The sequence below is a fragment of the Macrobrachium rosenbergii genome, chromosome 31, assembly GCF_040412425.1.
Source record: "Macrobrachium rosenbergii isolate ZJJX-2024 chromosome 31, ASM4041242v1, whole genome shotgun sequence".
In the NCBI taxonomy this organism is placed as follows: domain Eukaryota; kingdom Metazoa; phylum Arthropoda; class Malacostraca; order Decapoda; family Palaemonidae; genus Macrobrachium; species Macrobrachium rosenbergii.
The window spans coordinates 14,228,440-14,372,618 of NC_089771.1; the positions used below are offsets into that span (position 1 = coordinate 14,228,440).

Consider the following 144,179-nt stretch of genomic DNA (forward strand, 5'->3'; position numbering starts at 1 on the left):
TATATATACATATAGGGAACAGACAGGTATTAGATAGGGAATATATATGTATCAGGTCCAGGGTTTTGGGTTTTGACTCAAAGACTGCATATTGGGTGTATATATATAAATGCCCAACATCCTAAATATGGCATATAGGTTTTAATGAGGAGGTATGAAGTATAATATAGTCCTTCAGGAGAACTACTAAGACAAGGGAGAGAGATATAGAGAGAGAGAGAGAGAGAGAGATAGAGAGAGAGAGAGATAGAGAGAGAGAGAGAATATATATCTATATATAGGGACTATACATCAGCACACCTCCGCCAACAGAGCCACAAAGTTATATAATACTATATCGCCAAGCTTGTTATATATGAGCTATATCCGGCAATAGGGTCAGAGCGGTTTCACCTGAAAATAAAATAAGAAGTGATGTCTCACGATCTCCAACTAGGCTATTCTAATTCGAATGGTATAAATTGTTCCCAAACGATATTTTGAGATAGTTAAAGTTTTTATCCTTTCATTCTGAAATACACAAGCAATTTGCAACACAGGATTGTGAACAAAGAGAAGAATTAATAGGAAATTAATATTTTATAAATGACAGTGTTGTATAAACAATATAATATATTATAGAGAAACTGACAAAATATATCTATATATGTATATAAATATATATATATGTATGTGTATATATGTATATATATATATATGTATATATATATATATATATATATATATATATATATATATATATATATATATATATATATATATTTATATATATATTTATATATGTATATATATGTATATATATATATATGTGTGTATATACATATATATATATATATGTATATATATATATATATATATATATATATATATATATATATATATATATATATATATATATATATATATATATATATATATATATATATATATATATATATATATATATATATATATATATATATATATATATATATGTATATATATATATATATATATATATATATATATATATATATATATATATATATGTATATATATATATATATATATATATATATATATATATATATATATATACATATATATATATATATATATATACATATATATATATATATATATATATATATATATATATATATATACATATATATATATATATATATATATATATATATATATATATATATATACATATATATATATATATATATATATATATATATATATATATATATATATATATATATATATATATATATATATATATATATATATATATATATATATATATATATATATATATATAAAACAATATATATAGTATACACACATATATATATATATTATTACCTAATTTTATCCCTTTGTTTATTTACTGCCAGAGCCCGCCAATCAACATTCCGATCTGTCTTTACCTTAGCAGATATTGAATACAAGGGATAAAGATTAGGAGTGGATATTTTAAACAGAACTTTTTTAAGAGGTTTACCAAAACTAATCTGTCTTAAGTTTACAGGCAAAACCTAAAGGCAGCAATTGCATAAGAGTCTGAATTGTCTTGGCCACACGCAGCCCCACCTGGGAAAAGCAAAACCCTGAATCGTCTGAACACGCTGGCTGGAAGATATGGAATGAAGACGTCCAACACCTGGCCCTGCATCGATGCCTTGCAGAAAACCCACATGGCTCAGTTCTGTTAGTTTGGAGCAGAAGATCGGACCTAAGATTCTTGAGAGACAGTCCTCGATCCGGGGCGAGCGCCTAATTGCTTGGAAGTTTCGAGAGTCCCCGTCTGACTTGCCCGGGACTCCAGACTTCCAGTCTCAGTCATCCTGGGAAGAAACTGCCGAAATTGTGTCATCCACGGCCATACGCTACTGAGAAATCTGCTAAGGTAAAGTGCCATTGAAAGACTTTCAGTCATGAAAGTTTGTCTTTAGAAATTTGCTTAAATAGCATTTCATTTCTGTCCTTGTCAGTTTATCCGCCTCTTGCAATGTCCGGCAGTGTAAAGTGGTCATTCATTCCTCGAGTCTTGGCACCCTCATGCAGCTTTTCATTATTCTCTTGTCAATTTTCTTTACTGGCGTAATGTGTATATCTCTCATTGCAGAGGGATCCCATTCACAGTGGACTCATCTTGCCTGTGCCCTACCTTTTAATCAAGACTCCTGTAGAAGGATCTTCAGGCATCAGAAATCTATCAATTGATTTATCCATCTTCCCTTTGAATGCTTTTTTGAATATACATTCTTTAAATTTGCCCAAGTGTTTTATGTAATATTTCCTCATGAACAAGAGCCTTCAGTTCGTGAAATTCTCCTTTTTCTGATTTTTTGCGTTTTCCTTACGCAAGTCAGAATCCAAGGCAAATTAATCTTTAAATTGTTACCGACCTGTAAAATACAAAACTAAAACCAGGGAAAATGTAAAATGGCGACCTGGCCATAGATCTCGTTTGCAGTTGCAGTTCTAGTAGTTGCTTTTATTGTACGGTAACTTGCCAGATCAGCTATTAGCAAAGCTAAGCTGGGTGTAGACAAATTCCGAACCTTTTTGTTAAAACCAGCACACAGACCAAGAGAGTTCCATGTAAGTAATGTGTTTATCTTAGCAAAAATTTTTTTTACAATCGTGACTATCTTTGTGAATTAGAAATAGGGACGCATGTATTCACTGAGAGAAAAGAACCGCCGTATTAGATTATATTAATGCATGCCTTCAGGATAGGCAGTTAGGAAATAAACTAAATTCTTTGCCTCAAGAAAAGCACCTGTGTTAAATCCTTCTTGCTTCGAGGAATAGTGCGAAATTCCCCAGTATTAAAATCTTGCCATATTTTTGCTTTGCTTGAACAGTGCGAAAGAAATTCCTCTGTGAAAATTTTACTTGCATTTCGAATTAGCGAACTGTTATTTAGGCGCTTAATAAAATTCCCACGTGGGACAAGACGAAATCAGCTTGTATTGCTGAAAATTCTCTCATTTTAGTTAAAACTCGAATTAGGTGTTAGAAAGCGAAATTTAAACTCCGCGTCTAGGGAAAAATTACTAGGTCATTTTTACTGTTATCCTCCCAGACGACTGGGAAATTCCCGAGTCCCAGACGGTCTATAAATAGGTTCATTCACACAGAATCTAAAAATAACTCCAGTGATTGTCAGAGATGACCTTTTCACCCGCCCAGGCACACGGTGTAGCATTTTTTTTCATTCTCCATTCAAATTTTTTTTTGGGTTTTCCTGTTGGTAATTTCCTAAGTCCTAAGGACGAATCGTATTTCCAAGTCCTACGGGCAATCCAAATAAAATTCTACGCCACACGTGGCGAGAATTCTTTCAACCAAATTCCAAGTCCTAAGAGACTCCTAATAAAATTCCTACGGTAGCATGAGGTAAGAATTTCCAGTCCTCAACTCACTAAAAATTCCAAGTCCTATTCCAGACCGAGACTAATAAAATTTACATTGCACCAGGTGAGAATTTCTCAACCAAATTCCAAGTCCTAAGAGACTCCTAATAAATTTCTCCAAATTCCAGTCCTCAGAGGCATACTAAAAATTCTAATTCCGACAAGGAAAACCAAAATCAAGTCCTTTTTGAGACATTATATTAGTCCAAATTCCAGTCTCCGAGACACATCTGGCTCCCACATTTATGGGAGAATTATCCATTCCAGTCCTCTGAGAACAACTAAAATTTACATCGCATGTGGCAGACAGCCGGCCAAGTCCTCAGAGACTCATATCAGCCCCACGCCAGACGTGAACAAAATCCAAAATTAAGTCCTTTGAGACATATTATGGTGTAGTTCACGCCACTGTTTAACTACGGGACTGGATCATTCTAGTACCAAGACATTTAATTTTCACAAAGCCTCCTCCAGAGCGTGACAAAAATCCAACTGTCTTATTCCGAGACAGATCCATTCTCCTGCAGTCTAAGAACAATTGAGTGTTTCAAGACATCAAATTGACCTAACAATTTGTCTCCTCAGATCTTACATAATAACCATTCTTTTCAAGACAGATAATACCAGCAGTCTGAACAAAATGAGGTTTTAGATTCCTACATGTCCACTCAGAACAACATGAGTCTTTCAGGGCAAGCTCAAGATGGCTGGGCCAGAGCCCAACAAAATGAGGGGATGCCAAGGTACATGTAGAGAGAAAGAATGGGAGGAGAGAGTGGAGAGCATGGGTTCAAGACTGCTCAAGAGGACGATGAGAAGACGGAGAGAGCAAAGAACGTGAAGAGAGAAAGAAAAGAATTGCCCAAGAAAAACGGGAGTAAAAGAACGTGAGGAGAGAGAGAAAACGAGAAAAGAGAGAGAGAGAGCAAGAGAGAGAGAGAGAACATGCCCATGAGCTCCAGACGCTAGGAACGACAGCACGCCACCCGCCTCCTCCAGCGGGAATGAGTGCCTCAGCCAAGCTCACCTGCTCATGCCAAAATGGACAGAGTCCTAACCAGAAGTATGGCTTGAAAGGGCCGAACGAAGTCCTGGTGTGCTGCGACCTTTCCCCACGGGAAACTCTCCCTTGTTCTCACTAAATTCCCAGGCGGAAAGGCACCGTTCCCTACCACACCCTTCCAGCAAAGATCGGGAATTGGGGCCGCATGGGCAGTTACGGCATACGATTACCTCGAGTGGTGGAGGAGACGCGTTGGAGAGAGTAGCCCAGAGAAGCAGGACAGACTTGGTCCGATTGGGGGCATTTATCTGGAGCTGGCGTTAACAAATGGTTGAGTCCGGCGGAGCCACCAACGCTGCCGAGGTATCGAGCAGATTAAATTTGAGAATTTCCCGCGACATGCCCTCCTGCCCTCGCCACTCATGTAGTGGAAAAGTTCCAGCCACTCACCAGAGTGTTGCCGGATAGCAGCAGATATGTGTGGAAACTCACCACCCTCAGGGAAGGATCCATGGGCTGAAAAATAACTGCCCCTCCCGGAGGATCAAATTCCCACAAAAATGGAAACTCTGCAGGCTCCTGACTTGCCATTATTGCAAGACGATGGGCATTCTTCTGAACAGTGCAAGAAACCGGCTCTCTCTCTTCCGGAAACCCAATACTCGCCTGTGCCTCCAGGCAGCAGCGAAAGACTAGCCAGACCTTTTGCACGGCGCAAGGTTTATGGCCATTCTCCTGCACGGGCGAAATGCCCACGCAATAATAAATCAAATATTCCCACCGCCGCTCTTGGCCATCACAGATCCTAAGTCATTGGGCCCTCCTGAAGGGGCTCCATATATGTGGGCCCTCCACGAGGTAGCCAGCCCGCATCGCCGAAGTCACGGTTTTCGAGGACTCGCGCACAACTCTCCTCATCTGAAGGAACAGAGTCCTACAGAGCTATTGTCAATAGATGAAAACCGCCACAATCAGAGTAAATCAATTTAAAATGATACTCCCTACGGTCCAATTGAGAGTCACAAGACCTCACCAATCAACAATTTACAATCCTGCAGTAGCAAGCCATCTCCCCGGAGGCTATGACGTCATCCTGGGACAGGACTTTCAGTCCCCACAGAAATCACGACAATCCAGGGGCCTACATTCCCCAACTCATTCCTCGGGCGCGAGTAATCCTCCCCCGCTTCTCCCTCAGTGAAGACTAGCGCCCCCTGGGTACCAGGAGGACATGCAGTCCCTACCAGTGCCACTGAGTACGATGTACAGTGGCCCTCTGATTGGTTTCCGATCCACTTCAGTGCCTGGCCCTGCTCTCAGTGCAGTGCCATTCCCAATCAGATCTCCTTCCTGGAGATGCTAAACCCTGCCAGTGCCACTTGCATGCACCGAAAGAAAGCCTCGTCATTCTGACCGATTTGTTAACAAGAAACTCCTGATAGCGCTCGACTCTGCTCCTAGTGCCAGCGCCAGAGCGCCACGCTGACTTCCATTCACGGGATCCAACTCAGGATCCCCTCTGTTCCCCGGCCTGGCACGCACTACCAGCCGCCGGTCAGAGAGACGGTTCCTCCCGACCACAGAGGAAGTTCACCTAAACGCGGCCGCAACCCGCGCCTGAGCTGGTCATTGATACCGCGAGCCGCTTCACGCCACTCCCGCCGCTTTCTGCCTCAGCCCCGCTGACGCACTGCAAGTCAGGATTCTGCCATCTCCACGGCCGGCGAACTACAAGAGCTGTGACGGATTATGCGATAGAACCAGCACGAAACCCCGCTAACAGCTGTCGCAGCAGCAGGCCCAGGTGGCATCGTCGCTCTCCAGTCGCGGGCCCTCCGCTTCCCCGGCCGAGGACGACGTCCAATTGAGAAAGGTTCGAGGCGTAAATTACCATGGGCATGGGAATTTCCAGGTAGTTTACAAAGAGCTCTAGAGCTCCCATGGCACCTGTGCTCATTCCATTTTTCAAGGTCTTGGCACCTCTAATCCAGAAGGGGATGTCAGGCCCTCCTGCTATCTTCTCCTCCGTTCCTCAGAACTTCTATCTCTTATCACCTATTTAATCTTCTTTTCTTAAATTATCCCCACAAGAGGCAATTAAGTACGGGATACCATTCCCTTAAAATGTATAAATCATTGAGAATAACAGAGTGAGAATGGCACGCCCTGTTTCATACCTTGGCACCGGCGCGGCCAGCCCTCCTGAAGGAGCTGGCACTTCGGTGGACTTTTCTCACTCTCTGGGACTGAAAGGATAGTCCGGGCCGTAATTTATAGGCTTAGGACCATAAATTCCCCGCCTAACACAATAAAAACCTCACTCTGTCCCTTTAGCTCTTCTGCCAATATCATTTACTTTCTTTAGTCATTTATTTATCTTTATTTTAATGAATCGCGAGTCATAAACTTGCCCTTGTGATTTAAAATGCCCTTTCGTAAGCCTGAGAGACGTGGGTCCCGGCTTCTCTTTCATATGTCACGCTTATTCGTAACATCATGTTACTTTCTTTTCTTTGTTATTATTATCCCTTTTTTCCCCTTCCACTTCCTTCCAAGAACTAAGTCCCCACATTTTGTCTGCTCGCCCCACATAACATTGAATACTCGCAGTGGGCTGGACGCATAAATTAGCGAGTTTAAGGTTACGAATTAACGCCGCGAATACTCTCGCCCATACAGCACTGTCAAAACTGTGGGTCGCCCCAGCTCGTTGAACGACAGCTGAGCAAAGCACGTTAAATGAAGATAAATTATCAATGCTAATATGTATAGTCATTACAGTATCGTGAAAAGGGGATGTCATTTACAAAATAAACGCTTGTTTTTCATTTACACAGCTCTTCAAGGCAGATTGTACTAACTGCGATGCATTTTATCTAAAATTAAGTAACCGTATTTTAATTCTGAACAATAACCTTTTTCATTTGTTGGCCATAGCCTCATATACGGGTCCGATAATCTTAATTAATTCACATTGTTCGAGTCACGTTTAAAGTTACCAGTGGGTAACAAATCTAAAGTAATTATTCTTTGCAAGTGTTTAAACCGCCTTGGCGTGTTAATCTAAATTGTCCCAATGTGTTATTAAAAGTAACGTCACAGCTCATAAAACCCTTAGTAGTAAAGTTCATTGCAAGTACAGAATGCAGAGTAACGTAAAGCATTTGTCATTCATTTGAATATCGATGTACACACCAAGGAGGTATGTACATCATCTTGTATGGGGAGGTATTATGATTAGCAAGAATTCGCTTAGAAAGTTCCCTTCTTTTTGTTGTGTTTCATTTATCACAGTCAGTTTGCATCGCATAGACCATCTGTCTATCGATTTAGCATGGTCAGAATACAAGGGCTTAAATGATTAAGGCTACTCCCTTTTAAAACAGAACTTCTTCGAGGCAAAAGCAATCTGTCTTGGGCGTTTTTCTTCCAGGCAAAACCTTCTCAAGTGGCAGCAGCATATGAGTCAAAACCCTGTGTTGACGCACCCCCTGCCCCATAGAGGATAAAAGCAAAACACACGAGGTCTCGACACACACGCGGGCTGGAAGATGGGTGGAATGAAGACGTCCTCAACACCCCTGGGCCCTCGATGCCCTTGCAGCCTACCCACGTGGCCCTTTCCAAAGTATACTTTCCTCGTGCCCTTCGACCCATTATTCCAAGTGTTCGCTCTCCACTGTTGGCCTGCCTCGAGCCCACACGCCATTGCTTGGAGTTTCGAGGAGTCCCCCGCTTCTTGCCCCTCTCACGAAGCCCTTGCATCTCCATGTGGAAGAAACTGCATCTCGAAATCGCGAAGTCATCCACGGACCGCCTTCGTTTGCCCCGGAAGAGCCCCATTTCAGTCACGCTTTTGTCTTGTAACATTTTGCTTAAATAGAAAGCCTGAAAGAATCCCTTGTCTAATGTCCGTGCGCCTCTTGCACGGCAGTATTAATTCTTTATTACTCCTTTGGCACCCTCAGTGCAGCTTTTCGTATTCTTTGTTCTTTCATTACTGGCGTATAATGTGCATATCTCTCATTTCAGAGGACCCTATTTAAATAGAAGCTTCTCGGACTGTGTCTAGAATCCCCCGTTCATTCAATCCCGTAGGAATCCCTTCAGGATCAGAAATCTCTTGAGTTCCTTTTTCCCGTACTGATGTCATTTATGTAAATACACTCCTTTAAATGCCCACGTGTTTACATAATATTTCCCTCCAGTAACTAAGAGCCCTATGCTCATATGAAATTCTCCTTTGTTTTCTCTTTTTTTATGTTTCCTGGACCCATGAAGTCAGAATCACAAGGCTAGGCTAAATTACCTTAAATTGTTAAGTACCTGTCTCACAGAGTATATATTTCAAAACTAAAACCACGGAAAAACGTAGAAATATAAATATATATATATATATATATATATATATATATATATCTCTCTCTATATATATATCTCTCTCTCTCTATATATATATATACTACATACATCTCTCTCTATATCTATATATATCTCTCTATACTCTATATCTCTATATATATATATATATATATATCTATATATATATATATATATATATATATATCTCTCTCTCTCTCTCTCTATATATCTCTATCTCTCTATATCTCTCTCTATATATATATGTATATATATAAATAAATTTGTAGCGCTAAATAAGTTGAAAAACATCCTCTTTGCTTTCTTTGGCCGATAAATAGACCCCTATCTATTCGAACTTGCAGAGGTAGTGAAAGCTGGTCTCTTGGTAGTTATCTGACAATTCAGAGGGTTATTAAGGCCCACTCAGAGATAATCTTAGCCTAGGGGCAGTAACTCTTCTGCTGGAGCTCTTTCTTTGGTACAGGAGCCACGACCTAGGGTCAGTTCATGGCCCCCTGCACCCGAGCAGAAGTAATAAAGGCGACGATGCCCTCGTCGTTCTCACAGCCCAGACGCCGAATGTGGAGGTCACAAGTTCAGGCGTCCTCTGCCTCTTCGCCCACTGCGTGGACTGCTGCCCTTCTTAACCCGACCATTGTGGCTAGTATCTATCGCAAACGGTGAAGTGCAATCAGAGATGAATCAACTGCAGGCCTTTATCATCACAAGGGCCCCTCCATCCCACTCCACGATCTACAACCCACGAGTACGTCCTTGGTGGGAGGCCTTTGTCTACACACACACGTGGACCCCTTGCTGACGCCTTTTGGGAAGGACTGGAACGAAGCCCTGATGTCGACCTCAGCCTTAGACGCTCCTGTGGGATGGTAAAGTACCCTAAAAGAGTTGCTTAGTCACGTTACTTTCGCCCTTGTGCATTCATTAGACTTCTGGGCCCGTATCTTGGCTGTCCCCTGAATTCCTTGATTTAATCCCAGCCCACGTGTTCACTGCCCCCTTGCTCAAGTCATTATTCAAGCCTCAAGGTTGTCCTTGGTGCCCTCAGCGCACCCTCGAGTAGAAAGCATTCCCCAAATTCCAGCCCTAGATCGTAACCTGTGTCCCATATCGTTTCAGAAGGATGATCGTAGCAGAATTCTCCTTGGTCCGCGTGTCTGGCGTTTCGTTCTGCCCTTGGGAGGACTTTCAACTGCAGCAGCAATTTAACTTTTATTTAACTCATTTCCCTTTGATCTTGTCTGCTATGTAAATATATCTATTTTTGTACCCATGTGTTTCAAATATCTTTTCCCGAGAAAGAGCCCTAAGCTCTGTATAACTCCTTTGTTTTTCTGTTTTATATGCTCCTGGTTATCTTATAAGGTCATTTGTAGAATAAAGTAACGAATGTTGAGACTTAAAATTTACCTGCAGGAAACACAAAAATGGCTGACCTTTTGAGATTCTGTAACAATTGTATTCTGCCCTCCTTTGGTTGCTTTGTTTGTGTTGCAATCTATAAAATCAGCAATTAGCTCAGCTAAGCTGGATACAAGACAGATTACGAACCTTTGGAAAGCCAGCGCAACAGGCAGAGGAAATTCTGCGTAAGTAAACTGTGTTTATTTAGCGTAGGAAATTTTAGCAAACGTGACTAAACCTAGGAATTTTTTTATAGTAGGACACATGTCAAAGGAAAACGAGAGAGAGGATCACCGAAATTTAGCATTTGAAAGCCTTTGCACGCAGCTTGCATGCCATTCAAATAGGTTATTTAGGCTCTAACCCATTAAAGGAATAGTGCGTGTATTCCTCCTGTGAAAACATTCGAAAAGTCAGACTAGCATTGCTGACTCATTTTACTCTCTCTCGTCTAGCAATAGGGCAAAATCATATTTCATGCTAGGCAAAGCGAAGAACTAAACGTCGTTTCTTACCCTCCGTTCGGGGAAGTACCGCGTCTGTTTACAAACATTAACTTCATTCATTCTGTCGCAGACAGCCAGCCCAGCGGCCTATAGATAACCGACAGGGAGGCAAACAGCCTTGACCGACATTTGTCTCACAAGTCAGTTAGGAATGTGTGAAAATTTGTTTGTTTGATTTTACTTTGCTCCCTCAGCTCACTCTGCCAAACTGTTTGCATTATTGAGGGGTCTGACATTTATTTTTTTTTTGTTTTGTGCTTTTACTACTGCTGTGTGTGTTCATATCTATTATGAATTTGGGCTTACCACCCACCTAATTGCCATTGAGAATAAACTTCTCCCATAAGTAAGTAAAACTAGCGCTCTCGCTAATCAGACCTCGTCTGTGCAGGAATTCTCCTAGGGAGCCAGTACATTTCCAATCCAGTCCCCAATCAGCCTGCCTTGTCAGTAATTTGGTGAGACCAATCCATTTCCAATCCAGTCGCCAATCAGCTCGCCTCGTCGGTAATTTGAGAGACCAAGTCATTTCCAATCCAGTCCCCATTCAGCCCGCCTCGTCGGTAATTTGGTGAGACCAATCATTTGCCAATCCTCATCCCCAATCAACCCGCTTTGTCGGTACCTTGGGAGACCAATCACTTACCAATCCTCGTCCACAATCAGCCCGCCTCGTCGGTAATTTGGGAGACCAAGTCATTTCCAATTCAGTCCCCAATCAGCCCGCCTCGTCGGTAATTTGGGGAGACCAATCATTTGCCAATCCTCGTCCCCAATCAACCCGTTTTGTCAGTACCTTGGGAGACCAATCACTTACCAATCCTCGTCCCCAAATCAACCCGCTTTGTTGGAACTTTGGGAGACCAGAGAATTCCAATTCCTAATTCCCCACTGTAGCCTGCTGCGTCAGGGTGGGAGATCATTCATACGTCCTTTGGAAAAAATTCCAAATTCCCATAGCTCTGGAAAATTAATTTTGTTTATCACGTGCGTCCTCTCCCACCTGCAAAATGACAGCAAGAACCCAGCAGAGCGAAGATTTCAAATTCTTCATGACCTCAGGGAAGGAACTCATTCTTTCCGGGGGAGAACTAAAAGACTGGGTACAGGAGAGGATGGATGAGATAAAGAAAAAAAGGGAGACAGAAAGGGAGGCCCAGGAGAGAAGAGAAGAAGCAGAGAGGAAGGAACGAGAAGCAGAGAGACAGGAACGAGAAGCAGAGACAAGATCTGGAAGGCAAGAGACTTTCTCTGGAAGAGAAAGAGTTGCAGAAAGGGAAGAAAAGGACAAGCAGCCCATGAACTCGATCTGCTACAACGACGGCCTCCTTCACCTCCACCTGCTACCCAAGGATGAGTGCTCAGCCAGGCACTCGCTGCATGCTGTAACAATGGAGTACGAGCCCAGGTGTGGCTCGACACCGCTGAGACAGTCCTAAAGGCCTGCCCCCTGAGTGCCACCGAACTCTCCTTGGTGTTGAGCAAGTTCCTTGGAGGGAAGGCCCTCATTGCCTACAAAGCTCTCCCGCCGGAGGAGCAAGAAAATTGGGATGCCGTCTGCCAGATGATCTCCAAGGCACACAAAATCACTCCCGAACGCTGGAGGAGGCGCTGGAGAGGGCAAGTTAAGGAAGTAAACCAGACCTGGACAGACTGGGCCTACCAGTCTGAGCGCGCCCATGCCAAATGGTTCGAGTCCATGGGGGTTATGACCCTCAACGAGGCCATTGAACAAATGAAGATAGAGCACTTCCTACTCTATGCCCCTCCAGCCCTCGCCACGCACATCGCCGAGAAGGAGCCCCCGACCTTAGTGGATTGCTGCAGGTTAGCTGACATCTGGGATACCCATCACCCCCAGGAGAGCTCCCTGAAGAAGAAGATTCAGCCACCGTCCTGGCTCTCAGGTGCCCCTCAGCAGAAGAATGGGCAATCCTCGAAACCCGCAGTATGTGGGTACTGTAATAAGATAGGGCATCCTACCGAACAGTGCCGGAATAAGCCCACTGTAAATGCCAAACCCTCTCCCCGCCCACTATCACATAACACTCCTGCGCCCTCCTCAGGGGCAGTGCGAAAGGATTATAGCAAAAATTACTGCACCTCCTGCAGTGTCTATGGCCATTCTGCATCATGGGTAAAATGTCCTAATAATAACTCAAAACCCGCCTCTGTCGCCTTAGCGGTGACTAATTCCAAGTCCCTGGGCCCTCCTGCAGGAAATCCCATCTATGTAGCCCCTCCCTGAAGTAAGTACCCAGCACGCCGAGTCACAGCATTCGATGACTCGGGCACCCAGATTTCCCTCATACGGGAAGACAGAATTCCTTATGGGGCAGTTATAAACAGGCGGAACTTAGTAACGATCGAGGGAGTAAATCACTACAAAATGATCCTCCCTACGGTTCAACTGAGGGTCACTAGACCCTGCAAAGCCAGGACGTTTTATCTCGCTGTAGCGAAACACATTCCAGGAGGCTATGACGTCCTCCTGGGCCAGGACTTTACATCCCCCTCCAAACCACCACAATTCCGGGGTCCAAATTCCCCAAATAATCCTCCAGATCCAAGCCCAGTGCCCGGCACTGCCTCAGTGCCAGTGCCAAGGCCCCAGCCAGATCTCCCTTCAGGAGAATCTCGCCCATCAACTCCTCTGCCAGTGCCACTTGGGCGCACTGAGCAGTGCCAATCTCCGTCCGTCCAGACAAATGAGACCACTACCACAGTGCTACCAGTGCCAGTGCCAATGTCAGTGCCAGAGCACGCCCCTGATCCCCCTCCAAGGGATCCAACTCCAAAACCCCTCTCTTTGCCCTGGCCTGGTGCCGCTGCCAGTGTCGGTAGCAAGAGAGACGGGTTCTCCTGACCCCAGCGGAGGCTCACCCAAAGGCACGGATTCGCAACCCGGGCCTGAGCTGGTCACCACTGCCTACGAGTCAACCATGCCCGCCCCGACCGTCTCCTCTCTCTCGCCACCCGCCGCAGATACCTTCGCAAGTCATGATTCTGCCCTGCCTCGCTGGGCCGATGAACTCTGCGAGCTGCGCCAATTAATGTCCAGGCTGGTGAGCAAAATCCGTGTCAGTTGTCTCAGCAGCTGACCCAGATGGCACCCCTCGCTGCCCTTCAGCCTCGGGCCCTCCGATTCCCCTGCCGAGGACAACGGTCCAAGGAGGAGAGGTTCGCGGCAGAATTACCATGGGTGTGGGCAATCGCAGGTAGTCCACAAAGAGCTCCAGAGCTCTTCTGGCACCTGTGACAACTTGGCATAGTGCCACCTCTTCATCTTTCGAGGTTCTTGGCACCTCTCATCCGGAAGAGGATGTCAAGACCCTGCACTATCTTCTTCCTTTCCCATGGAACTTCTATCCCTTATCCTTCTCTGTCGATCTTTCTTTTCCACTTTTCTTTAATTACCACCACAAGAGGCAGTTTAAATATGGGATATCATCCCCTTTAAAATGCATTAATCATTTTACTATGAAGCAGTAAGAGATACAGAGTGGGAAGTGGCACGCCCTTGCGCCCGTGCCTTGGCACAAGGCATGCGTGTCAGCTCTTCCTTAAGGGGTCGCGCCCTTTGGGTTTCCTTTTCCAGCCCTTGGGCTGAGAGATAGTCCTGGCCGTCGTCTACTGGCGACGGACGTTAAATTCATACATAAACAATAAATACCTCACTCTATTATCATTGGCTCTTCTGCGTATATCATTTACTCTTCTATTTATTTGTCTTTTTTTTCTCTCTATTTGTTAACGAATCTCGAGTCACAAGACTCCTGCCCTTGCGAGTTTTAATGTCACCTTTGTAATACCAGCGACGTGTCCTGCCCTTCAGTAAGCAGTCACGCCGCCCTTCACTTGTGTCATTCTGTTTAGTTTTCTTTTTATTTTATTTATTTTTTATTTATTTTTTTTTGTGGAGAAATCTATTCTTGTCCAGTCCCCTTTGATTTGTTTATTTTCCCATTCGTATTTTGAGCGAGTATCTATTTATAGCCTGCACCCGAGTTGTGGGCCATGGAAGTAAAAAATTTAGCGTTGTTTAAGTTTACAGAATTAAAACCCACGAATAATCTCTTTGCCTCGCTCGCTCACCCAACTGTCAAACTCCTGTCACCTAAGTTAGCATTTTCTTGAGCTATTAGCTACTCATTGAGTTTGTAGACAATTATTGCCGTCGATTGAAAAGATGAATTGAATATTGTCATTACAGTTTCTAGTAAAGGGGGATATCATTTGAAACCAACGCTGTATTGTCATTAATACTGCCTCTTCAAGGCATAACTAACGCATGCATGTATTTCCTGCATAGCAGTAAGAAGTTAGTTGATTTACATCTGTTTTCATTTTACATCCTGTCTTTTATTTTTTATTTTGTTCTTTTGTGCCTCTGAAGTGTTCTTTGTTTATTTTGTTGAGTGCCTTATTACCCTAAGTAAAGTAAAGTGAGTAAAGCATTTGTAGAATCATCGTTTATGAAGTATTTCAGCAATAATAAGTTTCGAAGTAAGGGTACTTTCTTATCGTATGTTCTAAATTGTACTCTGCACCTAGAGTAAACTTTCAGTTTGTCATTTATCAGTATTGCAGCAGAGTTTTGCAAGTAAAGTAAGCTAACAAGAGTAAAGTCGAGCGTTTTCTTCGCTCATTTTTGCTGTAAAGTAAGCTAACAAGAGTAAAGTCGAGCGTTTTCTTCGCTCATTTTTGCTGTTATCGACATTCGCACCCGATTGCAGGTGTGGATGTCATCTTGCAGGGGGAGCTATAAAGATTAGCGCTAAAATAAGCTGAAAAACACCCTCCTTTCTGCTTTTGCTTGGCCGATAGATAGAACTCTGTCTATTCGAACTTGTGTAGAGGTAGTGAAAGCTGGTTCTGGGTAGTTATCCGAACATTCCAGGGGTATTAAGGCTCACTCAGGAGATAATCTTAGCCTAGGGCAGTAACTTCCTGGGCTCTCTTTCTTTGGTACAGGAGCCGCGACCTGGGGTCAGTCCATCGCCCCCTGCGCCCTGAGAAGGCGTAACTTCGGTCGGGTCATGATGCCCCTCTGTGATCGCTCTCACACACAGCCCAGACACGAATGTAGGAGGTCACAAGTTCAGACGTCCCCCCCTTTCTTCACCGCCACATGGAACGCTGCCCCTTGCTTTCTAACCCGACCATGTGGCTAGTATCTGTTGCAAGCAGTGAAGTGCAATCCCAGAGCAAGCAGAACCTCAACTGCAGGCCTTTCTCATCACAAGGGCGCCCTTCCATCACTCCACCGATCTACAACCCATGAGTACGTCTTTGGTGGGAGGCCTTTGTCTACACACACATGTGGACACCTTGCTGACACCCTTTGGGAAGGACTGGAATGAAGCCCCGATGTCGACCTCAGCCTTAGACACTCCTGTGGGATGGTAGAGTACCCTGAAAGAGTTGCTTAGTCACGTTACTTTCACTCTTGTGCATTCATTAGACTTCTGGGCCCGTATCTTGGCTGTCCCCTGAATTTTTTGGTTCAATCCCGGCCCATGTGTTCACTTCCCCCTTGCTCAAGTCACTAGTCAAGCCTCGAGGTTGTCCTTGGTGCCCTAAGCGCACCCTCGAGTAGAAAGCATTCCCCAAATTCCAGCCTTAGATCGTAACCTGTGTCCCATATCGTTTCAGAAGGACGATTATAGCAGAATTCTCCTTGGTCCACGTGTCTGGCATTCGCAAGCTTTTCCTCCCCCCCACCCTTGGGAGGACTTTCAACTGCAGCAGCAATTTAATTTTGACTTAATTAATTTACCTTTGATCTTGTCTGTTATGAAAATATACCTATTTTTGTACCCACGTGTTTCACGCATCTTCCCTTTGAGAGAGAGCCCTAAGCTCCTGTATAACTCCTTTTGTTTTCTGTTTTATATGCTCCTGGTTATCTTACAAGGTCATTGTAGAGTTAAATAATGAATGTTGAGACTTAAAATCTACTTGTATACAGAAACATAAATATATATATATATATATATATATATATATATATATATATATATATATATATATATATATATATGTATATATATATATATATATATATATATATATATATATATATACATATATATATATATATATATATATATATATATATATTATATATATATATATATATATATATATACTAGGTGTTTAAATTAGAGCCCCCTCCACAGAACAAATGGAAAGTTATGAAGTTTTCTGCTATAGCCTATCTCCAAGTACATTATTTTAAGTTTCTATTAAGCCATTTTTCATTTTACATTTCTTGTATTTTCAGACTGAGTGATGGAGTTAGATACAGCCATGGCTAACGACTCGGAGGAAATCAGATGGATTGACCGAATCTGGACTATAATCTTCAGAGAGGCCAGGGATGCTGGTGCATCCTTCATTTCACTTTCCTGGATAGCTAAATACATTAAAAGAGATGAATCCTTTGTTAAAAGAAACTGGAACACAAATCCATATGACTGTCATCGCAAAAAGAGTGAGAATCTTGGAAGGCCTGAAGTCCTTTATCAGAAGTCAAAAGACATCATAGCTGAGGCAGTGGGTAACCCAAGAAAGTCTTTACTTAAATTGGCGCTTGAAGTAGAAACAAAAATGGAAAGAAGAAAAGTTATAGTGCTGTATATCGTGAGTTGAAAAAATCTGGTATCAAGGCATTTCATGTTATCAGCAAGCCCAACATCACTCAGCAACAGAGAGAAGACCGTGCATGGTTTTGTGGCTCATTTCTTAAAGATTGGGTTGAAGCTGACTTTCTCCATGTTGCCGCATCAGATGAATTCTTCATTTACAGTCAGGAAACCAAATCATAAAAATGACATCATTTGGCCCGCAAAGTTGGATGATATCAGCGATCACGTGCGCTATCGCCAAGTTGTGAAATTTCCTGAGTGTTCGGGAATTTTTCTCTGTTTCACAGCCAAACAGTTAATGTGGATCATCAAAGAAAAAGGACAGTCATGGAATGGCGAATACTTTAGCGAAACTGCTTACTGGTGGAGTATTTCCTTTCCTCAAAGATCCTGAAAATGTGTTATCTGTTGAAGAAGTCATATTTTTGCATGATAAGGCACCATGTTTCAAGGCTATTCAGACACAGGAGCTGCTTCGAAACAGTGGTATCAATTTCTTCTCGTCAAGTGAATTTCCAGGTAGCTCCCCTGACCTTAATGTGTGTGAAAACATTGGCAGTATCTTAAAGGGTCGTGTTGAAGCACGCACAGTGAACTATGATGGTATACTAAGCCTTGACGACCTGCGAAGAGAGGTAACTGAAGTGCTCAGGGAAATGGAGTTTGAGTCTCAGCTTTTTTGCGATTTGCTGAAATCATAACCCCCAAAAATGCAGGCTGTGGTACAGGCAGATGGAGGCCACACAAAATATTAAATACTCAGAGAGAAACTGAAATAAATACCTGTTCTGAATTACTTTTGTTTTTGTCCATATCAATTTTAGTTTATGCTGTAGATGGGGGCTTTAATTTCAAAGAAACATCCTGTATATATATATATATATATATATATATATATATATATATATATATATATATATATATATATATATATATGTATTATATAGATATAGCCAACAGTCAAGCGGCAAATTCACAATCTGGAGATCCATAAGACAAGAAGTCTTCAAAGTTCTTTATTTAGAAACGTTTCGGCAATCCTTTGCACATCATCAAGTCTGCAATAAATTATAAAGAGCAGTTAAAACTAAAGTTAAAATAACAATTATTATACCGACAGTAAAAATTTTTTTATAAAGTCAACATAAAAGCAGAAAAATTTTTATGAAAAATAAAATAAAATATATAAATAAATATATTAAAATTCATCTGTGACAAAATTATTAATAGTTTTTGCAAACAATTTTTTAATAACAATAAGGTCTAAAAAGGTTAAAAGTGGAAACAATTGTTCTTGAATGTTCCTGCAACGCTTCTGGAAGTCTTCTAGGGACCGCTGCTTGATGTCAATTTCCCGGGATAACAGTTTTAAAATTAAATTTGATTCCTATGAATCCAAAAAAGGTTGGAAATTTTTTCTCCCATATGACAAGTTGCAGGATTTTATGTGGTCCAGCATTATTCATAAATTTGAATGCCCAAGATGTCTTGGTACTTATGTTGGTTCCAGTAAAAGATCGTTGCAAGTCCGCTATTACGCCACTTAGACTGTTATCGTACAGGTTCCTGTATATCCAATCCAGAACTTTCTAGCATCTGGAACACATGCTACTAAATGTAAAATTCATGTTGAAAAAACACATTTTTCGATTCTCAGTGCTACATCTCAAAACCGCCTTTAACTACCCTTGAGTCATTATATATATACACCTATCCCCTAATTTGAATAGTAACACTTCTGTGGTTTCTCTCTCTCGCTTAAGGCAAAGTTGTCCGGCATTGACGTTTCTTAGCCATTCTTCCTCTTGCGTTGTACTGTAAATATAGTTAAATTTCTTCACAAAACTTGATGAATTTTAATATATTTATTTATTTATTTTATTTTATTTTATTTTTTCATAAAAAATTTTTCTGCTTTTATGTTGACTTTATAAAAATTTTACTGTCGGTATAATAATTGTTATTTTAACTTTAGTTTTAACTGTTTCTTATAATTTATTGCAGATCATGATGTGCAAAAGGATTGTATGAAACGTTTTTAAATAAAGAACTTGAAGACTTTCTTGTCTATGGATTCCTGATTGTATATATATATATATATATATATATATATATATATTATATATATATATATATATATATATATATATATATAAGATATATTTATAGTGCCGGGCTTGTCAGCTAGTATATAAATATATATATATATATATATATATATATATATATATATATACTAGTTGACCCAACTTACTGCCCAAGAAATCTCTGAATGACAACAGATAAACTCTCTCTCTCTCAATCACTTTCCCCAATTCCTGTTAAGATAGTTGCTTCAGTTACATTGCCCAGCATTATGGACATTTTATATTTCACCACATCTCATCCCCCATTCCTATTAGGGCTGAACTTAGACTTGAAGGGCATCGGGAGTGTCTCTATTCATCCCAGTGATCTTGAAAACTATGGATTAGACTCAATATCTGTCATTTTTTAGATTTTATTTTTCACCCCTTCTCACCCCTCTTCCTATTGGGGCTGAACTTGGGCTTAAAGGGCATTGGGAGTTTCACTACTCATCTTAGCAACCTCAAAAACTATGGATTAGACACTAATATCTGCAGTTTTTGGCTATTTTTACACGTCACCACCTTCCCACCCCACCTTCCTGTCAGGGCTGGACTTGGACTTGAAGGACATCGGGAGTGTCACTGTTCATCTCAGTGACCTCAAAAACTAAGGATTAGACACTAATATCTATCGCACATTTTTACATGTCACCCCTTCCCACCCTTCAATCACTTACCGGCTGAACTTGACTAAAAGGGCATCGAGTGTCACTATTCTTCTCAGGAACCTTGAAAACTATGGATTAGACACTAATATCTGTCATTTCAGTTATTTTTACATGTCACTCCCTTCCCACCCCCCTCCCGATTTGGGTTGAACTTGGACTTAAAGGGCATCGGGAGTGTCACTATTCATCTCAGCAACCTCGAAAACTATGGATTAAACACAAATATCTGTCGTTTTCTGTAATTTTTACACTTCACCCCTTCCCACGCTCCCTATGTTGCCAGTGATGTCTTACCCCCACATTGTTCTTTCCCAGATGGTAAATCACATGTATGCCAAGTTTGGTTGAAATTGTCCTATGCATTTCAGAGTGTATGTGGAATGATATACATACATACATACATATATATATATATATAGTATATATATATATATATATATATATATATATATATATATATATTATATATATATATATATATATATATATATATACATGCATATATATCTATATATATACTGTATATATGTAATGTAAACATATATATATATATATATATATATATATATATATATATATATATATATATATATATATATATATATATATATATATTATATATATATATATATACATATACATTTATTACATCTGTTACATATATATATATATATATATATATATATATATATATATACATATATGTAAGTGCTCTGCTATGACCTTGAAAAGTTGGGCCAGCCATTCAGGTCCATTTTCCGATACGCGCAGAATAGGAAAATGCTGAAACATTCGCATACCACAAGGGTCAAAGAAACCACTTTGGTGACACGAGCTGGAAAAAATGCGTTTCCAGCCAAAAACGTTTCATTAGTAAACCGGTTACAAACTGGTTTTAAGGATGCTTCTAATAATGACGTGTGTGTACGTGTACTGTGACGCCTTGGTAAGTAAGGGGAGGCGTGTCTTGCCGAACTTTGACCTCGAATGATGTCATACAAAAAAGTACGTTCGTTCATGCATTACATAATGAATATAATGGGAGGAACCGTTGTTCAGCGGACTTGTGAGATCCGATTCATGTGACTAACAATGTGAGGTGATTTATCACATGGAGACATCCCAGAGGATTCTGTGGAGTATTTCTGTTCCACTCCATTCCTATTCCTTATTCCCTCCCTCCTCCTACAAGGATGGGAGGAAGACATTTGAGATGACCTGTTTTTATTGATTGACCTGTTCATGTTTTGACAGATGAGTTATTTCGTATTCCCTTAGGTATTTGAGTGTTTATGATTTTGGAGCATTATTTCCTTAGAAGATTTTCTGATAATTATGTGAAACATTGGGTTTCATTCTTCGTAATTTTAAGAAGATTATTTTTTCGTTGATTTTGTCAATAAAGGGTTCTAGTTTCATTACTTAGTATCTCATTTCAGTAGCCCTTAGATTTTAGTTAGGAAAGATATAACTTATGATGCCGGCTCACGTTACCTGCTATCACACAATGTCTCGGGATAAGCGAGATCAAACCTCTGTTCATAAACAGAGACTTAAATCAAGTATAGGCCCAGGAATGGCCTTACATATATATATATATATATATATATATATATATATATATATATATATATATATATATATATATATATATATATATATATATATATCATTCCATATATTTTTATATATATCATTCAGCACAAACCCTCCTGTGGCTTCTCAACTGATTATCAAATCACACTTATATTCATGATCTCTTACGCACAGATAGACAGACAGACAGATAGATAATACATAACTAGAAGTCACAATTTAGTGAAAACGCAAGAAACGAGGTCATTATTCTTCAAGTAAAGCAAGCATATTAATATCTGTAACAAAAACACAAAACACACATGCTGTATATATACACAACTGATGTATGTAAGACCTGGACTTTCGACCAGGTAGCAGTTTAGAGCTAACTTTGAAGAATACTTTACCTACCATCATTATTCTTCTGATTGACGTCTGAGCCAGCAGCTAGGAGTAGGGGGAGGGCGATTTTTCCACGTTCGGCCCCCAGGAGAAAGGGGGTCCGACCTGATGACGAGAAATGGGAAGCTAGGTCAATAGGTCAATGCAGGGAATACATACATCACCCTATTTTCTTATTAGAGTTTCTTTCCTTTTCTTTTTCTCGGGTCAGTTATTTAGTCTGATTCATCAAGGGTATGTATGGCACTTGCTTAAATATCCATCATATGATTTTCTGTTTTAATTAAATGCTTGCGGATACTTGCATGCAAATACACTTCATGTACACACACAAACGCACGCACACTCAACACATACATATATACTTCAGTTAGTGAATAATTATCGGTAGACACATGTGCACACACCTACACACACACACACAAGATATATGAGTATATACACATATATATATATATATATATATATATATATATATATATATATATATATATATGAATATCTTTTCTGTAATAATACACAGTGTAATATGAATATAAGAAAGGCCCATAAAACACTATTTAAAACGTTGAAAACCATATATTCGGGACACTAGCCCATGCCCCTGTTCACTGGGTGAATATGGACAGGTGAAAGATTACAATGGTATATATACAAAAACATAAAGGTGGGCCTAGGCCTCGATGTTATGGAGGTGGCGTTTCTTAAGGAGAGAGAACAGCCAAATTCCCTAGTGCGTTTTTGGCCTCATTAGCCTCCGTTTGGCATGTTATCTGGCATTCGCAGCTTTCCTGAGTCATCTTCCTCATGAGGTTTGAGAGGTGCCGATGTCACGATTTCAATGTTCTTCCGACAGGTTCATATTGTTGGTTTTGATTGATGATAGCATAGATTCCATCCTTCTTTTCTACGGACAGCTACTTTTGAAACCAACTCCAGCACTTCCAGTTAATGGCATGCCCTGTATTTCTGATATGTAGAAAATTCCCGAACTACCGAGCGTAACGCATGATCTTTTGTGCTCTGTTATTCTTTCACGAGAATATCTACCTGTCTAACCTACGTAGATGTCCTGACAATTTACTATATGGTATCTTGTAACTCCAGCTTCTTCCCTTTTTGTTATTTAAGTATACGTTAACGGCAACTCCCCGATGGATTTGGGATAATGGAAAATGAAAGTTATTAGGCCTGGTTATCGGAGGCCCCTTCTGGATGTTTTCATCGTCTGAGCTTTATTTTGTTTGTTGAAATCTGTTGTCTGTTGTGAAATAGGGACCTTTATAGTATATTTTATTCGCTTTGTTAAGCCCTCTCGATAATGTGTGAGTGGCTATACTTAGTTGCATTAGGTGTTGGCGGATCGATATTAAATTCTTTATCAGGTACTCATTTTGAACATCCTAAGTCCTCTGAGGGAATAAGTTGCACCCTACCATGATTTTCTGGAGACGTCGTGGTAGCAGAAATGAATGTGGGAACCCAGGTGGTGTTTTTCTATATACACTGTAAATACATGCCTGTTCTGTTTTCTTATGATCAGTACATCTAGGAGTGCAGTTTTCGTCCTTTTCCCATTCTGTTTTAAATTTTTGTGGGAAAAGGACGGGCTTCTAGATGTACTGATCATAAGAAAAATGAGAACAGGTATGCATTTACAGTATATAGAAAAAACCACCTCGCTGTCTCCCACATTCACTTGCTACCACGACGCCCGTAGAAAATCATGGTAGGGGTGCAACTTATCTCTCAGAGGACTTAGATATGTTCAAATGAGTACCTGGATAAAGAATTTAACATTTATCCGCCAACACCTAACAATCGCTAAGCAAGTCCATCACACATTATCGAGAGGGCTATTAACAAAGAATAAAAATATACTATAAAGGTCCCACTTCACAACAGACAAATAGATTTCAACAACAAAATAAAAGCTCAGACAATGAAAAACATCCAGAAGGCCTCCGAGCAACTCAGGCCCAATAATCCTTTCATTTTTCCATTATCCCAAATCCATCGAGTTCGCCATAACGATACTTAAATAACAAAAGGGAAGAAGCCGGAGTTTACAAGATACCGTTGCAAATTGTCAGACATCTACGTAGGGCGAGACAGGTAGATCGCTTCCAAAAGAATAACAGAGCACAAAAGATCAGTACGTTACGCTCGAGAGTTCAGGAATTTTCCTACATATCAAAATACAGGGCATGCCATTAACTGAGTGCGGAGTTGGTTTTCAAAAGTAGCTGTCCGTACAAAAGAAGGATGCTGAATCTGCTATCATCAATCAAACCTAACGATATGAACCTGTCAGGAGGACATTGACCAATCACACCTTAATCTCAAACCCTCATGAAGAAGATGACTCCAGAACTGCGATCATCCAGATCCATCGTAAACGAAAATACTGAGGCCAAAACTAAATTTTAGCCATTCTCCTCGAAACGCCACCTCCATAACATGTCGGAGGCCTAGGGCCACACCTTTTATGTTTTTGTATATATACCATTGTAACTTTCCACCTGTCCATATTCCACCAGTGAACAGGGGCACAGAAACTAGTGCCCGAAATATATGGTTTCAACGTTTAAAATATGTTTTATGGGTTCTTATATTCATATATATATATATATATATATATATATATATATATATATATATATATATATATATATACAGTAAGCCCGTATTTATTTGTTCTCATAGTTTAGGACTCACGCTCCATGAGTTTCTCTGGAACACATCTAGCCATCATTAAAGCGGAAAGTTCCATTCGCGGTATTTTTCACCAAATATTCATAGTACTGTATTTTCATATAATTTTCATGAATAAATGCACCTTCTTATGATAAAACTATTAAAATACTCAGGTATAAGCATTTTTACAGGGTTTTTTCTTGGTTTTTAGCTATCAAAATGGGGCAGTTCTAGAGAGTGTTTTTAGAGGGGTTTTAAGCATTACTTGGATTTGACCTATTCCTTGGGGGTGTGTGGACACATCCCCCCAACGAATAAGAGAATTCACTGTATATATATATATATATATATATATATATATATATATATATATATATATATATATATATATATATATATATATATATATATATATATATATATATCCCATATAAATGTGTAGTTCCTCGTTGAACGAATCTGTAGAGTTCTCGGCTAGTACTCTGCCAGGCTCGAGTTCGAGTCTCCGGCCGGCCAATGAAGAATTAGAGAATTTATTTCTGGTGATAGAAATTCATTTTCTCGGTATAATGTGTTGGATTCCACAATAAGCTGTAGGTCCGTTGCTAGGTAACCAGTTGGTTCTTAGCCACGTAAAATAAATCTAATCCTTCGGGCCAGCCCTAGGAGAGCTGTTAATCAGCTCAGTGGTCTGGTTAAACTAAGATATACTTAACTTTTTTCATATAAGTGTGTGTGTCTGCGTGTGACTAATTCGTACTCAACCCTCAAGTTTAAGACAGGGTGATCTAGATTCTAAGAGACAGGGTGATCTAGATTCTAAGTGCAGAACTTGAATTGAACAAAGTTCCTACTGTATTAGCTTCTATCTCCCTTGATAGCTGAGTGGATAAAGTCACTATCAGACATGTATAGACCAAAAAGACTTAGGTGCAAATTCTGGTTGGGGTAGATGCATTTAACATTCTCCAGATACCAATGAATCCTACCTTCGCTATCTTTCCTTGTGATGTCAGCTCCAGCCTTAATCAGCTTCTCGACAACATATGGCAGGTTGTAAACGACTGCCCAATTCAGAGGCCCCCATTCTGTAACGTTTCCGTTAAAAGAATTAATAGACCTTTTCTTTATAAATTAATTATGAATGGTGAATTAGGTTAATTTGATTGGTCGTTGGCTTAGGAACACACAAAACTACATGTTCTGTGTCCAGGTTCGGTTTGCAGCCACTTATAAAAATCTAAAAATGTTCTGTGGGAGCTAGAGCTGTGATAAATAAAATCTAAGTAGTTCAAGACGGGGATAAATAAAATCTAGGTAGTTCTGGTCTACACTACAGTTGAAAAGCAAGAATAGTGCAAATTTAAACATGAAATAGTGCTATCTACAGCCAATGCTAGTACAGCCTCGGGTTTTAACATTTATAGACTAAAATCTGTGCAGATTAGACCATGACTTGTCAAACATTGTGTTATTACTAAAGTTTTACTGAATGATGTATATCAATTTACCTGGTGCATCTGGGAGCTCAAGATCAGCTTTAACTGCGGTAACTGGTCAACGAGGCTATCGAACTTCGACTGCTACTGGTCGATTGGCCTGATGGCTTGAATAAGAGCAGTATTTCCTGAAAATAAGGAGAGACAATTTTAAGTAATACAAATGAAAAGAAATGAACATCTTTATTATTCAGGATATAAACTCCTGTTCACATGGAACAAGCCTACCGGGGCCATTGACTTGAAATTCAAGCTTTCACAGAATATCATTGTTCATTTGAAACAAGTTACAGAGGATAATAGGAAATACAGAAAGAAGTGGTCACTTATTAGAAAAAGAAAAAAATGTAAATCAATAAATTAATAAATAAATAGTTAAAATAAAAATAAATTAGTAAAATACAAGAGGTAGAAATGCATTGCATCTTCATGAACTTTTGAGTCCCTAGTGCACAGCATCCTCAGGCAGACTGTTTCACAGTCCAGCGTGAGGACTAGAAGACTTCTGGAACTGAGAGTTCGAGTAAGTGACACTGATCACAGAGACTTCAAATTTTATGTCACTGGGAAACAAACTAGGCAGTAAAAAAGACAAAAAGGTTAACATAGGTGAAAAGACAAAAGAGAGACTTTGGGACGGTTTTGTCATGTGGAGAGAATGAGGAACAATATGTTGGTGGAAAGCGGGTATAATTCAGAATTGTTTTGGGGGAAGGAGATGATAAAGACGACTATATTTAGGTAGCAAAAGTGCGTGCAAGATAGAGGTAAGTGGCCCTGTGTGTGTCTAAGGGGTTCGAATTTGGATCAGTAGTTAAAAGTGTGAGTTTTCAGTAAAGATTACCGTTAAAATGCTATTGCCTGCATACTCATTATGCTGTTCATAAATATTCATCATTTTGTTACTCATAATAGTGAAAAGACAAAAAGGTTCTTATTACTACCAAGTGAAAAAGACTCCTTACCATCATAATCCTGGGCATCTGGGCTGCTTTTATCAGGAGATCAATAGTGTTAGCTGTGTGGTAGCTGCTGCTATAAAGGGGTGGCTTCCTAAATAAATGAATAAATATAAATGCAAATAAATACAAATAAATTTTGGAAAGACACAGTAAAAATGTTCAGGAGATTAACTATACTCCAGTGCTAAATTCTGAAAAAATTTATCTATTTTCTCTTCCATGTTTTTACCTTATATATATATATATATATATATATATATATATATATATATATATATATATATATATATATATATATATATAATTAAGTGATTTGCAACCTAGTCTGTTACTGCCATACAGCTATTCAGTTATAACAGAACTTTTGATTATCCTTAACTGAAATACACTAAAACAAGTTTCTACCAGTGAATTTATCATTAATCTAAACAAACAATAAAGTGGTTTCTAAAAATATGAATTACTGGATATGCAAACCAGGCGATGTAATGAAAAAGGGTGAAAGGGTACTTTTTCTGTGCAGCCAAGATAACAAAGCTTGCTCTGCAACACTTGGGTCATGAATCCGCTTCTTCCATTCCTTTGCAAAGGATCTCTCTGTAAATCTTGATAGGTTGTGGATAATAATAGTAATAATAATAATAATAATAATAATAATAATAATAATAATAATACCTTCGCTATCTTGACGTTCGAGATCAAGTTCTTAGCTAATATTGCCTTCATTATGTACCTCCGTCCAGAGATAGCTGCATGGTGGAGTGGACTCAACACTGAATAAAATAAAAGAAGAAAAAGGAATGCATCATTCAACACCAGAAGTACAGAGAAATGAAGGCAACCATGTTGAATAAGGGAAATGTTCTCAAAGAGTGTTGGCTGAAGTGCTGGGAAATTGTTACTTCAAACTGCTGAAAGCAACTTCATGCGTCTTTATCCTACCATTTCAATTGAAAGAATGAATGAAAGATGAAACTATGAAATTTAGGCCATAAAACCAAGCTCTGGGGCACTTTCAGCCATTCAGCTCATAAGACAGTGAAAAGAGGAAGCTGGAGTGGTTGGCCAGCAAGATAAAGAGATCCAGAAAGTAAATGCGATGAAGGAGAGGGATCTAGGGGTGACACTGGGAGAAAATGCCAAAGTTGCATTGGAAGGTAACAGTTAGAGAGGCTAGACAGCAAGATAGAGGAAAGGAAACGGGAAGAGAGGTAAAGTCAAAGGCTTAAAGTGGGTGAGCTAGGGACTGTAGGGACACTACAAACCTTTTAGTAAGCTTCCAGCGTACCATGTGAGGTACGCTTATGGTACTAACCCCCCATGGCATCTAACTGAAGCTTATTATCTAATGAAAAGGTTATTAAAGTGTGTCTCATACTGACAGATAAAAATGACATTTGGCTGAAAATGCAACAGCTAGCCTAATCCAGATTCCAAATATCTTTAAACTAATGAGAAGCAAAATCCTTCTCATTATCCACATCTATTGAGATGCTAGTGGACCTAAAATGCCATCATTAATGTAGGAAAGGTTGGAGAAGTTCAGGGCGGTTGTAAATCACCCTGCAGGGGGCCTTTGGGAGTGAGACGTTAGCATTGGCCTCCAGAAGAATATCGACAACTCGTTCTGGCACCTTCTTTCCTGTAGGCATTATCGAGGCTTTAACAAATTGCAGTGTCCCCTGTGGAAGATAAAATGTAATGTAATGACAAAACAGGTCTCAGGGAAAAAAGAAACTATTAGGAAAACGAACTTATCAGAGAAATGACAGGCAAAAGGTTACTGGGCAAAGATGAAATCTGATTAAGATTTCTTGGTTAGATGTTCTTGTAAAGACTCCACAGCAGCAATGCCAAAATGAAAAGATTTCATTCACTGTTCAGTCACAAGAAAATTTCCAGAAATTATTACACTAAATAGATTATTTACTTGTGAATTACGGTGTACAAGGATCAAAGCCTGAGCTAAGTCAAGAATTTAATATATTTGTTTACTAGAAAAGAAGTATGTAGAGTTCAGTCTTGTTTACCAATTCTGTGTTTTTAATAGCCACAACAAATGAAAGTTTTCAATGCCCTTTCACTATTAGCCTCAGAAAGTTTTATAGCCTCAAGAGTTTTACTGTTTCACAATCTAATGGCACAAATATATATATCTACATGGTGTTCATTTCAGTTATTTTACCCGTAAAAAAAATTCATGTCACGAGACTGAATATGAGGTCAAAAGCTGTTTCAGAGGGCACAAGCAAAACAAGTCAGATGCACATTTATGAATGATACAAAGAGGGTTGTCATGAGTTAGTTTTTGGACATTTTGTCCTTAATGAAATGATCGATTAAGAAGTCTGAATTCTCACCCTTGTTCCCCAAGTTACTGAGATTTATTTCTTTGTGCGTTGACATCAGCTCCTTGCTTCAGCAGTTCTTGGACCACCTGGTATTCTCCCTCATTGGGCAGCAAGCATCAAGTGTCCTGTTCTGTAAACAGTAAAAACGAAAGAATGATCTCGTGTTTCCCACCTACAAATACTTCAGGCAAGTCGAGCTAAAACAGTGGCTGACCTTTCAATATTCGGTAGATGTGTGCAGGCTTCTACCATGATGACAATACACACTATTTGCAAAGTTATGAAAGGACAGGGAATGAGAAACACTCTTGACCTATAAGAGATATTTCTTGGTCAAATGCACTCTTTGGTGAGCTGAAGAGGCACCTCCTTATGCGTCCTAATATGAAACATGGAAGAGCCATTCTCCCTCTTCATCTAATTCTTAAGCTGTGTCCACACTAACGTCATACACACATGTCGAGGAAACTTATATGAAACATATCACACACACAAGTTGATAAAAAAGTCCCAGCAACAGTGAGTGAAGAACAATCTTTGGCAAATGCTGGATAATCATGTGAGACACTAGTTAGGACAAATCAAGTCATTGGCTTTTATTCAGCTTGTTTTGTGATGTGTGCATGCATGATGAGATCATGTTATACTGTAGTGTGGCACACCTTAGATAAAGTTTCCAAACAAGCCTTGCTGGGAGACGATGTAGTTGGCGTAAAACGACCCATTGGCTCTGATCGCCTCAGGACAGAATTGAATATCCCTGTTTCTCCTGGATGTTGGAGACCTACGGTGGAAGCTGGGGAAATGTTTTAAAGGTTAAGAATAATGAATATACAAACTTACTGTAAAAACATGGACTAGAATCAAATTTGTAATGATTATACAATCAGTATGTTATGTAGAAGCATGTAGCTGACCAGGGTTAGTGAGGTCTGTCTCCTGTATTGAAATATGAATAAGTATAGTATATATATGTATATATATATATATATGGTCTCATTGATATTTTGACAGCTAAATAGAGGGGCGTACCTTACACACCTAGTCAACTGCTTTTCCACCTCTCTCACTGTATTGCTGCACCTCACTCCCATAACCAAGCAATTTTATTTAACATTTACATTACCGCCCTCTTTTTGTAGTAAACTAAATCCAAATCCATTCTTACTTGCTGCAACAAAGAAAAATCGTAGTATCAGAAAATCATTATTCACAGTCTAATCTAACGGAAGGAACAAAAACATACGAGACAGTTCCTCTCCCGCTGCAGGTTGGCAACCGGCAAGAAGAAAGATGGACACAGCAGCGCTCGCTAGCAGCAAGGTTCTCCGTATCTCCATGCTGGGAAAGAAAAGAAGAAAAACATGATAGCAAATTGGCCTTTCGTGAAACATAAACAAACATGTGTCAGCATTTGCGATTAGTGGAGTTTAGTGATAACAAACAGTTCTTTAAAATGACTATAAAATAGCTAACACTCTAAAGCCCCGTACACACTATGCATCATGTATCAGCCACATGATGCAGTAGTGGTGCTGAAAAAAATTACTAGCGGCCAAACTGTACTGCAACACTGCTCACTTGTTCTCCGGCCAGATTTCACAGTAAAGCGTCACATGTTCGAGAAGAGAAAGTTGAAAGGATATACAATATTACAGAGTGCGATTAATGGATTAAGGAAGGCAAATATTCCTTTTGCCTTCCTTATCCAAGGTTCTTCAAATGACTTTAATACACACTAATTATTCAAACATCTACTGTGCATTTATAATTCATAAAATACTTGTGACCTATAAGCTTTTCAGATATATATATATATATATATATATATATATATATATATATATATATATATATATATATATATATATATATATATATAAATATACATCTTCAAAACTTATCCCAGCCACCGACACTTAATTTAAAGCTGGAAAATACAGCAGTGTGAAGTGTTGGTCCTTGTCCATTCAAGAGGTTTGGCGGGTGGTGGTGAGTGGGCCATCGGCACTGGAGTTGAGTGGATGTCCTCCCCCTCTCACTGCCGATGCAACACTGCGCCGACACTTGAAATCGGTCTAGCCCATCAACATGTTGGTGATGTGCTTCGTGTTGAAAAAGTGGTTTTTCAACACATCCGTTCAATACTGCGCTCATCATGATGCATAGTGTGTATGGGGCTTAAGTCAGTGTGGTTATTTCTAAAAAGATATTCGGCTGTTAGTTACATAAATAAATCCATTTTTATCCAAATGGTTTGCAAGGAGACTGTGAGCCAGAGTTAACTGCCTCATGATATCAATCTTCCCCTTACGCTCTAAATTCTTAAACTTTGCCACCGTCTGCGTTCCTGTAATTCTTGGATTTTCAGATATTGAAGAAAATATCAGTGGTGGAAACTGATAAATAAACTACTAATATATACATTTTCTAATGCATAGTGACGAGTTTTGTGAAGTTCCTAATCTTGTTTTTTTTACATATATATATATATATATATATATATATATATATATATATATATATATATATATATATATACTATATATATATATATATATATATATATATATATATATATATATATATATATATATATATATATATGAATATATATATATATATATATATATATACATACATATATATATATACGTATATATATGTATGTATACATACATATATTCATATATGTATTTATATATATAATATATATATATATATATATATATATATATATATATATATATATATATATATATATATATATATATATATATATATATATATATATATAGATATATATATAAAAATGAAAAACATTTAGGATGGCTATGTTATATATTTCATTTTTTTAGCTGAGCATTTTTCTTGGAGATATTCTGGGCAAAGGTAAATGGAAACAGTGTCTACGTATTCAGTGAGGCAGTGCTGATGAAGGTCTGGCATGAGTCTGGCTTCTAATGGAGACAAAGGGCATCGTGCCCCGGGAGATGTGCTGGCTCTGTCAATGGAAGTCGTCAAGTTCTGGTAGAGCATTCGCTTTCATGGGCGTGTCATAGTAAGTGTGAATGATTCAATTTGAGTACAGGTTAAACATTTAGGGTGTGAATGATTCAATTTGAGTACAGGTGAGACATTCCGGGATGAGATTCCCTTGTGCTCAGATCTGCTTTCCTGGAAGACTTTGTGACTGCCTGTGAGGTGAGCTGAAACTTTATTTTCAAAAACCTGAATGGGCTTTATTAACTTTGTTTAACATGTACTGATTCTTTGCACTGATTACCATGCTCGAATATCTTTCTCCCCATTTGTTTTTAGCTGCTATGTCTCTTTGATTTTATTGATTTTTTATTTTACCATGTTTAATTATATGCATTTCTTTTGGGATTGGTAACGTGGGAAAACATCCCACATTTATTTTTCTCTGTGCCTGTTTTTTTTTTTAAGTTTTGTTTTCCCATTATTTCCTCAGATGTATTGAATAGAGGTCAATATAAATGGAGGGAATGTGACTTATCATGACTACGGTTGTTTTCTACTTATTTTGACTCTTTTGTTGCAAAGACTCAACTGGTGGGCGTTGATAGAACTATGTTATGTTTTTTACTTGGTTAATTGGGTTAACAATTCTGGGATGCAGATATTCCCATTTCATTCCTATTTTTTTTTTATTTCAGTCCACTTGCCATATTGAACTACTGGATAAATTATATCTTTAAAGACATGTCTTTGCTGTTCTTCCTTAGTTCAGTTAGTAACTTGGATAACGAGAGAGAGAGAGAGAGAGAGAGAGAGAGAGAGAGAGAGAGAGAGAGAGAGAGAGAGAGAATGTGCTTACCCAGTGAGCAGGTCGGCCATCGCTACCGTGGCTTCTTTGAGATATTTGATTATGACAGTGATCTTATAACAGATGTGGAAGGAGGTTATGACCCTATGTGGCCATGTATGTAGGGTATAATATGTATATAAATATATACATACACACACAAACATATATGTATATATATATATATATATATATATATATATATATATATATATATATATATATGTATATATATATTTATAATCACTTTTATACGTGATTAGATTCATTTATCACATATTACTACTTGTGATAGATATGTATATATATATATATATATATATATATATATATATATATATATATATATATATATATATATATTATAGGTGATATAATATTTATAACCATTTTGTAAGTATTTGTAATGTCTCTGTGAAAATTTTTTATTTTTTGCTTGCAAGATTCGTCATTTGTTGTGAAGACGTGATTTTAAAATGTCTTTTCTTACAGATATGTTGTGTGTTACGTAAACTTGTGATTCTGTGGGATATTTTTCCCCTTTTGTTTAATCTTTTGAAATTGTATTTTGAAAGTTTATCAGGTCCCTACATCCTATCTGCCGAGAGAGAGAATGGAGGCTAACCTCCTTGTTTGTTCAGGTGGCGAGTTATCTTTAGTCCTGTGTGCTTATTCCGTCTGTATTAACTCTGCCTATGCCTATTCTATTCGTAATTTAAGAAAGAGAAATAGAGAAAAAGCCAATAAGTGGTGTTATTTATGTTTGCCCAGCTCCCCAGGCTGACAAAAGATTTTTGTAGCTCTGGCCAGGAAGTGTCAATCATAGCGTTACGGCCAGTTTCGCTTCGAAGCGATTATGTATACCTTGTATACGTGTGTGTATGTGTATTCATACATGTGTATTCTGTGTGAACACCCTATGTGTATTCTCAGTCTACGAAACTTAAAATCCAGTGTCTCCTAAGAGAGATCAGTAGTCTACTGGCAAGGGTCAAAAGAGGTAGAACCAGACCTCTCTCTCCCTCTCTCAATAGTCCCGATATTATAACGGGAATAACAGAAAATATTCACTGAAAAGCTCTGTTAAACTCACCCCGGGAGTGTGTTAATTGTGTAAAAGGGTTCAGGAATATTTTGTACAAGTGTTGAAGAGGAGATATATATTGGTGTAATGTTTACTAAAGGTAATGTGGTGAATATTGAGTTTTGTTAATATTCTTGGTAAAAGAGAATTGTTGTGTTTGAATACGTCTTAGAACGACGTGAGTCTGACTTTTCTTTTTATAAGAAAAGTCATATAAAAGATTGATGTAATTTTTAAACACATTATTGGTGATTGTGGTATTTTCATTTTTGTGTGTCGCATTCTTATATGTCTGTGCTATCATATTATTGTGATTTTATTGTTGCCGTGTTTTGCTGGTAATTTCTTAGCATTTTGTTAGTGCCTACCTGTTATAGATTTTTGGAGAATGTTACGGATTTCAATCAGTAATATTTTGGTGACTGTTTGTATTCTTGAATCAGGTAAATACTTGGCACTTAAGTGATAGTTAATAGTTTGATTCTCACATAATCAGATTGTTTTCTTGATAAAGCAAAAGTTTTGTGAATTAAACTTGATTAAGAGATACTTAAATCTTACACTGTTGTCAATTAACGATAAATCTTTTGAGATTGTAAACATTACTGTACATACAACTTTTGAACTTAGAAATAAACCTGTTTGTTTAAAGTTTTTAAAACAGCATTTCATTTTGATTACCAGTACTCACAGACATTAATGAGTGTGTATAAGATAAGTGATGTATCTGTTTGTTCACCTAAGACTTATCTAGGTAAAATAGAACCAGAGAGACAGCTACAGTGCTGGTTGAAGTGAAACTCATATTCCATTAATCTGGATATAACTTAGTAATTGTTACTCATCCATAACTTGATAAAAGTTACTGATTTTCTCCAGTGATAAGTAAGTTTATGGGATCATTGTACCTTTAGTGATTCAGTCGACGCTTTGTTTGAGGTTTCGGGGTATCTGGTCGATGAGGTAACTTTTGGTATTATCATTTGTACAACAGATTTGTTGACCTATTTGTGTAATAACCAATGTGATCACTTGTAACAATATATATATATATATATATATATATATATATATATATATATATATATATATATATATATAATCATGAAGCTACAAATGTCGCTTAATATCAAATTCACGCTACTCGGAATATCCCCGATGGGGAATTATCACCGAAGGAATTTATAAGTGATAAAGGGACTGGTACTGCTGAGTCTCGAACCACGACACACATATTTATCCAGCGACTCCAGTCGACGTTCTACTCCACTGAGCTATCAAGAGAGGTAAAAGTTAACGCCGAGTCTGGTGTACTTTATTTACCCATCGAGAGCGGGGAAATTGTACTTAGCTTTGCCATTAACCCACCTCCACCATGATAGTTCTTTGGTACGTTTGGAACACGCAGCTCTTTTTATGACATTTTTATGAAATTTTTTATCACACCGGGTAAATAAAGTACACCAGACTAGGCATACTTTTGCCTCTCTTGATAGCTCAGTGGGTAGAACGTCGACTGGAGTCGCTGGATAAGTATCTGTGTCGTGGGTTCGAGACTTGGCAGTACCAGTCCATTTATCACTTATAAATTCCCCTTCAGTGATAATTTCCCATCAGCGATATTCCCGAGGTAGCGTGAATTTTATATTAAGCAGCATTTGTAGCTTCATGATTGTATATAAAGAATTGAGTGATAAAAAAATTTCATATATATATATATATATATATATATATATATATATATATATATAAAGGAACCTTTTGGTAGTGTTATCTTCTACTTCCTTGTGTGGAGAGAGCACGCCAGCCATTTCGTCATCGTAGGGAAGTCGTCAGCACACACTTGTTATGTGAAGAGTAATTACTGACATTTAGGTAGAGAAAGGTTAAATGTGAAGTAATTCTGCGAATCACACGTGATATGTAAATGGTGAATGTTTTCTCTACTATATATACAGTATATATATATATATATATATATATATATATATATATATATATATATATATATAGAGAGAGAGAGAGAGAGAGAGAGAGAGAGAGAGAGAGAGAGATGTGTGTGTGTGTGTTTGTACATATAGATATATATGTATATATACATATATATATATATATATATATATATATATATATATATATATATGTATATATATAATATATATATATATATATATATATATATATATATATATATATATATATATATATATATATATATATATATATAACAGTTAAACTGATAACACTTGGAACATTCGTTCAACCATCACGGTCCTAATACTTTTAAAGTGATTTAAGATCAACGTCCAAAGAAAATAACATAAACATAATTATTAAACTAAAGCAAAAAGACCTACATGCTCATATGAGTTCACATTATAAAAGTAACAATGGGTATCCAGATCATCACAAGAGAGTTCTGAATTTCTGCAATTAAGCACACAACTCTGTATTATTATTATTATTATTATTATTATTATTATTATTATTATTATTATTATTATTATTATTCAGAAGGTGAACCCTATTCATATGGAACAAGCCCACAAAAGTGGCCACTGACTTGAAATTCAAGGTTCCAAAGAATATCGTGTTCATTAATTAGAAAGAAGTAACAGGAGGTAATAGGAAATACAGAAAGAAGAGATCACTTATTAAAAAAAGAAAAAATAAATTAAATTAATGAATAAATGTATAAAAATGTGAGTAAATTATTAAAATAAAGGTTAAGCACTAATGCGTACTGCTATTAAACCAGCTTGGGTTCAAGTTTCACTTGAGAAGATGAATTTCTTCATTTGTTTCCCCACTGGATTTCTAGGCTTTCGATTGAAAGTTTATTCAAAAGTGTTATGTAAGTGCTACCATGAAATTGAAGCCTTTTTATAGCTCAATAAATCTCGAAGACAAAACAAAATGTCATACAACAACAAAGACTAACACTTCCTTTCCACTTACATTTACTTTATGCAAAGCTGGCCAGTGTAGATACTACTTGCAAGGCACACTGTGGACAGAAAAATGCCGGGCCACTAGTGTTCACCAGCTCTCTCTTAAGAATGTAAGCCCACACCCAAAAAATAATGCTGTGAGGCACCCGTTCTCTTCCACAGGTGTGCTACTTACTGTGTACAGGTGCTGTTGTTCTTGGCCAGGTAAGTGTCATATGGTTAGAGAGGTTGGGGAAGTACTGTTTTCCGAAATGTCAAAATGCCACACACGCACACACATAGAAACATACAAGTACACTGGTCTTTAACCTCTGTTTTTCTGAGCAGGTATATGTGTTTAGATATTCATACACACACAACAATATGTATATATATATATATATATATATATATATATATATATATATATATATATATATATATATAGATACATAGATATATAGATATATATCACATATGGATATATATATATATATATATATATATATATATATATATATATATATATATATATATATATATATATACATACACAAAGCATATGTATAATTATATATATATACGTATATATGATTATAATCACTTTTGTACGTGATTCATTTTATCACATTAACACAGGTGAAAAATAAGATGGATGTAGGAATCTGACTGAGCTATTTATTTTCAAGCCATTAACTTGAAATAAAGTCGAAACTGTCAGGACCTTACACCCATTCTCTTATTTTGCACCTGTGGTAATGTGATATATATATATATATATATATATATATATATATATATATATATATATATATATATATATATATATATATATATATATATATATATATATATATATATATATATATACTCACACACACACACACACACACACACATATATATATATATATATATATATATATATATATATATATACTATATATATATATACTCCAACACCAGAGCTGCAGCTCGAAATCATATTCCTGCAGGCGTCCAGAGAAAGGCACTGGATACAATTGATAGTTTATTGCTAATGCCGACATTTCACAACTACATTGTTGCATCTTCAAGGCTGAAATACAGCGAGTTGACTCTCAATAATTATTCAGAAAAACATTTACTATAATAACTAATTAAAAGCACTACAGTATTATCTCAATTAAAATGTTAATTCTTTTAAAAATATCAGACACACCATAACACTAAAAGAAGGACCTACCCAGACGGGAGCTAAAACGAAACTATTGAAACAAGGAGAGAAAAATACAAAATAAAAAAAAATATATATTATATATATATTTTTCTATATTAGCCAGTCGTTCTAGTGATGTGGAGCTAACCACAATTGAAACATTATATACCATCAAAGAAAAACCATCACTCTGTAATAATGAACGGTCAGTTGAGTTGCTTTGTTTTTAATTCTGTGTCAATCTTCTGTAACTATCTTTGTATTTGCCTTGTATTCCTCTCTTGACTCTTGCTTTTATAGGTTAAACGGTACTGTTCAATTTTAATTCTTGGTAGTTAGTTCTGATGTTTAATTTTATTTCATTTTAATGAGTGTTTTTTTCTTTCATTGTATTTATTTGTTATTTTAGATGCCTGATGGTGGGGTGTGTTAGAACCTCGAAACTAGTCGCAATAAAGAATGTTTCCTCAAGTACTGGTCTACCTATTCCTTATATATACATATATATATATAATATATATACTGTATATATAAAGGTTCTACTTAGAAAAATTATCTACTTTTGGAAGTTAGTGCAGAATGTTTGAGTAAAAACGATGCTTTTTTGTTTAAGAATAGTGATAATTAACGTTAATTACAGAACGATTATGGAGGTCATTTGAGGATGTGATCAGTGTCATTTAAAGGCGTATTAGATTCTACAGTATAGCGTTGAAAGCGCCATAAAGAGGTTGACCAATGTGAGAAAGGAATGTATGTTTGAGAGAAAGGTTCCTAAGGAATAATTATTAAAAGAGATGATGCGTGGTATGGTTTTGACTCAGAATGGAAGACAGGTAAAATGGAATGGTATGGAATATAGAGTTTAGGCCAAAGGACAAGCACTGGGACCTATGAGGTCATTCAGTGCTGGAAAGGAAATTGAGAGTAGGCAGGTCTGAAAGATGTAACAAGAGGAAAACCTCAAAGCAGTTGCACTAAGAAATAATTGTTAGGAGAGGGCGGATAACAAGATGGAAAAAAGATTATATGAACGGAGGTACAGTAAAAGGAATGAAAGGGGTTGCAGCTAGGGGTCGAAGAGACGCTACAAAGAACCATTATGAATGCCTACAGTGCACTCCGCGAGGTGCGCTGACGGCATTACCCACCTGCGAGGGAAGACAGATAAAGAATAGACCAATAAGGAAGAGTAGTTTGATCTTAGACAAAGGCTAGGGTGTGTGGATTAAATATTTATGAATTAGTTGCTAGAAAAGTTAAAGATTAGTGGAATTAGTGAGAATACAGTGTATGGTTTACGTGAATTTAGAAAAATCTTATGTTAGAATTAGCAGAGATGCATTGTGGAGTATGTTGAAGATATATCGCGTAAAAAAAAAAAATTTTTCTGATAGCAATTAAATTAAAAGTTTTGAGACGAAATTGAAACGTGCGTTCGAATGGTTAGCCAGAAGAGTGGCTGGTTTGATGCAAAAGTGGAACCGAGACAAAAGTTTGATAACTTCATCTCTGTGCAATATCTTTATCTCCATGACATTAGAAACTATTTAACCATGTCTGAACAGGGAGAGGAAACTCCCCTATCTATCCTAGGTCTAAACAGGACAAGAAATAGGCCAAAGGATACATGATGGATACAAGACTCTGAGAAACAGGGAACATTCCAAAGCCTGCCAGTATCAGGGAGGAACAAAACCACATACTAGAGTAATCCTAAGATTACCAGATTCTAGAATAGATGTGTTAAGAAGTGGTCATGTGGGCTGGATTAAAATGAATTTCAAAGAGACTTGACTCGATCAGTGAACACAGAATGTAAGTATTAAGTATTCACTCCCATTTATACAAACATTCCTTACTGGAGTAACTACGCAACATTGGCACTGAAACTCGCTCGTCCCAGGGGTCAAATCATAATGACCTTTACGAGAAATATGTTATGCCATTTGCTAGTGGCGCCCAGCATTAATAACCACATTTACCACTTCCAGAGGTATCTAGCTCAGATTATATATAGGACAAACTTCGTTCTTACTTTCGTCTGTAGGTTTCACGTTTCTGGCGTAGAATGAGACGGGAGTTATTGCTTGAAAGGAGGTTTTATAAGACAGCTCAGGAGATTTTATATATAAAGAAGCCTTGGGCTGGGTGTCGAAATTCTGCAGAGGTGATTTGTGTCTGTGTTCGTGCTACAATCTTTAGGAAAAAGTCACTTTCCTCTGTTACGAAATGTTGCAGACATATATTTTCCTCACTATCGAGAAATTCATCTTCCCGCGCCTTCATAAAAAATGATGGATGAATTTCACATAGATTTTACGTCCACCTATAAACACTGGTATTTTTTATTCATCCTTAAAGATAACATTTTTGTTTCAGCCATTTCTCTGTCAAAGATAATAACTTAGTTTATCTTTGATATGTAATTCATTTAGTCTAAATGAGAGGTAATCCTTTTAGTCCAAATGAAAGGTAATTCTTTTAGTCCAAATGAAAGGTAATTCTTTTAGTCTAAATGAAACGTAATTCTTTTAGTCTAAATGAAACGTAATTCTCTCAGACTAAATGAAAGGTAATCCTTTTATCCTAATTGAAAGGTAATTCTTTTAGCCTAAATGAAAGGCAATCCTTTTCGTCTAAATGGAAAGTAATTCTTTTAGTCTAAATTAAAGGCAATCCTTTCAGTCTAGATAAGGGAAATCCTTTTACACTAATGAAAGGTAATCCTTTCAGCCTAAATAAAAGTTAATCTTCATTACAAAAGAAATCATCCTCATGGTCGACATGAAAATTAACCCTTTAGTCTAAATGATAAGAAATTCTTTCAGTCTAAACAAAAGGTAATCCTCTGAGTCTAAATGAAAGGAAACCCATTTAGTCTAAATAAAATAAAACCCATTTAGTCTAAATGAAAAGTAATCGTTTTTCTCGCTATTTTTGCGCCAAATAAGAAAGAGGAACAGTTGTATGACACCACTATTCTTCCAAATGCCAGAGTATTACTGATACTCTGAGGATAGGTCAAAGGTTCCAGTGCTTAAGCATATGTGAGCTGCTTCTGTCATGAGTCAAGGATGAATATTCATGGTTAATGAATATACATACTGTACACACACACATATATACACATATATATATATATATATATATATATATATATATATATGTATGAATGTATGTATGTATGTATATATATACACAGAAGATTGTAATCCCTCGAAAACTTGTATGTTGTAGATTAAAGCATCTGAATCTAAACAAGCCCTTCTTTCACTGAAGTAAATACGAGTAATATGAATATATATATACACAGTGAAATTGTGTGGCTATTTTGTGATTATATATATATATATATATATATATATATATATATATATATATATATATATATATATATATAATATAAATCACAAAACAGCCACACAACTTCACTTTGTATATGTTCAAATTACTCGTTTTAGGCTTCAATGAGACGGGCTTGTTTAAATTCCAGATTCTTTAATTTACAACGTACAAGTTTTCGGGGTTATAAAATCTTCGGTGTTTTTGTGTGTATATATGTGTGTGTGTGTGTGTGTGTGCATTGTGTGTGTGTGTTTGTACGTAACGCTAGAGGGAGTAAAAGACATTCATCCTTGGCACATCACGAAAACAGGGAACAGCTGTGCCTATTTTTCACATTTGACCTTTGTCTCCCAATATGAGCATCTATATGGCACTTGTATACAATAGCAATGTGTTACATAGGTACTCTACTGTCTTACCCTGAATAATGAGTCCTAAGCTTCCAAAAATGTTTAATTTCGAATTCGCTATACCTTTAGAATAATTTACAGCCTAGGGGAGTTCAAATAAGTGCATACGCCCACCAAGGATTCGAAGTTGGGCATTTAGTTTATATACAAGCGAAGGAACAGCAAAAATGAGCCTGTTGACGTCCGAATCCGTGACTTGACCACAGCTTCGACTTAATAAAGAGCATCCTAGGCCAAACCTTACCGAACTCAGCCTAACCTAAGTTACCGAACACATCTTTACTCAAACAGCAATGAAAAGAAGTGTGAATGCAAACTAAAAAGTACAAAAAAAAAAAAACAATGTTCTTACCTTATTCAAGTCAATGTCGCTGAAAGCACCAAAGTCAGTCGGTTCCAGCCGGGAAGGTTTGCTTGTTGTAAACAAGGTGTTTTTGTTTCAGGACAAAGATATCGCTTCCGGACACTGTACATAGAAAATACAGACAAATAACCATTAGGCGACAGTTACATCAAGAAAATTCAAATTACAATTTTTTTTCTTCCTCTACGGTAAATTTTACAAAAGGGACTAAATTATTTAGCTTAACCAGAAATTCCTGGGGATTTTCGTGAACTGGCCAGATAACGAAAATATCATCCACATATCTAAACCTTATAACGTTTTGGAGCAAAATTCTTGGCAAGAATTTTGTCTCAAAAAATTCCATGTAAACATGGGTAAGGGCAGGAGATAAAGGATTACCCATAGCCATGACGAACTTTTGTGCAAAAAAATTACCATTAAAGCAAAATTGACTATCTTTGATACATAACCGTATAAGATCAATTAATTAATCTCATACGGTTATGTATCAAAGATATTAAATTTGAATTTTCTGGATGTAACCGTCCATAGGCATAGAAATATCACCTTTTCAGTCTTTCGAAAATCAACTAACATTGCCTCTTTTTTATTATTATTATTCCGATCATCATCAGAATGTTAAATTCTCTGTCTTTTCTGGGATGTTCTTAGCCCTTCGTTGGCTGAGTCGGTTGAGCTTCAGACTGTCGCTCGGTGGGCCAGAGTTCAATTCCCCCGGCCGGTTGATGAAGAGTTAGAGGAATTTATTTCTGGTGATAGAAATTCATTTCTCACTATAATGTGGTTCGGATTCCACAATAAGCTGTAGGTCCCGTTACTAAGTAACCAATTGGTTCTTAGCCACGTAAAATAAGTCTAATCCTTCAGGACAGCCCTAGAAGAGCTGTTAATCAGCTCAGTGGTCTGGTAAAACTAAGGTATACTTAACTTCTGGGATGTTCTTAAGGGTTTTGCGCGTTTGTAGCCCGCTGTTCACTGACGCTGAGATTAAAACTATTTATGATATTGCCTTGAAACTTAATACCCAAGGACTTGTGTAGATGTAGCGTGGAAAAGAGCCAGGAAAACATTTTATTTAACTAGTGACAAACTTGAATTTAGTAAGTGTAATATTTTCAAATTACCATATGATGAAAGGTTTTTAGAAATTCCTAGAATTTTAAAACTTTTCAACATAATGTTAAGAGTTTAGTAATAAAAAATCTCCTAAAGATGTTTCTGGCTGCATCTATGAAGTTCCTTGCAAGGAGTGTGGTAAAATAATTTCGGACAAACTGGAAAATCGCTTTCACAGCGGATCAAACAACACCAATATTCTGTGAGAACTGGCCAAATATCGAATGCATTATTCGAACATATGACAGATTTAGATCATCCTATTAACTGAAGTGAAGCAAGATCTTTAGTCCCGTGCAACGACACAGTTAAAAGGAATATCATTGAATCTTTTGTTATCAAGTCAAATAATGGAAGTGTTCTAATTCAAGTCTTGGTTTGTTTAAATTCTATGCCTTCATAATTAAAAAAGTTGTTGATAAATATAAGCAACAAAATTAATATTTAATTTTATGCATGTTTTGGATTTTTGATGGCTAAAAGAGTTTTTATGGAAAGTCTATGGTTTATATATATTTATATATATAATATGAATGAATTTTATCACATCACCGTGAGTTCATATACAACCATTGCTACATTTGTAGCTTAATGGTTGTATATGAATCACGGTGATGTGATAAAATTCATTCATATTATATATATAAATATATATATAAACCATAGACTTAACCATAAGAGATATGGAAGCTTAGCCATACAAAATCCAAAACATGCATAAAATTAAATCCAGTTCGCTCTACTTCGGAAATAATATATTTTCATATATGTTACCCAAAGGGGAATTTTTTAGTTGATAATAAGTTCGTCGTCTCGTGGGTGGTTCGAGCCCATGAGATGAAGAACTAACTGTCAACTAAAAAAGTCTCCTTTGGGCAAATATATATGAAAATATATTATTCCTGAGGTAGAGCAAATTGATATTAAAAAGGACATTTGTAGCTTAATGTTTATATATATATATATATATATATATATATATATATATATATATATATATATATATATGTGTGTGTGTGTGTGTGTGTGTATGTTTATATATATATATATATATATATATATATATATATATATATATATGTAATAGTATATGTATGTATGTATGTATGTATATATATATATATACATACATTATATATATATATATATATATATATATATATATTTTACGATTTTACCTGGGAAATGCTTAACATGAGCCAGTTATAGACTCTAAATGAATTATTTAATTACTGACCTCAATATTTTTTATAGTATCTGACTGCTGCTTATTCAGGAAATGGAAAAAACAAAGAAAAGTGGGAATATAACTGAGCTGATGGCTCTACACACAAGGCAGTTGTAAGCAAGCACTCTAGGGTAAGTTTAAGATTATGTATATTTACATTGAATGACTAGTCAGAAGATAAAATGAACTAAACAGGCAGGCAAGGCCTTTTTTATAACATGGAACACTTGAAGGTATATCTGTCACTGTGACGATGCTGATATGTCTTAGGCTCCATGAAGGGCAAGGCACAATCGAGGAAGCATTCCACGGCTAAGGATCCCTCTGTAAACGGAGAGATTTACGAATTTAAGGCCAGTAAGGACACAGTAAAATATGCATAGGACAAGGCAATGCACGGAGGGTGTCAAGGATGCCCTGAACACATGATTTAACGTAATTATTATTCAGACACTGGAATTTTCGTAACACTGCTCTAACAAGGCCGGGTTAATATGGAAATACTGGCACTCAGGAATGAAAACAGGAAGTACAGTATGAGGATTAAAACAGTGTAACTGAATGAAAAGAACCTTTGCAACAGATCACTTTACATTATAGAAGAGGTGGCTTCAGTGCGGGTAATGGCGACGGAGGAGGGCTAAAAGGCTTTACTGGTAAGAATACTAAGGCCCCCTACAAGATAGGACCACGGTAGAGGCATGGTGCTCTTTTGGAGGCGGGAATGCAAAAGGGCTTGGATGTAACTTGCTCGTGTCCAGATCGTCTCTAACTTCTTGTTCCTTCTGTCAGGCCTTTAAGACCTTCGGGTCAGGATTATGATGCTTTCTCCATGCAGACGGGGTTAGTATCGCCCCTCTATGCGCGCATCATTTGAATCGCGGGTCACCTCGCGTGCGCCCATTCCAGGTGTGCCCTACAGGAGCTGCACCCTCTCTTAATCTGGTTTATTCTGCCTCTGGCCAGAAATTAATCTCCTCCCAGCCTCGTGCTCTGGAAAACAAGGGGCTTCCCACAGTCACATGCTCAAGGAGAGAAAGTGGGAGAGATATGCAGAGTGCAATTAACGGATTTAAGGAGGGGCTAATGTTCCTTTCGCCCTTCCTTGTCAGGCAGTGCTAAGCAATGCATTGTATTCTTACTTCTGAGTTTTAAATTAAGCGTTTGGTAGCTTGGATGCTTGGGAAGATGTTGTTATATATATATATATATATATATATATATATATATATATATATATATATATATATATATATATATATATATATATACATATATACATACACACACACACACCACTGGATAAAATTTCATATTCGCCTACCGTCAAAATTGGGGAGAAATTTAATTTATCATAGTTATCCTCTCTAGAGCTCAGCATGATTAACGTTTTCTTGCATTAGATACAAAGTCACTATTTTCTTTATATAAACATCTATAGCTGAGACTAATGTAATGGAGACAGGTTGCCTATCTAATCTTCACTGATGCCAAACTAAAGTTTAGCTTCTGTATGAGGTCAGATAATAAATATTCTCACCATTGCTCAAGTGTTTTTTCTCTTCTCAACTTCTTATCAAACTCACTTGTTTGATTTACACTTGTATAAAAATTTTCACCATTCCTCTCTATATTAAACTTCCATCCATCTTGACTTTCACTGCAACGGACAATGATCAAATATACTTTTAGGTACTTATTTTGTCATCTTTATATCCATCATATAGCTCTTCTACCTAACTAGGGCTACGATATTATTAGCTGCACTGCCAAACCTAGGTTTAGCCGCCAGGTTTGGCAGTCAGTCACAAAGCGCCCTCAGTCACATGCTTATATGTCACATGGGTTAGCTGTCTCTTGGTCCCAACCACATGCCCAGTTGATTACCTGTAACTACGCTTCTGTCTGGATGTCATATCAAAGTGGGTCAGATCCTGTGAATATCGTATAAAGTGGGTCAGATCCTGTGAATACAGTCAGCTGATTCCTAGAATCCACTGTATGAGTATCCTAATGAGATCCCCTTATGCCAGTACGCACAGACATAGTCCATTAGTCACTAGGGATTAGATGCAAGAACCACGCTGGGTCTACCAGGCTAGTGGGATGAGAGAGAGTGAAGCCAGAACTTGACTACTGTATTTTGTCCATGAGTGGCTTTTTGTATTAGCAGGCATGGCAGTAATTGGTCGGTGAATCACCAGGGTTGAAGCAAAAACCATGCTATGCTATGTCTGTCAAGCTTGTGGAGGACACCCCAGTGCTCTCAAGAAAGAGCAATGCCAGAACTTTTTGAGAGCCTCCGTTAGTTGCTTCTTTGTTGGTAGGGCATGGCCATTTGGTCTGTTAATCGCCACTCTGTTTCCTAGCGTCCCTACTAGATCCAGATTTAGCTGCCAGGTTTGGCAACCATTCACAGACAACTCTCATAGTCTGTGCTCTTGCATCACTCACATTATCTGTCACCTGTCCCAACCACATTCTTGGTCAATCATCTGTAACTACATATCCGTCCACATGTTGTATCAAAATGGGTCAGAGCAAAACCCACCTTCAATCTCTCAAGGTCTACAGGCTGCTTCTTCAAGCAGGACCCAGTTCTGGCACGAGGTCACCTAACTCATTCCAATAAAGGCTTTCATAACTGTATACTTCAACACCTGTATATATTTTATTTAAGCAATTACGACTTGTACATCGAGGTCCAAATAACAGACTAAATTACAGTACATCAGTTTCTCTATATCAGTTTTTTATAATATTGCATGTGGATAGAATGCCACTCAGTAATTTCTGTTTCAAACAACTAACATCAGCAGGACTGCTTATGTTACTGAGATGAATGAGAGACAGTACACTGACAGTGTAAACGTGACAGTTATTAGTTTAAGTTAATCAGGTGCAGTCTCTTATGCTTCCAAAGAGACTTCTATATTGGGTCCTGGAGAGTGATATGGCTGGTGGTCCTCTCTGGCAGCGCATCATTCCAGCTTCTTCCAAATTCTTAGTCTTTAACAATTAAATTTAATTGAATCTCTCATTTCTCCCAGTATTTCGGGTGTCCAAGGTGCTTATAATTTGTTTGGAGAAATGACATTGTACAAATTGCTACATTCTTCTCTTCACCTGACTTGTTAAATCTTCATATTGGATCTATTTGTTTGTTTGGAGCATTTCCTGCATTTTGGCATGACACTCCTTCAGTCTCCCTCCTCAGTAATGCTAAATCCAAGGATTCTTTTGACTAAGAACCCCGCTTTCACCACATCTCTCAAACCTCCCACTCTCAGAATTCAAAATGAATCTCTCTTGTTTCTTTACAGGTACCATTTCAGTCTCAACTCTGCTGAGCTCAAGGGAAAAACATGTGAAGTAAACAAACTCAGGGGAAAGGAAACAACACATGAGATGCGTCAACAGAAGTTTATTATTATTATGATGCAGTTGATTTCATCTCTGAGCCCAACTGCTCCTTTTAAGAGTTTCAGCCTTTTGCATATGGAGGATTAGCATTGGTTTGCAAAAAGTAATTGCCTGTCAACCTGTAGGAAATAAAGACATGGCAATAAGAAACAAGATATATATGTATGTATATATATTTCCATGTATATATATATTTAATTATAATGTTTAATCATTACGAAAAACGGAATTGACGATACCACGAAATTTTACTAAGTAAGTAATCCTTACATAAAGCAATATCCATACCCAAGGGATAAGTATGGGAACGAAACTGAAGTCATTGTATTTGTAACAGCTTGCATTTCTGTCATTGCTATTTTTGGACACAATTCTCCAGACTTTCATTCTTGAACTTTTCTGAGCTACTCATTTCAAGTTATACTGACAGCTAATAAGACTGCAGGTGTCAAACCCCATCAGGGGCAGTGAATTCAAGTGAGAAAAGAGCACTAAAATTCAGTACTGAATGATACTTACTGATCATTGACATGAACTCCCATGTCGAGGCACCCCGGTCCACAATCTACGCACTCTCCTGCCTTGTAAGAGTCTAAATCAGGACAAGGAACTGCTTTGAATGGTGTCGGTCCATTTATACTCTCTATCCAGTATTTGCGCGAGCGCTCGTGGCTACAGCTACCTGTTTGTATTATAGGAATAACTGAATTGGGCTTCTGTTGCTATTCAACTATGGTTTATTCACCGCCAGGTACCCTAGAGCCCTTCTGGCTGATGAAAGAAAGCTTCGTCTATATATCTTTACATGGCTAAAAATTTCCTCTAACACTGGGTGGCGCCAGGAAGGCTAAGACGCCCCTGTGTTCCATTTACTTTCGCTGTCTCCCTCTCCTCCATCTTATTAAACATTCTTAAGTACATGCAGTTCCCAGATATTTATCTTCATCCATTCATTTCACATGACTAAACCACCTCAACATAGTCTGAACCATGTCTGAATAAGGATATGTTCTAAATACCCAGCTATGTTTTGTTCCTGCTGAGTGGTCCTTAGCTGAGTTCCGTAAGGTTCATGAAAAGCATACCTTCCATTGCCAGTGAAATATGTACTGAGAGTTTATATATTAAATTAAACATCAACATTGCCTGCTAATTTTTGGTGAAGGGGAAAATAACCTTCAGTGATTTAATGTCCACTAGTGAGTTGAATGTAATTCATTCTACAAAAATATTCAACCGAAACCTTGTGTACTTTGAAAGTGAATACCTACAATTATGTTTACTAGTCTGTTACTACAAAGAGGTAAATATAATACTCAAAACTGCCGGAATTCTAGTAGTGCTATTCATCAAAACAATAATATAACTTACCCAACATGTCGATCAAGTATCCCAATATTGTGCATCCAGGCTGTCGCTTTCCTCCATTAGGGAAGAAGTCAACATGGCCATAAGATCCATTCAGACCTAAGCACAACTGGGAAGAAGATGAATATTAACTTGTCTGATTACCTCTGATGAGGCTCTTGCTCTCATAAGAGCAGATGAGAGAATGGACCCAATGAAGATATATTTTTTTTTAATCACAGGAGTGCTGTCACTTTGGCAATGAAGATGAACGAGAATTGTTGAGAAGGCTGCAAGACTGAATTGCACAATTAAGTGTATGATGATAATTTCATAAACTAATTAAATAATTATAACAATTAATACCACAGTATCAGTGCAATTTACCTCACTCAGTGGGCATGCATTTGAGTGGATGACATCCACAAAAGTTGCATCACTTTTGTCCAGCCTAAACTCATTAGGAGCGTCTTCGAATCCAGGCCCAGCTGGATCTAAACCTAAGAATAATGCAGATATAATAAATGTTTGGTTTAAGTCAAGAAGAAGGTGCAGATGAAAAAAAAAAAGTTGGACGTAAGCGTGGCAAAGGTTAAGATGTCATTAAGAAGTGCAAAATGAAGATGCAGCTATATTTCAACTGCATCTGCTCTGGCAAACATAAATGAATGCAAGGAGAAGAGCATTGACAGACTACAAACTATCAGAAAAGTTGCGCAATAAATAATATAGAATAAATAATACTAAAAACTTGAGTATATACATGCCCTAAATTCCTTACCTGTAATTCTACCCACAGGACCATTTTGTACATTTGACCCCATGATGGCCACAAGATGAGCCCCTAATGAATGGCCAGTCACAGAGTGTGGCAATGTTGAGGCCACCTTCAGTGTGGAGGTAGTCCACAAATGCAGCGACATGCCTCCCAACCTGCAAACCAATTTTTTTTTTTTGTTAAAGGGTAAACACAAGTGCACAGGTTGAACATAAGGTACTTTGCATTTCTAGGATTGTTGAACATCAAGAAATATATATCCAGTGTTTGAACGTCTGATGTCTTCCTACCCCAGACGACTTTCTACCTTTGATGCCCTCCTACTTTAAAGACTTTCTATGTTTGATGCCTTCCTGCCTTAGCAGACTTTCTACCTTTGAAGCCTTCCTACCTTAGAAGACTTTCTACCTTTGATGTTTTCATACCTTGGAAGACTTCCTACCTCTGGGAGATTTTTAGCAACGTCAGGATAATTCACATGACTGGCAATCTTCCGCCAGTCAATGGCAATGAAATTACAGTCCTGGTTCTTGAGAAATTCTGAAACAGAAAATAAAAAATAGTTACAAATGAAGTAAAAAATTTCATGGGAATAAATAAGTAGTGATTAAGAGGTATCAAGTAAACTACAGTTAATAGTCTGAAACCTTGCGTTCAGTATTAGTCATTTCAAGATGACTGTTCAGATTTGAGGGCCCTAAGGATCAGAATAGCACTGGCGCCTGTCTACCAGTCGAATAAGAATAAGTGCTTATATTACTGGAGTACAAATGGCCTGTGAATCTCTCACCAAAACAGCTATTTCCTGGTTTAAAACCCTACTTGCTCACGAACTACCAGAAGCTCAGTTTTCTCTCTATCTCTCGACTCAGTTGCTATGCAAAGTTCCTTTCAAATCCCGTAATGCAACAGTATAGTAAAGGGTAGAAATCTCTACCTGTTTTGGCCTGATCAATCCACTTGGATTTTCCACTTCCAAGCCACCCGTGGCACAGCATGACCGTCGGTTTTGCTCCATCGAAAGGCGATGCCTTCAGGTTGCTGACGTCCTCGATCAATAGCTCGTAATGGCTGTCGTTTGCTGGGTTACTCCTGAAAGATATTTTTTCCTGTAATATCTGTGGGTTTTGTGAGCGGTTAGTATGTGAAGGTATAATGGGAAAGATATATGCCTGTACACATGATGGCATTTGTATTGGTTATTATATGTTTCTTAAACATAGTGTATTGTAAATAATTAAATTCATCTGCACAGCTTCTTTCTTTTTACCGTCCTCCAGTCCTCACCCGAATTAAGATCATGGGAGAGGGTGGGTGGGTGGGTTGATGGGCGTGATATTACCACAGCTAAGAAATGAATCAAGTTACAGTCTGCAAACCTCAGCAGAATAATACAGTCTTTGAAATATGAATCTGAAGTAATTTTATGTAATCTATTTTGCCTCATTCATTTGACATGTTCAGACATACATTATTTATGTATCATTTATAATTATTCATTCCTGGAAGAGGAAAGATAATTAGATGGATAAACAGATAGAGATACTATGTTATCATGCAGTATTACCAAACAAGAATAATACTTGACACAAGACATTTTAACAAACACCAAAAATTAAAAAGACGAAAGTTCCTCACCTCGTCCACAACAAGAAGTGAACATCACTGAGGTTGACCTTCACAAAGAGTTCCTCAGGTAATGCTTCTACAATATCGTCGATATTCAACGGCGATTCTTCGTCGATTTCTGCCGGCGATTCATTGTCACCCACCTGAGATGAAGATGAATCACCACTGTCGACCTGAGATGATGAATTACCACTGTCGATCTGCGATGGAGACTCATTCTGGTCGACCTGCTCGGCTGTCGATTGGTCAGAGGGCGCTGAAAAAGATTAGTTTTATTCCGTTTAGTATGAATTAATTGATAATAAGCATTGAAAGCAAACCCTTCCCAGCCCCCAACTCACACAAACATATCTCCCAGATCAGCCAAAGCACACACACACACACACACACCAATCTCGCCTCCAAAACCCACAGGCCTTCTACATTGACTGAAAAAACGAAGCACCGTTAAGTAATTAAAAACTTTGCAATTACAGCAACGAAAAAAAATGGAGAATAATTCCCCAACAATAAAAAAACTCACCAAAACAGCATAAAACTTACGACAGCCTGAAAGCTTGTTGAAAAATCTCCTACATTCTTCTTTCCCGTCCGATTAAGAGATTTGGCCCTACACAAATGCTAAACAAACAGCAATTTCACAAACGCCGGCTGGTAAGAAATTATTAGATTCGATTAGCATTCATTATTTCAAAATGCTTTAGTGTTACCATAGGAACACATACTCTGAGGGTAACTTCCTGGACAGCCAGCACTGGTCAGTTTTTCTGCACCTCCTGAGTAATATACGATTAATGAATAAGAAATATTAGATATATAGCTTTTGTCAACTTTAAACATCTCGTAGAAATTAAATTCACAAGAATCATAACGAGTATTTCCTAGCAACTTAGAGAGAATAATTATCTTATTCTTCAGTGACCAACAAGTATTTTATAACCTCAGAGCACAGACAACCGTTGCTATTTATCACATGAGGCCAAGACAAAGGATAATTTTTACCATTGCCCAATTTCTGCTCAAATGCATTTGCACTGAAGAAATAGTCAGCTTGAAAAACATTGCTGACAGCACCAATAGGTTACTTGCTAGACGTGCTACAATTAAATCTAGATGAATAACAAATTTAAATGTCTCATGAGAAGACAATGAGAAAAAGATAAGATACTCTTTTAACTTACTTTTACTCTGAGTGAACGCTGAACAGAGGAGGTCCTTGTGAGGTGCACAGCAGCACAGGGAAAATGACAAACATCTCTCTCTCGTTCCATTGTAAGGCTGTTGTCGAAGAAAATATTTTGTGCTGGCCTGAATTACAGATGCAAGTGTGCTACGTTTTGTGTACAGCTGTTTGCAGTCTCCTCTTTTCCATATCTGTCAGTGATTTACTGTCAGCCAGGCTGATGGAGTATTGAATGGACATTGTAAACATGTCATTCATGGTACCACATACACACACATATATACACACACAGCTGTGTCCTCAAAACAAAGAACGGGTGCTAGTTCCGGTCTTCCGTTGGAACTGAAACCTATGACCCCATCAGTTTACACCTCCTAACCTCTTTTAGGATTAGGGGTGTGGATGATTAGGGCATCCCTGATTCCCTTCCTCAGCTGACACTTTGAAACACCATGAAGATGCCTTAATTCCAATATTCAGACTGATACCTACAAGGCCTTCCTCTGCTTGCTCTTTTCCTGTTGCTTTTATGATATTTCTCTGCTATTAATTATGTTCTCTGTCTCAATAAGGGCTTTCCAATTAGCCAAAATATGGACACTTGTTGGCCAAGTTGCACCTTAGGTAGGGAGTCGACCTTTGCTCCCAGGAAGTAAGACCATGGCAGGTAACCTTTGTCAAAGGCCATTCTCGAGTAGGCCACAAGCATTTTGTCCTCTGGTATCTAAATTGGACTACCTCCCTCTGTGTAGAAGTTTCCATATCTGAGCGAATGGGAGAGAGCCTGAACAAAGAAACAGGCCATGTGGGTTTCAATGAGCCACATGGTCTCACTCACCATCAGAACTTCCACCAGGGAGTTGGACCATTAGAACTTCCACCAGGGTGACTTGGTGGACGGTTATAATGTGAAGTTGGGGGAAGCTGGTAAGACAGACTAGCCCGACACAGAGAAGGGTCTTCATAAGCCTCACATCATACAAAAGAAGACAAATCTCCATGAAACAATACGAGAGTTCGGGACTAACTAAAGCTTCCCTATTCCGCAGCTGTTTCAAATCTACATACAGACCTTACCTTTGCTCTACTTTCGGTATCACATTGGCCAAATATACATAAAGGCCATAAATCATAGCACGAGACGTTAATGGTATGCTCATAATTACATTCCACTGTTCCTGTAATTACTGTAAAAAACATAAATTAAGCCTAAAATTCGAGTACTAATTTCAGGCTCTGATTAGCCATACGCAATCCGTGTCACTGGCTGAAACGACTCACTATTTCATTTCTGAAATACGCAAAAATATACTCGTATAATTATCCGTGATGGCAACAACGGCCGCGTCCAGCTAGCAGCGTTCCTAATGAGTCATTTACTTATTTGTCAAATCTTCAGCTTATTGCTTTACAGTCAATATATTTGGTCTGCAACGAGGACCAAAGAATCTTCTGTATCTTTGTCTTTATTCCACTTTCATTTATTTTAGCACATGGGTCTCCATACATGAGCTGTGTAGACAAAGAATAGAAAGAGAGAGGGTGGAAGGGAAATACTGCAAGACACACATATTAATCAAATTTCTGACATTTGCTAAAACTCTGATGAGCTATGGTAGATATCACCTTGTACGTCACAATTTAGGCCATTCCTCTTGTTGCTGGGACGAAAGTAATCCTTTTATTAAGTCATCATTTCCCTTTAGCCACTAATATTTCTCATTAACGTTATAGGTTTAATCCTGAACAGTTATTCAAGTATATATTACTATTAGCTTTGACATTTCTGTAGATCCAGGTGCTAGCCTTCTAGCTCTCAGCAAGGCTTTGGGGATGAGGATGTCTGCCCCACATTCTCTACTCAGTTCTCTTTGCATCCCACGACAGTCGACGAGCTATCAGTGGAATGTAGATGTACCTAGAGCACTTCAGCTCGCTCAGGAATCAAACCCTTGACCATTCCCTGGCGAAGTGAATATCCTAACCACTGGACCACAGGGAGCATAAATTACTTTCATCTCTTTTAGTCTTCTTCCTCCCTGTGATGAGGGGCTTCTCCGTCTCTCTTTTCTATAGGTATTATTTTGGTCACTATTCTGTTGAGTCCAAGGGGAAAGTTCCGCCCCCTCCCAGGTGGCCTTGTACTGCCCATATTGACTCTATCGGATTTGGTAACTCGCAGATAAAATGGCTCTTGGAATGCTTCTTTCTTTCCGTTGCAAACTTTGGGGCTCTTTTCCCTGCTTCTGATCTTCCTGCCTTTTTTAAATGTTCTTCCTTTCAGATGGTCTGTTTCCTTCTTTGCCTTAACCCCCCCCCCAAATCTTAATTCATCTCTATCATCCCTTCCCATAGTCCTCAAACCTGGCAGGTCTGTCTTTCAACTCTTCTGGTAACCCATATAAGACACCCGACACTATTGCATACTGCTTTACCAGGGGTTGTGCTAAGGGCATGTCCAAGCCATTTCAGCATTATTTCATCTTTAACGTCCCTAATGGTATCAAATCTAACTCTGTCGTGCCATCCGACTCCTAATATTCACCTTGAAGCTTTAATCTTCAGTCAGTCAGGTTTCATTTTTATGCCATAAAAAGTACCTGCTAGGCAATACAGATTGTACTAGATTTAAGTATAATCTTAGTTCTATATGCAACTTCAATCTACTTGAGTTCCAGATCTTATTCAGCCTATACACTGTCTGACTGGCCTTTTTTAGTTTTTCATTTAACTGCATAATTATGTAAACAAACTCAGAGGAAATGAAATGCAAGATACATCATTCAAAATTTATTCAGTAGTAAATTTCACGTCAAAGCACCGTAGTTCCTATAGTTTCAGCCTTTAGCATAGGGTCGGTTAGCATTGGTTTCCAGATAGTAGTCGCCTCTCAGCCTGTCAAGAAAGAAAGGCAAAGAAATTACCTTCCGGATTCTCAACAGGTATTTTAGGGTGAGCTCGTCCCCCTTTCTCGCACCCAATCCTTCAGTCTAGTTCAATGATGATGCAATTCATTCTTTCGCTCCAATTGGTATTTGAGGATTTCAGGTTACTTCCAGCTGATCCAAGAGAGATTGCCAAGTTCAGATTTCAAGAGACATTTCCTGTTTTTATCTTTGTCATCAAAACTTAATATTAGCCTGACCAGGTCCTGTTTGCAATATGGAATTCACATTCTGGGGTACTTTATCATTTGTTAACCTTCTTTCAGGGGCCCTGTACCACTTATAATCAACCCTCTTTTCCCATATTTACTCTCTTTGCATTAGCAACCCTTGTAGTTCGTTTATCTTGCTGCTGTAAATATCTGAAGAAGCATAAGCTGTAACTATATACAAACATTGTGAAGCCACCAATGTACTTCTCTAATAAATGAAGAGGGAAGGCCTCAGGGAGGGAAATACCTTACAGTCCTCTCTAGACTTCACCTCTAGCCACAAACATGGGTTCAAAGAGAAGCCACTGCTGACTTCTTTCTTTTCCAGCATAGGAGAATAGTAACCGGATGAAGAGAAATCCCGCCAGTAGGTTTTCCTGGGGGCTGTCCTTAAGATATCCTCAGCCCTTCTTCGGAGATCTTGATATCCTGGCCCATTAGACACTTGACCCACTTTGCCCTCCTTCAGAGATCTTTGTGTAGGCTTAGACGACAGGAGCTCATCAAGGAGAAATCAGCCAGTCAGGAGCAGTCACAACCATCATTATCTGGGTAGGTATCGCCTGAAAGACTGCCGAACAGCGAGTCCCACACAACAGTTGGAGAAATCAACCGGTCGGCATGTCTCAGTGAACGAAAGTGGCCTCAAGTCTCCCTCTGTGCATTCCAACTCTGCCCTACTAAATGTCTCAGGCAGCAACTGTGCAAGTTTAAATTTAAGTACTACGATAAGACACAGTATGAACAAAGAAAGGAAGGATAGGGATCATTAAGAGTTAGGTCCAGAATGGGGAAGAACGTATATTTTACATAAAAAGTAGAGGAACATAAGCAACAACATGATTTTGATACTTAACTGTTTATTGACGTGAACCCCCATGTTGAGGCAACCCTGCCCACAGGCTACACAGTTTCCAGCCCTAAATGAATTCCAGTCAGGGCAGGGCACTGACTTGAATTTAGTCAACCCATTTACGCTCTCAGTCCAGTATTCGTATGCGCGCTTATGGCTGCATCCACCTGTTGGGATCATAGCAATGAATCACTGTAGCTTCTATAGATTTTTAGCTATGGTTCATTCAGTATCATGTACCACATATAATTTTCAGAATTAAACCTCTTCCAAGGTTCTAAAAAAACAAAAACATTCCCTGACATGCCCAGCATCCTCCATTCCTTCCGCTCGACCAAACCACCCAAAAGCACTTGCATCCATCTTTTCCTAATGATAACCTTTAAAGTAAACCCCTTGGTATATGCCATTCTTAGTACACAGTTAATCCTCTCCATTTATCTATCGTTGACATTAAACCAAAGGTAAAGTGCATTAAAACTGTTTCACAGAAAGCCATTTCATCCAGATGATTAGACTTACTCAACGCATCACCAACCGGTCCTAATACCTCGCATCCTGGCTGGCTCCCGCCACCATTAGGGAAGAAGTCGACATGCCCAAAAGACCCACTAAGTCCTAAGCAAATCTAGAAAGAAGCAGATTCATCAGTCTAGTTAGTTTTGATACTTCCTTACATGTGTTTGATATATGTGTATGTTTTCTTTAATAGTAACACAGACTATGATAAACTTTACATGAAATTATATTTTCACATATGAAGAATTTTATAAGTAAAATTTCAAAAGACAAATTGAGAGGAAAAGAGACAGTCAACAATATACCAGTATAGATTATATGGGAGAGTATGCTGATAGTAACGTTAGTAACAGAGGAGTAGCAGGAGGCATATACAGTCATTATTTACTTGAAATGAGAGATGGTCATTCATTCAGTGTCCTTAATAAACATCTGTACGGAGGCACAGAAGTTTATTGAGGAAGAGTAAGTACTGCATGAGGAGACTGTAAAATATGAATTATTTTACAACCAGTGACAAGGTAAAAGAGATCATTTTACGGATATAAAAAGATGAAAAATATTTAAATGTATGTACGGGTAGTTTTTTGTTTTAATTTCGTCCATAAATTGATATGTTTATTCTTCTATATGTTGCAAGAGATAGTAAGAAAGCTGATGAATAAAACAAGTAAAATTACATAAAACATAATAATCATAAAACATTATTATTGATATATATATATATATATATATATATATATATATATATATATATATATATATATATAGTATATATAGTATATATATATATATATATATATATATAATATATATATATATATAATTGAATAATTAAACTCGACAGTAATAATAAAAATCGCCATCCATATGACTCACTTTACTCTGGGGACAGGCACTAGTGTGGATGACATCCACAAAAGCTGCATCGCTTTTGTCCAACCTGACATCGTCAGAGGCACCTTCAAATCCAGGCCCAGCTGGGTCCAAGCCTAAGAAAAATACGAATCTAATTAAGCTTTTATATCTAAATCTGAGTAGACTCTAGATGAAAATACAACTAAGTATTAGCTGCATCTTTTCTGACAAACAGATAAAACTGAAAATCGAAATAACGACAGATTAATTTTCAACTTTAAAGAGGATTTGACCTCACAACCAAGTTGCTCTGAGATCCAAGCACACAGAAAACATCCTTTCTTTCACTAAACAGGTCACTGCCCCAAGTGCCAAACACTGTCAGCCTCAAGCATATTTTCATAAAGAAATCTCTCTCATACACCAGTATAAATGGCACTGTAAATCACTTTATCAAGTAATACATAAGAATGCTGATATGAGAACTCACAACCAAGATATTTTGAGTTACAAGCGCACAGCAAAACATTTTTTGTTTCTGAATAGTATAAAAAGATTTCTGCTACAGCAAGATTGGGAATACTGTGTGCTTTTAGCTCCAAGCATCTTGGGATGTGAGTTCAAGTCCCTTTGAAGGCTGAAAATTAATCTTTCATTTATCTGCAGGTTACATTGTGTATAATTAGGTAAATTACAAATAAATAATGAAGGCTGCACAGCATTAAGGTGCCTTACCTGTAATTCTACCCACAGGGCCATTTTGTACATTTAATCCAGCAATGCCCACAACGTGAGCACCTAAGGAATGCCCAGCCACGTAGAGGTCAGTAACGTTGAGACCACCTTCTTTGTACAGGTAATCGATAAATGCAGCTATGTGCTTCCCTATCTGTAAGCAATTTTTTAATGTTAATTTCCTGCTTAAATTATTTCCACAGGGGGCTCCACCTCTCTCTCTCTCTCTCTCTCTCTCTCTCTCTCTCTACTCTAAAATTTATTTAGAAAATAAAAACTTTCTTCTTTCTAGGAGAAGTCATTTGATGCAACTCATAAAAGGAACACTAAGGTATGTATTCTACAGGTGGAGAAGACTTGTCTACATTCTACATTTTAAGAAGATTAAAGTATAACTATTACATCCGGTGAAGGCTGCGGTCTATTCTACATTTACAGAATGCTGGGATCAAATTTATAAACTAAAGGAGGGTTGGATCTTGCACTCTATACAAAGAATAGTCTTCAGTCTACAGGTTAGGGATGGTTGGCACCTACATTTTGTATCTGGGAAGATTTGACCCTCATTTTATATTTTGGGAAGATTGAGAGGGGTCCGCATTCTACATTACAGGAAGAATGTGATCTATATTCAGTATTTGGTAAGACAAGTTTTGTATTCTACAGCTACAATTCTATGGCTTCCTTTTTTAAAGGGCTTTCTTCTCTAAGTCATCCTACCTTGGGGATATTATTGACCACTTCAAGGTAGTTTATGTGACGAGCAATACTACTCCACTCCACCGAGATGAAGTTAATGTCTTGCCACTGGAGAAATTCTGTAAAAAAAAAAAAAAAGTAAACAAAAAAAGCAATACAAAGAGAATATTGGCATTCTCTTAAGTACCACTAGAGATAAATTATTTCATGAAACTCAGTAAATGTTATATACAGTATATACAGGCGTGTCCAAAGAGTATATGTGTGTATGGCGTGTGTATGTACAGTATGTATATATATATATATATATATATATATATATATATATATATATATGAATTACACACACAGACACACACACACATATATATATATGTGTGTGTGTGTGTATCTATAATAATATATGTGTGTGCATATAAATATAAAAAATATATATATATATATATATATATATAGATAGATAGATAGATAGATATAGATAGATAGATAGATAGATAGATAGATAAACATACCATATACACATACACACACATATATAGATAGATACGTAAACATACATACATATATATATATATATATATATATATATATATATATATATATATAATATATATATTGATAGATATAATGCATGTATAGCGGGAATGAGAAAGGAATACAAATGCAATTCCAAAACTGTCTTTTGCTCCTGATTCCAAATCCATTTCCACAACATACCCCGCTAAGCAAAGTTTCAAGAGTTCACACTCTAACCCCTTCATCCAACATATGGATAAAATATATTTTATTTTAAATAAATAAAAAACCTCTCCACCTGTCTTGGCCCTGTAAATCCAGCTTGCCGTCCCTTCGCTATTCCATCCGTGACAGAGAATGACAGTCGGTTTCGTCCCGTCAAAGGGTGACGCCTTCAGGTTGCTGACGTCATCGATGACGAGTTCGTAATCAGCGTCGTTGTCAGAATTACTCCTGGAAGACGTTTTCGAAGTCATTTCGAGAGGAAAATAAGACACTTAATAAACATGCCAATGGGGACTTTTAAAAGAAAAATAACACATTTAATAAATATTTCAAAAGCTACTTTTAAGAGGAAAATAAGGCATTTAATAAATATGTCAAAAGCTACTTTTAAGAGGAAAATAAGGCATTTAATAAATATTGTCAATAGCTACTTTTAAGAGGAAAATAAGGCATTTAATAAATATTGTCAATAGCTACTTTTAAGAGAAAAATAAGACATTTAATAAATATGTCTAAAGCTACTTTTAAGAGGAAAATAAGGCATTTAATAAATATTGTCAATAGCTACTTTTAAGAGAAAAATAAGGCATTTAATAAATATTGTCAATAGCTACTTTTAAGAGGAAAATAAAATAGTTACTAAATATGTCAAAAGCTAATTTTAAGAGAAAAATAACGCATTTAATAAATATGTCAATAGTTATGCTTAAGAGAAAAATAAGACATTTAATAAATATGTCAATAGCTACTTTTAAGAGAAAGTATAAGGCATGCAATAAATATGTCAATAGCTACTTCTAAGAGAAAAATAAGACATGTAATAAATATGTCGATAGCTATGTTTAAGAGAAAAAAAAGACATGTAATAAATATGTCAATAACTATGTTTAAAAGAAAAATAAGACATGTAATAAATATGTCAATAGCTACTTTTGAGAGAAAAATAAGACATTAATAATTATATCAATAGCTACTTTAAAGAGAAAAATAAGACATTTAATAAATATGTTAATAGCTAATTTTAAGAGAAAAATAAGACATTTAATAAATATGTCAATAGCTACTTTTAAGAGAAAAATAAGACATTTAATAAGTACGTCAATAACTACTTTTAAGAAAAAAATACCACATTTAATAAATATGTCAATGGCTACTTGTAAGAAAAAAAAGACATGTAATAAATATATCAATAGCTATGTTTAAGAGAGAAATCAGACGTAATAAATATGTCAATAGCTATTATTAAGAGAAAAATAAGACATGTAATAAATGTCAATAGCTACTTTTAAGAGAAAAATAAGACATGTAATAAATATGTCAAAAGCTACTTTTACGAGAAAAATAAAACATGTAATAAATATGTCAATAAATACTTTTCAGAGAAAAATAAAACATGTAATAAATATGTCAATAGCTACTTTTAAGAGAAAAATAAGACATGCAATAAATCTACCAATAACTACTTTTAAGAGAAAAATAAGACATGTAATAAATATGTCAATAGCTACTTTTAAGAGAAAAATACACGTACTAAATATGTCAATAACTACTTTTAAGAGAAAAATAAGACATTTAATAAATATGCCAATAGCCACTTTTAAGATAAAAATACATATAATAAAAATGTCAATAGCTACATTTGAGAGAAAAATAAGAGGTAATAAATATGTCAATAGCCATGTTTAAGAGAAAAATAAGACATTTAATAAATATGTCAATAGCTGCTTTTAAGAAAAAAATAAGACATGTAATAAATATGTTAAAAGCTACTTTTAAGAGAAAAATAAGACATGTAATAAATGTCAAAAGCTACTAGTAGCTACATTTGAGCAAAAAATAAGACATAATAAATATGTCAATAGCCATGTTTAAGAGAAAAATAAGACATTTAATAAATATGTCAATAACTACTTTTAAGAGAAAAATAAGACATTTAATAAATATGTCAATAGCTACTTTTAAGAGAAAAATAAGACATTTAATAAATATGACAATGGCTACATTTAAGAGAAAAATAAGACATAATAAATATGTCAATAGCTACTTTTAAGAGGAAAATAAGATGTAATAAATATGCCAAAATCTACTTTTAAGAGAAAAATAAGACATATAATAAATATGTCAAAAGCTACTTTTAAGAAAAAAAAGACACAAAATAAATATGTCAATAATTACTTTTAAGAGAAAAATAAGACATTTAATAAATATGTCAATAGCTACTTTTAGATAAAAATGAAACATGCAATAAATATGTCAAAAGCTACTTTTAAGATAAAAATAAGACACGTAATAAATATGACAATAGCTACGTTTAAGAGGAAAATAAGACATTTAATAAATATGTCAATAGCTACTTTTAAGAGAAAAATAAGACAGTAAGCATTTTATGTTTGAAATGTGCTTGAGACAAGGATTTTTCTCTATTATTATTATTATTATTATTATTATTATTATTATTATTATTATTATTATTATTATTATTATTGCAGAAACAAGTCCAGTTATGTATGGGCACAAATATTTTTAAAGCTAAATCTATATTTGTACCCAAACATAACTGGATTTGTATCTCCACTTCATGACCCTTGCCACTTAGAATATTTGTTAATTATTATTGTTATTATTAATTATTATTATTATTATTATTATTATTATTATTATTATTATTATTATTATTATTATTATTATTATTATTATGAATCAAAAGATGCACACATTCATAGTGAACAAACCTAGGATTTTTTCCTACGATTATTACGGAACAAATGTATAAACCTTCACAAGAAATTATTAATACCCTGTACTAAAACAGCAGAACAAGTATACAGAAAAGATAATAGAATAATAAAGCCGTAGCCATAAATTACTACCAGAAAAAGACAAGAAGAAGAGGTGACAGGTCCTCACCTCGTCCACAACAAGAAATGAACATCATCCAAGTTGACATTCAGTACTAAGGAAGCAGGTAGAGTTGGGCCGTTATCGTCGATCTGCAGAGTTGGAGTATTGTCACCCGGTTGCAGCACTGTCTGTTCGCCTTGGTTCTCTGAGAAAAACGACACGAAAGGTTTGTTTTACCCGGTTTTGTTGTGGTTTAATGGGTCAGAGGTAGTATAAACCCCGTTCCTCCCAGGCCAGCCAAAAACCCTTAAGCCCTTGTGCCCTCCACCGAAGCTGAAGAATTGGTATTCAGCAGAAGCAGCCACAGCAATAAAAATATAAACATTGGAGAATAATTCCACAGTCATGCCAGCTCATAAATATATAAAATAAGATTTGCAAAAGTGTACAGATCTTTTAGAAGCCTACTTAACATTTTCAAAAATTTATAAAGAGCTTTTAGAAGCCTGCATAAGATTTTCAAAAATGTTAATGAGCTTTTTAGAAGCCAGCACAAAATTTCCAAAAGTGTACAGAGCTTTTGGAAGCCTTCATAAGATTTCCAAAAATGTACAGAGCTTTTAGAAGCCTTCATAAGATTTCCAAAAATGTACAGAGCTTTTAGAAACCTGCATAAGATTTCCAAAAATGTACAGAGCTTTTAGAAGCCTTCATAAGATTTCCAAAAATGTACAGAGCTTTTAGAAACCTGCATAAGATTTTTAAAAAGTGTAAAGAACTTCCAGAAGCCTGCATAACATTTCCAAAAATGTACAGGGCCTTCAGTAGCCTGCATAAGATTTTAAAAAATGTTAGCGCTTTTACAAGCCTGTATAAGACTTCCAAAAAAATGTACAGCTTTTAAAAGCTTGCGTAAGATTTCCAACAACGTCAAGAACTTTCAGAAGCCTGCATAAGATTTCCGTACAATATCAAGAGCTTTTAGATGACGGTATTGCTGTAGAATAATATATTCTCCAAAGTTTGTCTACCTCTTACGATCGTGGGGTTTTGTGCCAACGAAAAAGTTATTTATCCCAAAAGGTCAGTTGTTGCGGGTTGATCACATTCAATTAGACTTCGAAATTGTACTTCAAAATACTGTAGTGTTGCTTGTAGAACGTATGACACGAGAACCACCACCTGGAGACTGGATCTTTTCTACCCCATCTGTGTGAAATTTGGTGAGTGAAAATATTAGGAAGTCTTTTTTTATGCTTCTTATGTAGATTTTGTTAACTTTAAATCACTTGTAGGAGTTGAATTCTATTTTGCATTGCCGTCTGAACATAAAATCTGAAATCTGCTTTGTTACACAGTTCGAAAACGAAATCTGACGTCTGTTTTGCATCACTGCCAGAACATAAAAACTGAAATCTGTTTTGCATCACTGCCTGAACATAAAATCTGATGCCTGTTTTGCACTGCCGTCTAAAACATTAAATCTTAAATCTTTATTGTCACACCATCTGAATATAAAATCTGTAATCTGTTTTGCATCACTTTCTGAACGTAAAATCTGAAAAATTTTCTGCATCACCATATGAATATAGAATCTGAAGTCTCGTTTAAATCCACGTCTAAAATATTAAATCTTATATCTGTTTTGTCACACACTCTGATTAAAAATCTGTAATTGCTTTACCTCCTCGTTTGAACATGAAATCTGAAATATGTTTTCCATACTGTCCCAACATAAAATCTGAACTCTGTTTTGCATTGCCTTCTCAAACAAAATCTGAAATCTGTTTTGCATTGCCTTCTCAAACAAAATCTGAAATCTGTTTTGCATTGCCTTCTAAAACAAAATCTGAAATCTGTTTTGCATTGCCTTCTAAAACAAAATCTGAAATCTGTTTTGCATTGCCTTCTAAAACAAAATCTGAAATCTGTTTTGCATTGCCTTCTAAAACAAAATCTGAAATCTGTTTTGCATTGCCTTCTAAAACAAAATCTGAAATCTGTTTTGCATTGCCTTCTAAATCAAAATCTGAAATTTGTTTTGTATTGCCTTCTGAAACAAAATCTGAAATATGTTTTGCATTGCCTTCCTAAGGCAAAACAAAAATCTGAAATCTAGTCTTCATTGCCTTCTAAAACAAAAACAAAATCTGATATCTTTTTTGCATTGCCTTGTCAAACAAAATCTGAAATCTGTTTGCATTGCCTTCTGAAGCAAAATCTGAAATATGTTTTGCATTGCCTTCTCAAACAAAATCTGAAGTCTGTTTTCATTACCTTCTCAAACAAAATCTGAAATCTGTTTTGCATTGCCTTCTCAAACAAAATCTGATATCTGTTTTGCATTGCCTCCTAAAACAAAATCTGAAATCTGTTTTGCATTGCCTTCTAAAACAAAATCTGATATCTGTTTTGCATTGCCTTCTAAAACAAAATCTGAAATCTGTTTTGCACTGCCTTCTAAACAAAATCTGAAATATGTGCCTTTAAACAAAAATTGCCTTCTAAAACAAAATCTGAAATATGTTTTGCATTGCCTTCTACAACAAAATCTGAAATCTGTTTTGCATTGCCTTCTAAAACAAAATCTGAAATCTGTTTTGCTCTGCCTTCTAAAACAAAATCTGAAATCTGTTTTGCATTGCCTTCAAACAAACAAAATCTGAAATATGTTTTTTGCATTGCCTTCTAAAAAAAAAATCTGAAATCTGTTTTGCATTGCCACCTAAACAAAATTCGAAATCTGTTTTGCATTGTCTTCTAAAACAAAATCTGAAATCTGTTTTGCATTATCATCTAAAACAAAATCTGAGATCTATTTTGCATTTTGCCTTCTAAAACAAAATCTGAAATCTGTTTTACTTTCTGCCTTCTCAAACAAAATCTGAAATCTGTTTTTGCATTTGCCTTCTAAAACAAAGTCTAAATCTGTTTTGCATTGCCTTCTAAAACAAAATCTGAAATCTGTTTTTGCATTGCCTTCTAAAACAAAATCTGAAATCTGCCTTCTGTGCATTGCCTTCCTAAAACAAAAAAATCTGAAATCTGTTTTGCATTGCCTTCTAAAACAAAAACTGAAATCTGTTTTGCATTGCCTTCTAAAACAAAATCTGAGATCTGTTTTGCATTGCCTTTTAAACAAAATCTGAAATCTGTTTTGCATTGCCTTCTAAATAAAACAAAATCTGCCTTCTAAAAACAAAATCTCTTTTGCCTTGCCTTCTAAACAAAATCTGAAATCTGTTTTTGCATTGCCTTCTAAAACGAAATCTGAAATCTGTTTAGCATTACCTTCTAAAACAAAATCTGAAATCTGTTTTCCATCACTATCTGTACATAAAATCCGAAATCTGTTTTGCATCACTATCTGGACATAAAATCTGAAATCTGTTTTGCATCACTATCCAGACATAAAATCTGAAATCTGTTTTGACTCTCAGTCTAAACATAAAATCCGAAATCTGTTTGGCATCATCGTCTAAACATTCAGCCGCAGTTCATTGAAATAAAAAATAATAAAAATACACCGAAAACAGAACAGCAATCCTAATTTACTACAACTTTTTTAACATTATAATAATTACACCCAATAAGCACTTCCTACTAAAACAAGGGATTTGCCTAAGGAAAAATATAGAAAGCGGTCATTGTCACTTGCATCCTTATCCTGCCCAGACTAGAAAGGACACTAAAATACATGAATAAACTCATTTAACTTACTTTCCACTCTGGGAGAAAACTGTCCAGAGGAGAGGGAGTCTTCTATATGCTACCACAGAGGTCCACGGAAGACAGACATAGAGAAAGCCTGATCACCTGTAATCGCTCTCTCTCTCTCTCTCTCTCTCTCTCTCTCTCTCTCTCTCTCTCTCTCTCTCTCTCTCAGTTATTGTCGATCAACAGTACCTTTTGTCATGGCCTAGATTCGACTCCTCAGGTGTGTTTATTATAACAACAGCTGTTGGTAATAATACTTTCGCTGCGTCATTGCGCTCTTAGGGTTTTATATATACTGTATATATATATATGTATGTATATATATATGTGTGTGTGTGTGCTGGAAGATTGGGGCATCTGGAAAGCCGAAAATTTACCAGGAATAGAACAGCAAACAGCCATTGTAACAACCTACAAATTAATTTGGCCAAATTTTCGAGACATGTCTCATCATCAGGAATGTCAAATACAAAGAATAAAAATTAAGAATAGACTCAGTTAAAAAACATACAAAAGCCTAAAACATGGAACTTGAACTAAAACAAACATGAAGAAACATTAAAAACAAACTAAAAGACCTAATATTTAAAAAACGCAAATAAAAAATATATATATGTATATAATATTAGAACGTTTAGTGCCTAACTCAATGGGAGCTAAGAACTAAGTGGCATTCACAATTCTCAGGAGGACGACGTCAACTTGAGATATATATAAAACAGTGGAACTAAGAGGTCTGGCTGTTTAGGGAAGGATCAAGCTGCTTAATAGTTAAAGATTCCAGGATGGAGAGAGAGTAGTCGTTTGATGCTTGGGCAACATATTAAAATCATCATAAGAAAACGATGTCTTGCATTTCTTACAATGATCTCTTATATTAGAAAATTCTTTTGTTTTTAATTGACATCCTGTTCGGTGACTAACTCCAAGATGAGAATCAACTCTCACTTTGAGCAATCTCTTGGTGGCTCCAATATATTTCCCAACTTTACATTCTGGGCGAGTGAAACAATAAACCACCAGAGATCGCGTCAAAGCGTTATCCTTACGGTGAAACAGTGACCCAGTGGTCTTAGGATTTTTTAACATAATCTAATATCCAGAGTTGAAAATGTACTGTGAACTGAATTTTGTAACGATTGTTTGAATTTCTTCGAATGTACAAAAGGAATGGAGGCACACATTATCAATGCAGGGACATTAGGCATGGACAGACGTGGTTGGAATCTATTATTCAAAGAGCTATTTACATACTTGTTGAATAAAAATGAACGATACGAATTATTTTTGAAAAATTGAAATAAAACCAGAATTTCATCGTGAAAGTTGTGCCAGGTAGAGGATAACATGCAGGCACGGTGCAGCAGTGTGTTAATGCTGTTTGTTTTAAAAGTAAAAGAGCAACTGCTGTAAAAGTTCGTACCTTGACCTGTAAATGCCTTTTTTCTAGTAAAACACTAGTGTTAAAACCTTGAGGAGTTCGACTGATTAAAATATCTAAAAATGGAAGTTTATTATCGTCTTCGTGCTCAATTGTAAACAGTATATTTGTGTGTAAGCTATTAATATATTCTAAGAAATTTTCTGCATCTGCTCTAGATCTAAATAAGGCAATTGTGTCACCTATATATCTTCTACAGAAGAGAGGACGACATGTTAAGGGACACCTTTCGAGCATTTGTTCTTCGAGAGAGCACATGAAGGGATTGGTCACAACAGGACCTAAAGGGGACCCCATAGAAACACCATCAACTTGTTTGTAAATTCTTTTGTAAAAAATAAAAGGAGTGTCCTGCACTGCAGCTTCTAAAAGTTTCCTGAAATTGTCCTTGTTAAAACCGTGAAATAAAAAGTCATCAACATAAAAGATTTCCTCTAAAATAATATCGACCGTCGCCTGCAGCGGTATGTTCGTGAAGCGGGATGTGACATCAAAACTGACCAATATGCAAGGCAACATCCTGGGGCAAAATATCAGGTACAAGGGTGGCGGAATTGGGCAAGAATACTCATTATATATATATATATATATATATATATATATATATATATATATATATATATATTATATACATATATATATATATATATATATATATATATATATATATATATATATATATATATATATAATATATAGATAGATAGATAGATCTATATGTCATGACAGGAGTTAGCCACCTGCTCTTGCCTGGCTCATCATATAAGACACTACTGTTATCTGATGACAATAACTCTCTCTCTCTCTCTCTCTCTCTCTCTCTCTCTCTCTCTCTCTCTCTCTCTCTCTCTCTCTCTCTCTCTCACTTCCTTAAAACCTAGGTGACTCTGCTGACCTACTCAGGTGAATTATACATCTGGTTATTTTTCTTCATCTGGTTCTCAGCAGGTTAAACGAAAAAGAAAGAAAGATAGATAAAAAACGGAAGGGTCTCCACGAAGTACTCCTCGCCCTCAAAGGAGGAACCTCTCTGTTTCTTAGTGCCATCATCAGTCACTTTAATAAACCCAAAAATCTTCAGCTTCCTGTTACTGAAAACGTTAACTATTCCCTGGCCTCAATTTTGGTTAATGCTATAACCACTGGCCCTTGGCCCTCTATCCCTTAAGGACACTGCCAGGGGAATCAGTGGTAGGGGCGTCCACTAATTCCTTCCCAAGTGTCCGTGCTGGCATAGGGCCAGTTAATCAAAACAATAATGACGACTCCAATATCCTAGGAATGTCCTTCTTCTCTGACATTCACAAAAATACCAGGAAGTTGTTGGACCTGATTCGTTTATTCAGTCTTTTGTGATCGACTGCGCCGTTAAACATTCACAGCAGAAGGTTACTCTAGTGACAGGCCTTGTTATACAATAGTTAGAACAGAGAGCTTTTGTTTATGTATGTTCGAAACACCTGCAATTGGTAAAGAGGATTAGTAGTCACTTTTCGTAAAGGTCCCAGGCTTTATGTAAATTTGTATTCCTTTTTTCAAATATTTTCTTTAAAATAAATCTAGCAAACAGATAGGCATGGGCTCAGCTCATGTGATTTTACTAATATTCATCTTGGAAGAGAACTATGGACCCTTTACTAATGCCACAAATGAGGAATTTTTATAAACCAGTGAGACCAGGTTCCTAAGAAAGTGATTCGACACCTGAATGATGGAAAATAATTACCCTAAGACTTAGAAAAGAATGGCTTGGGCTTATCAGCCTAAGAGTTGCTATTCTCGAGATAAAACTTCCTATAAAAGATTAGATCCTATCAAAGTTGTCTATTTACTTCACACGAGAGCTGAAAGCCGTTCGATTTCATGTTGTCTTCAGTTGTTTCCAGATATGACTTCAGGAAGTCCAGCAGGGAATTTACTTTCAGTCATTTGTCTGAAGCTGAGTTTCCGTATCATGTAATCTACATCTCTCAAATGACCCATGTTGAAATCAAGGTGGAATAAATTTCTTATAAAGAATATGAACAACGGAACGGTATCTCTCTCTCTCTCTCTCTCTCTCTCTCTCTCTCTCTCTCTCTCAAAATACACACCCTCTTTGTTTAGAGACTCTGAAGGGCCGAGTGTCCTTCGGAGGAGAGAGAGAGAGAGAGAGAGAGACAAAGAGAGAATACTAACAGATGTGGCTCAGTGACCTTTTGTCTGTGAGATGATTGAGTTGACGAGTTAATGGGGGATACCTTTTACCCTTTTAGTATTCTACGTACAAAGGATGAGCAAAATTAGAGAAGAATGATAAGAAATAATAATATATATGATTTAAAAACGTATAATCAGATAGCAAACTCTGTAAAAATAATTGACATTTAGAAACACATTTCCTGCTATGGAATTCCAATATCTCTTTAGGCATACACGATTTCTTTCTGAAAGAAATATAAATATGAACATTAATAATAGTCAATCTTTTCAGCATTCAGTCTGAAATCTGAATGCTATATCTGAAAATATTCGCAATGAAAGAAAATAATATACTAAAATATGGTTGTGAGAGGTGCAAAAAAGAGAGCAGGTGGACATTTACTGCTGGTTTATTGAGAGAGCAGGCCGCTTATAAAGTGGCATGCGGACGTCAGTACAAAGACGTACAATAGGATACAGGTGACCCGAGGTCAGTTGTTCTCAATGTGAAGCAGGACAGGTAAATACAAATAACATGTAAAAATAAAATTACAAGAATGGACATAATGATGTTCTGACACATGCACAACACAAACAGGCACAAATGAATAAGTAACAGATACATTTTTACATAAATAAAATATGGCTATTTAGCATGACCTAAGCTCATGGGAAAGGCACCGTAGAAAACGGGAGGTTCACTATAGAAAACCCATTGAGCGGGGACTTTACATGGTCATTCTCCGGAAACCTACAGTCCCTAGGAGTGGATTGGCCAGTGCGCATTAAACAGGTGTAGCACAGGTTAATTGCATGAATTTAGAAGGGAGTGACAGAAAATGATGCCAAGATGCCAAGATAAGCATTTGTAAATAGAAGAAGAAGAAGAACGATTTTTCAAAATTATTTTTTTATAAGGAAGTAACTTACACCAAAATCATCTTTACTTCCTTATCCCATTTTAAAAATATCTAAAGCATGTTGAAGGTTTTTTAGTTTCAAACGAGAATTTATAAGTGAAAATTATTTAAAAAAAATAAAAATATATATATATAACAAAGATACTGTTATGATTACAAGTTAAATTTTCTCTTAGAATAGGGGAAAATACTAAAGCAATGTAAAGGTATGCAAAGGTTATTCATACAGAACAGACTATTTAATAAAATACATTGTAGTAATGTGTAATTAATTTAGCGAATATAACGTTTAAATAATAATGTTCTGCTAAGCAACAACACCGCTTCAAATTAATAAGTAAGATCACTTTTTATATTTTTTGTTGCCCAAAGCTTAATTATTTAATTATCCAAGTAAGAAATAATCATTAAATAATCAATATTAAAGAATATGAAGTACCAGGTAAATTGGAAAACGGGTTGTTGTAGAGAATAAATAACTGTAGGAACAGAAGTTGAATATATAAGTTAATATTTTTCGAGGTGAGCTGATACAGAGAAAGTGCTAGTTAAAAGGCAACTTAATTACCGTTTTCAGTAAGACCTGTATGTAAAAAATTCATATATATATATATATATATATATATATATATATATATATATATATATATATATATATATATTATATTAAAATTACTTTAAAAGAATAAATCACTGAGAAGACAAGAAATCATTAAAATTAATATTTTTCAGAAGTGAGCCGATACATAGATTATGCTAATACAGGCCAATCTAACTACTACTACTACTGCCGGGCTGTAAACTTGTTTACTTTTTGTGAGAATCTTATTGTTTTTGTGTAAATAATTGTAAGTATATAAAATATATATTAAAATAGCTTTACATGTAACTTATTAATATATCTGTCTTTTTTTGCTTTATAGGCCTAACAGGCTAATGTAGACGAGAGGCCGAGCCTAGTCTATACCGAGGTAGGCCTCTTGTGTCACCTGTAACCCATACTAAACACGTTTTCACAGACATATTTCTACAGGGCCTATTTTCGTTATAGTTTTGCTGGCATATAGCTTATTTTTTACTGTTTTTATGGTCTAAATGCCATGTTTAGTCCTATTTGGATATTTATGTAATGGTGTATCCAAGCCTAGGCCACGGCCAGAATCTTAGGCCATAGATATTTCATGGAAGGTCGCCTGATTGGTAATTCTATATATTAGCTTCGTGCCTGTTTTTACCTTTTCAGCTAGTTTTTTCCACACTTTTTGGGTTTCTGATAGTGGCGATGTACCTGTTTGTTGTCGGCCAAACGGAATGTCCCTTCGCCGTGTTTAGTACTGGCCCGGGGGGGGTTACCCATACGTTAACAAGTTATTGCACTTGCTGGGCGGGATATGAACCGTTGAAACAGGCGCCTGTGCTCTGTCTTGTAGTCGTGTAGACCCCTCGTTGGATGGACTTCTGGGGGTTAATTACAGGTTAATTACTCAAGCACCAAAAATTAAAAGGTAAATTCATAATTAGCAGCAAAAAACTATAAGAAAAAGTCAAGATTATAGTGCCGTCGCCGCAGTGGAGCTACTATATGGTTCTACCACCTGATTTAACACTGAAAATTAGAAAAAAAAAATTACAGGCTAAGGCATAAAAATGGAGCATTGATGGGTACAGTGATCCATCCTAACCTAACCTAACCCAGCCTAAGATGCTGAATCTTTACACGACTGGACTTGAACCCACCCACCTAACCTAACCCCTTATGTAGAGCATCGTAAATCATAAAACGCAAAATACAAAAGTTCAGTTTACATTTTAGCATAAATGGCCACTAGGATCCATCCTAACCTAACCTGGGACACTGAGTCCTTACCCAGCTGGACTTGAATCCACCCACCTGACGTAGAGCATCATAAACATAAAAGCAAAATACAGAAGTTCATCTCAACTTAACCTTGCACACACAAGACTCAACAGCAGAATCATTGAAGATATTGACCAGACTCGGCACCAGAGACAACCAAAAACCCATTTCTCTTTTGGCTTACCTAAAACTGAAAGATAAAGGCATAGGGAAAAAAAATTACTGGTTTGAACCAACTATAATGGTCCAAAGAACTCAAAATACAAGATAAACTTTTTGAAAAATGTACAATTTACATATTTTGCAAGTTTAAAAAATGTACAATTTACATATTTTGCAAGAAATTAATTTATTGTATAATTACCTTACTCAGTACCCGTTTAAACTGCAGTTAATTCACAAAATAAAACCATTCTAGGGTCTAGGTAAGCCAGACTTAGGCTATAAAAACTACAGATTCTGTGGTGATATACATATCTCAATAAATACAGTATATAGAATTGTTGTGATAACCCAGGCGGGGGCGGGGGGGGAGATACGCCAGTCCAACTTGGTGCCGATCTCAAACCCAGATAAATGGGGAGAGTTGCTGCCTGGTCTAACCAACCGAGTATGAAAACAGTAGTAAAAACTAAATGAATCTTGAGTTAATGATAGAATGCAATAGGCATACCCCGTAAGCGATGCGCTGCAGTATCCCCTGACAACAGTGAGAAATATGCAAAGGGTACCACAGAAGTCACGACTACGGCTAAAGAAGTTAGTGAGCTGAAGGGATTGGAAAAAGAAAGGAAAGATGGGAATTGGAAATTGGAATGTTGGTAGCCTCACAGGAAAGGGAAGAGAGTTGGTTGATGTTATGCAGGGAAGGAAAATTATGATTCTATGTACACAAGAGACCAAATGGAATGGCAAAAGTGCAGAAAGCTTGGAGAAGGATATAAAGTTTACTGCACAGGAGAAGATACAAGGGGAAATACAGTAGGAATTATTCTCCATCCAAATCTGCAGGAGAATGTCACAGAGGTCCAGCATATCAGTGACAGGCTTCGTGGACTTAAAGTTTGTGAAAGATAAGAGAGTATGGCATATCATCTCGGCATACGCCCCTCAACAAGGCTATAGTGAAGAGGAGAAGGAGGAATTCAGAGGAAAATTAGAAGAATATATATAAAGAGTTCCAAGGCATGAACTATTAGTATTACCTGGGGACATGAATGCCCATGTAGGTGAGAGTTCTGATGGCTTTGAAGGAATACATGGAGGGGAGGAAGAGGTTTTGGAAGAAGAAACCAAGAAAGTGATAGACTGTTGGAATTAGCAGAAGCTATGAATCTGTAGTCTTGAATACACAGTTTGAGAAAAGGAGAAGTCATCTGGTAACATACAAAAGTGGACAAAATGAGACACACACTGATTATGTTTTGGTTAGGAAGGAACACAAGAAAATCATTGTGGACTGTAAGGTTATTCCAAATGAATCTGTTGTAGCTCAACACATAAACTGGTACTTGCAGGTGTAGGTTGAAACGATGAAAGAAAAACCCCAGCCAGGAATAGGAGGATCAAAACTTGGAAGCTGATGGGGGAAGGCAAGAGGTTCAAGTGGAAGAGCCAGAGAAGAGAGAGAGAGATGTAAGTGGAATGTTAGAATTGCCTGAAGAGATATGGGATGATATGAAAGGGATTGTGGTTTCAGCAGCAGCAGAGGTGTGTAGGAAGACAAGTGGTAAGCAGAAACAGGAAAGAGAAACATGGTGGTGGAATCAAGAGTTCAAACAGCTGTGAAGGAAAAGAGTATAGCCAGAAGAGGGTGGGAAGAATACTAAATGAGAGGAATGTAAACAGACAAAAAGGGAAACAAAGAGAAAGGTAGCTATTGCAAAGGGAGAAGCCATGAGAGAGTGGTATGAAAAGGTGGGAGCAGCAGAGGGAGAAAAGATAATCTACAGAATTGCAGAAACAGAAGAAAAGACAGGCAGGATGTAGAGAGGTTGGAATTGTTAAAGATGAAAATGAAATATCTTAATTGAAAGAGGGTCAAGAGAAGATGAAACAATATTTTTCACATTATTAAACACTGAGAATGAGTGTGAAGAACTGGAAAATGTTCCTCAGTAGAAGGACCAATAGCAACATCAGAGAGTGAAGTCGAGAAATGCTATTAAGAAAGGAGAAAAGTAAATAAAGCTGCTGGGAAGTCAGAGTAACAACAAGAAATGATTAAAGCATTGAAATCTAGGCAAAGGTAGATTTGCACACACTGGAAAAAGATCTGGGATGTAGAGGAAATCCCCAGGGACTGGAACAATAGTTGGATGATTAAAATGTATAAACAAAAGGGCAGTGTTAAACTGTGGAACTACAGAGGAATAAAGCTTTTTTGAGCATGTATTCAAGATACTAGAAAAGAATAGTAGAAGGAGGATGAGAGAGTTGATGAATATACATGATCCAACCCCAGTTTGGGTTTATGAAGGAAGAGCACAGTGGATGCTATTTTTATAATAAGCCCAGTTCAAGAGAAATATTGAGAAGGAAACAGGAAAGTTTGCATGTGTTTTGTGGATCTTGAAAAGTATGACAGGGTGTTTGAGAAAGAAAGTACCAGAGGTTGGTAAGGTTAGTGAAGATGATGTATGAGTAGGCAGAACCAGTTGTACCAGACAAAATGGGAGACTGAGGCATTCCTGTGGAAGTTGGCCTCCATCAGGATCAACTCTGAAGTCCATTCTTGTTCCTCATACGTTATAGACACTTTGACATCAGTCAAATTAGGAAGAATGAAGAACTGTAGGGAATTGATGTTTTTGCTGATGATTTAGTCATTTGCAGACACAGAAGAACAACTTCAAAAGGATTTTGCATGGAAGGAGCCTAGAAAGAAAGGATTGAAAGTGAACATTGGAAAGACGGCTAATGATTAGCAGTAAGAAGGACATGAAAAGTAAGCATTCAGAGTGGAAGATGGTACAGTGCTAAAACAGAGCAGCGGTTTAACTACCTGGGATCAGTAATTGCAGAGGAGGGAGGTATTGAGAAAGCAGTGAGACAGAGAGTGCAAGCATGGCAAAAATGGTGGGAAGTAACTGGAGTTGTTTAAGGCAAGAAAATGCCATTAGGGCTCAAAATGAAAATTTATAAGACAGTTATCAGGCCCATACTATTATATGGGGCAGAAACTTGGGCACTTAGAGGAAAGAGGAGGGACTGTTGGAAAGAACTGAGATGAGGATGGTGAGATGGATTGCTGGAATATCACTACTGGGAAGGAGGGAGACTCAAGATATAAGAAGAATGTGTGGTGTATGCTATGTAAAGGAGAAGGCTAGAGAAGCTCGTTTGAGATACTATGGCCATGTAATAAGAAGAGAGGAGGTGGAACCAATAAAGAAAGCTAAGAAAATGTGGGGCGTCAGCGGACCAGATGGATGGATGTGTTGAGGAGGGATATGGGTGAGGTGTGACCGGGGGAAGAAGATGCAGGTAATAGAAATAGATGGAGAAAGTTGACTCGAGCTGCCGACCCTGCTATACAGTGGGATTAATAAGGTCGAAAGAAGAAGAAGATATAATTGTTGTGATACACGTTATACTTTGCATAACGTTATCCATACCTCAAAATGAACAACAGACACAAGTAAATGTATATAGCACTTATTATATAAGTTTTGTATGTTACTATATTATTCAGCATTTTCAGTTTTATGGAGAACTGTATGCAGTATTGATATACAGTACAGTACATCCATGCAACCCACAAATAGGTAATTAACAAATATATAATACAGTAATGGGTTCAACTTCACTTTCACTACTTTATTTTGAAGTTATTTTAGACTGATAAAAAGATATGGCTTGATGGGACATGACATCATTCAGGCTTGATGGGACATGACATCATTCATTCTGTCGCGTAATGAAATACTGCTCTGTATTCCTTATGCTCATAAAATCATTCTAGTTTTAGTGCAGTTAAGATACATTTTGTTCATGAGACTTACCTGTCAGATATATATATAGGTGTATTCTCTGTTAGTCCGACAGAATTTCAAAACTTACGACACAACGCAGTGGGAGATCAGGTGGTTAGTACCTATTCCCGCCGCTGGGAGGCGGGTATCAGGAACCATTCCCATTTTCTATTCAGATTTTCTGTCGCCGGTACTGTCAACACTTGTTTTCAGTACCTCCGTCTTGGATTTCGGATAAAACTTGGTTGTCACTTGAGTATTTGTTTGATTTTTTGGTTTTTTGACTTGGACTTGTGGCTAGGCATACGCTATTGTGGATTGTTTTGGATTTGGCTTTGTTTTTTCCTGGGATTAAGATGTCTGAATCTAGTTCTTCTAGTTATCGAGTTTGCCGTGTGCAAGACTGTAAGGTGAGGCTACCGAAAATTTTCGGTAGATCCTCACACTGTATGCTCGGGTTGTAGAGGGCATGTTTGTTTGTTGAATGACCGATGCAAGGAGTGTGAATCTTTGTCTGATGCTAGTTGGAGGACTTATGATTCGTATGTGAGAAAGCTAGAGCGAGATAGGATCAGGAGGTCTTCCTCCAGAAGTGGTAGGAGTCAGGGAGTAGTGTGTTTTCACCTGTTAACCCTCCTGTAGACATAGCTCTTCCTAACCCTGTGGTGTTGCCCCGAACCCTGGGGTTGTGTCTGCGGATGGTGATGCCCTAGCGATTATTATGTCTTCCATTCGTTGCCTTGGAAGCTAATATGCTCGCTCTTCAAAGTGCTGTGAAGTGCAGTGATAGTGTCTGTCCCCCTTGTGTTGTGGAGGGGCGTCAGATCGGCCACGTATAACGCCTCTAGGTCTAGACCTCTGTCGGACTCCTAGGACTCAGGGAGTGGGCAAGTGCGCGAAGCGCAGCAAGAGGGTTGCCCCGGACCCCCCACCGATCTGGCGTCCCTTCGGCATGTCCTGATGGCGCTTCCCAGGCTGCCAAGGATGGTGCTCGGGCACGAATCCTTAGATTGCTTCTCTTCCCCGATTCCTCCTCCCCGCGTCGGGGAATGGAAATCTCGGGATTCTCCTCCTTTGAAGAGAAGCTTAAAGAAGGGGACGCCACGCCCTTTCTCGCGTGACGCCTTCGCTTCTTCCTCCGGAGGATTTTGACGCCATCCCACCGCAGAAGAGGACCAGGACGCCATCAGACGATGACGCTTTTGAGCGCCCGTCGTCCCAGAAAGAAGGCTGTTGCTTCCCCTGTGAGAAGGAAGAAGGCGTCCCTCGCCCCTCTTCTTCTCACAGGATCAGCCCTTCTCCTGAGGAGGAATCTTCTCCTACTCGTAAGCTGCTCCTGGGCATGCAGAAGCAATTGGCTTCGTTAATGGCCCAGAAGGAGACTGATGCGTGTCGTCGTCCGGAAGGATTCCCGGCCTGCCGATCAAGAGGTCCAAACCTTCCCCTTCTCCTTCTCCCACGTTCGTCGTCCGTCTCATGCTTAGCACGCCGCTAGAAGTCCTGTTGCTCAGCGCTTTACTGGTCTCGGCAGGGATCGCAATTTCCAGCTTTCTGATGCGCTTCATGCTTCCAGGCTTGGCGCCCCTGTTCGACGACCCTCTTGTTTCTCGTCATGGCAGCTCATGCGCTCATGGCGCTTCTCATGCTGCTCGTTACGACGCCATGCTCTCGCCAATTGACCGCCCCTCTGCTAAGTACGACGCCCTTGCCCGCTGCTCGTCATGACGCCTCTCTGGCTGCTCGCTTCGCAAGACGCCCCTGCAGTTCGGGCAAGACGCCTCCCTTGCTGCTCGGCACGACGCTTCTTTGCTGCGGAGGCATGACGCCTTCCTCGCTGCTCGCTCTCACCGGGGCGCTCGTCGGATCGTTCCGTCAAGAAAGCTCGTCGGGATTCTCGTCAGGGCGCTCGTCGGGACTCTCATTTTGACTCTTCTGCCCGAGACTTTTGCGACCCCTCTCGGACTTCTTCCAACCAGAAGTCCCTTTTGCATGTTGGTCTGCAAGGACTTCGTCCCTCCCGGTTCTTCTCCTGCCCCTTCGGTTGTTCCTGTGGAAGAAGGAGAGCTTTGCGCTCGGATCCTGCAGTTGAGGATCAGTCCTCTTCTTCTTCAGCTTCTGCAGACTACCAAGTCTTGACTAGGCTGCTGGCTGCTGAAGGACTTGTTTGGGGACAAGTTTCAACCCTCTGCTCCTCGCCCTCCCCCTCGCAGCTAACCTCGTCTAAATCACAAAAGTCTTCTGGTTTTGTGAAGATGGCGACGTCTCTCTACGAAGAGGGCCTTTAACAAGGTTCAGGAGTGGATGGACTCCCAGGAAGGCCCAGTGCAAGACTTCTTTCGCCCTGCCTCCATCAAGATTAAGTGGAAAAGCAGGAATTTGGTACGAGACAGGAGAGGAGGTTGGTTGGAGAGTTCCTTCCTCTTCTCAAGGGATTTTGCCAGCCTTGTGGGCGCTCCCAGAAGGTCTCTTCTTTCTTCAGCGAAGGTGTCCTGGTCTTTATCTGAGACCGATCACCATCTGAAAGGCCTATTCAGGTCTTTAGAAGTCTTTAACTTTTTGGACTGGTGCCTGGGGAGTCCTGGACTTGCAGGCTCGTAGCCCCCTGACTCCATTAGCCTGGGAGATTTGTTTAGCGTCCCCTATCCTGTATGGACAAGGCGGTTGGTTAGGATGGCTCGAAGAACTGGCTGCCCACTTCTGTGGGGCAGGGCTTTTAAAGAAGAGAGCCATTTACTGCAACTTCACGCGAAGTCGGTCTCTCCTACTCAGAAGGCAGAATTGTTGTTCGCTCCACTTTCTAGCCATCTTTTCCCCAACCCTTAGTCAAGGATATGGCCGCCACCTTGCAAGAGAAGGCTACTCAGGACCTCCTGGCCCAGTCCTCTAGACGCCCTGCAGCCCCTTCCGACTTCCTTCCCTTGGGCAGGCTTCAAGATTCAGAAGCCCTTTCGTGGAGGACCCTCCTCTAGATCGCCCTTTCGAGGAAGAGGTCCCTCAAGAGGTAGAGCCCCTTCTAAGACCAGGGGCAAGAAATGACTCCGTGGACCTTCAGACACCGGTAGGAGCCAGGCTCCTTTCTTTTGCAAGAGCCTGGAGAGAGAGAGGGATGGACAACTGGTCCCTCCAAGTCATTGAAAAGGGATACAAGATCCCATTCCTCGTATTGCCTCCAAAGTATACGAATCCCATAGATCTGTCGCCATCCTATCAACAGGGAAGCAGCAGATTCTCTTCGACCTGCTCGAGCAAATGCTCGAGAAGAGAGCTGTGGAGCAGGTCTCGGATTTACAATCCCCGGGCTTTTACAACAGGCTGTTTCTGGTACCGAAGCAGTCAGGGGGATGGAGACCAGTTCTGGACGTCAGCAAGTTGAACCATTTCGTTCTGAAGGAAAAGTTCGTAATGGAGACGTCCCAGTCGGTCATGGGAGCCCTAAGACCAGGCGACTGGATGGTTTCTCTCGATCTCCAGGACGCCTATTTTCACGTCCCTATACATCCTCTATCGAGGAAATACCTGAGATTTGTCCTGCGGGGACAGGTATTCCAGTTCAGGGCCCTTTGCTTCGGGCTCAGCACAGCTCCTATGGTCTTCACGATCTTAATGAGGAATGTTGCGAGATGGCTTCACCTTGGAGGAATAAGAGTCTCTCTTTATTTGGACGATTATCATTCGAGCCTCACAATGACGAGGTGTCTGGAGGATCTTCACGACTTTGACCTTGACAAAGTCCCTAGGACTTCTGGTGAATTTCGAAAAGTCCCATCTGACCCCGACTCAGTCCATCGTTTATCTGGGGATTCAGATGGATTCAGTGGCTTTTCGAGCATTTCCGTCTCAAGAAAGACAACTACAGTGTTTAGAAAAAGTTTCAGCCTTCCTGAGGAAAGAAACATGCTCGGTGAGGGAATGGATGAGTCTGCTGGGGAACATTTCATCACTGGAGAAGTTTGTTTCCCTGGGGAGACTGCATCTCAGACCGCTTCAATTCTTCCTTGCGGAGAACTGGTACGACAAGGAGAATCTGGAAGTTTCTCTGAGTATTTCGCCAAAGGTAAAGAATCCCACCTTCGGTGGTGGCTCGATCCATCGAAGTTGGCAGAAGGCCTTTCTCTCAAACTTCAGAACCCGACCTAGTGTTGTTTTCCGACGCGCCCATCTCGGGTGGGGAGCAACACTGGGGAGGGGAAGAAGTGTCGGGCACCTGGAGAGGGGAACAGGTGTCCTGGCACATAAACCTCAAAGAATTGGGGGCGATTCAGTTGGCCCCTTCTTTTCTTAGAGGGCGAGTCATGAACCGAGTTGTCCAGATCAACTCGGACAACACCACGGCCCTTTCATACCTCAAGAAACAGGGAGGAACTCACTGGGTCCCTGTTCGCCTTAGCAAAGGACATCCTTCTGTGGGCTCAGGCCCGAAATATTACGATCCTCACGAGGTTTGTTGCAGGCGTAGAGAACGTCCCGTGCGGATCTTCTAAGTCGGCAGCGACAACTGCTCCCGACCGAATGGACCCTACACCAAGAGGTGTGTCAAGGACTGTGGAAGCTTTGGGGACGTCCCTTGGTAGATCTCTTCGCAACTTCCAAGACGAAGAGACTTCCTCTTTACTGCTCCCCTGTTCTCGACCCAGGAGGCGCCTCTCAGTGGGCCGCTTCTTTGGGATTGGTCGGGGATGGGCGATGTATGCCTTTCCCCGTACTAAATCATCGGAGAAGTCATCAGGGAAGTTTGCGTCGTCGGAAGGGACGAGGATGACATTAATCGCCCTGCTTTTGGCCTTCGAGGGAATGGTTCACAGAGGTCATGTCCTTCCTAGTAGACTTTCCGAGATCTCTGCCCATGAGTCGATCTACTCAGACAACCCCACTTCGAGAGGTACCACAAAAACCTCCCGCTCTGTGTCTAACTGCATTCAGACTATCGAGAAGCTGGCCAAGAGCGAGAGGTTTTTCTAGACCAGTGGCGAAAGCTATTGCCAGAGCGAGAAGACTCTCTTCCAGTAATTTGTACCAATCGAAGTGGGCCGTCTTTGGAGATGGTGTAGAAAGAAGGGCATTTCCTCTACCACGACCTCTGTGAGCCAGATAGCAGACTTCCTCTTATTTCTGAGGAGTGATGTTAAACTTGCAGTCCCGACTATCAAGGGATATAGAAGTATGCTATCATCTGTTTTTAGGCATAGAAACTTGGATCTGTCTAACAACAAAGACCTTCACGATCTATTCAGATCCTTGAAACCTCGAAGGTGCCTCGCTAAGGACTCCTTCTTGGAATTTGGATGTTGTGTTACGGTTCCTGATGTCCAGTTCGTTCGAACCTCTTCGTTCTCGTCATTGAGGAACATTACTAGAAAGACTATTTTTCTAACCGCTCTAGCAACTGCAAAGAGGGTTAGTGAACTGCAAGCCTTTAGTAGACATATAGGCTTTAAAGGACATAACGCAGTTTGTTCTTTAAGCCCCTTCCTTTAGCGAAAAATGAGAACCCGTCTAACCCTTGGCCCAGGAGCTTGAAATCAAAGGGTATGGCTGAAATCCTAATTCAAGAGCCAGAGAGAGTCCTTTGCCCTGTTAGGGCTCTCAAAGTCTACTTAGACAAGAAAGGAAAGTCGAGGTCCCTCAGATAGTTTATGGTGTTCCGTAAAGAGACCGGACTTACCTATGTCGAAGAATGCTCTGGCTTTCTTTCTGAGGGATACGATTAAAGAAGCCCATTCTTGCTGTCAAGACACTGATTTTAAACTTCTGAAAGTCAATGCTCACGAGGTGAGGGCGGTTGCGACTTCAGTGGCTTTTCAGAAGAATATGTCACTCAGTAACATTCTGGGTGCCACATTTTGGCGTACAACTCTGTGTTCGCCTCACACTACCTGAGAGATGTGAAGACGACATATGAGAACTGCTTCTCTAGGACCATACATTTCCGCAGATACTTTCCTGGGGGGCAGGGGATGACACTCATCCTATCCTATAGAAAATGGTTGGATAGTGTTTTTTATGGTTGTTGGGTCGACTGCCTGTGGCGGACTTCCCAATCGTTAGCTTTAGTTGCGTTATCCTAACTTAGTTAGGCTTGGTCAGGTGGTTGGTTTTACTTCCGTTTGCCCTCATTGTATGGTCAATATGGTCTAGTCACATTGTGGTCACGCCCCCGTTGACAGATCATCTAGAACTCACCAGCTATACAGGTCACACCTTGCTGGAGACTCTAGTTAAGCAGAAGCGGACTTGGGTGACAGTAATCACGAAGTCAGCTGTGCTAACAGGTAAGGAACCAAAGTATCTTTCACCTACATGTAGTGTGTTTTTCCAAAATCCTATTCTGTCTGTACCCACCTCCAATGGTGGTATTCAGCTATATATATATCTGACAGGTAAGTCTCATGAACAAAATGATATTTTAATGATAAAATAAAGTTTGTTCATACTTACCTAACAGATATATATCATATGTCCCGCCCACCTCCCCTCAGGAGACAGTGGCACTAGAAAATCTGAATAGAAAATGGGAATGGTTCCTGATACCCGCCTCCCAGCGGCGGGAATGGGTACTAACCACCTGATCTCCCACTCGTGTGTCGTAAGTTTTGAAATTCTGTCGGACTAACAGAGAATACAGCTATATATATATCTGCCAGGTAAGTATGAACAAACTTTATTTTATCATTAAAATATCATTTTCATCCAATGATGATGATGATGTATTGTAGTTATTAAATCAGTTGACTGCCTACAGAATCACAAAATATTTGTGTTGTTATTTATGTGGACACTTTCTTCCAGTTCAAAATGCCGAAGGCTGGTGGGAAAGTGAAGGCCATGAGGAAGGTCGTTGAAAAAGTCATTCACAGTAATGTCATCAGGGCAATTATACCAGCTGGGATGGCTGTGGCTGGCCCTCCTTTAGGTCCAGTGCTGGGGCAGGTAAGTTAAAAGCTCATTTTCTTTGGCTTCAATAACACCTTTTTTTTATATAAGTAACTTACCAGGTAATTACATAGCTATAGTTTCTAACTAGTTCGGCAGCTAAAATTTGCGGTAGCGATTCTTTTGTTTTGGTGTAGGTAGATAATCCTGCCCACTTTCAGGAAAGAGAGGAACAACTCGGCAACGCAATTCAATTTGTTTCTGCTGGCTGATGACAAGGTTGTTAATCTCAGCTAAATTTGGATTTTATATAAGTAACTTACCAAATAATCACATAGCTATAGTTTCTACTTTACGCAGCAGCTCAAAATTCGAAATTTGCGGTAGCGCTCTTTTGTTTTGGGCATAAGTATACTGCCCCGCCCACTTTCGAGGAAGAATAGGTACAGTGTAGCTAAAGAGCTCAATTAGTTTCTGCTGGCTAATGACTGAACACCAGTTATTAGCAGCTCTTGATTCATTTTCGTCAGATGGTCGGAGATCGTCTTTTGGTGAAGTACGCTTTGCTTTTGGTAGCTCAGCTGTTCAGCTTAGCTAGAATTCTGGATTATATATCTTCGACTGTGACTTGCCTGATTGGACTTTTGACCTATTATGTCTGACTCTAGTTTGTCTAGCAATAGGTATTGCAGCAAAGACTGCAAAACTAGACTCACTTCTGCAAATTATGACTCACATACTGTATGTAGTTCTTGTAGGGAGCAAATTTGCTCTCCTGAGCTTAATTGTGAAGAATGTAAGGACTGGGACAAGGGGAAGTTGAAGACTTTACAGACACACTTAGACAAATTACAGCAGACAAATTACAGCGTGACCGACTGAGAAAAGCTACAGCTAGGGCTGAAGCTAAGGCTTCCGCTAGTACAGGTCATTCTCCAGGAGTTGATATTGATGTTCTGCCTATCCCTTCAACACTTGTGACAGCTTTTCCTCCCATTTCCAGCTCTCATTCTGCTGAACCCAATGCCATTGCCAGCTTAGAAGCACAGTTAGATCAAAAGTTTAATTTCCTTGTGAATACTGGTTCCCAGATTGGGAATTCTTTGAAGGTCCTGATGAACAAATTTAATAGTGTAGTGTCGAGTGCAGTGTCAGTGGAGGGGGCTGTTCGTGCCACCGATGCTACTAGACCAAGGTCCCTGCTAAACTCCCCTTGCTTACTTGGGAGGAAGCAAACTGTCAATCCAAGGGAGGTCGGTGTGGTTTGCCCACGAGCAGTCACCACCTCGTTCGAGCCTGTTGTCCGCCAATCCCAGGCTGCGGAAGAACACCATTGGAAAGGCGTTCGTATGGTTGTACATGCCCTGTCATCAAGTGATTTGGACTCCCCCACATCCAAGAAGAGTGGCCATTTTGTGAAAGGTTCTAGGCCATTGAAAAAGCCGGGCACTTCCTTGGAAACAGATTTGCCCCCGTCTCATAAGAGAGCTGTAGAGAGGGAACGTAGCCCTCTCCCTTCAGTAGCGCCCATTCAGTAGCGAAAGTGTGTTCCGACCCCCAAAGAGTGTGTGCCAGTCCAGCTCATTGGTGCAAAGCGTCCGAGCGCCCAGTGTATGATAGTGTTGTGTGTAAGCACCAGCTTGAAGATCGTTAGGTGTCCGAGCTATCATCTCTAGAGCGCCCAGTGTCCGAGCGCACTTCGTCCGAGCGCCCATCACTTGAGCGTTCAGTTTCCACCTTTCCAGTTCGTGGGCGCCTAGATTCCGAATTGGAAGAGCCCATGTACGACCGCTCAGTGTTTGAACATCAAATCACCGAGTGCCCAGGTGCCGAGCACCATCCTTGGGGCGCCAAGTGTCCGCGAAGGAGTCAATGTCTGTTCTGACAGCGAGTGGGCGCCCACCGTCCAGTCTGTTGGGCGCTATAGCAGTCCACCCTACTTCCCCTGCCATCTATGTGACCCGACGGGGAGAGATTCAGTACCTGATTCTTCAGGTGAACTTCCATCTGCTGCTCAAGATTTAACTGTTAATTTTGCCGCTTCAACAAAGCCTGATAAAGTTCTGAGCCTTCTTCCCAAGCCAGCTCTGGCGGTGCAAGAGACCATGGACCCCAGGATCTCCGCTCTCTGGCCGGGAACCTGTGAAAGAGGGCAATCTGCCATCTAACTACTCGGCATGCTCAGGTTTTCTGATCTGTTGCAGCGTCGTTCTTCTCTCCAACCGTCCGCCCGTCTCCTGGGTCAGCCTTCTTGTGCGACATACCGGGAGTACTGCCAGACTTCGTGTGGTTCGTTGGCCAGAATTCTCTTCACCTTCTCGAGTTAGACCATCTGCTTAAGGACATCTTTAAAGTCTTCAAGGTTAGCACCTTTCTGGATTGGATGGTGATGCTCTTGCCAAGAAAATGAGTTCTTGTCCCTGTTGGATCAAGGTTTGAATCAGACTATTTTTAGTGCTGGCGTGCGTTAGACAGACCGTATACAATTGATTGTAAGCTTAAAGATAGGACTGAGCGAAACAGTTTTTACAACAGGATCCTTAAGGATCAGAAGCATGTAATTACATGGTGCTTGTTGACAACATGGCAAAGGTCACCCCATTATGGGTTCTTCCAGCCTTTATGTTAAACCCAAAGAAACTAGTCTCTGCCAATTTAAAACACCCTGGAAAAGGTTTGCAGATGCTCATAGTATAAAAAAATTGGCCAAAGTTTCTGCACTTGCCAATCCACGAATGGACTAAGTTCAGCCACTTAAAAATATGCATTTCTGAGCAAGTTATACATGGTTTGATTTTTTTTTTTCAGCCCTTTTCAGTTCTGAAACTCGTTTCAGCCCCGACCTATTGGAAAAGATCAAACTAAGACCAGCCAAAAATCCTGATTATATTTAGCCCCTACTTATCCGAGATGAACTGTGATGGGGTCCTACAATATTCAGTGGGAGACCATGTTCTTTCTAAGATTTTTGGACTTTTGGAAAAATTAGAATGTGGACTGTTAATGAAGATATTGAAGAACTATGCAACCTTTCAGGAGAAACCTTTTCAGCATATTTTTGGGAAGGTCAGCAACAACCTGATCAGTAACCTCAATTATCTGGACCTATCATTTTGGAACTTGCCAATATCCAACACAAAAGACCGCCAAGGCCCCAAGATGTATGATATATAAATTTTAAAAAATGTTTACAAACGCCTCAATCCGTTGTTCCCAAGTCATCGGAGGCCTGGAAAAATGTTGGGCGTATTGCTTTCCTCTTCGTTCAAAGCAATGAAGTTTTAGGGGATGCCAGGCCTCGATTTCAAAGGGATTGTCGGCCATCTGCAGGGCTGGGAGAGAGAGGGAGAGACCAAAACCGCTTACTTATGAAGCCCAAGTCACACCCAGATTCAGGACAATACTCCTGAGATTTCTTTTATTTATAATTTTCCAGTTTCAGGCACTTTGCTTGTTCTATATTTTCACATTTTCAAACCAAAGTACAAATCCCGTATGTGAAATAGTCGTATCTCATGGGGATAAACATCTCTATCCCATGGACATTGGTGAACTTACTACAACTCCCCCTGGTTTAAGCTTTCCAAATAGGATTGCATTTGAATATTTTTAGTGATTTGAGATGAAATAACAGTGATAAAGTATTCTCTTGTGTACTGTTGTCAGTCATTCTATACTTTGGGGATGGGTTCCAGAACCCACTCTCACAGAGTTTTTCGGTTTTCATCCCAAAAAATGATAATAAATGTTATTTTTAAAAACACTAAATATGACTAATCATGACTCACCAAATTATTAAGCTCTGTTATCATAAAGTAGAATTTTAAGCTGACTTTTAAATAAATTAAGTTACTGTAATTTTTAATGTTAAATACTCTGCCCTTAAAATGAAATAAATGGTTGAGTAAAAATCGTAGAATGTGTTTGTAGAGTAAGCTCTTCTCCAACCCCCATTCAGCAACATTTTGGAAGGCTTCTCAGCTTAATCTACAAAAACAATCTTGGAAGTTTCTGTCTTTCTCTTTGTTCTGAATGCTCTATGTTTTAGAACTGCCATTTTTGAAGCTGTTTAGACGCGGTACTAGTAAAATTAGATTTCAATTTAAAATTACCTAGGAAGTAAAGACATCAGAGAAAAGATACGTAGGTTGTACTAATTGTGGAGAGAGACTTGTACCTTTAAGTAAGTATTTCACCCTTAATCAACACTCGCCCTTTTTATGTTAAATAAACATATCAGACAGCTTTGCCTTTGGGTTCCATTCTGAAGATGAGGGAAAATCATTTGTTTGTTTCGGTGATTTTCGATATCTGTGCCGAAATATCTAATTACAATTATCAGTTATCGCTATTTATTATTATTATTATTTAATCTTACTATTATTTGAAAATTAATGCAATTTTAGGCAAAAATTTTTTTGTTGCTAGACAAAACAAATAAACATGTCATGTATAAAATCCTCTCATCTCAGTAAAAGAGAGACTAATTATTCCCCTTATTATTCAATTAGTTTTAATTTACACACATAAATATGCATTTAATGCTTTCTTAGGTAAAAAAATTTTTGTCATACAAAACAAACAAACATGTGCATGTACCATAAAAATTCTCATCTCAGTAAAGAGAGAGAAATTATTCCTCTTATTATTCAATTAGTTATTTAATTTTCACATAAGCTTGAAAACTTTTAAATGATAAAAAATTAAACAAACACTTTTTGCAGTTTTTCTCAATATTTGCAAATGTTTCTTGTTTTTAAAACCTGTAATGACAGTTCTAAGGTTTTTAGAAAAGTTTTAAGTATTAGCGGTGCAGTTCGAGAAATTACTGTACTGTAATATGTGATAATAATACTTAGAGTCAATGTAAGTCAATTAAAATATATTTGATATACAGTACAATAAATCAAGCAAAGCAAAAAAAAATAAAAATGGCAATATGTATGTACATGTGTGTCACTGGATGTTTGTGAACTTCTTTGAGGTTTTTTTTGTGTTTTTATGTTTATGATACATTATTAATTACACTATATTAAAGGATGTGTACTGAGGTGTATAAAGGAGAGAGAGAGAGAAAATTTTACATGATGATGCTCCACTATTTTATTATGTTTTATTCTGAGGCTATTCTCATTTACACTTTTACTGCATTTTCTTATTTATCCATTACTTTTAAAAGTAGTGTTCTTAAATTAATTTGTCTGAAATCATCATTGAGAAATGCCCTGTACTAAAGATAAATTCAGGGTTTTGACAGTGTCCCATCATTGTCTCCTTACAACCTGAATATTTAGAATTTAATTTTCCAGTCAATTTTACTGGCTATTTTGCTTTCAAAACAAGATAACCAAACCAGGCTGTGAAGTTCTGCAACATTGAATGATGTGTGCTCATTCTACAGTGGAATGGGCATGTTTATAACCATAACTTTTGATTGGAAAAATTTAAAAAATGAAATACAATCCTCAGACCTGTAAACAAAGAATCACCATATCATGAAGCATCAGGAAAAAAAAGTGGTAGGGGTTCTCAGGAAGGATACTGTGTAATCTTTTTGTAAGCATCCCCTCAGTTGTTATTCTTCTCCTCACTTTTCCTCACTCATGGTGTTCAGCTATTGGGAGGGCAGACCCCTCCAGTAGTTGTTAACTCTCCAATGCCCCCTTACCCACAAAACATTTTCTCAGTTTGGTTCAGTTTATTCGTATTGCTCTCTTTCGATGGGCCATTCAACCATTGGTTCTGGCAGTTTTCAAATTTTGAAAAAGATGTTTTCTGTCGACATAGTGGACATCTTCCATGTGTTGGATACACCTTTAGTCAAAGAAAAGTATTTCTATATAAGTAACTTACATACTAAGTAGTTTTTTTAGTATTATTTTATTATGTAGCAGTATTTAACTTAAATTCTTACAGTATGCATCCGATTGTTTGGTGACTAAGATGTGATGGCAGTAATTAAAGTAGCCTAAAAGCTAGTATGAACTGGACCAGATATCTACTGTTTACCTGTTTGTAAATTAAGAATCATGTTTGCAGCAAAAATAATGATTAAACTAATGTTGATTTTAGGCCTGGTTACTAAAATATATGTAATGATTATTCAGTAAACTGACCCTACATGCTTTGGATCAGTCTTTGAAATAGTTTGTTAGAAATCTAGAAAATTTTCAAAGATTAAAAATTTTGCAATCAGTTAATGAATTCTCCCCAAAAGTAAAATAGCATAATCGAAAACTGTTGTTAATTAAGATAACTGATGTTTATTAGGAAATGATATCAGATTTGCTGCAAACTTACCTGTTTGATATCAATAAATAATTTTATTGTGATAAACGTTTTTGATATTTCAAAACAATGGTCATGGAGGTCTTATTGATGAACATTAGCATTATTGAACTAAGCTTTCCTTTCTTTTTGCTTTGAAGTCTTGTAAGCCTAGAACAAAGCAATTGAGAATAAGTTACTTGTTTGGCAGCCAATGGACTTTTGAATAAACAGACTTTCTTATTATCAAAGAGGAGAATCGTTCTCTATAAATTCTATAAGCACCCACTAGTTTGGTGTCAAGCTTTTTAGTGCCCGCTCTTACCCTGAAAGAGTTGGACAAGGCCCCACTAGCTCATTGTCAAGTGTTTCCAGGTGTTGTATCATGAAGTTCAAGTTGGATTGTTCACCTGGGGACCAGCAACACCGGAGCCATTTTTAATCCTGTGATGCTCCCGCGTAATATATAAAAATTTTTGTTTTTCAGAAATCCACCTTTAATTTTTTCTCTCGTGCTACTAGCCTCTTATCTTCTCCCATGCCTACTCCTCGCCTTTTATACTCTCTGTTCTTTTGTACAGTTGCATCCTTTAGCAGGTTAACAGCTGAAATAGTTGATGAAGGCAGTGGAGATGATTATCTGGCCACTGGTTTTAAGAACATTTTTTTTTTTATCTAAATAAATTAGATTATCATAATGAAAGTCAATGGTACTGATGAATTCAAGGTAAATGCCCCACAACATCAAAGCCTGAGGTGAGAACCAGGTCAGCATCACAATGAGACCCGCTCACAGACAGTTTTTAGATATCTGTTGTCCATCTGTGCTAAACTACAAGTTTAGATAAGCGCCTACATTTCCATTTTTCTGTTTACTGGATCAACTTTGGAATATTTATTTTTAGAAGTCAATTCTTGAAGATCAGTGCTCAAACTGGGTGCCTTATGAACCCCTTTTCAGGCTGTATGTTATGGTATAACGGTTGAGCTGCATGCAAAGCAATATCCTTTTGTCAAAAAACCTTACTTCTGAAGATTTGGTAATCTGAATTTTAGTTTATATGAAATCTTGTTTTGAAAGTGAGAGACAAACTTGAATATTGTATTGCCGATTCCCTTAGAGATCTTTCCTCTTTGAATTGATGTGTAATATATATTTTGTTCATGAAACTTACCTGTCAGATATATATACAGCTGTATTTCTCGAAAATCCGACAGAATTTCAAAACTTCATGGCTTTGCCAGTGGCAGGTGGTGGTTATACTCATTCCGCTTCGCTGGGTGGTTGGAATGAGAACCATTCCCATTTTCTATTCAGATTTTCTCTGTCGCGTTACTATTAACATCTGTTACAAGTACCTCCACGCCTCTGGAGTTCGTTAACTTGCATAGTTTTTCCACTTGGTATTCTATATTGACTTTTGGTTTTTGACTTTTGGCTTGTGGATTGGCACGCTTTTTCTGGATTGTTATGATTTTTGCTTTTTGACTCTCTTGAATGATGTCTGTACTAGTTCTGCTAGTTTCCGTGTATGTTGTATGGTGATTGCAGGTGAGGCTGCAGCTTCAGTGAGCCCTCACTCTGTTTGTTTAGGTGTAGGGGCATGTTTGTTTGATCAATGATCGCTGCAAGAGTGTGAGCCTTTGTCTGATGCGAGCTGGAAGTCTTATGATTCCTATGTTCGTAAGTTAGAGCGTGACAGGATTAGGAGGTCTTCCTCCAGGGAGTGTGTAAAAGTCAGGGTTATTTCCTCCCTGATAATCCCAATGTGGTTGATTTGCACCTGTCCTGTGGTTTTTGCCTTGGGCCCCTGAGGTTGTGTCTGTGGAGGGTTTGGCCTGGCGCAGATCATGAGTTCCATCCGTGCTCTAGAGAACAAAGTGACATCTCAAAGTGCTGTGAAGTGTAGTGCTCCCTACCAGTGTTGTGGAGGGGCGTCAGGTCGAAACCCCATAATGCTGGGCCTGGACCTCCTGTCAGACTCCCCGGGACTCAGGGAGAGAGACATCATCGCCCCATAAGAAGGAGTTCTGAGGGCTTCCCCCGATCTGACGTCCCTTGAGGCAGTTCCTGTTGTAAAGCACTTCCCGAGCGCTGCCAAGGATGGAGTCACTTGTTTCGTATCAGGGACTGCTTTGCGTCCTCCAGGCGTCCACTCCTGCAAAGGGTTGGAATTCTACAAAGGACTCGCCCCTCTGAAGGGAGCTTGTAGAGGGCTGCTTCCGTCAGTCTTCTCCGTCTGCTAGTTATTTTGAAACTTTCACATACAGAAGAGGACCAGGTTTCGTCCAGATGAGGATGTTTGGGCCTTGATCGCTCTATGGAAAACTTTTTCTTCTTGCTCCTGTGAGAAGAAGAAGGCGTCCCCCTCGCCCATCTTCTTCCGTGAGGCTTGTCTCCTCCTGGATAAGATTCCTCACCTTCAAAAAGATTTTTGTTGGATATGCAGCGTCCAGTTGTCTTCTCTTATTGCAGAAGGACTCTGCTCGTCGTCATGAGGACTTGACTTTTGCCTTAAGAAATCGGAAGTCAAGTCTCCCTTCTCTTGCTCGTTAGTAATCTCCATCTCTGTGTCTTCTTATCGCCCTCTCTTGCTCCTCTGACTCAGCGGTTCCTTTTCAACAGGGCTCTGCGTCATCATCTTCCGTGGCAACCGGCGCTCTCAGGACTCTTCATTCAGCTGCGGCTCGACCAGGGCAGCTTCTTCGGAGTTTTAGGGCGTTCGGCGGGCGCTCAGCATGGCGGGGTGAGCTCCCGATCAGGATGCTCTTCAGGGCCTCTACATGGGCGTTCCCAGATCTTTGTTTCTTCAGGGCGTTCAGGGAGCATTCTGTTTCTTCAGGAAAAGTCCCTTCTTCCGTGCTTGGACCTCAAGGCCTTCGTTTCCCCTAAAGCTGTTTGTGATTCTCGTTTTGATTCTCCCTTTCATGAAGGAGAGTCTCTGCCGATTCCTGAGCCTGCTGGTTTCGATCAACCTTCTGCTTCCTCTTCTTCCGACTACAAGTGTTAACCAGCCTTCTTAGGACTTGACCGGGGACAAGTTTAAACCCTCGGCTCCTCTTTCTCTCCTTCTCGCTTGCCTCTTCCAAGAAGCTAGAAACTCCTGGAGTTTTGGTAAACTTCTTCGTTGGCGACCAGAGGCCTTCAAGAAAGTCAACATGCCTGGATGGAGGAGCGGAGTCCAAGGCAAGACTTCTTTTGCCCTGCCTCCTTCTAAAGCTTTCGGTAAGGCTGGTATGGTATGAGGCGGAGAAGATCTCAGTTCTAGAGTTCCTTCTTCTTCTCAAGGAGATTTTCAACCTTGTCGGCTTCAGGAGGTCCCATCTTGTCTACTGCTAAGGTTTCTTGGACTATGTCGAGACCGACCATCATCTCAAAGGACTCTTCCGTTCCATGGAGGTTTTTAATTTCTTGGACTGGTGCTTGGGTGCTTTTGATCTCAAGCTTAGAAGCCCGGACTCTATCACTTTGGGGGAGCTATCTAGTGTCCTTGAACTGCATGGATAAGGCAGTTAGGATGGATCCGGAACTGGCGTCATTTTTGTGGGCCTCTTAAAGAAGAGGGCCTTGTTTTGCAATTTCACCTCAAAGTCTGTTTCGCCCGTCACAAAGGGCAATTATTGTTTTGCTCCTTGTCCAACCATCTGTTTCCCAGCCTTGAATCAAGGATCTTTCCGTTTAGTCTTAAGGAGAAAAGGCAACGAAAGACCTGTTGGTCATTCTTCTGGACGTCCTTCAGTCCCTTCTTCTTCTTCGCTTCAGTTCTTTCCCTCCAGGAAGAAAGCAGCCCTTCGTGGAGGAGCTTCTTCTCTAGATCGACTCCCTTGAGGAAGGGTTTTCCAGAGGCGGCCCCCCGAAGCCCAGGGGAAAAAAGTGACTTCAACACCTCCAGACACCTGTGGGGAGCCAGGCTTTTTTCATTTGCGGGAGCCTGGAGAACCGAAGGGCGGACTCTTGGTCCGCCGAAGTTCTAGAGAAAGGCTACAAGATCACTTTCTCGATTCGCCACCCTATCGTCACCCAAGGATCTGTCGCCCTCCTACCATTGGGAAAAACAACAGATCCTTTAGATCTTTTGGAGCAGATGCTCGAAAAAGAGCCATGGAACAGTTCAGGATCTGGATCCTCTCAGGGTTTCTACAACCGGCTGTTCTTAGTCCCGAAACAGTCGGGTGGGTGAGACCTGTACTGGGCGTAAGCAGACTTGAACTGGACTTCATTGTCAAAGACAGATTCAGATGAAAACGTCACATTCTGTTCTCGGGCCTAAGACCAGGAGATTGGATGGTGCTCTCTGGACTTACAAGATGCTTACTTCCATGTTCCCCCATTCATCCTCAATCAAGACAGTACCTGAGATTTTGTGCTGGGAAGAGTCTTCAATTCGGGCTCTTTGCTTTGGTCTCAGCACAGCTCCCATGATCTTCACAGTGATCATGAGAAATGTGATGAGGTGGCTTCACCTGGCGGGGACAGCGTGTCATTCTACCTGACGATTGGCTCATTAGGAGCTTCTTCCCGGAGCTCAGTGTCTGGAGGACCTAACTTTCGACATTGGGATTGGGAAGTCCCTGGGACTTTAGTCCAGAAAGAAAAGTCCCATCTGATCGACCTCAGTCCATCGTCTATCTGGGGATTCAGATGGATTCAGTGACTTTCGGCGTATCCATCCTAGAACGTCAACAACATTGCCCAAAAAGTTTAGTCCTTTCTGGGGAAAACATGCTCGGTGAGGAATGGATGAGTTTGCTGGGGACCATTTCCTCGCTGGAGGTTTGTTTCCCTGGGGAGGCTCCATCTCAGGCCTCTCCAGTTTTCTTGGCGGAGAACTGGAGGAACAAAGGAGGACCTGGAAGAGATTTTGAAGATCTTTCCTTCTGTCGAGGATCACCTGAAGTGTGGTTCCGACCCCTTGTTACTGGCAGAAGGGTTTCTCTTCGTCTTCAGAGCCCCGACCTGTGTTGTTTTCCGGCGTCCAGGAAGGATGAGGAGCAACACTAGGAGGGGAGAGAGTGTCAGGCACCTGGAGGAGGGGAACAGGTGTCTGGCACATCAATCTCAAGGTGGGTAGGAGCTATCCATCTAGCCCTTCAATTCTTCGGATGCCCAAGTTGCAGGCAGAGTTGTTCAGGTCAATTCCGACAACACCACAACTCAGCATTACCTCAAAAAGCGAGAATTTTCGCTCCGTTCCCTGTTCAACAGCGAGAATCCTGCTTTGGACTCATGCTCGGGGATCACGATTCTCCACAAGGTTCATCGCGAGCGTGAGAATATCCGTGCGGACCTTCTCAGTCGGCATCAACTTCTGCCGACCAGAATGGACCTTCACGAGGAGGTGTGTGTCTGGATGTGGAAGTTATGGGGACGTCCCTAGTAGACCTGCTGCGACGTCAGAACAAAGGCTTCCTCTTTGTTAACCCTGTCTTAGATCCAGGAGCCTTAGCAGTGAATGCCCTCCTCTGGGACTGGGGCCTAGATCTTTCACGCTTTTCCTCCCCTTCAAGATCCTGGGAGAAGTGATCAGAAATTCTCAGCGTCGGAAGGAACAAGGATGACTAATAGCCCCCTTTTGGCCAGCAGCGGATTGGTTCACAGGAGTCATGACCTTCCTTGTGGACTACAAGGACCTCCCCTGAGAGTAGACCTTCTCAAGCAGCCGATTTCAAGAGGTTCCACCAAAACCTCCTCGCTCTGAGTCTGACTGCGTTCAGACTATCTCAAAGTTGGCCAGAGCAAGAGGCTTTTCGAGATCTGTGGCAAAGGCCATCGCCAATGCCAGGAGACCTTCTTCGAATGCGGTCTACCAGTACAAGTGGTCTGTTTTAGAAGATGGTGCAGGAGTAAAGGAGTTTCTCGCCACGACCTCTGTACCACAAATAGCTGACTTCCTTTTTTATCTTAGGCATAAGAATAAACTGGCAGTCTCGACTATTAAGGGCTATAGAAGTATGTTATCGGCAGTTTTTAGACACAGAGGCCTGAACTTGTCCGACAACCAAAGGATCTCCAATGATCTCTTGAGATCCTTTGAAACTGTTAAGGTTCCTAGGCCCATGACTCCTCCTGGAACCTAGATGTGGTCCTAAAATTTTCTTATGTCAAGTCCTTTGAACCTATGTCTTCTGCTTCTCTCCAAGAACGGTGACTAAAGCCATTTTCCTAACCTCTCTGGCGACAGCGAGAGGTTAGTGAGTTCAAACTATACTTAAGCTTTTATTGGCTTTAGGGGTCCTAATGCCGTTTGCTCCTAAGTCCATTTTTTCTTGCAAAATGAAAATCCTTCAAACCCGTGGCCCAAGGCGTTTGAAATCAAGGTTTGTGGAGATTCTTGGACAAGAATCAGAGAGAGTCTTGTGCCTGTCAGGGCTCTCAAATTCTACATATTGGTGATTTAAAGGAAGTCGAGGCCCGCCGGACAATCTGTAGGTGTTCTGTTAGAAGACCTGACACTATCCAAGAATGCTCTGGCATTTTTTAAGAAAATACCATCAAAGAGGCTCATCTTCCTGCCAAGACAGCTTACATGAGACTTCTTAAAGTCAAGGCTCACGAAGTGAGAGCCATCAGCGACCGGTGGCTTTCCCAGGAAGAATATGTAACGATCTTCTGGGTACCACCTTCTGGCTTACAATTCAGTTTTCGCTTCATTATACGAGATGTGAAGTCAACTTTTGAGGACTGTTCTTCGCTGGGACCATACGTTCCGCAGACACAATGTTGTTGGGAGAAGGGGCAATACTCATCCTATCCTTTTTAGAGATTAGGTGGTATTTTTTAATCTTGTTTTTGTGTATTCTCGTTGTTGGTGGCCACCGGAGGTGGACGTCCCAGTCTTAGCCTATGTTAGGTTTAATGACTTAGATAGGCTCGGTCAGGTGGTTGGTCATTGCTCTTTTGCCCTCTCAGTATGGTCATATGATCTAGTCCCATTATTGGTCTCGCACCCGTGGACAGGTCATCTAGAACTCACCAGCTTTATAGGTCCCTACCTTGCTGGAGACTCTAGTAAAGAAGCAGGCTTGGGGTGACAGTAACCTCGAAAGTCAGCTATGCTAACAGGTAAGAACCAAGGCGTCAATCGCCTACATTTATTTGTTTCCTAAATCCTATTCTGTCTCTTCCCACCTCCAATGGTGGGATTCAATGTATATATATCTGACAGGTAAGTTTCATGAACAAAATGATATTTTAATGATAAAATAAGAAGTTTGTTCATACTTACTGGCAGATATATATGATATAGTGCCCACCCACACTCCTCAGAGACAGTGGCACTAGAAAATCTTGGAATAGAAAATGGGAATGGTCTCCCGAACATTCCGCCACCCAGCGGTGGGAATGAGTACTAACCACCTGGCTACACTGCGCAGTGCCGCGAAGTGAAATTTGTCGGATTTCGGAGAAACATAGCTACATATATCTGCCAGGTAAGTATGAACAACTTTATTTTATCATTAAAATATCATTTTTTGATAAGTACAGTAAATAATTTCAAGGTGATTACTGGTCAATGGAAAGGCCAAAGAAATTTTCTACGCTTACATATTTTCTTTTTCAGGACACAGTTGCCTACAATCTAGGTGTCTTTTGCATAGAGATTAATGTCAGCTAAAAATTTGCCTGATTAGGTTTCTATTTTAAATTTCAAATGTCAAGAGAATTACAAGAAAAATACATTTTTTTGATAAAATAAAGTTTTATATATATTTACTCTGCTAATTACATAGCTAAGGAGCTTCCTACCCATGGCAAGCTAGTCCACATGTGTAAATTTGCAGCAGTTGGCAGTGCTTGTTCCAGTTGTAGGTACATGTCCCGCCGTGTCGGGGACTTTCAGCGAACTGCTAGGCAGAATGTTTCAATTTGTTTGCATAGAATGTCCAAGAGAGGGGAGGAGAATCAGGGTCCAATCATGTAGTTACTCTCCAAAGCGTTTATAAAACTTTATTTTATTATAATGTCATTTTTATATTAGTGACTTAATTGCAATTACATAGTCCATCCACATTGGAAGGAGGTGAGGATTTGGACATACTCTATACCAAAACATTAAATAAGATCCTCAATCTGATATAGTTTTGACTTCATGTTCTGGAATTCATTCTTTACTGGACTGTTCCTTACCTGGCAAGGGAGCGCTGCAGACAGGTACTGCTGGTCGGTTTTCCTTGTCTTGGGTTGGGGCTAGGTAGCCCAGGCTGGACCCAAGGTTTGGAAACCCTGAATGAGGGAGTACAGTAGTGGCCTGTCACAAAATAAACCATTGGAAGGAAACCAGAATAGGACCACAAACTGTAATCTAGTCTTCCATTCAAAACCATCAGGATCTGGGTTAAAAAGCTGGTGAGCACTCCAGTTTCAGTGTGATCCCCAGCCTTCCGGAAGAACATGAAACTTCTTAGATAGCTGAAAGCAGAGGGACAGAAAATTCCCTACATGCTTCCTCTCCCAACACCATGCCAGGACTGTGGTCATCTTGTTGCGAGACCAAATGTCCTACGTCAATTTCAGATCTGTCAGATAGCAAACACGGACTTAATGGCTCCAGAGGGTAGATTGCATTTCACTCCAAAGAGACATGTTATGTTTGAGCAAGAGAGGTTCCCAGCTCTCATTTCATGGGTTTACTAAAAGCCGTGTAAAGCTTTATCTTGAATTTCCACCCCTGAGACTTGGTAATCTTGGTTCTAAAAAGTTCTTAAAAGCATTCTGGGAGAGGATGGGAAGGAGACTCTCTCTCTCTCTCTCTCTCTCTCTCTCTCTCTCTCTCTCTCTCTCTCTCTCTCTCTCTCTCTCCCTCTCTCTCTCTCTCTCTCTCTCTCTCTCTCTCTCTCTCTCTCTCTCTCTCTCTCTCTCTCTCTCTCTCTCTCTCTCTCTCTCTCTCTCTAGACACACGAATTAGTTAAGGCAGATCGCTGAACTGTCAAAAGCATGTCCTTCCACCAAGTAGTCCTTGGATCCCCTGGTCTGGTGGAATCAGTGGGACAAGCCCAGTATGGCCTGGTTGCGGGACCTGCTGTGACGCCCTTCCGCATTCCAACTTGGTCAAGAAGGCAACAAGCTTTAGGTTCGCAGCGTAACAATGACACTCTTAACCCGTTCTGGACCATGAATATAGGTTCCCGCTTCCCAGAATGTAGCTGTAGTGGACTCTTTACGACTCCTTGACAGGTCCTTATTAGAGGACAGATCCTCACTTCTATCTAAAGATACCACTAAGGTGGACAACTCTTTTCTGAGACAGATTTACAGACTGTCTTGGAGCTTGGCAGATATACCACAGTAAACCCCTTTTCAGATGCCAACTGCAGAGACTGTTGCAAGATGCAATGGCAGTCTTCTTAAAACCCTGTAAAAAGTCTTCCTTCAATGGTTTGATAGTTTAAACACAAGAAAACACTCTAAAAATGCTTATAAACATGATATTTTAATGATAAAATAAGGTTTGTTCATACTTACCAAGGGCAGAGGCAATGTTTGGCTTGTATGTCTCCAAAAAGGTCCTGTTGTAGTTTTTATCCACTAACCAAGATCTTAGTGGCCCATCAGGTCTTCCGAGACTTCCAAGGCAGAAAGTCTGCTCCATGCATTTTCTCCATTCAGATTTGGCTCGGTGGTCTCCCGGGAGGGAGTGAGGGTGGGCCTAATTATATTCCATGCCTCTTAACTTGACAGAAAATGTGTTTCTTGTAGCCCCTAGCAAATGCCAAACAAGTTAGTGAGCTTCAGACTATAGACAAAGCAAGCAGATTTTGCTCAGGAATGATCTGAACAGGATCATCCTGCTCCCTTGGTGATTATTGGAAATTCTGGCTCTTGAGGTGAGCAAAATATCTAGTTGAGCTTTCAGGTTTTTTGAAAAAGCTTTATAACCAGAGGGCCATCTATACCTCAGAGTGTCCGGACAAGATCCTCAACTCTCACCCTCGGTGTATGAATGTACATTGTTCTTCATGTCTCAATGAACTTGGTTTTTGAGACCACACTCTTAGATTCAGGAGAATGGATTGCCTACCTGTTAGCAAAGGTAAGGTGCAAATTGCTTCCTCGTTAGTTTCAAGCTCAATCATGTCACTCACTTCCCATTTGGCAATCAGTCCACTGGAAGTGTCATAAAGTTCTTCCCTCTAAATTTTCCTTGAAGTCAAAACAGTGTTTGAAAATTTTGCAAGTATCATACACCATTTTAGTAATTGGCATGGCACCATGAGAGGGGAACACAGAATTTCTCCTCCAAAAGGTACCTTGTAATAAGGTGCAGAGCCATGTTTTCCAAGGCTACTGACCTGCAAGCACCTACCAACTCATGTGCTTTAGTTGTTTATTTCAGTCACTCTCCTGACAACAACTCTATATGGTTATTTGAATGGTGGACTCAAGAAGAAAGCCAGCATGATGCTTTGCCATGGGGACGCCAGGTCTTGGCACCGAAAGCACCATAAGTATCCGCAAGATCCTCAGCTCTTTTGTCTTGTCATACTAGAACTTCTTAGAGCACCAACCAGAGGCAGTATTCTCCTGCAATTGACTCTCTTAAGTGATAGAAACGACAAACCTTTTCAATTCAAAGGACTTTGGGCCAGGTGAAATTCATTCTTGCAAGAAATGTTTTGGAGAGGAATTTGTCACTCACCTGACTGTGTCAGTTTAAAACCAATTGATAGAATTGTTTGAAGTTCACTGATGTAATCTTGCAGTAGCTTGTGAGCAACTAAAAATAAAGTTTCTTCATAAGTCCTCTGGAAGTAATGAAGGGGTTCAGCCACCCCTCCCCATCAATGGAACTTAAGGACAGAAACAGCCCAAGTTTCCAAGATGGAACCAAAAACTGTTAGGCACCTGGGACTGGTCACCTACACTAAACAATTGGAGGTGCTACATGGCGTTTTAGGTTAAGCTGCCAAAGATGGACAACATACTGTAATTGCTTAGTAGTATGTATAAAACTTAATTTTATTGTGAAAAAATAACAGTGCTCCTGTGCCCACATTTGGAGTTTTTAGCAGGATGGATTCATCTGCGTAGCATACCAAGTGGTTCTCCCACTTTTTTGGACAACTGGTTTGTTCTACCTCCTGTTTCGCGACGCTTTTCTTGCCACTCTGCTTCAAAACCTCAGAGCTGGATTTATTTTATTCAATATTGACTAATCTGTGCTTTTCTGATCCATTCAATTGTTTTTGTGGGGATGAAGAGTAGCTCTCTCTTTTTGGGAGTTTTTCCAACAGAAAGATAGATAGACAATTTTCTACCACTTTTGAGATTTTTAATGGGTTATAGACCTCAAGAACCTTACACTGTCCTCAGTTGTCTCAGAGGCAGTTAGGTCCATTCTGAAAACATTTGATTGTCAAGGAGTTGGTGCAGGTAAACAGCCCACGGCTTTTTGGCCAGTTTGGAGTGGTCTTATTTAGCCAGAACATATAGTCAGAGACAATATGATCACAGTCTTTTCCGAATTATTCAACCTCTAAGTTCTTACATAAGGCAATAAGAGATTTGTTTTGGCTAGCAAAGAAACTTCCTTCCTCCTTTGGACCAGAGCCCAGCAACATCATTCCTTTGTTTGTCCTGTGAAAACATTGTTATTGAAGACCAACTCAGCTGAAAGGGCAAGGCCCTCAGTCAGGTAGTCTCCTCTTCCTTAGGTTTCCCAGAAGTTGCAGAACCTCTGGGGAGACCCAAACACCCATCTGTTCACGACTGCCCAAACCACTGCCTTCCCAGTTTAGTGCCCTCCGTGCCAGGATCCTCAGGCATGGGCAGTTGATACCTTCCTTCAGAATGATCAAATTTAGACCTTTATGCTTTTCCTCTGTTTGCTATTTTGAGGAAATACTCAACAAGTTATGAGCTTTGCAGAACACAAGGATGATCTTGATACCTCGTTGATGACCCCAAAGTGAATGGTTCCCCTAACTTCCTTTCCTGGTGGTAGATGTTCCTCATCTTCTTCCATTCAGGAAAGACCACTTCAGACAGTCTTATTTGAGAAGATTCCATCAAACCTCCACATGCTTCATCTAACTGCGTGGGGATTGTCATCGTCTGTTATGTGCTAAGGACATTTCTAGCAGTCCTTAAGTTCGACTTGTGTATCCATAACAGTGGTCAGTTTATTGATCTTGGTGCTTGTCTAGAGTGATATCCAGCAGTCCAGCACCCATTCACTAGATAGCCTGATTTAAGTTCATCCAGTATCTCAAGTACACAAAGCAGTTTTCTGTCACAGCGATCAAAGGATACTGCTTTATGTTGCATTCAGCTCTGTATCATGCTGATTGGAATGCTGCTCACGATTTAAAAACTGAAGAGGTTTTTATCTTTTATGCTGGAAATTTCAATCTTCCTATCATGGTTTATGATGAAATGTAGACTTAGTCCTCCAGATTTTAACATAACCTCAATATGAGCTTTAGCTGCAGCTAAGTGTGTTAGTGAGCTTTAAGCCCTTTCTTGTATGTGGGCTTTGTTCTGGTGGCAACCTCTCTCTTTTCTGTCATTGCTTAGAAGAAAAGATATACAGTAGAAGTGAAGGCCCTTCTCAGATTTGTGACAGTGCTTAATTTAACTGCTTTGGTAGGCAATGCTGAAGTGGCTGTCTTATGTCCAGTTAGAACTTTTAAGGGTTTACAGTACATTAGTGAGCTTTGTTCTGGTGGCAACCTCTCTCTTTTCTTCATTGCCTAGAGGAAATATTAGAAGTGAAAGCCCTTCCCAGATTTCTGACAGCGCTTAAGTGTTTACCGGGACAGGCATAAACCTTTAGGAGGAGGAGTTAAGTATTTATCTGTAGTTTTAGGCTGACCAAACATTTGTATGTCCAAGAATGCTTAAGTCAATGCACACACATATTTGATTCCTGTGCTTTTACCATTTTTTTTTAAATAATCCTCATGGCTTCTGTACTATAAGCTCTGTATATCTTTATTTCCTTTATAACCTTTTACTAGAGAAGGTTGTCATGCAGCTCTGGGGAGATGTAACTGTTGTTGACTCATATTATTTACAAAATGTTCAAATTTAGCTTAGGTGTAAAGCCGTTAGTCCTATTGTTGCGGCTTGAGGGCCTTTATCTGTTAATCAGTATTAACCTTGCTATCTTAAAGTTAGTTGTTCGGAAATCATGCTCGTAACATATGAAGAGTGTAGTTGTCTTTAGTTTTGGAGTGTTCTTTGTAGGCACGGCTCCAGGCACAGGGTCCTGGTACTCTACAAAATAGAGTCCTTTTTTCCCTGAGATTTTCTGACAAGTCTCAGTTTGGCTGGAGGTCTTACACCCTGTTGTGGTTCCAACATTTGACAGTACTTGCAGAGGATCACCCAACAGGCAGGAATGTTGAAGTTTTATTCCCATCATTAAAAGCTTTTAGTTCACTTATTTTGAACATTGTTTCTCTGGCTGCACTAACCCCACCACCGTCATTCAGTGTGGTAGTCAATAACTGTAACAGTGTAAGAGCTCTAAATAAGCCAGCTGGGTAACAGACCTGTGATAGGTTGACACCGTTTACGATCCGAGGGTAGTAACCCGGCATTATGGATAGCTTTTTCTCTGGTATATTTAGCAATGACCTAAAAATTACCATTTCACTAGGTGACACAGGTCACTTAACAAATAATTTTCATGATAAAATTAATTATTTGGATACTTAACAAATAATTCATTTTATTCTGACAAGAATGTAAACATTCAGCGCCACCTGGTGGGAAACAGGTGATTACAGAGACAATTCGAGCAGGTTAGCCAAGTGATATTTTTTTATTTTGTATGCCAATTGCACCTAATGTTGCAAAGATATAAGCTAACTTTAACAGTAGGTGAGTATCCAAAAATTAATTTTATCTTGAAAATTATAATTTATTATGCCATTAATGCTTGTTTAGCTGTGGCAAAACATTTGAGAGCTTTCTGGACCCTTAGTTTGTAGTGACATCATGGCTATCTGTATTAGATGCTCTGTTTATATAGTGCAATTAATGAGCTGAAATTCACAAGATTATATATTGCTCTGCTAGCTTTCATTTTTAATGATCTTTTGATATAAGCTAAGTTGTCCTTATGTCAGTAGTAATAATAGAGAGAGTACCTTCCCGTATTTCTATGATTATTTAATGTTTTCCATTATTCCTTTTGCCATAAACACTGTACAGTACCAACAGTAAAGAAAGCACTTTATTTTGCATTGCATTTGCATACATAACAGTAATGAATACTAAAAAAGGTTTCATCCTGTGCTAAGCAAAGCATTTTCTAACACTTGTGATGTTATCTTTTGTAAGAAAATATATAAAAGTGATTAAACATTGATTAAGGTACAAATTAAAATTTCAAATTATGACTTTGTCTTATATTTTTCAAGTTGATTGTAACTTGCCTCAATTTGTTTCAGCGTGGTTTGAATATTGCATCATTCTGCAAAGACTTCAATGCAAGGACAGCTCACTATAAGGATGGCATACCTCTTCCATGCAGAATACAAGTGAGGGGCGACAGGACTTACGACCTCACTATTCATCATCCAACGACAACTTTTTTCTTGAAGCAAGCTGCTGGAGTTCAGAGAGGAGCCATGAAGCCTGGTATGGGTCTTTGATGTTCAGTAGGAATTTTGCGTTTGGATCATCTGCTTAGAACTACGGAAGAGCTACATCATCGATGTATTTTGGCACCTGGTTTGCTTTGATAAGATTAACGCTGGGGAAAATCCCGTCACTATTTCATTTTTTTTTCTGTCTGAATTCAAACATGTTGTTGCCTTCTTTGTGATTTTCCTGGGCATCCCAATTTTTATCATATACTACTTTATTTCAATATATATAATACATCTTCATCTGACTGCTCTAATGTTTTTTATACATGCTGAAACCCTCCTCCTTTTGCTGATTTTGGTCATAAAAAGGCATAAAAAAAAGGAGAACAGTTCTGATATGAAAAGTACTGTTTTCCTTTTTTAAGATATGAAAAGAAAGCAATGATTAGGTTCTGTAAATTTTCCAAAGGGTTCAATAAAAATAAAAATTTTATGTATGTGAAAAGAAAGCAATGATTAGGTTCTGTAAATGTAAGCCAAAGGGGTTCAGCCAAAAATAAAAAATTATTATGGAAGCTGTGAATCACCATGTGACTACAGACTCCAAACTGGAATTTTTGTTGGCAAATAATATTTGATTACAGTCCTATGTGTTAATGTTTTGTATACTCTATATTTGAATGTTTATTCATGCCTCATTTGACAGAAACATGTTTTGTCTTACAACTGAAACTTCTTTCTTTCAGGAAATGAAATCTGCGGCAAAATAACCCTAAAACACGTCTATGAAATAGCAAAGATAAAAGCTGAAGATCCACCTCTGCAGCTCACTCCTTTAAAAAGGATTTGTGAGATGGTCATTGGATCAGCGCATTCGATTGGGATTGAGGTATGGTTAAGAGTTTGTCTATTTTTATTCTTATTGTTTTGTGATTTCTAAAAAGCACTAAGACAAAATTAAGACTCATTCACTGGGTGAGTTCTTAAAAATGAGACGTTTTACTGAGTGGTGTTATTAAACTAATATTTTAATAATAATGGTAACATTAAATCACAATTTAAGCAAATGTAGACTACATGTTTTACGAACAGCATTTTGATAAAGTTGGTTTGAAATGAATTCCTGTTAAATGCCAGGTGTCTTAAGGGGTGGAGTTGATGATCGCTATATTAATGGACTTTTGTGTGATGTTTATTATCAGACAGTATTTTACCCTTGGGGTCTTAGCTTTAATATCACGAAACAAACAAATCCAACAATTCCGACAGATCTAGCGTGGGTAGCATTGCCATATTTTTGCTTTATCTGATTTATTGTGCCGTATTTCATTACAAGTTTAGTTGATTTCTGATTATCACACATATTGTAACAGTAACAGAATATTTTATCACTGTTGAGTTTCATCTCTAATCACCGTAAAAATATTTAAAATGTTTCATACGTAGGCAACTCTCAACATTCTCATAACCACCGTAAAAATATTTAAAATCCGAATTTCATACGTAGGCAACTCTCAACATTCTCATCCCAGCCATAGTTTAAGTGCCTTTAGTTCTCATCCCCAGCAAGTTACTGTGTTTTGATGCACATATAATCACTTCATTTCTCTCTCTCTCTCTCTCTCTCTCTCTCTCTCTCTCTCTCTCTCTCTCTCTCTCTCTCTACACAAACAATATACATATTACTTTAATGGAAAAAACAGCAAAATATCAATGAAACATTATTTCACTACTGCAGAATCCATTTACACTGTGTTTGACTTTGATGTAAAAAAACTCTCTCTCTCTCTCAGTATATATATTTTAATGAAAAATACAGTAATTAGTGAATAAATAGTGTTGCTCTACAAAAAGAACCAAATTAGTGATAATTTTAGAGATATGGCCCAAATAAAAATCTGCAAATTAGTGAGATTTCCCCTGTGGACAAGTGAATGATGTGTTTCACAAAAATCAGCGACAAAGTGAACTGCGGAAATGTGAAACGTGAAGCCAGGCATTGTACTCTGTTATTTGAATTTTTTTTTAATTTTTACTCAGAAGTTTAAAAATAACCTTCTTAATTTATACAATCACTATTAGCTGTGAAACTTTGAAAGATTAGCTTTCACAAACTGGTTTTGTGTAACTGGACAATTTTTGATAGTGTAGTCATTTGTTTTGTCCTCAGGAGTTGCTTTCCGTTCAGAGTCTACCACACTAATATCAAAGAATTTTCCTCCAGTGGTCGCGTGGCTGGGACATTGTGTCATAATGCTAAACACTATCACACATGATGGAGTATGTAATGGACTCAAAGATAAGGGGGCACTTTCCCAAGTCGTACAGCGAGGCTGTATACCCAGGCTCTTCCATTGCCAAAACCTGCTAGAAGAAGAAGTGTTTATTGCGCATGTGCCATCCGCCATGTTGTCGACAACAGACTGGCACTTTTTTGTGGTCAACACAATAAAGTACCATCGCTCTGCAAAACTTGGCTTTTTTTTCCGTTTTCATTAGCAAGGATCATGGAAACATCTAAAGAAGCAAATTAAGTGCATAATTTTAAGGTCCAGTTAAAGTTTTAATTATAAACTTTTGGAATTGGTATCTAAACTGTGTGAAAGCTGGAAACCCAGTGTTTCTTGCAAACACATGGCCATCGCTTAATTGTGGATTGGTAGTTTTGAAAAATGCAAATTGTTTTAAAGAATTTGTCATTCTAATTAGATGTGTTAACTAAGAGAAATGTTCCATAATTTATCATTAATATAGAAAATCCTTTCAGATTATACAGTGTCCACAATAATTTAGGCAGTAGCCTACATCGGATTAAGTGAGAATATTTTAAACTAGATTAATAGTGGATGTTGTATGTAGCCTATAACCTAGGACTGCACATCCTTAAGTGTGAACTAAATAACCTGGATTAGGCTAAGTAAAAACCCTTTAAGAAATACCCTATTATGGGCCTAGCCAAGAGCCTATCCTAGAATGCGGACCCTAGGATTAGATAGCAACAACATGGGTAATAGTAAAAATTTTTATTTGTAAAATTTTTTATTTTATATAGCCTATACTGTACACTTAAGCGTGATCTAAGTAATCCAGTTTAGGTAGTACTGTGTATTAGGTTAACCCGTAAGAGACGGGCTAATTATATATCATGCAACCCCCCAGACTGGGGCAAACTTTAAGGTTGGTCAATTGAAGAAAAAACACGTCAATGGAAAGTGGAAGATATGCAAATGCACATGGTGTAAGGAAAAAAATTATAACAAATTTTCCCTACCTTCCACGGGAAGTTGAAAATGGCTATTTACAACCCTGTGTGGGGCCTCTTTCACAAAACACAAATTTTACCAAGTTATACTTGTTTTTTCAAATAATTTATTTTATTTTATTTTGTAAAATTATAGTACAGCTCACACAGTATCATAACAGGTAAAAAATAAAATCAACAAAATTCTGGCGTATTTGTTTTGTAAAATATTTAACTTGATAAATTTACTGAGATCGGGAAATACTGTAATTTTTTTTTTTATTTCTATGTGTTTTTTCTAATATTTCTTCTGCAGAATTACAACTATAACTGACATCTTATCGTAAAAGATAAGAACTAAAACCAACAGGAAACCCTGGAGTATATTTATGAGCAAATAAATAAAAAGACATCATGGGAGAGAAAGGAGCAAGATATTCCCCCTTCAAGGCAAGAACAATACTAAATTCCATGAGACACCACGACTGAGCTGAGCTGAATTCTTCAGTTGCAGCAATTCATGTATGGGCCATTGAAGTATTGGAAACTCTTTTCCGCTCGGTACAGCCAAATTGTACGGTGCATAATATTAAGACTCCTCAGATGGATCTATCCACCACCAAAAACCTGTTTTAGATCCTCTATTGAGGGGATCCATCCATTAAGGGTTAAGCGACAACTTTCTACGAAACATCCCATTATTGGACTGATGGTAGCCTAGCTTTAAGGCTACATAATAAAGTAATTGTGTTTTATTTAACCCATACCCTTAAGTGTCATTTAAATAAAATGGTTCAGGTAGTAGCCTAGATTAGAGTAAGTGATAGCCTAGCTGTAAGGTTACACATTAGTGAATTACTATTTTATACAGTAGAACAAATAGCCTAGCGTTAGACAAAAATGATAGCCTAACTATAAGGTTATATGTTTGTGAGTTTTGGTTTTTATATAGCCTATACGGTTAAGAGTGTTCTGAAATAATCTGGATTAGGCAATACCCTATGCTAGGCTAAGAGAGAACATTTTAAGAAATATCTTATTATTGGTCTAAGGTGTAGTTTAGACCAAATAGCCTAGAGTTAGATATAAACTGTATCCTAGGCTTGATAAAATGATAACCTAGTTTTACAACTCAGTAGCCTATCTGTGAGGCTACATATTACTGGGGTTCTTTTGTAGCCTATATCTTTAAAGGTGATATAAACCTAGACCAGGCAGTAGCCTAACCAGCTTAAGCAGGAATCCCTCTTCTAAGGGTATATCCTACTATTAGCTTAAAACAGTAATTCAAATTAGACAAAGCAATGGCCAAATATCAGATTAAAGGGCAGTCTTGCCAGATAAAACAGCAAACTAGATTACAAGAAGGTTCTTTCCTGTATAGTTTATATCCTTAAGTGTTTTAAATAAGCTTAGAATAGGCATCGGCATAAAATAGGTTAAGTGAAAACTCTCTTAAGAAATCCTCTATTCATTGCCTAACGTAGATTATGCTAGAAGCATTAACCTAAGCCATATAAAACAGTAGCTTAGCTTAATTAAAACAAATTAGTTTATAGCAGTTAGCATGAATAGCATAACATTCAAAATTAAATTTCACATGGCCCTTGCAAAAGGACTAACAGTGTATAAGTAATACAGCCATATAGTGGTGTCAAAACTAACCTAAATCTTAGTGTTTCATTTAACATAGATATTTAATACATATAATAATATGGTAAATAAAATATATTACGGCTACACACTTGTAATCAAATTAGCCAGTAATATTAAATATACTATCTATATAAGGACTACAGACAATTAGTACCAACCAATTTCTAATAACAACTTGTTTTATGCAGGACCCTTAGCTCAAGTGTTCCAAGAGCAAATTGTTTTTTTTTTTTTTTTTTTTTTTTTTTGCCAGTAGGTACAGCCCATACCACCACCTGCCATGACCACAGTCCTTGTAAAATATAAGGAAAATTTGGTTGGTCACCAGATATGTGCAAAATTTGTAGTATGCTTAAGGCAGCAAGTTTTAAGGACAAAACAGCTCTTTTCAAGTTGTTTCGATGAGTCCTAGGGTTCAGTAGGGGTGAGGAAGGGGAAATTATATCTTTCCGGCAGAACTCCAGCAGCAGATATTTAACCCTTTTCTCAGGACAAGATCTATGTTTGGGCCAAAACCAAGTAACATCAGTCCCAGTACCTCCCAGGTTAACCCTGCAGAGGAAGTAGAGGAATCTTTACATGGGGGTGACATTCCTACTAATGAACATGAAGTGGACATTGCCACTGAAATGACCCTGCTGAACCTAAAAGAAACAGGGAGACAAATTTCAGCTAACCATGGGAGAAACCTTCCAGAAGGAATTTTATACCCCCATGCAGCTATCAGATGCTGAAGAGCATCTTTCCCCCAAAAGGGATACTAGGATCCACCTAGCCCCGATTACAATGACTACATTTCCGAGGGGTATAGTAAATTACCCAGGATTTCTGCCCCTTGGTTAACAGGCAGTTATAGTTCAGTTGTTGAATCTCAGATTGTGCAAGCTCCCCCAAAAGGAATACACAGTTTGCAACATTTGATCAATTCCATAAGGAAATTATGAGTAAGATTAATGATGTCCTTGCCACAGAATGGCAATATATAAGGGACATGATACATGATTCTGGAAAGATCAGATCAGTCCTATACATCCCAAAATGTAAAACCACTACATCTTGTAACCGAAAAGTGAGAGTGGATACAAACTCTGCCCAAACAAGGTCTAATGTTAGAATTCCAACTGGAAACATCAAAATGGCCAGTTTGGACTATAAAACTTCAGATCAAAACATAACGGGCTCCAATATTCACCCCTGATGATATTGATCATCTTTGGCGAGATGCCTCAGTGTGCATTTTCTCTCGTGATGGTAAGTATCTAATTATGAGAGAAACACCATGATCAAAGTTGTACATATGGAATTTAGAGACAGGGCAGCATTCCCAAATATAGAATGGCGCCTGGTACCACCTTCAGCAGACATGGAGAAACCACTAAAAGAAATGGTTCTCCTACCTGTACTTATAGCATTAAAAGCTTTAGAAGAAACCCTTTACCAGGTCAACGGAAAATGGATCACTACAGAACTTCCATTTTGAATAAGACTCAATTTGCTCACCAAGTAGCCCCAACCTCCTGTCCCTTCACTTTCAGAATGATTGATCATGTGAAGGCAAATTTCCAGAATTTTGTAGTGACTAGAAAATGAGAGACAATGGCAGAATTAAACCATTTGCCACAGTCATCCCAGTTTCGAATAATTCCACCAAGGAATGTGCAACGCTTCAACTCCTTTTTGAAAGGAAAATGCTCCCCCTAGATATAGCCACTCAACAGTTTGGGACCCTTACAGGAAGAATCTCAGAGGTGATAGCCTTGGCAGAATTGCATGCTACGATCTGCCTCCTTAGTATGTTATAACCTCTACCACCTTGCTGGAAGTTGCCACCAAAAGACTTCCAGAAGATTCCAGAGCAATTTTTGTTGTTGTGGCCAAAAGTCTTATGAGAACCCTATGGGAAGCACTCTATGACTTTCTAGCATGGCGCATAAAAGCACAAATGGAAACATTGGAGGGCTCCAACAAGTCACTCCCCAATGTGACTTCATTATTACACTCTAACCCCTTCTGTAAGGACCTGTTTGAGGAGTCTGTTGTGGCCCAACTTATGAGTAAGCCTACCAACAAAATTGTATAGTATATGCTCTACTAGGAAGAGGGGAATTTGGGAAACAAAAAACTCAACACTTCCCTTTACCCAACCCAAAAAAAGGCTCGATATGATCAAAAATCATATAAGCCTTCAGTCACCCCCAAAAGTTTTCCACAAAAACAGGTAGGTGGTCAGAAAGGACAACTCCCTACAAAGGGACAACTACAACAGCAGGGACATCTTTTCACAAAGTTCAAAGACAATTTTATAGGGGAAAAGGAAAAGCAACACCTGGAATACCTATCAGGGGCAAAGGCAGAGGAAGAGGTGGATACCAATAGGAACTGTATGGTCGGGGGTCAGCTTCAACGACACCATAGGCAATGGAAGTCTTCCCCTTGGGGATATAGCATTATTTTCAACAGGCTGGGGGTTCTTCCTAAAACCAGACCCCTCTCTGGAAGATTATGTGCAGGGCTCTGTTAAAGGGAGCCATAAGGAAACGCGTATATTCGCCACCAAGCATGTCTCTTCAGAGTAATCCTTGACCTATCAACCTTGAACAAGCACATTGTTTGCCAAAAGTTTCGGATGATGACCATTGCCCAAGTACGTTCAGTCATTCCAAAAGGGACCTGGACAGCTTCTATAGATCTGAAAGATGCATACTGGCATGTCCCTATCACCATTCTTAGGGTTCTGAATAGGGAAAGATATGTACAGGTTCAAAGTCATGCCCCTTGGCTAAACATTGCCCCAAGTATTTTTACAAAATTAGCAACGGTAGTTGTTCGAGAGCTCAGACAAGAAGGAATACAACTAAATAGTCTACTTAGATGATTGGTTACTCTGGGTGCCCACAAGAAAAGAGTGCTTGAAAAACCTAGGAGCAGTGGTCAACAGACTTCAGTCAGAAGGTTTTCTAATAAATAGGAAAAAGTCCCACCTCACGCCCAGCAGACGCTTTCAGTGGTTGGGGCTGTGTTGGGATACCCTTCACAGTCAGTTGTCTCTCCCCATCAGCACTCAAAACAGAATAGGAAAAACATCAAAACATCCCTTGCACAGCCCAGAGTTTCCAGGCAGCAATTAGAACGTGTGTTGGGCCTGCTGCAGTTCACATCAGTAATAAATCCAATACTCGGATTACTAAAAAATGTGAACATATTCCGACTATCGCATGCAAGTAAAAAAGATGCGAGACCGACCTTATCAAAAGAATCAGAAAGTTGGGGAGATACTTTGGCCTTGGACCCGGAAGGAATCTGGCGAAACAGGTCACCCTGACTCCTCCATCTGTAAGAGTGACAATACACACAGATGCCTCGTTGGCAGGTTGGGAAGGACATTGGGAGGATCGTCAGGTGGCAGGGAGGTGGTCAGCTACTCTGAGGAATTGTCATATCAGTTTCCTTGAGCTGATGGCTGTCTTTTGTCTCTCAAAAATCTCAAACCTCCAGAAGAGAGATGTTTTTTGGTTCTAGACAACATAACTGCAATGTCCCTCATCAGGAGGTCGGGATAACATTCACCTCCTCTCAGTATAATAGGATAACATTCACCTCCTCTCAGTATGGTAATGTTAGCCATCCTTCGGATGACGCAAGCAAGGAAGTGGCACTTGTCTGCAGTTCACCTCACAGGGTCTCTCAGCATAATAGCAGACTCTCTATCAAGGAAAACAACAGCCTCAACAGATTTCATGTTGGACAACCAGTCTTTTCAAACAATACCCAATATGCTTCCACAACCGGAAGTGGACCCGTTCGCCACATACGAGAATCACAAACTCCCAGTGTATGTGTCTTTGAACTTGGACAGTCAAGCAACAGCAAGAGATGCCTTCCTACAAGACTGAAACAAATTGAGGATGATATACCTTTTTCCTCCATTGTCCCAGATTTTGAAGGTTTTGAGGAAGCTTCTAACCTTCAAAGGAACAGCTTACTTAATAGCCCCAAATTGGCCGAACAGGCATTGGTTCCTATTACTCCAACAACAGGCAGAGAGATCAATTCCACATCTGTCCACTGTTCTATCCCAGACAGTAGGAGGAAAAGTCGTCTAGGCATCCTCCTTTCTGAGCCGAGACCTTCAGTTGTGGATTTTTTAAATACTGTCTCCTTGAAAATTACTCACCCAATATTGCTAGGTACCTAGTGCAAAAACTACGGACATCATCTATCCGACAATACCAGTCCTTGGAAGATATGGTCAGATTATATCCATACAGTACTGAGAGCCCAGTGGAAATTTCTGTGGAAACACTTTTAAAATTTCTTATACCTTTTTGAAGACAAACGTCTTGCTGTTACAACAATCATGGCATACAGGGCAGCATTAACAGAACCCTTGCTTTATGGATTTGGGATTGACTAGTATAGAAATTGTCACTTCCCCCCTTTTTTTGGTCATTTGCACTGCAAAGACCTGCTTTCGAAAGGCTTCCAATTACTTGGTCCCTGAACAAGGTGCTTAGATTCCTGTCAACCCCTCAATTCACCGGACCCAATACAGCCACAACTCACATGCTGCAAAAAGCGATCTTGATTGCATTAGCTTCAGGATTTCATGTTAGTGAACTGGGCTCTCTTAGACGGGGACAATACATCACGCAAATAGCTGACCAATTTTTATTGTCCCCTGGTCCATCATTCCTAGCCAAGAATGAGAATCCTGTAAGAAAGAAGTCCCGTATTTGATAAGAAAACTCAATTTAGAAGACAAGACATTATGCCCTGTTCAAGCACTTGAGGTTTACCTGGAATTCTCAGCAAACATCCCAGAGAGTCTGATTTTCCTACACCCTAGCACAAACAAACCACTCTCTCTACAAGGGATGAGAGTAATTGTAGCGACTCTCATTAAAAAGGCAAATCCACTTTTCGTAAGTTACATGATATTGAGAGAGTAACTACGTTGTTGGCCTTCTTAAGAAATTTCTCTTCTGAAGGAGTCTCTGAAAGTACAGGGTGGTCATCAGAGACAGTATTTTTGAAACATTACTGCCAGAGTTTGAACAAATTCGACTACACTGCCTATCAGTAAGTGGCATGGTTAGTTCTAACCCCTAAGAGCTACAGCAGAAAGCCAGGGGTCTTCTTGACAGTGAGTATGCTAACTATTGCAGGGAGAAGGGCGACAGTACTGTAACCAAACCCAGTATGCTTAGGTAAGCCACTGTAGAACTACATCCTAAAACGTAAGTTCATGTATAGTTTCTTGTTCTTTGGTATCAAAACCTGAGAAGTATTTGGAAGTTTCTTGTTCTTTGGTATCAAAACCTGAGAAGTATTTGTGGCTTGACCTCTAACCAGAAATGTATTTTCTTTGGGGTGTTGGAATTAAAAATTGAGAGCTTAAGCCTTTTTGTCATCTGTCAATTTCTTTGTAAAGCCCCTTGACGACAAAACAAGCAACTACACTATCAAAAAATAGGTTTTGACCTTGGAAAAACCAATTTTTGGTAGATTTTGTTGAGTCCTCAAAACCCTCCCACTTCCCTGACGAAAAGGTATGGGATTTGGGAAAGGGATCATCCTGCATTGACTAACAGAAAGTAATAGTTGTTTGGTCTTCGTGCCAGTTTGTTGTTGATAATATGGCAGATGGCACATGCACAATAAACACTTCTTCTTCTAGCAGGTTTTGGCAGTGGAAGAACCTGGGTATACAGCCTCGCTGTAAGATTTGGGATTTGGGAAAGTGCCCCTTATTTTTGAGTCCATTACATATTCCATCATGTGTTATAGTGTTTATCATTACGACACAATACCCGGCCATGAGACCACTAATAGAAAATTTTGTGATATTAGTGTGGTCACCATGGAGCCCTGGTAGACCATGAAAAATCCTTGAGGACTCAATGGCAACTACCAAAAATAGGTTTTTCCTACGTTAAAACCTGTTTTAGTGATTTTGCTGTCCCCAGATTTTGATTCAATGGCCAGTACTACTAGAGTCAAGTGTTTTGCATCAACCTAACTGGAAAAATATCTTATATTGTTTGTTGTCATTTCAGGTTGTGCGAGACCTAGATCCAGTGGAATATGGTGAGTTCCTTGAAAGCCGAAAAGTCGTCGTTGAAGAGCAACTTAAAGAATTGGAAGAGAAGAAGGAAGCAAAGTTGTTACGAAAATAGTGAAGCTCATTCATCATATATTGTGGTATGTTTCGATAACATACTTAAAAAGGATTTAATGCATTCTGGTTTACATTTTTAATTACTGTATTCGTTATTAGATACGTATACTTTAGTAAAATTGCCTTACCTGTATATTTTTCTTTGCTGTACATAAAAACGATTGCTTCATCTAAATTTGGTAGTGATGCAATTATGAGCTTACCAGTCTGCATTATTATGTAAACAGTGTAAATACTGTAATGTATTTGTTTTATAATTACATGATTTTGTTGTATGACTTGTATTTACATAACCTGACACATGTTTCTCATGAATGCATAGTTGAATAACCCAGTATGCTGGAACATTAGGTTAATCACTTGATTTCATGGCATAAATCCTTTTCCTGTCCATGAGAGTCAGATTTTAAAATTTGTATCTATTTTAATAATTTCCAGTCTCATATTATTATTATTATTATTATTATTATTATTATTTTGTTGAATATGATGGCAGCCTTGGTTGCATTAATCTTGTAGATTATTCGTTCAACTCTTCTAATTATCCTTTTTTCTTCTTCAGTAACAGAACTGAGTAAAATGCCAAAGATCATTGTAGGGTTTTTTATTTATAAAAATATCAAAATCGCAGGTAATGGAAATTCCGAGGGCGGGGTCCAAAAACGAGTGCAGGGTCGTCGGTGCTTCTGGAATCATAGGTATCGCGACATGTTTTGGAAGGCCTTCTTCCTTCTTCAGGTGGGAGCTGGATGAAGTGGTGGCTGTGTTCTCGCTTTTTATGTCAGCAGTCGGCAGGGGCCGCTGTTCACGGTCTGCTTTTTGGTTGGTCGAGAGAACGTTGATTTTTGATTGGCCAAGAGAGCGCTGACGTCACTGGGCATGGTCTTCTCCCATTGGTTGGTGGTTTTTGCCAGCGTAATCTCAGAGCATAGTGGTTGCTCACGATGCCCTATGGTTCATGGGCGTGCCCCTGTGAGGAGTGCATTTTATAGCTTCATTAAGGTCACGTCCTCCGTCAGGGGGTTCGTCAGGAGGGTCTTGTTCGTTGCTGCTGTTCTCAAGATCTTGCTGGGATGTTCTGATAGTTATGCTGTCAGGGGCCGCTGTGATAGGGTGTCATGTTGCTGTTGGAAGCAGATAGGTTTCTTGTGTAGTGTTGAGGAGAGCTGACAAGACTGTCGCCTTCATCCTCATCAATACTCAAGAATACCATAGAAAAATAGAAGAAATACTCGCTGATCAGATGAAATTCTTCAAGAGAATCGCAAAGAACCCAGTAAACAACATTAAACACGAAGCAAACAAACACATAGAAACTAACAACGCTGCAACAAACGCTACCCACCTCCCTACCATCACAGGTGATTATAGCCCAGGATACATATATGGTAACATCAAGACACAAACCAGGAAACCCCCTGCGACCCATTATCAGCCAAGTCCCCGCCCCCTCCTACCACCTGGCCAAAAGACTGAACACTCTACTCACCCCCTACACACCTGACACATTTGGAAACTGGGGAAATATAGCAATTTCTAAAACCAAACAAAACACCTACACAAGCAGCTTCATACAGACCTATAACTTTACTCTGCCACTGCATCAAAGTAGTAGAACAGCCTCATCTTAGCCGCAAAACCACACCACACATGCCACTGTCACCCACCCAACATGGCTACAGACCACACCCTCCACAACAACGCTTACTCACCAACCTTACACAAAAATACAAGATGGTACACGTGCTCAGACGCCTACCACAGAACACTGCTAATCACAATAGACATAAGTAAAGCCTTTGGACGCCATCTCTAGACCACTTCTCATCAACAAAGTTTACAACACCACACTACACAACAACACCAAACGCTGGCTCGCCATTATTTAACAGACAGACAAGCATTTGTACTACAATGGCGAGTCATCCAAAATCAGAAACTTCCCGAGCGGTGTCCCACAAGGCTCCGTCCTAAGCCCAACACTTTTTAACCTATTCATGCATGACATACCAACACCACCTAACAACATATACATCTCCTCATATGCAGACGATCTAACAATCATATCAATACATGCAGACAAAAACGTATGCTCCACACAAGTACAGACTTACATAACACAACTTGGAAACTGGCTCACACAAAACAGATTACAGGTAGCACCAACAAAAATCCACAAGTACACTACTCACTAGTCACAACAAAGAACATCAGTACAGACCACAGCAACGCTGAACAACACCACAATTCCCACACACACACGAAACAAAATCCTAGAGTCACATACAACACTTCAGTGTCATTTGCTCCACATGTCAATAAATATCATCAAGAAATGCAGACCTAGACTAAATGTACTAAGATCACTAACAGGCACAACATTTGGACAACAAAAGAAACGCTCATCACAGTATACAAACAATACATCCGCTCCATAATAAACTACGCCAGCCCAGCCTGCACCCTGCCATATCCAACACACAACTAAACAAACACAAATAATACAAAACACAGCTCTGAGAATCATCCTTGGCAGTACACAATCCACACCAATAGAACACTTATACCGAAACCAAGATTCTCACCATCAGGCAAAACTTAGACATGAGAGGCACACAATTCTGGCATCGGTCATAAACAACACAAACAGCCCATGCATATGCCTTCACGACCACCCTCCAACACACAGGCAAATAGTGAGATACACCACACAGACACTATACAGATATCTTGAATTCTATACCACCACCCACAAACAGCACACAAAACAAAAGCATCCATACTCACCTCACCAGACAAGTAATTTAATAACCTTTAACAACAAAATACTCGGCACCCCCACCCAACATAAGCAGTACAGAAAACACAGCTCTCAAGATTGAGAGAGTACACCTGACTCGACTTACAGCTGTGGTCATCACCCAATCACTAAACACCTACAAACACTGCATAGACAACACCCAAACAGACATATGTCCACTCTGCCAAGTTAGTCCCCACACAATTACACATCTCTTAGTAGATTGCCCTAACTTGGCAGCCCTTAGACAACAACACAACATCCCACACTACCACACAGTTATGGTCAGATCCAGTAAGCGTGGTGTCCTTCTTACGTGGTGCAGGCTTCCTGGCATAACAGAGTCTGAGAACCACAACAACAACAACAACAACAGCCTTGAGTCGTCTGTTGAGTTTCTACAAGTTCTCCGGTCTGGCCCCGCCCAGCCCAGTTTCATTGCCTCTATGGATGCAGAATCTCTCTTCAAACGCACCTGTCAGATGAAGCCATCTCTATGATCACTGACCGCATCTACCGAGATCCTTCAGTTCACCCCTCTCCCACATCCCTGAACCGCATCCGGTCTCTCTTGAGATATGTACAAAAAAGGCCCCGTTCGTCAACCACCGAGGACACATATTTACAAGTGGATGGAGTCGCCATGGACCTCAGGAGTCTTATTTGCAAATTTTTACATGGGTACTGTTGAACAACGAGTCTTCGCTAATATTTTGCATAAACCCCGTTTACGTCGTTATATCGACGACACCTTCCTGCGTGCAGACTCACAAGAGGAGATTGTGACTTATGGGCTGCCTTCCACCAGCACCTTGGCCTGTCCTTCACCATGAATATGCCCAGACACAACCGCCTCCCCTTCCTCGACGTATTCACAGAACAGCAGGGCACCGCCTCAGCACTTCAGGAGTTTACACCAAACCCACTAACTTGGGTCTTTGCATGAATGGTGAGAGCGAGGTGCCCAGAGCATTATAAACCGCGATTAAAGCTCTATGTCCAGTTGCACCATCTCCCACTGCTCCTTGTAGTGAAAACGACGGAGAACTCGATCGCCGCCACCCAAGTATTGGTTAACAATGGACACAAAAACCGAGACACCCTAAGACGTAGTGGCGCGAAGGTTTGGAGAATTGGTACCAGCAAGAACCCCGCCTAGCACCTGGAAGATATTAAATTATTCTACAGAGGAGGTTCCACAAGCAGTATAAAGACGATGAAAAGCCCTGAAACATCATCAAGGGAGCACGTCAGTCCCCACTGGACCTGAAAAATGTACAATTGATTATCTACTATGCAGCAAGAAGACAAGCAGTCTCATTATGAAGAATAACCCCTCCCTCGACAGGAACCACTGAAGAAGACCAATGTGGTGTACTGTTACAAATGCCCTTCATGAGGATGTCCTGCAACCTAGACTCGAATGACCACCATGCGTCTTTCGAGAAACGGATTCCTATCACGCTCAAGAGGGTGCCATTTTCAACCATGCTAGAGATGCTCACAACCTTCATGTCCGGCATAGTGATATTATCAATTGCTTCAAAGTAACAGATCAAGACCCTGACCACCGAAGACTACGGATACTAGAGGCACTGCATATAGAAGCAGAAAACCTACCATCAACACTACACAAGAAACCTATCTGCTTCGACAGCGACGATCACGCCTATCACAGCGCCCCTGACAACATAACTATCAGAACATCGCAGCAAGATCACATGAGAGCAGCAGCAACGACAAGACCCTCCTGACGAACCCCTAATGGAGGACGGATCTTAATGAAGCTATAAATGCGTTCCTCCACAGGGCACATCTTACGAACCATAGGGCATCGCAGAGCAACCACTACGCTCTGAGATTAAGGCCGGCCGAGAAACCGCCAACCAATGGGAGAAGACCAATCAAAAATCAACGTTCTCTCGACCAACCAAAAAGTAGACCGTGAACAGCAGCCCCCGCCGACCGCTGACATAAAAAGTGAGAACACAGCCACCACTTCATTCAGCTCTCGCCTGAAGAAGGAAGAAGGCCTTCCGAAACATGTCGCGATACCTATGATCCCAGAAGCACTGACGACCCCGCCCTCAGAATTTCCATTACCTGCGATTTTGATATTTTTATACATAAAAACCCCTACAATGAACTTTGGCATTTTACTCAATTCTGGTACTGAAGAAGAAAAAAGGATAATTAGAGGAGTTGAAACTAATAATCTACAAGATTAATGCAACCAAGCTGCCGTCATATTCAACAAAACATGTTTGAAAGAGGACTATACCCGAAGTATTATTATTATTATTATTATTATTATTATTATTATTATTATTATTATTATTATTATTATTATTATTATTATTATTCAGAAGATGAAAACCTATTTTAAATGGAACAAGCCCACGAAGACATTGCTGACTTACAATTCAAGCTTCCAAAGAATATGGTGTTCATTAGGAAGAAGTAAGAGGAGGCAAAGGGAAATACAGAAAGATATCCCACTTATTAAAAAAAAATTAACAAATAGATAAAAATGTATTAAAATGCAAGGAGAATAGTATTACAGTAGTAATGCATTGCACCTTTGCTTGAACTTCTGAAGTTACAATTGCACGACATCCTCTGGGAGACTCTTCCATAGTCCAACAGCATGAGGAATAAAGGACCTCTGGAACTGAGAACTTCAACAATGAGGCACATTTACTGCATATTGATGCTGCTGTTCAGCAAATCTGGTTACTCTCAGCAAATAAAGGGGATCAGGGATCACTTGTGAATGTGAAAGATCTCTGTTGAAGTACAACTTATGAAAAAGTGACAAACAAGAGACCATCCATCGATGGTCCAAGTCATAACTACTACTATAAAGAAACAGAAACCTACCACAACAAACCACTGTCTAAAAGAGATAAATCTCTGGCAGAAGCAGACATCCACACCAGAGAACAGTATTCTAGTAAAGGGAGTAAAAATTACCTAAAACAGGTTGCACTGATTTCATCACTGTTATAAATATACGAGGCTTTACGAAGAATACCTAACTTTCGTGTGGCATTTGCTGAAACTTTCATTAGATGTTTCTCAAAAGTTAGATGCGAGTCAAAGGTTACACATAGAATGGTTAAAGCTTCAGACTTGTTAAGCAAAGTTCCATCCACTTGAAGGGGAGGATGGGTGGGAAATCTGTATGAGAACTGCTAATCAATAGTGTTTTCGTTTTACTTGAGTGCAGCCTCATCTCCCACTGACTACACCATTCCCTGATCTGATCCATGTCCCAACTGAGACTGAGGGCACCTTCATTTCTCAAAAGTGGAGACTTTGCTACACCCACTAGTGTTGCATCATTGGCATACTGAACAATCTTGTTTTCCAGGCCAACAACCATGTCACTAATATACAGTATACTGAAAATAACAGTGGACCAAGAACACTGGCCTGTGGAACTCCAGACACAATAGGTCTAAGTTTACTAAAGATCCCATCCATAGTAACTCGCTGCTGCCTACCTGTAAGGAAATCCTGAAGTAATCCTAAAACATATCCACCCACTCCAAGATTCTGAAGTTTACAGTATAAATAAGTGCTCTGTGATTTACTAAATAGAAAGCAGCACTAAAATCTATCTGAACTACTTTGCACTCAAAACCCTGATCAAGGTTCCCTTGCAAATGGCATGTCAAATCTAAAAAAAAGCATCACAGGTATCTAGCTGCTTCTTTCTATATTCACCTGTACTTATATAGTATCTTAAAATTAAGTTTTTCAGCAACTTTGGAGACGCAGGGAGAATAGAGATTAGCCTGTAGTTACTGCATTAAAAATAAGTTTTTCAGCAACTTTGGAGAGCACAGGTTGCATTGAGCTTGGCCTGTACTTACTGCAGTCTGCACATATGTTCTTTCAGAATAGGCACTGTATTACTAAGCTTGCGCTCATCCACAAAGATGCTACATCAACATAAAAATCTATAGAATCTACTAAACTTGGGAGACAACACACTAGAAACTTTTTTAAAAAACAAAGGGAAGAAACCATCAAGGTCTTCTTCACCCCAGCTAACAAGATTATCCAGAATTTTCTTAACATCCCTGGAGTGAAATACAAATTTTGTAAGAAATTCAGGATGACAAGTATCAAGGAGAGGGACATCCTCAGTTGATTGCTTAGCTTCAAAAGCTTGATGAACCAGTTAAGCCTCTTTCCTAGGGCCAATAACCAATCTACCATCATCTGTTAGCAGAGGTGAAATGGAAGACAAGCATTACGCAAAGATACATGATACCAATTTGGTCCACGACAGATGAGGCTGAGTAATTCCTTCAAGTTTCCTCTTCAAGGAATAATTGTAATTTCTCTCCGAAGTATGGTAAGTTCTATTCGCAGTGTGGCATGAGACTCAACAAAAATGATGTAATTTTCATTTGAACAATTCATCTCCATGTATTGAATTTGGTCTGTTTGTCACAGTAGGCTCATCTACTGTTCAAGTATCATCAAACCATGGCTGGTCATTTTCTAAATTTGATGACCTTTCTAGGGACATATCTTATTAAAATAGCCATCAGCATTTCACTTAACTTCTTCTTAGGATCAGGATCTAATATAGCATCTGAAATATGAAGTGTCTGACAAGCTTCAATAATGCGATCCCAATTGGTGCAGTGATCAGAAGTGCCTATTTATTCACAGACTTTGGACTTCACAATAGTTGGAACATCTGTGAATATGAGGTTTAAATTATCACCAGAAATGTGCATGGGTTCCTCAATTAGCTGGACAAACTCGGAGGATGCACAGAACTCAAGAGCAGACCGGTCATGTTGATCTGTGAAATTTGAATTTAGCCACTCACTGTTCTTTGCATTACAGTCTCCACAGATAACGAATGAAGCCTTTGAATCTTGTGACTGCGCCATACTAATCCTCTCCAAAAGACAGTCATATATAGAACCATTGATACTTGATTACAGTAAACAGCAAATATATAAACATGGTAGAAATTATGGAAAATTTTAAAACAAAGAACCTCATGGCAACTACACTCCAAATTTTTCTGATGATAAACAGGTTGTCCAGACTTAGAGTATGCAGCCATACCTTGCGTATGTGGGATACACGACAATATACAGTATAAAGTTAGGGCCATCAAACCCCAGGATTAAATACTCGACCTTTGACTTGTTACTACTTACAAGAGTCTCAGATAAAAACGATAAATCGTAGTTACGGGCACAACTCTGGAAAAAAAGAAAATTTGACTTTAATCCTCGACCATTTGAGTAAAATACTTATATAAATACACAATCATTTGAAATAAGTCAGGTTAAATCCCATAGTAAGAATGTCACGCCCACTGAAGTTGGGCACTTAAACTGTAAGTACGGTAACTGTTTGCAAGTACTGTACTTCTCCCACCCAAGAGTGAGTGTCCTGTGAGAGTCATCTAGCATGCAAGAAACTGGGTACATGCAGACTAGCAGTATGTGTTGTTTTCTATAGTTTTTCATATTACTGTAGTTTAATATTAGAAAAGAATAGCACTATGTGTTGTTTTCTATAGTTTTTCATATTACTGTAATTTAATATTAGAAAAGAACTGAACTGAAAACATCTTGATTATGTGAATATACTGTTCATGGAATTACCTTGTAACCGTCAGGCGTACAAACCATTGTTTGTTTAAAAACAAACCACTATTTTACAGTAGCCTAATCTGCAGTAGCAGAAGAAGAGTCCCACTTTCCACCTGTCAGAATATATATCTGGGTCCTTCAGGGAACTTGCTGGTGTGTTTTTAACACCTGCATCTTGCTTCCCTCACTTTTATTCAGAATTTGAACTGTACTGCACCTTAATTCACGAAACTCATTGGCACCATATATCATTTGCATAACTGAATCTTTCTCTCACTCTTTGGCCTGTTTTATGAATTGGTGTTCTCATCACCCAGTGGTTCCTGACAGAATTGTTTGTACCTGTCTTCTGACGACTGTAAGTACAGGCACAGAATTTTCCCTGTAAACAGCCCATTTGTTCACCTATTGCTACTTAGGTTAGTTTTCTAGCTGGGTTGACTGGCTGAAAGATTGTTTAGCTTAATAAGTAGTTTTTGTAGTATAATCAATTATTTCAAGCTTAACTTTTATTGTTGTAAGCTTTTCATATATTATTTTTCACTTGGTATCTTGTTTCTGTAGGATTTCTTTAAGCCAGGTTACTAGCTCCCACTTAGTGTCTGTGAATTGATATATAATTTTCTTAAATTTACATACAGGTATTACGTCTTTGTGCACCTTGCACAGTACTGATGTCACTGTAATCTTCACTTCTATTAATTCAAACTCTTGTCAGTATTTAAGCATTTTACTTAGATTTAACCATGCCTTTACAAAGTGTATTGGTACTTCTGGGCACTGACTACTAAAGAAAAGACCCCTGTTTTGCTCTGTAATGCTTGTAGGGAGCAAGTTTGTATCCAGAATTTGACTCGTGACATTCTCTTTCATTCAGTACACAAGAATGTTTTGTTGTATATAAGTGTTGAGATTTAAAACAACTGAATCAACTCCATAAAAAAGACATGACTGCAATTCAAAGGTAAAGTTCTTTCGGTCTACTGGAAGCACTACTTTCATCAGTCAAATGAAATCTATCTCACCTTAGCCCATTCTACTGTGCCTTATGCATGAGCGTTCTAATGCAATAGTGATTTAGAATATATGTACGGTGTTAGAGAAACTGTTCCATTATTATTTGAAATGAATGATGCTTATACCCCCTGGAACAAATACCCCATGAGTATAAGATGCCATGGTTAAGAAGAAGGTTTCAACATGGGAGAGGACACATGGCTTGAGTTATGACCTTAACAAAGTGACATATTGTCAGATGGAGGTTTCTGATTACAAAGCGATATTCCACTACTGTCCACCTGAAAAAAAGTCTTGTATGGTAGCATATAGCAGTGTCATTGAGTGTATTGTGCAATGGAATAAGTAGATGTAAAAGAGCTTTCTGATATTTATGGCTCAAGGATTATAAGTAAAAATCCAGGCTAGTGAATGCAAGATTCAACACTTGGAAATTTGTGTTTAGTAAGTTATTCCAAACAGTGACAGGAAAAGTTAAAGTCTTTTCTATGTTTCATTTTGAAGTTTAAAGGGCAGAGAGTATTACTGGTATGTATGGAAGAATAAAGCAAAGAATCCTGGAAGTGAAATAATTGGTAGTGCCATCAGTAGCCTACACCTCACTCGATGCACAGTAGGTATTACTCAAGAGTGCTTGCAGCTCCCCTTCGGTCCCTAGCTGAACAAACTTATATCCTTTTACTTTACATCCATTCTGACCTACTTTCTTCCATCTTGCTGCCCAACGCCTATGTAAAGAAATGAGCATCTACTCAATAATAAGCACAATAAAACACTTACGAAAATGGAGGGCAAGGATTTAAAAAATTGGCTACTATTATTATAAATAATACTGTTAATATTATTATTCAAAATGAGTCACATTCATAAGGAAGAAGGCAAGAGGGCCATTAATTTCCTAACGTGATTGATTTATATAAAGCCAGACTTTGTGGTACGGTACATAAGTGAACACAGTCAGACAAATAGACAATATACAAGAGGCCTGACATTGTTTGACACAAGACCCAGTGGTCAACCTTGCCGCCCTAGATGAGTCATAACTGTATCAGGCACAACGGATCGTAAATAACGATGACTATAATTTTGCTTGAGTGTGCATGAGGTCACTTCCCGTCTATTGTTTAATGCCCCACTCGTGACAAAGAATGGGATGGTGCAATACACCGTTGCCTCAGTAGAAAAAGGCTTTATTTATATATTGCATCAGTTTTGTTTCTTTACGAAGAATTTTATTATGTAATTTCTTTTGAATTCATTCATTTACCGTTATGACAAATACTCTCGGTATCACGCAGAAAAATGTAGATTTTTGTGATGGTTACCCAGAGAAATCTGTTCGTTTTCTATAAACATCAATACAAAAAGTTTTAAAAGGTATACTAATGTAAATTTTAACATCTACACTGGTAATATTTAACAATGAACGGAAGCAAAGGGAGGTAAGTTAATGGAGAGTAGGAAACTGAATTTTAATGTTAAGACACGTCCCCTTAATATACAGTGACTAAGGTGCCGTTATAACGTAAAAAAAAGAAAAACAATATGGAAGATGTTGAGGATGTCTGGTATAAAGGGTAAATGCAAATACAGCAAAGAATATTTTATGATGAAAATCAAGGATTTGATGGAGTATGTTCCATGGCACAGAGGAGCCTCCATGTTAGTCTAATTGGAAAGCTCCAATGTTCAGAAAAGCTTTCACTTTAGTCTAACTGGAAAGCCTCCATATTCCAGAAAAAAAACTTTCAAATTAGTCTAACTGGAAAGCTCCAGTTTCCCAGAAAGGCTTTCATATCAATCTAACTGGAAATCTTCAGTGGCCAGAAAAAGCTTGCATACTCACCTCGTTGGAAAGCTCCAATATTCCAGAAAATCTTTCGTATCTATCCAACTGGGAAAGCTTCAAGGGCCAGAAAAGGCTTTAATATTAGTATAACGGGAAAGCTTCAAAGGCCAGAAAAAGCTTTCATATTGGACTACCTGGAAAGCTTCAGTGTTCCAGAAAAACTTCATGCTGGCTTGGCTAGTACTAGTAGGTTCCAGTAACAGAGGTGCTTTCCCAGTGTAGGTCTAACTGGAAGACTCCACTGGAAGTGATTTTGTTAAGTGCTAAAGCGTGCATGTTTGGTTAAGCATGCTCTATCTGGTCCCCTTAAGCAGAAATAAATAAACAATAACTTCAAATAAGAACACAAAGTATCTTGGTAACGTTCTTTCTTATCAAACACCTCACAGCTCATAGCCCACCAAAGTACAGAAACATATAGAAACGTCCAACCCCCATTGTTCCACCTTCCACGCCAGTGCAAATAGAACGAATTATGTAACCCCCTGTAAGCAAAAAATATTCCTCTCATGTGACATTTAAATCTAACCTTGGGGCAAAATGGCATGTTTCGAAGCCAGCACAGACAAATAAAGACACGCTCCAGCCAGCGACAACAAGATATGGCAGAAAAACTAACAGAGGGCAAGGTTAGGTTAAGTAACAGGATGTCGAACCTCACACACCCAAGACAGACTGACATCCAGGAGATTGTATCATATAAAAGACATTGTTTTATGGGACGTCCTTGTGGAATCCATCTGTATGGGTGATTTACTGTAGAGGAAAGTGTGTGAGCGAGGGGTTGGAAAGTCATTACCCAGAATAGACAGACGGCAAGGCCTCGTGTCCAAAGTAGGAATGATAATGGTAATGATATCATTGACACATTCACCTTGTGTTATTCACGCGTGATGTCCCGTCACTGTCTGTGAATTGTATTTTATTCCTTAATTTATTTATGTTTTGTATTCAATATAACTCAATATGAGGCTTCTGGTAAGCCAGGGATATATACTGTATATGACAAGAAGGGAAGAGTGAAATATTAAACAGAAAAGTCGTGATATTTTGTTGTCCTACTTTCTTGCAATACAATTCTTTCATGACAACATCATTACAAATAATAATAATTAAATATTAATCTTTGATGTTTATTGATAATTAAGCACTATGAGATTTGAATATTGTTTCTAAAATGCCAGTACTATTGTTATATTCTTTTTAACATTTTTATATATAAAAAAGGCATATTTAATCTTTCACATGAAAAAGTATTTGTTAACAGTAGACTTCCCTTAAAGTGCTTATATATATATATATATATATATATATATATATATATATATATATATATATATATATATATATATATATATATGTGTGTGTGTGTGTGTGTGTGTGTGTGTGTGTGTGTGTGTGTGTGTGTTTGTTAGATTATGTCAAATAATGTAAATACTCGTTATGTTTGCAATTTCAAAGAATATGTAAAGATTAATGATAAGTACTATCAACAAGAGGTTTAAATTCAGATATTTACAGATTTATTTCAATGAACCATCACCTTTAACAACAATAATAACAACCAAAATGAAAATTAGCACGAACGCACGAACCAAAAAAGAAGACGAACAAAGAAAGGTTTTAACACATACAAACGACACGTCTCTCGTTTGTGAATTTCTTTGACATGATGGTGATGAGAAAATCCCGTTAAGGCGGCCACAGAACATATTTAACGGTGAACGGTTCCTTTACGTAAGTTTTCTCACTCCTCTTTGACTTATTACTTGACTGCGTGACTTTTCCGTGACTTTTGACTGCTAGACTTGTCTGTGACTTTTTAGGTCTATATCCGATGGTACATTTAAGTCACAAAGTCTGTCAGTACGTGTTTGCGTAATTCAATATCTGTGTTTGGAGTTCCAAAATCACACGAGCGTAAATCTTTGAAATTATAATAAAAATATTTTCTAAAATAAAAATTTACCCCATATATATAAAATGGAGATGAGGAATTAATAAAATTTAATAAACGAAAATAAGTGGTAGAAAATAAAACCTAATAAATAAAAATAAATGGTAGAAAATAAAGTAAAATAGGGGAGAATTCGGTCAAATAAAAAAATTTAAAGTAGAGATAAAGGAATTAATAGAAATTCAAGAAGATAAACATTGAAAACGGACTAGTTTTCGAACAAATTAAGTGTCTAATAAATGCGAATTAATGAATACCAAGAAAAGAAAAGAAGCACGCAAATATACTAAAATATAAATAAATAAAAGAATAACAGTAATAGAATTAATAAAAAAAAAATAAAAACAAAACAGATAAAAATCTGTAAAAGTTGATAATATTGAGGACATTAAACCCTACTGTACCTGTAGCGTGTGGGATTGCGTCATCATTTTACAGAGGTATAAAACGATGTACACAGAAGCTTTGAGCAATTATTATAGTTGTTTCCTAAAGTTCTCCACTATTTTTGGTTTATGGTCGAGTATTTCGAAAGCCTTTATTGATAAAAGTATAAGAAAAAATCCTTTTATTTAATTTCATTGACTTCGTGTTAGGTAAGGAGAAGGGGAACCTATAATTATTTTCACTAATTACTTATCTGGGTTAATTTACCTTATTAACAATAATTAAGAAAATACGCAAACTTGCATTAACTGTTTGGGAGTCACAAACTCAAGGGTTAATCGGCAATCGGCATGATCTATATCTCATAGCCTTCACTTCCAAATGTTGGAATTCTCTACCTTCTTCCGTGTTTCTTTTTTGATGCAGTTGCTAGCACCATAACCTACGCCATTCTAGTGAACCACCGTAGTTGAATTACCACCAGGTACATCATTTACTGTTAGTTAACAGAGGAAGAATTGGTTTTTAAGAGACCGAGTCTAAATTTTTGTGCCTTGCAAGAATCAGGTCTGGTTGCAGCTCACAACAATTGACTTATCACCAGGTTCATCAATCGCGCAGTGGCCAACAGAGACCCAATTGGTCTTACCTGGCCAAGCCTAAACTGGTGTGTCTCATTCAGGAATCGAATACGTCTCTTCACAAAGAGATTATTCTGTAGTAAACGTGCAATCTGCGCAACGTCATAAAAGCCATGTGGTCAGCAGGAGAGTGAAAGTTCATTCACAAAAGATTAAACAACAGATTCCTCAATGAATGTTAAATTATTATTAATATTTGGGGAGAGGTGAATAAAAGTGGACTTCCTGAGTGAATGTTGAAATTATTCTTGTGAAAGAAAACGAAGTTTTACTCATTAAAGTATTTGACAGGTGGCGATATAGTTGTAGACATTTAACAAAAATGGTTCTAGAGTTTAAAAGAAAAAATATATATATATATGTATGTGTATATATATATACACATACACACACATATATGTATATATATGGATATATATATACACATTTAAACGGTATCTATCTATCTCTATCTATCTATCTATCTTCTATCTATCTATCTATATATATATATATATATATATATATATATATATATATATATATATATATATATACTGTATATATTTATATACTGACAAACATTTAAACAGTGCTTTACTCTGAATTAAAAGCAGAAACATTTTTGACATAACTCTATATATTTTTTCATGAAAAATCTTTGTGAATGTAAAATAAAATATATATATATATAATTTACTACGCATTAATCTTTCCTCAACTACTATTTCCATAATAATGCTGAAACGCAAAATGCTTTTGAAGATAACTGTCACCACATTTAAACTCTCATAATTGTCACCCCGCCAGTTCACACAAACCACTCAATCAATTTCCATCAAGATACTCTCCATCCCTAACTCTATCCCTTAAGTGTTTCTTAAATCTCTGAACATCCACCTGTTTGAAAAAGTAGCTTTGTCATAATTTTGGATGAGAAGAACATTAACACATTCTTACTGGCTATTTTTGGTCTCTTCAGCATAATAAAATTTTACAACAATAACAATGATGTCTCAGGTAATCACTGTAAAGAGTTTTAGAAATAGCAGGCATTAACAATAAGAAATGTTCTGCTCACCACAAGCAAACCATTCAGGACTTTCTGAGAGAGAGAGAGAGAGATAAAAGGGCATGGACGGAGATAGAGATAAAAAGGAAAAAAACAGAGAGAGAGAGGGAGAGAGAGGAGAGAGAAAGAGAGATAAAGAGAGAGAAAAAGAGAGGGTGTATGGACGGAGAGCAAAGATAAAAAGAAAAAAGGGAGAGGATATAAAAGAGAGAAAGAGAGAGAGAGAGAGAGAGAGAGTAGAGAGAGAGAGAGAGATAAAGGGCATGGACGGAGATAGATATAAAAAGAAAAAAAAACAGGGAGAGAGAGAGAGAGAGAGAGAGGGAGAGGGAGAGATTAAAGAGAGAGAGAGAGCAGAGAGAGGAATATAAAAGGAAATAAAGAATAAACAGAGAGAGAGAGAGAGAGAGAGAAATAAAAGTGTATGGCCAGAGATAAAGCTATATAAAAAGAAAAAATCAGAGAGAGAGAGAGAGAATGAAGTGCATAGTGAATGGCCAAGGATAAAGAGATATAACGAAGGAAAAAGCAGAGAGAGAGAGAGAGAGAGAGAGAGAGAGAGGAGAGAGAGAGAGAGAGAGAGAGAGAGAGAGAGAGATTGTGTTAGGTAAAAATAAATAAAAGAAGTACAAGGACAGGTCAAGAAATGAGACAGACAGATAAAGCGGGAGACAAACAGATAGACAGAGTTATCAATAATAACCTCCAGAAAAATCATGAATCATCTAGAACTTATTTACAAGATTTAAAATGTCCCCCATTTGGCATTCAGAATTGTTCCAGCACCAACAATAGCGTATGGTTCAGATTTGGCTAGATAAAGTCTTAAGTTAAACCAAATCAAACTTCTGACAAATGACGAAGGGATTAAAAAATAAAAATAAAGCGAGAATTGGTTATTTACAAGACTTGAAATGTCCCCCATTTGACAATCAGAATCGTTCCAACAATAGCGGGTAAATGTGTATGGTTCAGATTTAGGTATACAAACTCTTCATTCAAACCAAAGCCTACTTTTGACAAAACTATCAACAGGTATAAAAAATAAAATTAAAGCGAGCATTCACAGACGCTTGTGCCGTTGAAGTCCTTATCTTCCGGTCATCTTCGACCTTCGGTATTCGACTCACGAACGTAAATATATAAAAGAATAAGATGCTTCTGATAACCGTTATCTGCCTGTCGCAAAACGGAAAGAGGGTGAAGCTTGGAAGGAACTATCTAGGGAGGATGGGAAAAGTGGGGCGGGGGGAAGTCACGGGAAGGGTGAGAGAAGGGAGTAATTCTTTCCTCCCTTCTTTTTCTTCTCCTTCTTCTTTTGTAGCGTAAGAGTGAAAGGGACGACGGTCACACCTCGAGAGACAGACACTCTCTTAACCTCGCGGACGGACGGTCTTCTTGTTTTGAGGTCGCCCCGTCGAGTATTTTAGCAGCGGACGCCAACCCTCCGTCGTCACTCTCGCTTACACCGTGGTCTCGCTAACAAGACTCTCCCGAGACTCAGTTCGAATTCGGCAGTTCGTCTTTGTTATTTCAAAGCCCCAGACTCCGTTTCTGAAATGGCCCTCACGCCGCGCACCAAAACCAACTCGGCCAATGCTGCTGCTACTCTGGCGTTAGCAACTGTGGCGCTCCTGATGGCATCCGCCGTCGACTCGGCAGCCGTCCCCGATGCCCACGAAGCTCGAAGCAGCCTCTTAGGCGCGGCATCGTCTCGTAGCGGGTATTACAAGAGACCCTACGACGGGTATATCGACAGGCCGGCCGCAATATCTCATCCTAAGGGACCCCATGACGACCACTATCACCACCACGTCCACACAGTGGGTAAACCAGTTCTCAATCCCGGAGCTGGGATCCTCCACGGGAACCTGGCTTTGGCAGCTGGAGGAGCAGGCTTGGGTTCTTACGGGCTCGGCTTGGGATACCCAGGACTTGGATTGGGTAGTCTCTATGGCTTAGGAGGAGGATACGGCCTTGGAGGTTACGGTTTGGCAGGATACGGCCTGCCAGGGTACGGACTTGGACTCGGAGGCCTCGGCGGTGTTGGAGGTCTCGGAGGAGCTGGATATGGAGGTCTCGGAGGAGCTGGATATGGAGGTCTCGGAGGAGCTGGATATGGAGGTCTCTACGGTGGAGGACTAGGCCTAGGCGGGAATCTTGGCTTTGCTTACGGCTGGTAAGAAGAAGGAAGGCAGTCTTTCTCCTCTCCGACGATGTTTATGAAGAAGAAGAGACCACGGCCATAACACAGGAACGCGAACGGACGCTTGACTTTGAAAATAAGTCATAACCAGAAGAAGACAAGAAGACGTGTAAAATCTTAAAGACTTGAAAGAAGAATAATAAGTAAACAGTGTTGACAAAATGAATGAATCACGACAGATTCAGAAGTGCCAGGAAGTCCCCCAGATTCAAAGCACCACCCAAAATTCGACGCCTCTGAAGGCATGCAAACAGTCTGTCGCCCTCGAAGACTCAGCGCAAGTTCTCGAGGCTTACGAGTTATCGCCTCTTAAGTCTGGAATGAGGGAGACGGGGAGTGAGTGAGGGAGTGAGAGGGAGAGAGACACACCCTCCCACCACCTGGCTAAACCAAAACCACTGGGCAGGAAAAGGAGAAAACCTACGGGGGAAAACCTTACACATAATAAACATCTTTCCGCCCTCGTGCATATCCTTACACGTTTTGTGATTACTTCCGCCATATTAGGAGCCATCTTTCAACAGGGGATGCGGGGGGGAGGGGGTTAACTCGCCCTCCTGCTGAAATAGCCTCATTTCGAAACGGTAATATTCAATTTCACACGAGATTTGGAAAAGGAGGGAGGGGGAGGGGGAGAGACAGAAGAAAAACTCAAACTGATAGGTTCCTAAAGCGTTTATAACAAGCCATTGAAGGCCCTAAAGACCTATTATTTGAAAGTGCAATACCAGTTGAAACGGCTCTAGCATGAAATGTATCTCAGGCTACTTATAGCCTCTCTCTCTCTCTCTCTCTCTCTCTCTCTCTCTCTCTCTCTCTCCCCCCCCTAACGACATACCTACGCTTGCAAGTGATAGCGGCATAATCTCCTCTTTTTTGACACTCCTTCTTTTCTTGCATCTGGGTTTTGGGACAGAATTAAATTCCGTAATATTCGAATTCTCCTGAATTCTCGAGAATTCAGTCCAGCCTGAAAATTAAATGAAGAAGAAAATGGATAACAGAATGATGGGGGAATTGTATGCCTGTAACTGCCTGAAAAAAAAATACAGGTAACAGACATTCGAATTAAGGTCGTCCATTTCCTACAGGTTCATTTTGTGGAGGTCCTCTCTGTTGCCCCTTTTCCCAAAATATTTCTGGACCTTACGCCTTAGATTTGAATGTAAGCAGTTGATAATTTCTCACCTAGATATGCACACAAAAATACGACACTGTTCACCTAAATTTACGATACACCTCACCTGGTTTCCAATAATTAAGAGTCCGACATCTTGCTACTCACCTGAATCTACAAAAACTACAGTACATAAACTCACCCAATTTCTGATCAGTCAGAATCTGACACTATTCACCTGAATTTGTACGGCTACAGACTCGCTATTCACAAGAATATACGAACAGACTCACACAGAATTCTGACATTCACCATCAGACAGCACATGATTCAAGATTCACCAACAGATGAATATCCGAGATGTTTGCAAATGAATAGATTATAAAGCACGCTTAAACCCTTGTGATTCACACAGACTCGCCAAAAACCAAAAAAAAACACGTGATTCATGCTTAAGAGGTTAAAACAAAGCTACTACATACAATGCGACTCATTCAATATTAGAACTATGGAATTTTTCCTTACGACAGCTAAGCGTATAAGTGGTGGCTTTTTTAAAAAATCCCAAAAAGGAAGCGTTTTTATTTCTTATCTGATTGTCTTTATGAATGTAATTCCTTTTATTTACTTTTTTCAACATTCACATAAACTGTCTTTGATGTACTGTCCTAAGTGTTATATATAAGTCTTATTTACAATGTCTTCACTATTGTCTTCAATTCCGTGTTTTTAACTTTAAATTGTCTTAATATACATTTTGTCTTTATGGCTACAGAAATCCCACCTACTTGTCTTTATCACTGTCCTACGTTCGTGTGTAAGCTTCTTATTGTCTTTGCGTTTATAATCTAACTGTCTTTGCTATTTCCTTATATTTATTCAGTGTCTTTCTTCAAATGTTTTTGTCCTCATGAATACAGATCTCAGCTGCACTCTTTGTCATTGTTATATATTCACTTTTTTTTTATTTCCAATTGTCTTTATTGTGTAATCCAATTTTCTTTACTATATTATATGTTTATTCACTGTCTCTACACTGTTGTATGAAACTATTAGAATTTATTTATTGATGATGTATCTTATATCTGAAACAGAAACATGACAGTGGTTTTGTTAACACCTGGAATAAACGTGTAGCGTATTTATATATTATCTTTCATTTGCCTTTTCATAAATACATCGAGATAAAGAAATATATGTGTATGTCCGAAGACACCCCTACTACAAGATATATCTTAATTTATTTGATATGTCTTTTGTTTATCCTCGCTGGGTTTTAAACTTGAATGAACATTACCTTTGTAAAAGGTGAGAAACAATTATTATTATTATTATTATTATTATTATTATTATTATTATTATTATTATTATTATTATTATTATTATTATTATTATTATTATTCAGCATCTGAAAAACAATACAATGAACAATATATATAAATTTATATATACATATATATATATATATGATTGTTATTTATGAGTGAAAATCAACACTGAAAATTAAAACATGCTAGGAGGAGAAGAAGAAGAAGAAGAAGAAGAAGAAGAGAGAGATAGAGAGAGAGAAAGTTACAATGTTAATATTCAGGGAAAGAGAAAAGTGAAATTTGCATCCTTATCTACTTGAGATCTTTCCATTGTCATCATACTAGTTGCTCTCTCTCTCTCTCTCTCTCTCTCTCTCTCTCTCTCTCTCTCTCTCTCTCTCTCTCTCTCTCTTTATTTTAGGTCTTCTTCTAGAATATGCAAGGTAGAAAAATGACAGTTTACAATAATAATAAAATAGAAGACTGAGAGAGAGAGAGAGAGAGAGAGAGAGAGAGAGAGAGAGAGAGAGAGAGAGAGAGAGAGAGAGAGAGGAACCGAAGATAGCCACAAATAGAAAGTATCCCCTACTGGACGGTAGAAAACTTCAATTGTCTAACGGGGCAAAAAACAGAAATTAAATGACACTACAATACAGTAGATATCGATCTTGAAATGAAGATATGTTACGCAATTTTTTTTAACGTGAAAGGAATAATATATATATATATATATATATATATATATATATATATATATATATATATATATATAGATATATAGATATATATATATACATATATATTATATGTATACATATATATATATATATATATATATATATACATATATATATATATATATATATATATATATATATATATATGTAATTCTAATAGCCACAATGCCCTCTTAAATTTCCGATTCTACATTATATAATATATATATATATATATATATATATATATATATATATATATGTGTGTGTGTGTGTATGTATGTAGTTGTGTGTGTATATATATATATATATATATATATATATATATATATATATATATATATATATATATATGCGTGTGTGTGTATGTAAATAATTAAAAGTAGATAATGGGAAATTAAAATTTTTCTTATTAATGATAAATAGAATATGGGAAGAGACAATCTTGTGCTAGGAGACAATCTTAGGTTTGAAAATCAGATCAGTGAATAAGACATATATTTTTTTTATTCTCACTATTTCACAAAAGTCTTGCACTTACAGAACCCTTGATCACTGAAGTATTGTTACATACGTATGAGGTTCAAAACTCTCTCTCTTTCACACACACACACACACACACACACACACCCACACACAAATAATTGGGTGAAATGGCCAGTTCCCTGTCTCTCATAGTGATCTCTCTCTCTCTCTCTCTCTCTCTCTCTCTTCTTCTTCTTCTCTTCTCTCTCTCTCTCTATTACCAAAACAGCAGAACAAATACCTATAATAGATGCGAGCAGACTGCTGTTCATTGCAGGTAGGAGAGAGAGAGAGAGAGAGAGAGAGACGTAAGTGTTCAGTGAAGTCTCAAACGAAAGGTAATCTCACCTCACCAGGTGAATATAGTAAGATATTCGTAAAATTTCTCTCTCTCTCTCTCTCTCTCTCTCTCTCTCTCAAGAAACCAGACTTATGACTCCTGTGGTGTCCTAATGACATTTCGAAGCCCCTGTGGGACCTTTACAGAACCTTAGAAGTGGTCTTGTCATTTGGGAAATGTTAGGAGGCCAAGACCTTGATGACTTGTGTGTCATTTGATGTAATTCAGTCAATAATGAATATTTCCAGATTTGTCTTCTTCTTAATATATAACCACCACCTGTATTTTTGAATCAACTTTGATATTATTATTATTATTATTATTATTATTATTATTATTATTATTATTATTATTATTATTATTATTATTATTAACTCAGGAGTACTGCCATCGATAATACTGATTGAAAAATTTATAAGGAGAGAGAGAGAGAGAGAGAGAGAGAGAGAGAGAGAGAGAGAGAGAGAGAGAGAGAGAGAGAGAGTCCTCTCACCTGTGGCTAGCTCAGAAGCTATAGAAAGAGAGAGAGAGAGAGAGAGAGAGAGAGAGAGAGAGAGAGAGAGAGAGAAAGGGGTCATCATGAGTCCTCAGGTGTTGAGAAAGATCCTTATCGCTACGGAGGTCCTACAGGAGACAATACACTGTCGTAGGATTCACTGATGCCTATTTTCTCTTTTATTATTATAATCTCATCTTACTTATCTCTCCATCTCTCCTTTATTGTCTGTCTTTTGATTTCAAAAGGCGGAAACACGGAGATGGACAGACGCGATAAAAGGGCGTTAGAAAGATAGAGGAGAATATAATTTAATTTTCGTATCTTTCGTTATTCGCTATATTTATTATCATTATTTTCATCATTTTTGCTATATTATTCCAGTTCTCCTTATTATTATTATTATTATTATTATTATTATTATTATTATTATTATTATTATTATTATTATTATTAAGTACACCAACATTAATTTATCTAGCTAACATTTCCGGATGAGGTTGCAAGCCCTATTCCACTGAGCTGATTAAAGAATTGACTTATGAGCCTGGTAGTAATTAACTGTTAGAAAAGGCATGCATATATATATATATATATATATATATATATATATATATATATATATATATATATATATATATATATATATATATAGAATATACGATTGTTAAATATATATATATATATATATATATATATATATATATATATATATATATATATATATATATATATATATATATATATATATATATATATATATATATATATATATATATATATATGTATACCTAAAAATATATACATGTAGTTGTAATAGTTGTAATAATAAAACCTTTTAATTTCTCGAATTCTTTCGCGCTTTTTGGATACACACACTTCGTTATTACAAAGCCTTAAGATCCAAGTGCAAGAAATGTGAAGAAATTATGATGTCCGGTAGCAGAAACCACCCCGCATTACCATAATCAAGACGAGGTCACGTTGCCGACCTGATATCGTTGTGATTATGGGACTCAGGTTCGTTTCCCGCTACCGGACATCATAATTTCTTCATATTTCTTGCACTTGGACCTTAAGGCTTTGTAGTGACAAGCGTATCCAAACAAGCGCGGAAAATTCGAGAAATTACGAGGGCATTGTGGCTATTACAATTACATTATGCACGGGTAAAAAGTGACCAGTAGATTCTACACACACACACACACACACACACACACACACACACATATATACACAATATATATATATATATATATACATATATACATGCATATATATATATATATTATCTATATATATGTGCATATATATATGTATATAAACATATATTATAATATATATATGTATACATGCATATATATATACATATATATAAACATATATTATAATATATATATATATATATATATATATATATATTACATATGTATATATACATATTTAGATATATATATACACTATCCCAATAATGATTCATTTCGACATAATCTTGTGATCACAAGAAATTCCCTTTGAAGACTTACCTGGAAGGTAAGCAGAGGCTGAATTCGAACTGGTTGGCCCTGGGCAAGTTACGGAGAGGCTATCGTGTTACTCTTTGCAACTTGCAAGATTATCTAGTGTCTGCATTGTTGGAGTTTCTATGATATCTTTGTGTTTATTTTTTTGTCGGAAATTTTGTGTTTGTGTTTAATGTTTGACCATTTTTTCTATTCCTTTATGAGGTTTCTGTTCATTGGAATAATAATAATAATAATAATAATAATAATAAGAACAGAACAGACTGTAAGTACATAGTCCTTTAGACTAGTTCCGTATGAATCTTTAATAATAATAATAATAATAATAATAATAATAATAATAATAATAATAATAATAATAATAATAATAACGTACATTTGTTATACGAATGAAATTACTCATAAAACTCCAAACTAATAAAACAAAAGAATAAATAAAAGTTACAACAGACCACAAAGAGTGGAAATAAACTTTGCTTTTGGTAATAAAAGTGGTTTACATGAGGTCAGCTGTGAGCGTTCTTATGTCATAAGCACTTTTCTGGTTAACATTAAGTATGGCAGTAATTCATTTGTTTTAGTTCTTGTTTTTGTAACTGTAAGAATATTGTTCTTGTTCCTCTAACTGTAAGAATATTGTTCTTGTTCCTGTAATTGTAAGAATATTGTTCTTGTTCCTGTAACTGTAAGAATATTGTTCTTGTTCCTGTAACTGTAAGAATATTGTTCTTGTTCCTGCAACTGTAAGAATATTGTTCTTGTTCCTGTAACTGTATGAATATTGTTTTTGTTCCTCTAACTGTATGAATATTGTTCTTGTTCCTGTACCTGTATGAATATTGTTCTTGTTCCTGTAACTGTAAGAATATTGTTCTTGTTCCTGTAACTGTATGAATATTGTTCTTGTTCCTGTAACTGTAAGAATGTTGTTCTTGTTCCTGTTACTGTAAGAATATTGTTCTTGTTCCTGTAACTGTATGAATATTGTTCTTGTTCCTGTAACTGTAAGAATATTGTTCTTGTTCCTGTAACTGTATGAATATTGTTCTTGTTCCTGTAATTGTATGAATATTGTTCTTGTTCCTCTAACTGTATGAATATTGTTCTTGTTCCTGTAACTGTATGAATATTGTTCTTGTTCCTGTAACTGTAAGAATGTTGTTCTTGTTCCTGTTGCTGTAAGAATATTGTTCTTGTTCCTGTAACTGTATGAATATTGTTCTTGTTCCTGTAACTGTATGAATATTGTTCTTGTTCCTGTAACTGTATGAATATTGTTCTTGTTCCTGTTACTGTAAGAATATTGTTCTTGTTCTTCTAACTGTAAGAATATTGGTCTTGTTCCACCAACTGTAAGAATATTGTTCTTGTTCCTCTAAATGTATGAATATTGTTTTTGTTCCTGTTACTGTAAGAATATTGTTATTGTTCTTCTAACTGTAAGAATATTGTTCTTGTTCCTGTTTCTATAAGAATATTGTTCTCGTTCCTCTAACTGAAAGAATATTGTTCTTGTTCCTGTATCTATAAGAATATTGTTTTTGCTCCTGTAACTGTAAGAATATTGTTCTTGTTCCTGTAACTGTAAGAATATTGTTCTTGTTCCTGTAACTGTATGAATATTGTTCTTGTTCCTCTAACTGTATGAATATTGTTCTTGTTCCTGTAACTGTATGAATATTTTTCTTGTTCCTGTAACTGTATGAATATTGTTCTTGTTCCTGTAACTGTATGAATATTGTTCTTGTTCCTGTAACTGTAAGAATATTGTTCTTGTTCCTGTAACTGTATGAATATTGTTCTTGTTCCTGTAATTGTATGAATATTGTTCTTGTTCCTCTAACTGTATGAATATTGTTCTTGTTCATGTAACTGTATGAATATTGTTCTTGTTCCTCTAACTGTATGAATATTGTTCTTGTTCCTGTAACTGTATGAATATTGTTCTTGTTCCTGTAACTGTAAGAATGTTGTCCTTGTTCCTGTTGCTGTAAGAATATTGTTCTTGTTCCTGTAACTGTAAGAATATTGTTCTTGTTTCTGTAACTGTATGAATATTGTTCTTGTTTCTGTAACTGTATGAATATTGTTCTTGTTCCTGTAACTGTAAGAATATTGTTCTTGTTCCTGTAACTGTATGAATACTGTTCTTGTTCCTGTTACTGTAAGAATATTGTTCTTGTTCTTCTAACTGTAAGAATATTGTTCTTGTTCCTGTAACTGTAAGAATATTGTTCTTGTTCCTCTAACAGTAAGAATATTGTTTTTGTTCCTGTTACTGTAAGAATATTGTTCTTGTTCTTCTAACTGTAAGAATATTGTTCTTGTTCCTGTTTCTATAAGAATATTGTTCTCGTTCCTCTAACTGAAAGAATATTGTTCTTGTTCCTGTATCTATAAGAATATTGTTTTTGCTCTTGTAACTGTAAGAATATTGTTCTTGTTCCTGTAACTGTAAGAATATTGTTCCTGTTCCTGTAACTGTAAGAATATTGTTCTTGTTCCTCTATCTGTAAGAATATTGTTCTTGTTCCTGTATCTATAAGAATATTGTTCTTGTTCCTGTAACTGTAAGAATATTGTTCTTGTTCCTGTGTCTATATGAATATTGTTCTTGTTCCTGTAACTGTAAGAATATTGTGTTTGTTCCTATACCTATAAGAATATTGTTCTTGTTCCTGTAACTATAAGAATATTGTTTTTGTTCCTGTAACTGTAAGAATATTGTTCTTGCTCCTGTAACTATAAGAATATTATTCTTGTTCCTGTAGTTATGAAAACAGAGTTCTTGTTCTTGTAACTATAAGAGTATAATTCTTGTTCCTGTAATTATAAATGCATAGTTCTCGTTCTTCTAACTATGAGAATATACTTATTACTCCTGTTACTGTAAGAATATAGCTCATGTACCTGTAATTGTAACAATATATACTTCTTGTTCCTGTAACTGTGAGACTGTAGTTCATGTTCCTGTAACTATAAGAAAATGGATCTTGTTCTTGTAAATGTTGGAATAACGCTCTTGTTCCTGTAACCATGCAGGGTGTTTCGAAATTAGAGGACCCCCCCCTCTACAGTATAAACTAAAATTGATATGGATAAAAACAAAAGTAATTCAGAGCAGGTATTTATTTAAGTTTCTCTCTGAGTATTTAATATTTTGTGTGGCCTCCATCTGCCTGTACCACAGCCTGCATTCTTGAGGGGTATGATTTCAGCAAATCGCAAAAAAGCTGAGACTCAAACTCCATTTCCCTGAGCACTTCGGTCACCTCTCTTCGCAGGTCGTCGAGGCTTGGTATACCATCATAGTTCACTGTGCGTGCTTCAACACGATCCTTTAAGATACTACCAATGTTTTCACACACATTAAGGTCAGGGAAGCCACCTGGAAATTCATTTGACGAGAAGAAATCGATACCACTGTTTCGAAGCAGCTCCTGTGTCTGAAGAGCCTTGAAACATGGTGCCTTATCATGCAAAAATGTGACTTCTTCAACAGATAACACATTTTCAGGATCTTTGAGGAAAGGAAATACTCCACCAGTAAGCACAGTTTCTCTGAAGTATTCACCATTCCATGACTGTCCATTTTCTTTGATGATCCACATTAACCGTTTGGCTGTGAAACACAAAAATTCCCAAACATTCAGGAAATTTCACAACTTGGCGATAGCGCACGTCATCGCTGATATCATCCAATTTTGCAGCCCAAATGATGTCATTTTTATGATTTGGCTTCCTGACTGTGCAAATGAAGAATTCATCTGATGCGACAACATGGAGAAAGTCAGCTTCATCCCAATCTTTACGAAATGAACCACAAAACCATGCACAGTCTTCTCTCTGATGCTGA

At 38.3% G+C, this 144,179-nt stretch overlaps 4 protein-coding genes and 1 long non-coding RNA gene across 7 annotated transcripts; 2 read left to right on the forward strand and 3 right to left on the reverse strand.

The window, feature by feature from the left end:
- Positions 1-372: 372 nt before the first annotated feature.
- Positions 373-26,412, reverse strand: LOC136855239 (uncharacterized). Its single transcript, XR_010857960.1, has 4 exons — positions 26,342-26,412; positions 25,820-25,918; positions 22,143-22,238; positions 373-393 (listed from the first exon to the last, which is right to left on the reverse strand). It is a non-coding gene; the product is annotated as an uncharacterized lncRNA (long non-coding RNA).
- Positions 26,413-48,556: 22,144 nt separating this feature from the next.
- On the reverse strand, positions 48,557-52,939 carry LOC136855240 (pancreatic lipase-related protein 3-like). Its single transcript, XM_067132142.1, has 8 exons — positions 52,338-52,939; positions 51,637-51,791; positions 51,142-51,239; positions 50,703-50,854; positions 50,309-50,421; positions 49,946-50,051; positions 49,094-49,256; positions 48,557-48,693 (listed from the first exon to the last, which is right to left on the reverse strand). The coding sequence occupies exons 4-8, from the start codon at positions 50,842-50,844 to the stop codon at positions 48,636-48,638; spliced, it is 582 nt and encodes a 193-aa protein (XP_066988243.1). The 5' UTR covers positions 50,845-50,854; positions 51,142-51,239; positions 51,637-51,791; positions 52,338-52,939; the 3' UTR covers positions 48,557-48,635.
- Positions 52,940-56,288: 3,349 nt separating this feature from the next.
- On the reverse strand, positions 56,289-64,129 carry LOC136855285 (pancreatic triacylglycerol lipase-like; the record flags this gene model as incomplete). The annotated part of the gene is made up of 8 exons (XM_067132188.1): positions 56,289-56,406; positions 57,526-57,688; positions 58,044-58,149; positions 58,920-59,032; positions 59,634-59,787; positions 60,354-60,451; positions 61,147-61,301; positions 63,981-64,129. Coding segments are annotated over 8 exons (996 nt in total), but the record flags the coding sequence as incomplete, so codon positions are not given.
- Positions 64,130-72,929: 8,800 nt separating this feature from the next.
- mRpL11 (mitochondrial ribosomal protein L11) lies at positions 72,930-117,030 on the forward strand. 3 transcript variants are annotated; one of them, XM_067132291.1, is made up of 5 exons: positions 72,930-73,021; positions 84,792-84,932; positions 105,540-105,729; positions 106,427-106,569; positions 116,634-117,030. In XM_067132291.1, exons 2-5 carry the CDS (start codon positions 84,798-84,800, stop codon positions 116,751-116,753), a joined length of 588 nt encoding a protein of 195 aa, XP_066988392.1. In that variant the 5' UTR covers positions 72,930-73,021; positions 84,792-84,797; the 3' UTR covers positions 116,754-117,030. The 3 variants fall into 3 exon arrangements, with proteins under 3 accessions (XP_066988392.1, XP_066988395.1, XP_066988394.1); XM_067132294.1 differs by having other exon boundaries at positions 72,949-72,989; XM_067132293.1 differs by lacking the exon at positions 72,930-73,021 and adding an exon at positions 73,126-73,144.
- Positions 117,031-133,649: 16,619 nt separating this feature from the next.
- On the forward strand, positions 133,650-134,273 carry LOC136855286 (spidroin-1-like). The gene has a single exon (XM_067132189.1). It carries the CDS (start codon positions 133,650-133,652, stop codon positions 134,271-134,273), a length of 624 nt encoding a protein of 207 aa, XP_066988290.1.
- The last annotated feature ends 9,906 nt before the right edge of the window (positions 134,274-144,179 follow it).

Bases quoted from the DNA above. Each gene is read 5' to 3' on its own strand.
- LOC136855286 (XM_067132189.1), top strand. From the start codon at position 133,650: ATGGCCCTCACGCCGCGCACCAAAACCAACTCGGCCAATGCTGCTGCT.
- mRpL11 (XM_067132291.1), top strand. From the start codon at position 84,798: ATGCCGAAGGCTGGTGGGAAAGTGAAGGCCATGAGGAAGGTCGTTGAA. The intron at 84,933-105,539 runs GTAAGTTAAAAG...AATTTGTTTCAG, and splicing joins TAGGTCCAGTGCTGGGGCAG to CGTGGTTTGAATATTGCATC. The intron at 106,570-116,633 runs GTATGGTTAAGA...TTGTCATTTCAG, and splicing joins CGCATTCGATTGGGATTGAG to GTTGTGCGAGACCTAGATCC.
- LOC136855240 (XM_067132142.1), bottom strand. From the start codon at position 50,844: ATGTCGCTGCATTTGTGGACTACCTCCACACTGAAGGTGGCCTCAACA. The intron at 50,052-50,308 runs GTAAATTGCACT...TCTTCTTCCCAG, and splicing joins ATGCATGCCCACTGAGTGAG to TTGTGCTTAGGTCTGAATGG. The intron at 48,694-49,093 runs GTAAGTATCATT...TATTTCCTACAG, and splicing joins GGAGTTCATGTCAATGATCA to GTTGACAGGCAATTACTTTT.